We start from the raw sequence: 144,179 nt of genomic DNA, 5'->3' as shown, positions 1-144,179 counted from the left end.
GACCAATCACCTTGGAATCAATGATGAACACAATGATTTTTACCGAGGTTCACTTGCTTGCCGGCAAGCTAGTCCTCGTTGTGTTGATTCACTCACTTGGAGGTTCACGCGCTAATTGGCTTCACACGCCAAACCCTCAATAGGGTGCCACACAACCAACATAAGATGAGGATCACACAAGCTACGAGCAATCCACTAGAGTACCTTTTGGCTCTCTGCCGGGGAAAAGTCAAGAACCCCTCACAATCACCACGATCAGAGCCGGAGACAATCACCACCCTCCGCTCAATGATCCTTGCTGCACCAAGCCATCTAGGTGGTGGCAACCACCAAGAGTAACAAGTGAAATCCACAGCGAAACACGAACACCAAGTGCCTCTAGATGCAAACACTCAAGCAATGCACTTGGATTCACTCCCAATCTCACAAAGAAGATGAATCAATGATGTAGATGAGTGGGAGGGCTTTGCTAAGCTCACAAGGTTGCTATGTCAATGAAATTGGCCAAGAGAGTGAGCTTGAACTGGTCATAGGGCTTAAATAGAAGTCCCCACGAAATAGAGCCGTTGTACCCCTTCACTGGGTACAGCGCGGGGTGACCGAACGCTCTGGTCCGATCGACCAGACGCTGGCCCTCAGCGTCCGATCACGTGATTCATGCCACGTGTCCTCTGCTTCAAATACTGTTTGTCAGATTTCAACAGTCATCAGTTGACTGGACACATCAGTTAGAAAGTGACCGGACGCTGGACCTCAGCGTCCAGTCATTTCCAGTAAGGTTCCAAACGTAGATTTTCTCGACCGGACGCGTTCGGTCATGCCCGACCGGACTCACCCAGCGTCCGGTCACTCATCATCTCCTCTGTGCACCTCACGTCAGCATATGTCAGCACTGACCGGACGCACCCTGCCAGCGTCCGATCACAGAGCGACCTAGCGTCCGGTCGTTAGACCGATGCTAGCGTCTTTGCTGATACATCAGACCGGACGCGCCAGTCCAACCATGGCCAGCGTCCGGTCACTCCTAGTGACCTCCATCTTTTCTGTCTAGGGCGCCGGTGGCACCGTCGGACTGTCCGCACTCTATGAGCGGACACTCCACCGGTAGAGTTTCTTACCCTTGCTCCCAAACTTCACCACCCTTGATCAAATGTGCCAACCACCAAGTGTATCACCTTGTGCACATGTGTTAACGTATTTTCACAAACATTTTCAAGGGTGTTAGCACTCCACTAGATCCTAAATGTATATGCAATGAGTTAGAGCATCTAGTGGCACTTTGATAACCGCATTCCAATACGAGTTTCACTCCTCTTAATGGTACGGCTATCAATCCTAAATGTGATCACACTCTCTAAGTGTCTTGATCACCAAAACAAAATAGCTCCTATGGTTTATACCTTTGCCTTGAGCTTTTTGTTTTTCTCTTTCTTCTTTCCAAGTCCAAGCACTTGATCATCATCATGGTATCATCATCATCATGTTATGATCTTCATTTGCTTCATCATTTGGAGTGTGCTACCTATCTCATGATCACTTGATAAACTAGGTTAGCACTTAGGGTTTCATCAATTCACCAAAACCAAACTAGAGCTTTCAGGGAGTCGGACACACGGAAGGGTGTGGCGGCTGAGCGGCTACGTCAATAGGGAGAAGGGAAGGGTGGGGGGCATGAGGCTAGGGTTTGAGTCCAATTTATACCTGTCTTTGTTGGGCCTAGGCTGCCTGATAGTATTTGGGCCAGAAGATAGGAAGAAGTAGTATGGAGCTGGGTAAAATTAACCCATGAGTTTGTGGGTATGGGTACCTTAGGAACATACCTGTACTCACCAACCCGATGGGTATGACTTTTCCCCATTAATGTACCCATGGGTATAAAAATTGACCCATATCCATGCCCTAATAGAGTAAAAACCCATCGGGTTCCGGGTAGCGGGTACCCATTGCCATCTTTCTGCATGGAGGTATCTGGTCCTTTCCCACCAAAACAACATGATATCAAAGACCTATACCAACAAATTAACTAACAATGATAGTAGCTTAGTTTAAGAACAAATAACTTAAAAGGTACTAAATCAAATACAACCTTTACAATTGCAAGATGAACTATTAATCAACCTGATCAACTGCACAGAAACAAGGAGGGAAAGGAGAGTAATTGCTACATCTTTTCTACAGAACATAGATGGTTTTGGAGTAGGTATTGCTAGACTAAAACCTTGAGTAGTTTTAGAAACAGGTTTTGAGTTGTACATTGAGTCAAACTGTCCCACTGCCTTCTCATCGGTCTTGAACTTGCAGTAGGAAGCACCAGAGAAGGCATGCACTTGCTCTTGGCAATCTGCCCACCTAGAGTAAACTCTAGGCCGACGCCCCTTGTATACCACATACCAACCAGCCATAGTAATCTACACTTGGATAAAGATGCCTCAGTGGTCTAGTTGCACATAATGTAAACATGATCAACACATCACTGGCATCAGAGTTAGAAGAAGAGTTATTGCCTCAGTAGTTTGAATGATGGACATTTGCTCTAGATGGCTTCAACTTGTTTGCAAACAAATTTACAATTTGGTTGGAAACAAGTAGAAGACACAGAAAGCAAACCGATGATCTCCATCTTAATGCATCCAACAATAATGTAGACATCACTAGCATAAGAAAGTGGCCTCAGATTGTTTTCTAGTTGAACTAGCATAAGGACTCATTGGTGGCACTAGTATTAGCAAAGTACCTCAAACAAAAAATGAAGAACAGAACACCAAGGCTTCTAAATACATGATTGAACACCAACTTTGGCCTCAAGAACTTATAAATTTGAACATGTCAATGATTCACTGGTGGTAGCAACAAATGGACTAAGTGCCTACTCGACTTTGCTTTGCCTCAACGCAAGCTGATCAAGATACCACCACATGTCCGCTGATCTGCCACTCCCTGGTTTTAAGGCCCAAACCGATCAAACCCACCGTCGATGGTTTTGAGACCCAACCCACAAAAATGTTCATGCCTGGTTTTGAGGACCAAACCAACAAACCCTATTCCAATGGTTTTGAGGCCCAAACCACCAAACCATACATCTCTGCTTTTGAGGACCAAACTAGCAACCGCATGCATGCCTCGCCAAGTGTGACTAACCAATGTTGACGCGTGCCCAACCTCCATGTCCTCAGCCCGACAGTCCACCAAGTGCTCGTGACACCTTGTGTTGAAAGTGATTTTGTCATAGTTTTGCATTGTCAAAACTATCAACAAAGTGTCACCCTCGGAAGGAAATGAGCATAACATGATTGCATTTTATACAAATAACTTGGTTCCACATGTACATGGAGTATATTTAAATGAAGGGACAAAATAGAGCAACACAGAGACTGTGGGTCCACATAGTAGGGGGTTGGGGACCCTCTATGTGGGGCCTAGGGGTCTAATCCATGTGACAAGCCAAGAAACATAATCCTATGCATTCTCCACTATTGTATGAAAAGTGTGTTTTCTCTGGATGGCTCAAGATCAAAGCACACGGATTAGAGGGCCTACATTTCAACCATCTGATGAAAACTAGTAGCCCCACCACTTCATATACGCACTCTAGAAGACAAGGGAAAGCACCCACCAAGGGGGGAGGCCCCACCTGCCATAGGGGGTCCCTAGTAGGTCACCCGACCACCGCCCTCTCTCCACCGCCTTCCACCTACCTGCATGCAAAGAAGCACAACATTAGATCTCATATTGGATCCTTGAAGATTACTCTGGAGTTATATAAATCTAAGATCCAATCCGCCGCCCACAAATTAGCTCTGCATTTCCTAGGTCTTTATACATAGTATAGTCATGAATCTACACTGAAAGATATGAGCACCTCGATCTGAGCTGTGAAACCATGCACGATCGATTATCAGAAACTCAATCACACGATGCATCGTTCGAAAGCATGTTTGCGCGACCCACCGCGTCTTCTTCCTCCGTTCAAGACCTCTATGCCTGACGACCTTTGAAGGGAGAGATGGGACCTTAGGAGGTAGCCAGACCGGCAGTGGTGGTGGATTGACGGGCAACGAGCGAGGTGGCAAATGCACTGCCGAGCGAGCGATAGGAGATAACCGGAATTGGCGGAAGGGGCAAGATGCTCAAGATCTCCTTCAGTTAGGGTTAGGGGTAGGCGGTGGGGGCGGCCAATAGGTGGCGCAACTGGCAGCAGGGTAGCTGCTGGCTGCGGGCGGCGGTGGAGGCAGGGTGGGCAGCATGGCTGGCCAGGGTGGGTGGGAGCCACTGGCCGGGAGCGGCGACGGAGGCCAAAGGTGGGAGCACGCTGGTGCGGTTCAAGGAAGAAGAACAGCCACACTCCTCCCAAAACGCATGACCGGTCATGGCAAGGCAATACGATCATTGTTTCATGTTTTGCGTGAACAGAGGTGCCCATATAGGAAGCCTCCATGTTGTATGATGTTTGGTTTCATCGGCAAATGTTGAAAGAGACCTTCCTAAATCAGTTCAAAGTTATTGCCACTGCCAGAAAAAAACCATATCAAAGGCATGAACAACATTCACTCAGCTACTGCAGGAGTTGCTAGTGGCACATGTATTAAAGATCAGTTAAGACTTAGAAGCAATGCTGGCTCACAGTTGCATTTTCCATTCACACCATTTGAAAGGAGTAAAATGCATAAGGAGATACTTCCTCCATTATAAACATAGCATATATCTAATATCTAATTGCATAGCAAAAGTCATATTTATACCTAATAATAAAGAGGCAAAATTTTAGCCTATTTTTTTCGCCCATCCATTTTTTGGTCCGTTTCCCTAACTACCGGACAATGGAGGGTTTCTTCCATCTGAACTTATATATATAACCCGTGCTCATACAAGTTTAAATAGCTCTTGTCTAGCGCGATACGGAGTCCGATTCCAAAACATAAGAAAAAAGGGAACATTATGCGTGAACATGTTTTATATAAGGTAATAACGTGGATGAGTAGCAATCCTAATCAAATAGATCCTTTTTTTTACTAACCTAAATAGGAATCTTATCCTCTCTTACCTTTCACGATTTGGTCATGATACATAATTCTACTGTATATCTCATGTTTTTTAAGGTAACGTCGATAAGTACGAATCCTTATAAAATAGATCTCTCTTCTTGACGAACCTAAATAGGAATCATATCCTTTCCTACCTTTCACGATTTTGGCACGATATAATTTTATTGTACATTATATATTAACCTCAATCCGTTGATTTGTCATCGGCAGCCATCGCGGCGATGCTGGCGTCACAGACCGTGTATCGTGAGGTCGAGGGCGATACTGAAGAACCCCTAGATAGGTAGCATATCAGGTGCAAATCAACCCTATGCAAACTTAGAAACTGCCAATCAAAACCGCTAGATGCTGATCTAATGGATGTGATGAGGGGGCTTAAGCGTAAAAAAAGGCCGGCGAGTGGGGGGTTTAAGCGCAAAAAACCTCCACCTCTCACCTCATCCATTGGATCAGCATCTAGTGGTCTTGATTGGTAGTTTTCCAAGTTTACACAGGTTGGTTGGTTTAAACCTGATACGTTGCCCCATAGATAAGGCGACAGGTGCACCCGATGCCCAGTTTAAAAAGAGCGTGCAGGAGGTGCTGGACCAAGTCATGATCGGCCGCGCGACCATGTGAGTCGCTGAACCATGGAGATTCAATCTGGGCACAAAAAACCAAAAACCGAGAACCGAACCGAACTAACCGGAACCGAAACCGAACTAACCGAAACTGAAATATTCGGTTCCAAGTTCGGTTCCAGATTCCTAGGAACCGAAATTATTATGGTTAATTCGGTTCCAGGACTCGGTTAACCGAAATGACCTGAAATAACCGAATTGAAGCTGAGCTCTGCCTCTGCGCTCGTTGATGCCCGTGGCCCATAGAATACAGCCCAGCCTAAGGTAAACCCTAAGTCCTCAGCGGTCACTCACTCACTCTCCTCAAGTCCTCAGCGGTCACTCACTCACTCTCCTCAAGTCCTCAGTCACTCTCCAGTCCCCACTCCCAATCCCGCCGCCGCCGCTCCCCACTCCCCTCCTCGGCTCCTCGCTACCCCGCGGTGCGTGGCCCCTCCCCTCCGGTCCGCTGCTTCCTTCTCCCCCGGCGACCGGCGCATGGCCCTTGCTTCCCCACCCCGCGCCGCAGCAAGCAGGGCGAGGCGAACTGCGGGGCGGCGCTCCTGCTCCTTGGCCCGACCCGCGGCGCTCCTCCTCCTTCCCCACCCCGATAGCCAGCGCAGCGGGCCGGCCTTGCCTCCTTCCCTACCCCGGCGACCGACGCGGCGGCACATGCCCGCTGCTTCCTTCTCCCCTCGGCGATCAATGCCCACTACAAAATACTGTTCCGGCTGAATTGTTGTGAGAGAAAAATACTGTTCCGGCTGAAAAAAAGAAGCCGAACAAGCTATTTTTAAGACAAGCGAACGGGGCCCTATTATTTGAGACAAAGGGAGTACAATCTTGAATGTTAGATGTAAATTTGTTTTACTCCTAGGATGTAGGATCAATCCATATTTGTAGTGTACTTCCGTCGAGGCTCGAGCAATGTCAAGCTGTTACTTTTCACTGGACTCTATCAACGGTCAATACACACACAAAAAAAAAAAAAATCAAGGTATCAGGCCTGGATACATTTCTCTATTCACAGTACACACGATGAACGCATATACAGCAACTAACCTGTTTGGTTGAAATTACAAGGCGCATTACAATTAAGTTTGAGGACGTCAAGGTACAAAACTCCGAAGTCAATCCGAGGAATTCGTCTCATGGCTGTTTCTAACCTTATTCCATGGGCATGCTTTCAACAATTTGATGATCTGTAAACATATGTTCCAGATACTGCGCCAAGATCACCACTTCAGTCTTGCTATCCACCTAGAGAAATCCATAGATTTGGTGCATTCCTCTCGCTGCTATTTTCACATGACAATTCAAGCTAAATGACCACAGAGGTTCGTTTGGTTGCTTTCTCTAGCTTGTGCTGCATAGTCGTTGATGATAATCAACTCAACAACGGAGTGACAACAGATTGAACTGAGCCATTCTGCCTATGGCACATGCAGCACAGGAATAAAATGCTAAATTGGCCTTCATCTTTGGGCCGGAGTTTTTCGAGTTCTTCTTGAATCATTGGGCTTGTGTTCAGCATTTGACTGTCCTGATGGCACTGTTTACACTAAAATTTGGGAAGAGGATTGCGGGAACTCGAAGCTTTCAAGGTTGTGTTATGAATGAATCGATTAGATAAGAATCGGTATCAGCTGATTTAGATGTAATATCAGAATCAACCATTTTATGGATGACGTCAGCAGACGGTGTCAATGGGCTATACTTGAGTGGCGCTAGGGAAATGTGTCGAACTCTGCTAATAAGGAAAATTGGGGTCCAAGTTATTATTAAGTTTGGAAGTTTTCTTTTATTCCAAGAATTATAATGAGTCGTATTTGAGTAGGATTGATGTTTAGATTTCAGGTATAAATATTAGACCGTGGTTATTGTAAAGAGGACGAACATTCAATCAATACAATTCTTTTTGGCTTTCACTATAGCATTAGGAGTAGGAGTACTATAGATCTCGGTGAGTTCTTCAGCAAACAGGGCTGCATCGACTGATCGACCTCCAGCTTGCTTGTGAGTACCGTTACGACCTGTACTATGCTGGTAAAGCAGCATCAACTGATTGATCTTTTATGAGTTATAATATAAGTTAGTTATCGATCTGTATCGTAGTTTATAAGGCTGCATCAACTGATTGATCTCTTACAAATCATAATATAAATCAAAATTATCGATCTTGTGTTAAATAACTTGTTGTTTAATACAATATCACCAGTTATCGAATCTACTAAGATTAGTAAGATTTTTCTTGCTGTTTTTGATTGATTCACTAATTATCGATCTTGCTATAATTAATGTTTTATTAATTATAACAAAATCACCCAATTGAGATAGAGATAGATCGATATCGTATTATCTTAATTGGTCGTCCTTTGATCTGTTCATGCTTTAAATCTTATAATTGATGGCTTAATTCCGCTAGATCACTTGTTTTATCTCTATTCGAGTCAAACATAGTATGTATCCAAAGACATGTTTTAATCTTGAGTAAACTTACTAGTTAATGAGATCTAATCTAATGACACTGCCATAGCTGTATCGATCCGGTCGAACCTCACTGGTAAGATTTTAGATTAGAAATTATCGATTAGTGGTCTTGTTCATGATCCAGATATGTACTCTGTTTGTTTGCTATGACTGCATCGACTATTTTAGCCGATTTGCCTATACTCTCACGTATTTAGCATGTTTTCATGAATCTGTCAACATATAGATGATTTTATAGGTTCTTTGACTTTAGTTTATTATTATTATCATAGCTGCATCGATCCGATCGAACCTCACTGTTGATGATAATATATTAGATTCAAATTGTTTGTAGATTCATTTATATTAGACAGTCGATTTATTCGCATGTTATACTTTTTTCATCAAACTTATCGGCTTGACACTTTATATCGATCATGTTCCATTTAGCCAATGATGCTTTCTTATATCGCTTCGTATGGATGCGCCGGATATCGATTATTTAGTCGATGGCCTCATTGAATAGGCTATTTAGCCGTACATTTGGAACTGTTTGGTGCAAAACCGACATGTTCTATCTTAAATTACTGATAAGATTTTCTCTCCTTGTCAATTGCAGGTCAAATTGACTGACACGTCATTGGGTTTTCAGAATCGACTGGTTCTATGTTGAAGCCAAGCAGATCTCTAGTCTCGTTCTACTTAGATTTTCTGCTTGCTGTTTGTTGATCACATCGTCATATTTTTGTGTCAACACACTTTTTTGCACGTCCGATGAAACCACAATCGTCATGGAGGATCACAACAACAAGAACATTCTTATGGTGCCTTATGAAGACTTGCCTATCGAGGATAAATATGTCATTGGTAAAGCTATAGAGGAGTTTTAGAATAAGTGCTTGTTGTCATACACCAAAACACGTGATCATAAAGTTATTTAGAAATATCCACCATCGAGAGTTTTGATGCATGGACAGTCAGATATAGACGAAGCTGATGATAAACGTTTCTTTATAGAAGCTATCAATAAATCTGTTCATGATGCAATGCTGAATCATATTACAGCTTTCTTGAATACATTCCACAATACCATGAAGGAGGTATTTCATAGATTTTCACTTGATCAGGTTAGACCGGCTTATTACAATATTCCACATCCGTAGACTTAGGGGACTAATCAAGCCAGTACTAGCCACCAAGAAGCAGCACTAGCTAAGAGTGATGATGCCTAGGCAATTTAAAATTCATCTGAGCAAATTCAGGGTGCTACTACTAATCAAATGCAATATAATCCTGGATCATCAGTACAACATGTGCAACAACCTACAAGGCAAGTTTAGAATCAGATGGTTAATTTTGGTACATCAGGCCAAATACCACCGTCAGCTCAAAAAATAGCACCATCAGTTCAAAAGATTCGTAGAGATATAGATCCTAATGTTTTCAATCAGAAATTTCAAGCATTAAATCAGCAAAGGGCTCGACAGATAGAGATATCACAAGGATATCATTATGGTTAAGATTATAATACTCTCAATATGATTCTAAATCTAGGATATCAAGGCACTCAAAATTTTAATCTACAGATGGGTCAGCAATTGCTAAGATATTCAAACTCAAATGCTGATAAATTATTGCTTAGAGTAACCGAAATGATAAAAAATCGGTTTGGTTCAAAACCAAAAGGACGGACCTTTTTGTACAAACGTCCATATCCAGAGTGGTATGATTTAGTAGCCCTTCCTACAAATTATAGGCTTCTAGAATTTGCTAAGTTCACTGGTCAAGATAGCACAAGTACAATAGAACATGTGAGTCGATATCTTACTCAGTTGGGTGAAGTCTCTATTGAGGAAGCGCATAGAGTTCGTTTCTTCTCTTTATCCCTGTCAGGACTAGCCTTCACTTAATTTTCATCACTAGCGATTAATTCTATTGTCAATTGGAGTGATCTTAAAAAAAATTTCATATATATTTCTATACTGGGACAGGGGAAAGAAAGATCATAGATTTGACAACTATAAAGCAAAGAGCTAATGAATCGGGTGCCGAATTCCTTCAGAGGTTCCGAGAAACAAGAAACTTATGATTTTCGTTGAATTTGACTGATGATCAGCTAGCTGCGTTGGCCATTCAAGAAATATTGTCGACATGGAGAGAAAAGTTGCTTGGACAAGAATTTGACAATTTAGATCAGTTGGCTTAACGGGTGGTAGCACTTAATAGCCAATTCCAGAATATGCGTAGAAATACCCGATTCCAGAAGAATGCTGCAATCGTTGAAGCTTATAATCCATATTTAGTCGATGAGGATGAAGAAGAAAGGGAAATTGCTGCAGCTGAATGGAATTGGGGTAAAGAGATAGTAATGGTTCCAAATCCTTGGGGAAAAGAAGTTGAAGAGAGTTATAATTTTGATATTACAAAAGCAGACAAACTTTTTGATTTATTGCTTGAGATGGGACATATTAAACTGCCTGCCAATCATATTATATTACCTCTGGATCAGTTGAAGAATAAGAAGTTCTACAAGTACCATAACACTACTTCTCATACTACTAATGATTGTAGAATTTTTTGACAGGATATTCAGAGGGCTATTCAACAAGGAAAGCTTAAATTTGATACAACTCGGAAAATGAAAGTTGATGATAATCCTTTCCCAAAGGATCAGAATATGATTGATGCTAAGTTGTTCAAAGAGAAAGCTAAAGTTTTAACATCAGCCAGGGTAAGAGAAACTAGAATAGTTGATCCAAAGATGTAAATATTGGCTGATGAATATAAAGAAATCAAAAGGCGTCGTGACCAACACAAGAGCCGATATGAACAGGGAGAAACATCAAGAGATAGTGTGATGAGACCACGTGTTAGATCTCGAATTCTATTGAATAAATGGCAACGACAGAAGGAGAAATATTATCAGCGCTGGTTAGAAGAGAAGGAATATCAACATCAACAAGAAGAAGAGAGATATGATAGAGAACAAGCTGAGTCACATTGGAATTGCCCTTTCTTTAGACATTGTTGGAACGAAGGTTTGAGACTGTCTACTATAAATAATTGCCCTGAATGTAGCGAACAATATTGAGAGTTTAGGCAATCTCAAGTCAACCACCGATATATCCATGATCAAATTGAATATCAACGTAATGATGTGGATCAGCACTTAAAAAATAGAAGCATTCATAATCGGCTTGGAAAGCGAGTTGCTGATTAGAACTGGGTCGATTATGAAGAAGAAGATGATAAAGAATATGTATGGCAGGAAGGATAGTGGTGTCTAGGAGGTTTAATAAGAAGTCAGAAGAGGAGAGTACAACACCTAAGGAGCAAAGAATTAGAACAAGCTCAGAAATCTAAATCGCAAGTATGGCGAGCTAAACAAACAGCCGATAAGGGTCAACCATAAGCGAATATTCAAATGGCTTTTCTTTTACCATCTAAATTTAAAGCTCAGCAGATCAAGAAGTTTATTCGGATTTTGATGAATCAGAGTATGAAGAGATGGCAGCCCAGTTGACATTGATACAACAAGCTATATTTGATAAACTAATTAAGCATCGGTATTTGAAGGCTTTATACGTGAAAGGTTTTGTCTATGGGAAGTCGATGAGTAAAATGTTGGTTGATGGAGGTGCTTCTGTTAATCTGATGCCTTATACTACTTTTCGCAAGCTTGGTAAAGGACCAGAAGATCTAATTGAGACTGACATGATGCTTAGGGATTTTGGGGGTAATGCGTCCAAGACCAGGGGGCAATAAATGTTGAATTGACAATTGGAAGCAAGACTTTGCTCACTACATTCTTTATCATTGATGGAAAGGGTTCATATAGTTTAGTCCTTGGTCATGATTGGATTCATGCCAATTGTTGTGTACCATCAACTATGCATCAATGTTTGATTTAGTGGCATGGAGACAATGTTGAGCTAGTTCATGCTGATGATTCTATAAGTATAGCAACAGCTGATCCAATGTATTGGGAACTAGAAGATTTTGAGTGTTTTTCTAGCAAGCAATGGGAAGGAGGCTTCATTAGGATCAATAATGAAGGCCAACAGCCGATCCGAGCAGTCGGCTCTGAAAGTTTGTTTTAATGGATAATCCAATAGATGGTATAGATGGTAAACTAGGACATTTCTTTACATTGGCCGATGAGTTAGAAGAAATAGATATTGGTGGAGATAGGCCTAGGCCGACGTATGTGAGTGCTAAATTAAATCCTAAGTATAAATAAGAATTAATAGATTTGCTAAAGGAATTTAAAGATTGTTTTGCTTGAGAATATTATAAAATGTCTGGTTTAGATCGGTCAATTGTTGAGCATCGGTTGCCAATTAAACCTGGATATCAGCCATTTAAACAAGCTCTAAGGAGATTTAATCCAAATGTTCTTGATGACATTGAGAAGGAGACTAAAAGACTACTAGAAGCAAAATTTATTTGACCTTGCCGATATGCAGAGTAGATATCGAGTGTAGTTCCTGTGTATAAGAAAAATGGAAAGTTAAGAGTCTGTATTGATTTCAGAGATTTGAACAAGGCTACACCGATGGATGGTTATCCGATGCCAATAGCCGATATGTTGGTAGATGCAATGGCCGGGCACAAGGTAATTAGTTTTATGGATGGTAATGCAGGTTATAATCAAATTTTTATGGCTGAGGAAGACATAGCGAAAATAGCCTTTAGGTGCCCCGGTGCAATCAGCTTATTTGAATGGGTTGTAATGAATTTTGGATTGAAGAATGCTGGTGCAACTTATCAGAGGGCGATGAATTATATTTTCTATAAGTTGATCGGCAAGATTGTTGAAATCTATATTGATGATATGGTGGTGAAATCCAAAGGGTACAAAGAAAATCTAGCTGATCTACGGGAGACTTTGGAGTGCATAAGAAAACATGGTTTAAAGATAAATTCTAATAAGTGTGCCTTTGGAGTGTTAGCTGGATAATTTTTAGGTTTTATGGTCCATGAGAGAGGAATTGAGATCGGTCTAAAAAGTATGAAAGCAGTTGATGAGGCAGTACCTCTAACTAATAAAATAGAATTACAATCTCTGCTTGGTAAGATTAATTTCATCAGAAGATTTATTTCAAATATGTCAGAAAGGATTCTATCGTTTTCTTCTTTGTTGAAGGTGAAAAATGATCAAGAATTTAAATGGGGTGACGTGCAACAAAATAGGGTTGAAGAGATAAAAGAGTATATGAAATCTCCACTTGTGCTGGTTCCTCCTCAGCGAGGTAAGCCTTTTAAGTTGTACGTGTCGGCCGATAGCCAAACGATTGGATCGGCCTTGATGCAAGAGTTTGAAGGAAAGAAACAGATTATTTTCTTTTTAAGTAGAACACTTTTGGATCCAGAATCAAGATATTCCCCTATTGAAAAGTTATGCTTATGCTTGTAGTTCTCCTGCACTAAATTATGACATTATTTATTATGGGCTGAGTGTACAGTTGTGTCTAAAGCTGATGTGATCAAACACATGTTGTCAATGCCGATATTAAATGGGAGAATGAGAAAGTGGATTCTTGCATTATCAGAATTTGATTTGAGGCATGAATCGGCTAAAGCAGTCAATGGACAAGTGATGACTGATTTTATTACTCAACATCATAAACCAAGTATCGGCTATGTAAAACCTATGCCTAGGACATTATTCTTTGATGGATCATCGTGCAAGAAAGGGGTGGCATTGGTATTGTTACTATTTTGCCTCAGGGGTTAAGTTTTGAGTTTGCCTTTCAAACCAAACTAATGACCACCAATAATCAAACATAGTATGAAGCTATTCTTAAGGGACTTCAACTTCTTCAGAAAGTAAAGGCTGAGTCAATTGAAATATTTGGAGATTCACAGCTGGTTATTAATCAATTGATCAACCTTTATGAATGTAAAGATGATATTCTTAGGGGTTACCATGATGAATGTCGAAAGTTACTTGAGGGGTTTCCTCTTACTTGCCTTTAGCATATTCCAACAGCACAGAGCCCAGAGTGCATCAGGCTATCGGATGTTCCTAGAGATTTTAAGCAGTGAAACTTTGGCTAATGATTGGAGAGTTGAGATAGCCAATTATCTCAAGAATCCATCACAGAAGGTTACCAGAAAATCGAGATATAAATCGACTAAGTATGTTTTGTTGGATGATCAACTGTATTACAAAACAGTCGATGGAGTTTTGCTTAAGTGTTTAAGTCAAGAAGAAGAAAGAGTATTAATGGGAGAAGTGCATAAAGGAATATGCTGCGCTCATCAATCGGCTTATAAAATGAAATGGGTTATTCATAGGTCTGGATATTTTTTGCCAACAATATTAGAATATTGTTTTGAATATTACAAGAAGTGTCAGGATTGTCAGCGTTTTGGTAATGTTCAGAAATCGCCTGCATCAGCTATGAACCCAATAATTAAGCCATGGCCATTATGAGGCCGGAGAATTAATTTAATTGGTCAGATTTTTCCACCTTCAAGTAGAGGGCACAAGTTTATATTGGTAGCAATAGATTATTTTACTAAGTGGGTTGAGGCGATTCCTTTGAAAATAGTAACTTCAAAGAATATGATTGATTTTGTCAAGGAGCATATTGTTTATTGTTTTAGGATTCCTCAAACCATTACTACTAATCAAGGAACGATGTTCACATCAGAGGAATTCAGAGATTTTGCTGCCAGTATGGGAATTAAATTATTAAATTCTTCTCCTTATTATGCTCAAGCTAATGGCCAGGTAGAGGCATCCAATCAAAATTTGATGAAGTTGATTAAGAAGAAAATTGAAGAGCAACCAAGGAAGTGGTATCTAACTGTTGATGCAAAAGTGATCTGCAAACACAAAGGGCTAATACCCGAATCGATATCCAAAGCGTGCCAGTCGATTTGACCTGTTAATCGACAAGGATGAAGAAACGAACACTTTGGTCCTGACAACAGCGATACGCCCGGAAGCCACGGCCAAGAGGTGCTCACGCGGAACTCGAGAATCGCCGAAGATCGCACTGAAGCGATGCAGCTCGCCGAATCAATGAGAACTCATAAAAAGAAAAATATGCAAATTGACGAAGTCGCCGAAAAGTAGATGCAAATAGGAGTAAAAGTTGGTTTTGATATTGATTGATATTGATATCTATTACATTGCTCCTTACTCCATATTTATACCCTGATCTAAAGAGACACAACCAAACACAACTAGGACACCAATCCCATATCTAAGGAAACACGTGACTCTTACACGAATCATAACCTAACAAATACAGAAAAGGAAATTAACTCCTATCTATTTCCCTGTCCGCCTCAATTACGATGGAAATCTCACTGTCCTTTCCATCGGCATACTCCCTATTTCATCGGCAGTAGGCTTCAAGTCTTCCTTCATCGGCAGACTCCCTGCTTCATCGGCAATAGTCTTCAAGTCTTCCTTCATCGGCATACTCCCTGTTTCATCGGCAATAGTCTTCAAGTCTTCCTTCATCGGCATACTCCCTGTTTCATCGGCAGTAGTCTTTAAGTCTCCTTTCATCGGCATCGACAACAACTCCTCCAACCTCATCGGCAACGCCTGAGTCCAAATCATCCTTTCCATCGATCATCACCAGCTATCGGCAACCATTTTTACAAACTGGCTTTTATTGGCTATCAAAGTATTCAATAACTTTCCCCTTGCCGATTGGTCCACTCCGATTATTTTGACACGTGCAAAAAACGGTGTCAACACATGCCCCCCAATTTCGGAGTATAAAACCATTAATCCTCCGAAATTTACTCCAGATAACGCTTGCCTTTGCCCAATTACCGTAACTCATTCTCCAAGCCAAAACTTGATTTGTTATCAAATCCAATCAAATCTAATCCTGATCCACGCACTTCAGTAAATATCGCACAATCACCAACCACTCTTGCCTTGATTGAGATACCAAAACAACAACCCATCGGCAAGATCCTAACATGATAATGCTGCCATTTTAAGAATTAAAATATCATGTATCGATATCCCTTCCAAGTCATGATTACTTGTTATCAACTCATCTGCACAATCCCCTGATTATCGCGCGAATAGTTACCATATCCCTCTGCACCGCCTTGACCTATATGCGCGCGTCATAGAGATAAGTCCAAAATACCCTTATTCTGGGCGGCTTATAAATAGATTTCTCCGGAACCCTCATTTTCTATCTTCAGCCTCCAATCCTTGGCATTCTCTCTCTCCGGCGGCGACTCCGACGAACAACCACGCAACCTCAACCAACAAGATCCCTCCTTCGGCGCTAACTTCAAGTTCCCGGCTCATATCTCCACCTTCCTCAAGACAATGGCCATCAACTTCGACGTCCCCGCGGTTCGCTCCACTTCCATTACCTTTTACTTTGATCTTTTTGTAAATTTATTCAGTTGGTGATTTTTTTTCCTTTCTTCTGTCTTCTGGATTCCATAACCCTAGGAACTGCGCAACAAATTAATTATCCCAACCGATCAGCCACACGTCCAATGCCTTGGACCGATGGGCAACCCAGATCCAACCGATCTGATCAACGCAGAGGTTAACAGAATCCCCTTTAGAGCCCAAAATTTCTCCCTGAATTTGTGGAAAGACACATTCCGATCTTGGCCCAAAACCACCAAAGGGTGGAAAGATTGGTATTTGAGGGTTAATAGATCGATGCAAGTATACTGGGCAGAACGAAAGTTAGACCAATGTATCAGGCTCTCTATTGCCGATATGCAGAAAAATGAATCAATGATGATTGCAGCTGCTTATTTCTGGTCAGATACGACCAATACTTTTATGTTCGGACATGGCCCAGCTACCCCTACCCTTGCCGATGTCCACATGCTTACTGGCTTGGACATCTCAACTGCCGATGAAGGCTCCATCTTTGGTAGAAAGCCTGAATATAGAGTGAATACCCGTAACATCGGCGGTTGGACAGGATATATTCAAGAGTACCAGAAAACCGGGACACCTAGCCAGAGGGAACATGCCACATTCCTGAATATGTGGTTAGAAAAATTTATCTTCTGTAGTCGATCAGTAGGACCAACCAACGCCTTCCTCCCTGCAGCTGAACTTCTGGCTAATGGCGTAAGGTTTCCTCTTGGCCGATACCTTCTGAGCTCCACTTATCATCTTCTTCACCAAGTGTCTCAGAAACTTCTGCTTGGCGAACCCATCGGCAACCTGGGAGGCCCGTGGTGGTTCATCAACATGTGGCTGAATGCCCATATGCACAAACGTTTGCAATGGGACTTTTTTGCTCAACAATTCCCACGAGAAATTGCTGAAGATTATGTGCTCGGGGATGATGAATCGGCAACACGCTCACCCCTCAATTTTGGTGAAGCCATAATTGTCCTTCCTGGAACAGAAGCCAACGAAGACCAAATCGGCAGATTCTTTCAAAGCTTCTATAATGGTCTTTCTCGTGATCATAGGGCCTGGGTGCCTTATATCGACGAAGAAAATAGATTCCCCCTTCTTTTCAATTTTGCCGATGACACTCTGAATCAAGATAATGAGCTCATGATGGCTATCATCACTCCCAGGGCAATTCCAGTAAACACATTCGGCAGCGGGAAAAACACCAATATTACATATGAATTTTACAACCCATCGGCAGTATCCCGCCAATTGGCTTTTGGGCAACTGCCAATCAAACTCTGCTTTGCCGATGTGATCAAACCCAGGGAAACAATCACCTGCGCAACAGACTGGAACAAGGTAGTACAACTTTCTCCTGATGCCGATACTACAGATGTTGATATATCCACCTGGACACCAATATCTTTCATCACCGAGTCATACAAGCAATGGTGGCGAGAGTGGAAAGAGCAACTGTTCTCGACTTCTGCTCACACATATCGGCACATGATTGATTCTGAATATGCCATCCCCGACGACGCGGTAAGTTTCCTCGAACTCCCTTCTACTTTTCCTTTCATTTATCAATAACTGACTCCCTTGTAACAGGTTAACCACCCAGCACCATCGGTGAGCAAAAGTGGGAAACCCTTCAACCTCCGGCCTATTTCCCCAACATCGCCGATCGGCTACAACGCTCCCACCTTAGCCGCTTTGACCCACCAGAAGATTCGTACCAAGACCATCACTTTTAAGTCCAAATTGGCTACATCCAGGGCTACTCCATCGGCCGCTGCTACAACCTTGGTCAAAGCCTTTAAGGTAACAACCTTGTTTATTTTCACTTATGCCGATCACAAACTATATTAACCTTAATCATCAGGGGGTAAGAGCTGCTACTGGATCATCATCGGCAATTCCGCCGATATCAAGCACCACTCCTTCAGAGGTAACTTCTTGACTTTACATTTTATCTGTTAAATATCATATCTCACACTTGTTTTACAGCAACAATTGGGTACATCGGCAAACGTACCAGATGCCCAAGCTTCACAACCAACAAGTGTCGATGCCCCCCAGCCAACCATTGCCGATGTCCAAGCAAAGCGCAAAGCTTCAACAGATACTGAAGCACAGCCAAAACGACAAAGATCTATGCCGATCCCTACATCTGCCCCAATGTCATCGGTCATCATACCTCAAGAGCCCACCACCGATGAAGTCACAGAGGATATCCCATCGGCAAGCTCAGCCGATCCACACGACATACTCCAGGTTGCTTCCTCCAGTCAAGCACAGGAAATTGCCTTGAAACAGGTAAACCGATCAACCTATCTGATTTTACAATACTCATACTTACCCCTGATTGATCTCCTTGTCTTTCTTTTAGGAACAAGATTCCCCGAACAGCCTATTTTCCTTTGCCATTGACATTTCTGACGACGATGGAGAGGAAACAAGTTCTTCCCTTGCACTGGGAACAATATCGGCAGAGACTAAATCCAAGTTGGAAACCCTCCTGAACTTGCTACAGCAAAGTACCGCCCAACTGGTAGATGACTCGGACCCCGCAAAGGCAATTTTCAAAACAATTCGTGGCCAGGTCCCTGCCGATGTTGAAGAAATACTCTTCCCAGCAGCTCACTTAGAAAGCCGTCAACTGCAATATCAACGGGCTGCTCAGCGCATTGCCGATAGAGCAGCTCAAGCTCAACTTAAAGGAGAGATGCTACAACTGAAACAAATCGCTGATGAGAAGCACAAGGGCATCGTCAACTTGCAGACTTCGGGTGCTGCACTTAAGCAGAAAATCTTGGATCTATCGGCAAGGAAGGCAGCTCTATTGGCTGAATTGAAAGAAATCGATGCAGCCTTAACTCATGCTCAACAAGAAGAAAGCCAGCTACCCAATGCCGTCAAAGCCCTTCAGCAAGAAAGAGATATCCAAGCTCGCAAAGCTTTAGCCATGAAGAAGAAACTCAAATCTGTGGAGGGTGCTGCCGATGACGATATCAAAGAAATGGAAGAAGCTGACCAGATTCGCCTGCGTGCGATATTAGCTATCCAATCCTTGCTGAACGTGTAATCTTATTTATTGTATCGGCACTTTATGAGACATTGATACCCTTGCATAATTCTAGCCGATAGTATTGTTATCGGCACTTATACTTTTATGCATCTGTCCAGATACTAGGGTAATATTTCTTTAGATATTTTCCATTTAACGCTCTGGGAAACACAACCCCTTCGAGGGTTTCTAAAATATATGCATTACCAGGAATAGACTGATTTATCCGATATGGACCTTCCCAATTAGGAGACCACTTTCCAAACTTTGAACTTTTAGTCCCAATCGGTAAAATCAATTTCCAGACCAGATCTCCATCGGCAAACTCTTTTACTTTCACCTTCTTGTCATACCATCTAGCTACTCTTTTCTTATTTTCTTCAATACTAACTAAAGCCCTTAACCGATGACCTGCCACATCTTCCAACTCATCTTTCATAAGAGTATTATACTCATCGGCTGTCAGCTGATTTTGAGAACGTATTCGTCTAGAGCCAACCTTAATTTCCCAAGGCAACACTGCATCGTGTCCATATACTAACTGATAAGGCGTTACTTTGGTTGCACCATGGCATGACATCCGATATGACCACAAGGCTTCATTTAATACTGTATGCCACCTCCTAGGATTTTCTTCGATTTTGCGCTTAATAAGTTTGATGATCCCTTTGTTAGAAGCCTCAGCTTGACCATTAGCTTGAGCATAATATGGAGAAGAATTTAAAATTTTAATTCCCATACCTACAGCAAACTCATCAAATTCTCCCGATGTAAACATAGTACCCTGATCGGTAGTGATAGTCTGAGGAATACCAAATCGGTAAACAATATGCTCTTTCACAAAATCAATCATATTGACCGATGTAACCTTTTTTAGAGGAATTGCCTCAACCCACTTTGTGAAATAATCGGTAGCAACCAGAATAAATTTATGTCCTTTACTCGATGGCGGATAAATCTGACCAATGAGATCAATAGCCCATCCCCGGAACGGCCATGGTTTGATTATAGGATTCATAGCCGATGCAGGCGCTCTTTGAATATTACCAAACTTTTGACACCCCTGGCATCCCTTAAAATATTTAAAACAATCTTCAAGAATAGTCGGCCAATAGTACCCATTCCTTCTGATCATCCATTTCATCTTGAAAGCCGATTGATGTGCCCCACATACTCCTTCATGAATTTCACCCATCAAGCTTTTCGATTCATCATTGCTAACACATCTGAGTAAAACTCCATCTATAGTTCGATAATATAATTCATCATCGAGGAGCACATATTTGGTAGCTTGGAACCTTATACGTCTCTCGACCTTCCTACATGGATCCTTCAAATAATCGACAATCTCTTTCCTCCAGTCATCGGTATCAACTGCCGATATTAGCACTTCCTGAATGGTCTGATACCCTGAAGCATGCTGAGCTAGTCGATTAGCTTCCTCATTATGCAATCGAGAGATATGCTCAAGACGAAAATCTCTAAATCCTTTCAATAATTGCAAACACCTTTCATAATACGAAATCAAGGCTTCACTTCGGCATTCATAAATTCCAGCCAATTGATTTATAACTAGCATAGAATCACCAAAGATTTCAACAACATCGGCACGTATCTCCTTCAGCAATTCTAACCCCTTTATCAAGGCTTGGTATTCAGCTTGATTATTTGTCGCTGTAGCAACAATCGGCAATGAAAACTCATACTTCTTTCCTTGAGGTGAAATTAACACAATGCCGATACCTGCTCCTTCACCACATGTGGACCCATCGAAGAAAAGTGTCCAGGGAGCAATCCCCAGAGAATCCACCGTGTTACAATGCTGAGTGACAAAATCAGCCATCACTTGCCCTTTAACTGCCTTAGTTGATTTGTAGCGTAGCTCAAATTCTGATAATGCTAAAATCCACTTGCCGATTCTACCACTTAGTATCGGCATCGACAACATGTACTTGACCACATCGTCTTTGCATATGACCGTACATTCGGCAGATAACAAATAATGCCTTAATTTGATACAAGAAAAGTATAAGCACAGACACAATTTCTCGATAGCCGAATACCTCGTCTCAGCATCCACTAATCTTCTGCTCAAATAATAAATAACACGTTCTTTCCCTTCAAATTCTTGAATAAGAGCTGAACCGATAACTGCATCATCAGCTGACAAATATAACCTGAAAGGCTTCCCATGTTGAGGTGGAACTAGCACTGGAGGATTTGATAAATATTTCTTAATTTCATCAAGGGCTAATTGCTGTTCAACTCCCCATACAAATTCCTGATCAGCTTTTAATTTAAGTAGTGGGCTGAAAGCCTTGATCTTACCCGACAGATTAGATATGAATCTTCTAATGAAATTAATCTTACCGATCAAAGATTGCAATTCAGTCTTATTGGCAGGAGCAATCACCTTGTTAATTGCATCAATAGACTTCCTACTGATTTCAATGCCCCGTTGATGCACCATAAAACCCAAGAATTGCCCTGCCGATACACCAAATGCACATTTATTAGGATTCATCTTCAATCCATGCCTCCTTGTGCACTCCAGTATTTTTCGCAGATCGGCTAAATGTGCTGTGATATCTCCAGACTTAATCACTACATCATCAATATAGATCTCCACTAATGTGCCGATGTACTCATGAAAAATAAAGTTCATAGCCCTTTGATAAGTAGCACCGGCATTTTTCAAACCGAACGTCATGACTATCCACTCGAACAACCCCACATGTCCTGGACATCTGAAAGCAGTCTTGGGAATATCCTCCTCGGCCATGAATATTTGATTGTAACCTGCATTACCATCCATGAAGCTAATAATTTGATGTCCAGCCGCAGCATCAATCAACAAATCAGCAATCGGCATTGGATAGCCATCCATCGGTGTGGCTTTGTTGAGATTCCTGAAATCAATACAAACACGAAGTTTCCCATTTTTCTTATAAACAGGAACCACATTAGAGATCCACTCTGCGTATCGACATTGCCGAATAAACTTTGCTTCAATTAATTTAGTTATTTCGGCCTTAATGTCAGGAAGTACATTAGGGTTACATCGGCGCGCTGGCTGCTGATGTGGCCGAAATCCAGATTTGATAGGTAACCGATGTTCAACTATCGATCGGTCTAATCCAGGCATCTCAGTATAATCCCAAGCAAAACAATCTTTATATTCTTTTAACAAATCTGTTATTCGCTGCTTACACTTAGAATCTAACTTAGCACTAATAAAAGTAGGCCTCGACCTATCACCATCACCGATATCTACTTCTACTAAATCATCTGCCGATGTGAACCCTTGACCTAATTTTCCATCATCGGCAAACCTATCCATTAAAACTCCTCTTCAGAACCGACTGCTTGGATCGGTGGAATTTCATAATCAGCAACTCTAAGGAACTCTTTTTCCCAAGCTTCTCCTGATATGCATTTAGTTCGCTCATAAGTATCTGATTCTGCCGATGCGATGATATAAGAAGAATCACCAGGGACGACCTCAATCTTATCCCCAATCCATTGTACGAGGCATTGATGCATTGTAGAAGGAACACAACAATTAGCATGAATCCAATCCCTCCCTAGAAGCAGATTATATGCACCCTTGCTGTTAATAACAAAGAACGTCGTCGGCAAGGTTTTGCTGCCGATGGTCAATTCAACGCATACTGCCCCTTTAGCCGGTGACACATTGCCTTCAAAATCTTTCAACATCATATCGGTTTTGGTCAAGTCTTGATCCCCCTTACCAAGTTTCCGATACATCACATAAGGCATAATATTAATCGCAGCCCCTCCATCAATAAGTACCTTAGACACAGGCTGCCCATCAACTCTGCCCTTCACAAATAAAGCCTTAAGATGCTGTCTCTCGTCATCGGTAGGTTTCTCAAAAACAGCCATCATTGGATCTAGCGTCAGCTGAGCTACTTGATCAGAGAAAACAACTTCTTCCTCATTATCAGATAGTGCCAGAAACTCCATCGGCAACATGAATACCATATTAACATCTGCCGATGGACCCTTATTTTTGTGTTTTACCTGCCACTGCTGATGACCAGGCCTTTCATTGGAAGAATTTTCCTCCTGGTATAAATCCTCCTGACGCTCACGTTGCATCCTCCTTCTCTGCGTCTTTGTCAGACCCTCTGGGCACCATCGAGGAAACTTGGTTTTCCAAACCGGCTGATAACAAGTCCTAGTTAGTTCTACGTGACGTATATTAGGGTCCCTGTAGAATATCTCCTCATCGGGAACTCTTGCGTTTGCCATTTCCTCAAGCTCCTCTTGATTCCTTGGAAAATATCCAGCGCGTTTACCAAGCCTCTCATGTACACTAAGTCTGCCCCCCAGCCGATCATGCACTGATGCTCTGCCTTTGATCGGCTCGTTGATAGACAAACCCTGATTACCACGTTGAAACCTCCTTTCTGAACGATTGACTCCGTAATAACCATTACACTCAGGGCAATTTTCAACAGTTGGCAATTTAATACCTTCTTCCCAGCAATGGATGAAGAACGGACATCTCCAATGATCTTTATGTCGATTCCACTCTTCCTGACGTCTCATTTCTTGCTGTTGCCGATATCGGTCATTACGTTGACGCCAACCCTCCTGCTGCCTTCGATGAGTAATCACAATGCCAGGTCGAGGAGGTTTTTTGGAACTACTGCTTTCCCCTAGCAAACCCTTACTCTTTGCATCATCGGTAGTTATCCGATGTTGGGGGTCTACTGACGCGTTTTTCTCAGCAGCCTCTGACGTCAATACCTTGGTCTTTCCTTTGGCATCCAACATATTTGCTGGAAAAGGGTGTTGATCAATTTTCATCGGCTTCTGGGTCTTGGAAGTACCAAACTTAATTCTCCCAGATTCAATAGCCGATTGTAACTGTTGCCTGAATACCTTGCACTCATTTGTACTGTGTGAAGTTGCATTGTGCCATTTGCAGTACAAAATCTTCTTCAACTCTTCTGCCGATGGGATCACGTGATTAGGTGACAACTTAATTTGGCCCTCTTGAAGCAGAAGATCAAATATTTTATCGGCCTTGGTGATATCAAAGGTAAACTTTTCTGGCTCTTTTTGACCAAAGGGACATGATATCGGCTTTTTATTCTTAACCCACTCAGCTAAGCCGATAACTGGTTCTTCATCAGAGTCAGAATCTCCTACTTCTTCAACAAATGATACCTTTTTACTCCAGTTCTTTTTAGGTTCAAAAACCCTAGTATCTTGATCAGAGATCCTTTGCACAAGATGACTGAGGCTTTCAAACTCCTGAGAAGCATATCTGTCCTTAAGATGTGGCAATAACCCCTGGAAAGCCAAATCGGCAAGCTGCCGATCATCCAGCACCAGGCTGTAGCACTTATTTTTTACATCTCGTAGCCTTTGTACAAAGCTCTCTACCGATTCATCATTACGCTGTCTCAATTTTACTAAATCGGTAAGCTTCTTTTCATGGATTCCAGCAAAGAAATACTTGTGGAATTGTTTTTCTAGATCAACCCAAGTAACAATAGAATTTGGTGGCAATGAAATGAACCATGTAAATGCTGATCCAGACAAAGATGATGAAAATAATCGAACTCTTAATTCATCTCTGTTAGCTGCCTCTCCACATTGAATAATGAAGCGATTGACATGTTCCATTGTTGATGTATCATCTTGCCCAGAGAATTTAGTGAAATCCGGTACCTTGTACCGATTTGGGAGAGGAATTAAATCGTATGCAGGAGGGTATGGAGTCCGATAAGAATAAGTATTGACCTTGGGCTTTATCCCAAACTGATCCTTCATAATCTCTGCTATCTTATCGGCCCAAAAAGCATCAGCCTCCTGCTGACGAACTGGTTGAATTTCTACAGGAGGTGCCTGCTGACACCCTTCCACATATCTTTGTGGCCCACGATCTCCAGCAATCGGCATATTTGCCGCTACTTGTGGTCCATTAACCTGTTGGAAAGGATTCATCGGCTGGGCTGCCGATGCTTGATTCTGGAAACCAGCTTGCACATGACCTTGTTGAATCCCTGCAACCTGCTGATTTCGCTGAACTGTATGTTGAACAGGTAACTGTCCTGACCAATCATTGTTAGAACTCATCGGCACAAAACTTACCGATGGCTGGTAATTCGCTGATATTGTTGGATAATTATAACTGGTTTGAGGCATGAACTGAACCCCAGTTTGACTCATAGCAGGGGCTTTCTGCTGCATCGACAGTACACTCGCCGATGGACTTGAATTGAATGTTTGAATCATAGGCATCTAGAAACCTCCTGGAGTTGGTTGTACAGAAGTAGTTGCGGCATATTGAGGCACTTGAACCATCGGCGAAACGGCCGATGATATAGGCGCTCTTCCTGCTGCATCAAATACTTGAGGTAATCTAGGATTGAAAGCAGATGACTCTGGAGGCATGCCATATCCCCACCAATTAGTAGGAATCTGGTTATTCTGAGACACAGGGCCTGATATAGCTGATGCCGACAGATCTGTATTAAGCTGAACTCGCCCTCCTGGTAACACCTGATCTGATTGTATCGGTGTAGATTGTATATTAGGTGAGCCTGCCAATACTGGAGGGGAAGTAACTTCTGTACCCACAACGGCCGAAGGAGCCGATGGAGTTTTGACAGATGCCGGCTCTGGTTGATGATAGGCAGGCCCAACGTAATGTGGTGCCACTTGTCCTTCTTTGAGAGTTCGAACCACAGCATTATGAACAGTATTGGACAGCACATTGGAATGATTAATCAAAGCATGATTTACTACAGAATTAACCATCTCTTGAAGTTTACCAGGATTGGAGTCAAAGGTAACCTGCCGAGGCAACGGCAAATCTTGCTTCTGGATGACTTGTCCACTTTTGTTCAAGCTAAACGATCTCAGACAAAGTTGCTTGTATTCTTCTACAGCCTTTTCCATAGCCTGCCTCTGTTCTTCCTTGAGATCTTCTTCTGATACTGCGATGATGTTCCCTGGATCGATCTCGGAGTTGAACATATTGATTGATTGGTCCCACCGAGCGTGCCAAAAGATGTGTTGATGCAAAAGTGATCTGCAAACACAAAGGGCTAATACCCAAATCGATATCCAAAGCGTGCCAGTCGATTTGACCTGTTAATCGACAAGGATGAAGAAACAAACACTTTGGTCCTGACAACAGCGATACGCCCGGAAGCCACGGCCAAGAGGTGCTCACGCGGAACTCGAGAATCGCCGAAGATCGCACTGAAGCGATGCAGCTCGCCGAATCAATGAGAACTCGTAAAAAGAAAAATATGCAAATTGACGAAGTCGCCAAAAAGTAGATGCAAATAGGAGTAAAAGTTGGTTTTGATATTGATTGATATTGATATCTATTACATTGCTCCTTACTCCATATTTATACCCTGATCTAAAGAGACACAACCAAACACAACTAGGACACCAATCCCATATCTAAGGAAACACGTGACTCTTACACGAATCATAACCTAACAAATACAGAAAAGGAAATTAACTCCTATCTATTTCCCTGTCCGCCTCAATTACGATGGAAATCTCACTGTCCTTTCCATCGGCATACTCCCTATTTCATCGGCAGTAGGCTTCAAGTCTTCCTTCATCGGCAGACTCCCTGCTTCATCGGCAATAGTCTTCAAGTCTTCCTTCATCGGCATACTCCCTGTTTCATCGGCAATAGTCTTCAAGTCTTCCTTCATCGGCATACTCCCTGTTTCATCGGCAGTAGTCTTTAAGTCTCCTTTCATCGGCATCGACAACAACTCCTCCAACCTCATCGGCAACGCCTGAGTCCAAATCATCCTTTCCATCGATCATCACCAGCTATCGGCAACCATTTTTACAAACTGGCTTTTATTGGCTATCAAAGTATTCAATAACTTTCCCCTTGCCGATTGGTCCACTCCGATTATTTTGACACGTGCAAAAACGGTGTCAACACTAACACTTAATGAAGCATTATGGGCATATAGGATGGCTTGTCATGGATCGATTAAATCATCACCTTATGAGTTAGTATATGGGCATAATGCAGTTCTTCCTTGGGAGATTCAAACTAGATCAAGGCGTGTTACATTGCAAAATGATTGGATAGCCGAAGTCTATAAAAACCTTATGATGGATGATTTGGAGGACTTAAGTTGTCATCGGCTACGTGCTCTTGAAAATATTAAGGCCAATAAATTAAGGGTTGCAAGGCATTATAATAAAAAGGTTAAGAACAAACAGTTTTGCGAAGAAGAGTTAGTTTGGAAAGTAAGATTGCTGATTGGGTCTAAAGACAACAGGTTTGGCAAATGGTCGTCTAATTGGGAAGGTCCTTATCGGATTAAACGGTGTGCATCTGGTAATGCTTATATTTTGAAAATGCTAGAAGGGGAAGAGGAGTTTGATAGATCCATCAATGGAAAATTCCTAAAGAAGTATTATCCTAGTGTTTTGATTAATACTTGATAGCCGATTTGTTTAGTCGTCGGCTCTAATAATCGGTACCCGGTGGGTATCGCCTTTAGTTCAAAAATCATCCCTAAGGGGAAAAGCCGATACAATATGTATCGCCTATAGAGCAAAAACACACGCAAAGACAATCAGATTTATATTTCAGCAGATTCTGAAATGCATTCATAAAGAGAAGTAGAAATTTTATTCATTAATAGTTTGTTCCTAGTACAAACTAATCAAAAACTTTATTGATTACATCCTGGGCGGATGCAATGTCCACGATGGCCACAGCTACATCATCGAAGTCCTTGATCAAGTCCTCGTGCATGTTGGGGTCATTGGCCATCGGGAAGCTCGACTCTATGGTGCGTAGCTCATGCCTGGTTTGGACCTGCGCTATGGCCAGGGCTACTACTGCGCCGCAGCGGACACCGTGGAGGGCGATCTCCTAGACGTGCATCGAGACATTGTGCAGGTGGTTGTTGAGTAAGGGGCCACGGGTGTTGACGGCCACCGTAGCCACGTTCGCTGCCAGTTGGAGGTTCTCCAACTGCACCATCTAGGCTATCAATCATATAAATAAAGAAACTGTCAAGACAAAGGTAGAGAAACTAAGATCAGAGGTTTTCTTGGAATCCATCTTACCCGCCACCATGGCGTCGGACTCAGCCAACCATGCACAGGTGGTGTTGGTTTCTTCCTCAGCGGTGAGGAGGGCGGCTTGAGTGGCCTTGAGGCAGATCTCAAGCTGACCGTTCTCCTGAGTTGCCTCGAAGTAACGACCCTTGGCCGCCCTCCATTCTTGGAGGAAGCGCTGGGCGTCGTCGCCGGTGTAGAAGTCAGAGGAGTCCGATGATGAATCTAGCGCAGGGGCGGCAACAGACTCAGCATTGGAGGGCTTGCCGGCCTTGGGAGGAGGAGGAAGCCTATTGTTCAAGGCAAATCTGCAGACATGTCAGATGGTGATATGTTGATAGGAGCAGGGGTCGTTTGGTTCTACCTCATTCGGCGGAGTCGTTGGCTCACCGACATCTCCTCCTCTGGGAGATTTTCTACCACACGCTTACCATGGTTGTCCTCGCCTGCCATGGGTGCTATTAGATCTTGGGAGGAGAAGAGGAAACTGTTACAGGGTCTATGAAGATGGAAGGACACAAGAGAATGAGAGCAGTTGCAAACATAGATGTGTTCGAGGCTGAAGCCCTTGGTTGGTATTTATAGCCACGAAGGCAAGACAGTAGATATCTTAGGACGTGTGAAAGTAACCCCAATTGATGGAAGGGGAAGTGCCGCTTCACTAATACCGAGGGGAACGCGGTGTTGATGACTGAGAAGGAATTTGAAGGGTTTTGTGATAAAAGCCATTTTTAGATTCAGTTAAGTTAGAGTAAAGTCAGAAATTGGAAATCGGCTAATTCAAATCGGCTCTTCTAGCCAAACCAAAAAGTACAGTTATCATTAGGTTTATGTGTTATAGATACTAGAATGTAAATTATAAGTTTAGAGCATCATGAATTGCTCGTAGTGCTTTCAGTCGAATAGCATTAACTTCTATAATTTATTGTTTGTCTTCTTTGGCTGATCCGGGAATGCTCTCAAGACTACTGCAAATAGCTTTGCCCTCTTTGACCTTGGTCAGCATTTCTTGTTTCTTCTGTTTGATAGCATTAGGGATCTGAATCAAGTTGGGACTCATGATGTTCGATGGTGGCTTTCACACTTTCTATTTCTTTTTCAAGCTTAGCACACCTAACTCTCGGTTGATTTAGTTTTGGTTCAATTTTGGGAGAAGAGTTCTTTAAATTGTCGATCAGTTGTGCTAATTCTTTAGCTTCCTGTTTGTTAGAATTCTTTTTAGCCATCAAAGCTTCACGGTCGATTAGATTTCTTTGAGCCTTTTTCACCTTGGGAGTCTGGTCTTCGATATTGGATATAGGTATCAAGGCTTCAACAAGATTTGGGGTCAAATTATCCTTGATGGCTAAGAAGATTCTTTTTATTGGGTCTGCATCCTGGACCAAATCGATGATGTTTCCCTCGAGCATTGGCAACATATCTTTTAGCTGATTTTTGGTCTCATCTGATAAAGTCTCTTGGGAAGAAATGGTTGATGAGCTAATCTCACTTTTGTCTATGTATTCTTCAAAGTTGAAGGAGTAGCTCAAAGCTGGAGAATTAAGTGCCTACATGTGAACAAAAGGAATCTTATTAGAAATGGCAAATAAGTTGACAATGAGATGAATGGTGAGGACACAATACATTTTCTGGAAGAAGCTCTGGTCGAGGAGAAGGAACAACTGATGATGTACCAACATCTTTTTCAACATTTGGTTGAATCAGCTCTGGACATTCGATGCTAGTGTCTACAGGCATCAAGAAGTTTTTCGGTTTATATTTGTTATAGAAGGACAAGAATGAGCATATGAATTTCTTATCATCGACTGTTTGCTGAGTGGAAGGATCAACGGTTTGGGTATCAGCATCAACAGGATCATCTTCAACTATTAGGATGTTAGACCTTTGCTCTTGTGCAGATGTTTTCTTAGGTGGTGTCTGATAAAGGAGAATAATCAGAGAAGAGTGAGGGTTACATAAGATTAAAAGGGTTGAAGAGATACCTTGGTAGCATCAGGAGGTGAAGTAGAGAGGTTCTTATCTTCTGCTATTTTGGGTCTATCAGAAGCATCGGTTATTTCAGTTGTAATCGTCTCCTTAGGAGGATTAGCAGATGAAAGGTTGGTAGACGCCGATTCAAATGCCTGGGATAACAATTTGGCACCCAAGGTAGATTGAGATGTAATAGTCGATGGCTGCAAGAAAGGGATTGAATTAGAAGTTGGATATTATTTTAAGAGGGAAGATAAGTTAAGTTACCTGAGCAATTGATGATTTTGTTCTGCAAAGTCTCTTCCTAGTGGTGGTTTTCTGAGTTACACCTTAGGTTGCCTTGCGTTTTGAAGACTGATATGTAAGTATTGTTGGGGCAGCTGGAGTTTTCATTAACTTTTTCAGAGTGGTTGCAATTGATCCCATTCTTGAGGCTGGACATGTTGGATAATATTCTATGGGATGCCCTTTTCTGTCCATGCTTGGCAGATCAAATTCGGTATCCTACAAAAGAATTTATTAGATGAATTGATAGGAGAACTTATTAGATAATCCTTCTGAAAGAAAATTAGTAAATTACTTCACTATCAGAAGCGAATTCTTCATTCAGGGCTAGACAGTTGGGATGAATTGGACTGCTAGATGTTTCTCGAGGGGGATTTCATTGCCGGCTGCTAGATGTCCTGCCATGTATTTATGATTATAAGTTGGTCCGCAAGATGACCCACAGAAGATGAATTTTTCCAGCCACATGTTTAGGAAAGCTACATGTTCTCTTTCATCAACAATCAAACCATCTCCAATATGGTTTAGAATATAGCTTGCCCATCTTGTGCAGTCTGATATTTTGGCTAATTTCTTGGACCCCAGCACTTAAGAAATCATAGGGTTGCATTGATCCTGTTATTCTAAGGCCGGTCAACATGTAAATATCAAACAAAGTGGTGGTCATTGGACCGTGACCAAAAATAAAAGTATTCAAAGTGTTGAACCAAAAGTAAGATGCAGAAATCAGAAGTGAGTCATTCCTCTCCATTCCAGACAATGAGAGTGTCAAGCACTGATTCAAATCATAAATTTCTTAATCTCTAGCCTTTTTCTCTGATATCCTACAGAACCAATCCCTCCACCCCTTAGGCATTTTTTGCCAGTTTCTAAAGGGAGTTTTGATGTTCCAAGAAGACAAATCTACTGCAGATTGTTTAAAGGGGATTTGATTGGTTTCTTGATTGATAAAATCAGATAGATCAGGATCACCCATGGGTCCAAGATAATAGGCATTAGGAACAACAACTGATGGAATCAGAATTTTATTCCTCATTTCCTAGAAACCAATTAGGATGAATTTAAAAAAAGGAGAATACAGAGTAGCGGCTAACACTTGAAAGGCAGAAGTTTGAAGGCATACCTCGGGAACGTGATCACTTAGTTGCCATTGTAGCCAGATTGGATCTAAATCTGAGGAAGGTTACTTGAACGATAGCTTGGTAGAGCAGAGGATTTGCTAGGGTTAAGGCTTTGGCGGTGGCGGCTTTGACTGTTGAAGTTTGTTCGAGAAAGAAGGGGAAAGTAAACAGCTCGAGCGAATTAGAAATGATACTGTTGGGGTGTCATATAGAATTTGACCCGAGAAGTCAGGAGCCATGCGTTTATTTTGGAATGAGCGGTTGCAACGCGGGGAACAGATGAATAAGAATTTTAGAATAAAATCATTTTTATTTCAAAATTGGGGGGCATGTGTTTACACTAAAATTTGGGAAGAAGAACGCGGAAACTCGAAGCTTCTAGGATTGTGTCATGAAGGAATCGATTAGATGAGAATCAGTATCAGCTGATTTAGATGTAATGTTAGAATCGACTATTTTATGGATGACGTTAGCAGACGGCATCAATGGACTATACTTGAGTGGCGCCAGGGAGATGTGTCGGACTCTATTAATAAGTAAAATTGGGGTCCAAGTTATTATTAATTTAGGAAGTTTTCTTTTATTCCAAGAATTATAATGAGTTGTATTTGAGTAGGATTCATGTTTAGGTTCTGGGTAAAAATATTAGACCCTGGTTATTGTAAAGAGGACGAACATTCAATCAATACAATTCTTTTCGGCTTTCGTCATCGCATTAAAAGTAGGGGTACTGTAGATCTCGGCGAGTTCTTCAGCAAACTGGGCTGTATCGACTGATCGACCTCCAGCTTGCTTGTGAGTACCGTCACGACGTGTATTATGCTTGTAAAGCTGCATTAGCTGATTGATCTTTTATGAGTTATAATATAAGTTAGTTATCGATCTGTATCGTAGTTTATAAGGCTGCATCAGCTGATTGATCTCTTATGAATCATAATATAGATCAAAATTATCAATTTTGTGTTAATAACTTGTTGTTTAATACAATATCATCAGTTATCGAATCTTTTTAAGATTAGTAAGATTTTTCTTGCCGTTTTTGGTTGATTAATCGGTTATCGATCTTGCTATAATTAATGTTTTATTAATTATAACAAAATCACTCGATTGAGATAGAGATAGATCGGCATCATATCATCTTAATTGGTCGTCCTTTGATCTGTTCATGCTTTAAATCTTATAATTGATGGCTTAATTCTATTAGATCGACTGTTTTATCTCTATTCCAGTCAAACATAGTATGTATCTAAAGACTTGTTTTAATCTTGAGTAAACTCACTAGTTAATGAGATCTAATCTAATGATACTGCTATAGCTGTATCGATCCGGTCGAACCTCACTAGTAAGAATTTAGATTAGAAATTATCGATTAGTGGTCTTGTTTATGATTAAGATATGTACTCTGTTTGTTTGCTATGACTGCATCGGCTATTTTAGCCGATTTGCCTATACTCTCACGCATTTAGCATGTTTTCATAAATCTGTCAACATATATATAGTTTTATAGATTCTTTGGCTTTAGTTTATTATTATTATCATAGCTACATTGATCCGATCAAACCTCACTGTTGATGATAATAGATTAGATTCAAATTGTTTGTAGATTCATTTATATGAGACAATCGATTTGTTCGCATGCTATACTTTTTCATTAAAATTATCGACTTAGACACTTTATATCGATCATGTTCCATTTAGCCGATAATGCTTTCTTATATCGCTTCTTATGGATGAGCTAGATATCGATTATTTAGTCGATAGCCTCATTGAATCGGCTACCGTACATTCAAAACCGACATGTTCCACCTTATATTACTGATAAGATTTTATCTCCTTATCAATTGCAGGTCAAATTGACTGACATGTCATTGGGTGTTCAGAATCGGCTGGTTCTGTGTTTAAGCTAAACAGATCTCTAGTCTCGTTTCACTCAGATTTTCCAGCTTGCTGTGTGTTGATCACATAACTATATTTTTGTGTCAACGTAGACTTTAGAACTTCTGGTTTTGCTCCGGCTTGTTTCAGCTGTGCGAGAAGTGGACGAACGTTGGCTCGTCCTAGATCCTGTGCGCTTTGCAGTTTCCGGCTTCAGCTTAGCCCTCACTGACCGAGAAGGCACTAGCATTTTCTGCATCGAGCTTGCACCCTGTTTATCCTTTTGAACAGATCCTTGCTGGATTTGACTCTGGTCACTACTAACATAAAATTCCCCAAAAACAACTGATGCTGAGATACCCTGAACAAGGAATATTTAAATATATACAAAATCAGAAGAAAAAGAGAAAACTGAAATAAAAGAATAATGAACAGAGAAGAAATTTTCTAACAAATTAAGTATGATCAAGAAAGCAAAATCAATCATGTATGTTCATATTCCTGGCATGTTAAAGAAGAACACAACAATAACAAAAAACAGATCATCTTTTCCAATGCCATGGCATTTTTTTAAGATGATAATACAATGCCATACTTGGATCATGAACATTATAATACTAATAGGCGTATCTACAAATATCACCTTATTTTGAATTGGAGAGGCTTCTGGACCCTGAACTTGCTCCTCTTCAGAATCATTCATTTCCTCACATTCAAACTCAACATGCTGGCTATCTTCCTTGGAATCACTTAATTCTTCTTGCTCCATTACAATTCCTTGCATTGATTCTTCATTAGGTTCTTGAATGCAATGATGAAAATGGGAATTTACAACCTCGAGCTCTGGAACACTTGATTTGTCCTTCCTAGAAACTTCATCTTGAACATTTGATCTGCTAAAACTACTTCTGAAATCATTTGAATCTTTTATGGCCGTTGGAGAACATAAATGAATGTTAAGTCAATACTTGTCTCCCTCTCAGAAGGGCTTGTGGATGCTTGCCCAGCTGTTGACTGGTCATCTACTGGGACTTCGCTCATGTTATTATCAGACTTATGGTAATCAAGGTTACTATCATATTCTGCTACTTCATTATACACATCAACTTCCATTCTTTGCAAGAGAAGATGGAAGTCGATAGTGTTAGCATTTACAGTACCATTTTCGGTGGAACCTGTAGTCTGGTTGTTACTTGTCTCAATTCGAATTTTCTCCAAGGGGAAAAGATCATATTTTCTTGACTGATTAATAAGATTTTGAACCAGGTGACTATATGACGAAACCACATCTCGAGAATACTGAAACAGTAAAGGATGCATCTGCAAATCTTGCTCAGCACCATCCTCCGTAGCATTATCATTAGAGATCTCATTCTGCTGCAATCTAGAATTAGCTCTGTGATCAGGGAACAGATTTAGCTGTCTATAAGCACTTTCTGTAAAGGCCAGAGGTGGCACAGGATACATATTCTTTTCTGCATGATCCAAGGTGCCATGAAAGTGTGTTGCGTTAGGATGAAATGCCACCTGAGATAGGACACGGACAGAAGGTGGAAGGTTCACAGGAGGCAAGTCTGGAGCCAACTTGACCACACAACCACCTTTCTCTTTACTCAATTTGGAAGCCGGCAGTTGGTCCTGAGATCCACATGATACCACTGGAGCTGCAGTGGAAGGTGTTCTCACATATGATGGGCCATCAGAGGGGCAGTACATAAAAGGTATATATGAGGTGGTTACATCAAGTTTCGCGCCACTTCCTTTCTGCGGTTCAATGTAACCACATGTAGCACCACATTCTTCATCGACGCCTGTGCCTGACTGCATCATCATGCTCTTTCCAGCATGTTTTGATAAGGACAGCTGACAAGGCATCAAGTTCATGCTCCTACTATCTGTGTCTTCCAAAAATGCTTCATTGACATATGAATCATCATCATTTTCAACATCTTCAGAAGCATTGTTATCAGCCTGCGATGGAAGCATAAAAAAATTATGCTTAATGACATCACTTTAGATGGAGATTAAGATATTATTTGGATATAATAAGTTAAAGAAACATACTAACCTCTTGTCCACAGTGTGAATCGGGCATGGATGCTCTAAGCTTTCTCCTCTTTGCTTCATATGTTCGCCTTCTTTCTTTTGCAGCATCACTTTTAGTGTAAGATTTCTGGACTCCACTTGCAACTCTCCATTGACGTTGGAGCAGTGATGGATCTCTATGTGGCACTACAAACCTCCAAACTGATGTCCAGTCGTTTTTGAATACCCTCAGCCCCTGAAATCACAGTATGGAAGAAACTAAGCGACACAAATCAAGCATGGAAAATAGAAGATAGTCTGTAGTCACAAGTTATCAGCTCCTGGATACATTCTTTCTCCTCGACTGTCAATGGAGATGTCTTCATATGGAGCACATCCTGCATTAATTCAGATAAGAATATAGTTAGCTCGAAGGCTATTATGTTGGGTTTTGCTGATAGCAGTCATGAGCTCAAAATCTATCATATCCTGATGATTGACCATGATAATACACAACATGGCCAAATCAACCCAACCCAAATCAGTATCAGAACAAGGCAACACGCAGACAAACTCTTTCACAACATACATACTTACTCTTTGAAAAAATCTAGTAGCCAGAGGTTGAATAATATAGTGCCACGCACAAGCAGAGCAACATGTGCCACTAAGAGAGTGGTAAAAAACCATCTCTCCAGTTTTATACTGAGTACGTTATTAATTAAAGGTGATATTGTCCACAAATCTTGTCAAGAAATTTAAATAGCATACTACTATTTTGTTGGCACATAAGCAAAATGATAGATATCAGAATGAGATAGATAAAAATGATCAACAGTGTAAGTGCTCTGTTCGGCTGGTATTAAAGCTGGCTTGAGCTGTTTTGTTGTGAGAGAAAAATACTATAGATTCTAGCTGGTAAGCCGGCTGATAAGTTCAAGCGAACAGGCCCGAAAGAGTAAGTATTATGTTTAAAGACCAGTTCAAAACCAGAACTTGAATACTACACAATATAGAATGAGAACAAAATACTACTATTGTTAGCATGAACTGCTAATCTGTTACACTACTATGCAACTCAATGGACACCTTGACCATAATGTTGAACCATAAAAGGCACATGAAAGTGAATTCAGCATCTTATCTTCTAGTAAGTGAAGAAGGGGAAAACATTTACCTTAACTGGATTATCAGGAGCTTTGGAGGAGCTACGATTCTTTTGTCTCACAAATATCTGCACCAAAGAATTATTTCATTCAGCAAGCATAATACGCAAGTCCAGAACAAGGAATTCTCAAATATCATGAGCAACTACCAATTTATAAGACAACCAATAGGCATTATAGAAATTGAACAAACAGAAGATTAGTCGAAGGATCCACCCCCCCTTCCTCGGCTCCCTATTTTGTTGAAGAAGAGGAGATAGAGATTAGGCTAATTCATTCTTGATTGATTCTGTTCGGCCGAGTGGCTTACATAGGCCTCCGGCCAGCTCTCAAACAAACTCCTAAATTTACTCTCTTATTCCTTAAATCTCTCAAATTGCTAACCTTCCTAGCTAAGTCCTAGACCTGCCTGTTTGGTGTGATCAGCCACTGCTGTTGCCTGATGTGGTCGCTAGCCCCTTGCTGACATGTCAATCTTCACTAAATAGATGATAAAAAGAACTAATAATTTATGCCTGACAAATCATAAAAGGAAATTTAAAAACTTTTGGATCTTGAAACAAATTTTGCAATCAAAAGGAGTAACGAAAAAATACCTGATGCTTTGATTTACAAGGAAGAAAGCGCTTTTGTATTGCTGCCCAGTCATTGTTATATTCCAGAATTCCTAGAACTAATAATCTGCAAGCAGATAATATACTATAAAATTAACTGTGAAAAGAAGTGACAGGCATCATATCAACTATACACTTGAGGAGGGCATTACATGATGCCCTTTAGGCAAGTGGTAATAACAACGAAGCAGCCATGATACAATTATACAAAAGGAGGCGATCTTGAGGAAAGTTGAAAAAAGGATGAATGGAATAGCTGTGATGCAGATGAGGAAGTTAACACACAATTTGCATAAACCAACACCACTAATACAGAAACAAAAATAGTATGCAGTCCAACAAAAACTAAGTATTCAGATTTCTTGATTTTCTTTGTTTTTTAGTCAAGAAGGCAAGGAAGCATGCACAACTTATATTTCAAAAGAAATCTTGGAGAAGATGTACAACACTCCTGTCCTCTGCATCAGTGAAAAGCACTCTACTGGCCATAGCTGAAGGAGGTGACTTATGAGGAAAGAGTGCAAAATTGAAAAGTGAAAAGAATCTCTGTGCTAATCTTGCAATACCAGCAGGAACAAGAGCAACTGTATGATTTTTAATATTCTCAAGCAGGGTAGCAGCCAACGATTTCTTCTGCTTCAACTGCCTAGATGAAGGAGATGATGCTGTAGGCACACTATTTGATCTATCTTGAGAAACATTATTCACTTCTTTGCAACTGTTAATCACTGGTGAAGGAAACAGGGGCTCTTTCCTGCGGGTTTTGTCAGCAGTGCCATCCACATGACTTTTTCTATACTTCACGACAGCTGTAATCTCAATATGAAAGCTAAGTTACAAATCAAGTGGTAACAGCAAATAAGTGAAGTATAAAAAATTGCCCCATGTACCAATCTTGAACTTACCAGTTGCGACATCACTTAAGTAGTCGAGGGCCAACTCAAGCGGTGCGACATCAAGGATGGATATAATCGGACTCTTGATTAACGGAATCCATTGGCATTCCGAATTTTCAGAAGAACCAAAACTAGATGAGAGATGCTGGGATTCAAAGAAGATATGCCGTTGAAGAGCACTCCTAGCCAATGCTTGATCACGAGCGCCAACCAACTCAACTATCATCTTTTTGACATTATTAGACACATCTTGTCTAGATGAATCAAGAACACATAGGGAAAATGTTTGGATAAGAGCTGAACATGCTCATATATCAACACATGCAGTTGCCCGAGTTGCTGATTGTTAGCCATTATAAGTCAGTTGCCGGATATGTACAGTAGGCTAGCTGGTTTCAGTTTTTACATTCAGTTAGCGTTAGCGGGTCAGACTTTCAGTTAGAGTCCGCGCGGTGTCGTCCACGTCGCGCGTCCGTCACGGCACGTCCCAGCGGTTTGGGATGGCACTCCGTGATCACGAGCGTGCCGCCGTTTTTCCCGGCCACGATGGCCTTGTAATCTTCTTTTATTACCGCAATCTAAACAAGAAAACGCTGCCAGTTGACAGCACCAAAACTCCCGTGTTTTGCAGTTCACCGAGTTCACGCGAGAGAGAGGTAGAGAGCTCGCCGGCGATCCGAATTTCTGGCGGGCGAACTTCTGACACTGATCAGTAAATCCACATGATAAAGGTGCACGCATCAGTGAAATCAAGGATGAAAGGAAAATGGCATTCTGGGTAGGATATTGCCATCCAAAAGCATGTGCAGGAGTCACCAATGCAGATGGAATATATGGCACAATTGGTCTTAAATGAGTTTTATTGGATTCCTGACGATAGCTACCGGCCCCAGATAACTCGGTTAATGGCCGCCTCTGCCTAGTCTGAGGCCTACGGCCATCTTTCTCTTTTCTATGATTTGTGTCGTCATAGTTCTCAACATTTTCATCACCATCACTTTCTAGGGCCTCCTCAATCTCGAGCTCAAAGTCTGCATCATTATCATCTTCATCTTGGTTATCGTCCCCCTGGAATGCCTGTGTGTCATTGCCTACACCAGACAGGACAGCAGCAAGAAACTTGCGGTATTCCTCTTCTTCGTCAACATTTTGCAGACCACTATCGTCATCTGATTCCTGGAGAAAGGTCTCCAATTCCTCAAGTGAATAGTTTTCTAGTGAGTATCTTGCCCTCGTCTGTCTGCAAATTGCATCTTCCTCACTAATTTCGAGAGATAGGTGATGAGGGTTTTGCACTGTTGGAGAACAAGCAGCTTCGCTTGCTAAAATATCCTTTTCCAATCCATTCAAGTGGCCTTCATCATTCTCAAGATTAACCTGGGTAGACGTTTCTTCTGGAAATATTTCGCTGACAACATCTTGAGACGACAATCTATTTTGAGGAAGTGCACTGTCACTTGTATTTTCATTAACTACAGTATTCTGCAGATATGTCTGACTACTTGGTCGATTTTCAGAACTATGTTCCTCGCATTCTGCTTCTGAGGTAAGGTTTGATGAGGTCTCAGACGGAGATCCTTCCCTAAGGAAAGGGTTAAAATCTATGTCATCCTCCTCCACGTCGTCATCAACTTCCATATTAGATGATGCGATAGTGATTTAATCAAAACAGTAGGATTTCCTGCAACCTGTCATCCATAAAGTGTAAAAAGTTGTGTTAGGATCAATACAATGTGTTACACTTTGCAAGAAAAAAAACATCAGCATGCAACGGCAAGTCAGTAAAACTATTGCATAACACAAGGATATGAACAAAGACCCATGTATGATCAAAACTTGGATTACACTTAGCACCCACATAACCATGTTTTATTGGCATATAGCATTAACATAGTTGCAACATGTTTAAAGTGACTCTTTATAGCAGATGTCAGCAATAACACACTCATCTATATTTCGAAAATATGAAGTTTGCAGTAAGCCAACTTTAAGCCAAACATCTAAATCTAATCTAAAAAACAAAACGATTACATCATAGATACAATACAATATCAAATCAAACTATAAAAAAAATATCATCAATACCATTTCATTGTTAAGGATGGAGATGACCTAAAGCTTCAATATCAGGGAATGTAACGTGCAGGCCAGTGTAGCCCTAATTATCCAGATAATGCCTTTTTTGAAAATATAATAGGAAATTGTGGAGGATAAGCAGGCCAGTGTAGCCTTCTGTAGGTAACAGTTGTGTTCTGACAAGGGCGGATCTAGTAAAGGGACATGGGTGTACACACGTACACCCAATAATTTTCGCAAAAAGTTCGAAGTTAGTAGGCATCAAATAGCCAATAGCTTGAGGTTAGAGTTTGAGAACTCAATTTCAGTTTCGCACAGCAGACAGGAAAGAGAAGGCGGGTGGGAATACCCGGTGGGCGCTCTTTGCCGGCGAAGAGATAGGCGAAGGCCTTGGCACCTGGCGTAGAATGGCGACGACGGCGGTAGCCCACCTAGTCGCCGCAGGCAGGGAGGGAGGGAAGGAGGGAGCGAGAGCACGCGGTGTGGACATGACGGATGCGGTGGCGTCGGCGGCGAACGGAAGAGAGGGAGACGGAAACGAGGGAGGTGGAGGACGACGGTTGGGGTCCAGATGGATTTTTTCAATTTGGTACTCCATCTTTTCCAAATTATACATGTAATTTCTACGTATATAGTTTTTCTATAAATTTGTTAGATAAAAGCAACTCCCCCAATTCCAAATTATAAGGCATTTTTGCTTTTCTATATACAAATAGCTTTTGTTATATACTTAGATACACACTATGTCCAGATATAAATAAAAAAATGTTATTTGGATTGGTACCATTACAATTCTCAAAGTTTGGAGATCTACCATTACAATATGCCTATTCTGAAATATACTATTATAATTTCATCTTTCACTGGTTGATGCCATTATCTACGTCTTCCAGCTACTTGGACCCACTTGCAGGCGTATGCGTACTGTACGCTTTTTCGTATGGACGTATTTGCCCCTGTCCCAAATGTGATAGAGGCCTACACCCTGGCCCCAGCTCTCACTCTCCTCTCCATCTCATTCACTCTGTCTCTCACTCTGTCTTCTTCCCGATGGCTCCCATGGCGGTGGAACCCTAACCCTAGCCGCCGGCGACCTGGAACTCCCACCCGTGCTCTCCTCCCTCGGTCGCCCCCGTGCTCCCCTCCTGGACGTTGAGCGCAAAGGCTAATCCTGCGGACATGGAGCACGGTGAGGAGATGTATGGTTGTTCAAGCTTGCTCCAAACCCATCTTGAATCTCTTGCATTTGAGTACCGATGCGAGTAGGTTGTGAAATTGCGCTGACCCTAGTATTTTTCTTTGGAAAATGTTGATTGCTGCTAGGACTCAATTGTTCTCCTTAGAGATAAAAGTTGAAGGTTTGTGTACTACATACAGTAATGGTAGGAAAACTTACACTAAGGGTAGTGTGATTAAATGGGATGTGGAGATAGGCTCGTTCTCTTTTGAGTTGCTGATGCAAAGCTTGACCAATAAGTTCAAATGGTCCCCTAGTCAGATTCCATGCTTGTGGTTCTTTGACAAAAGGGTGTCTGAAGACATCAGACTAGTTAATGACTTTCAAATGCGTGATTTGTTTGAAATGTATAAGGACCAGATGCATTGCCAAGTTGTTGTAGGAGTTTATGAAAGAACAGTTGCAGATGTTGATGAGTTTGCTTCTCTAGAGCCTCTTTGTGTGATTCCTCCTGAATCCAACCAATATCCAGATCTCAATCCTATTAATCCTCCTACTACTTTGCTAGTTGTAAGCCCTGGTACCAATCCTACTATTGAGCTAGATGGAGGACCAGAGTATCCTTCAGAGCCTAAACTAGAGCCTAATAGGTAGCCAGACATGTTTGATATTGAGGAGTATGTGGGTGTTGATAATGAGGGAATATACATGCCAGTACCTCCTCATCAGCAAACTAACAATACACATGCACATGCTGCTAATAGTACTCATCTAGAACCTTTTGCTAATGCTGATGCAAATGATGGTGGTGGTGGTGCTGCTGAAGGAGGTGTTCCTCTCGAGGCAGAGGTTGATGATGCAGATCCTTAAGAGGTCTATGTGATTCATGATCTAGGAAACCCCAAGATTGTCAAGGGAGAGCTGTTTCCTAATATTGTGTCATTCAGGAAGGCAATTAGGCATTATGCAGTGAAGAAAGGCTTTGAGTTTGCTGGTCTGCAAACTGATAAGACAAGATTTATTGCCAAGTGTAAAGCAGAGAGATGTCCTTGGCGCATTCATGCTTCTAGGATTTTTTATGGCAAGACAATAAAGGTAAAATTGTCATTACTGTCATAGATATTTTTGTATTAAAATTGTGTCATGCTTCTAGGTTTTTTATGCAACTGATACCTTATTTTACTTGTGTATGTAGATCAAAAGACTTCTTGTAGAGCACAACTATCCTACCACAAAGCTCAGAGAAGGGAAAATGGCCAGTCAAGGTTAGTGTGCAGATAGGTTGACTGACTGGCTGAAGAAGAATCCAACCAAAGGTGCAACTGACTGCAAAGACAAATTGGAGGAGGACTATGGCATCAAGTTGAAGTACTCCAAGGCATGGTCAGGTATGAAGTGTGCATTAGAGCAGATTCATGGTACATATGAGGAGAGTTTTCAGCTGCTTTTTAATTGGGCGGCTAAAATTCAGAAAGTGTCCCCTGGTAGCTTAGTACAGATAGAATTAGAGAAAGTTGGTAAGAAGAACAGGTTCAAGAGAATATTTGTTGCTCTTAGACCATGTGTTGATGTATTCCTAGCTGGGTGCAAACCTTTTATTGGGGGTAGATGCTTCCTGTTTGCATGGTAAATACAAAGGTCAGTTAGCTTCAGCTACTGGTGTTGATGGTCACAACTAGCTATACCATATAGCTTATGCAATTTTCGAGTTAGAAACTGAAGATAATTGGAAATGGTTTCTGCAACAGCTGCATAAGGTTGTAGGAGATGTTCTAAATTTGGTTATATTGTACAAATGCTTGTAAAGGACTAGAGACTGCTGTGGGGGCTGTCTTCCCATAGGCTGAAAATAGGGAATGCATGAGACATTTGTACCAAAACTTTATGAAGAAATACTCTGGTGATGTGTTCACTGATCACTTGTACCTACAGCTAGAAGCTACACACAGGGGCTATTTTAGTGGCATATAAAGATTTTTTTAGTTTGCACCTGACTCCATTGAATACCTTGAGCAACACCACAATAGGATCTGGTACAGGTGTGGCTTTTTAGAGAACAACAAGTGTGACTACTTGACAAATAATATATTAGAGAGCTTCAATGCACAGATAAAGAAGTTCAAAGGATTGCTACTGCATGAATTGGTTGACAGAATCAAAGAACTCATAATGGAGAAGAGATACATAAGGAAGATGCTTGCTAGGCAATGGGCAGATGGAATACTCCCTGATGTGACTAAGGAGCTCAACTTGATCACCACTAAGATCAAAGTGGTGAAAGTATCTGTTAGTGATGTTGATATTGCAGAAGTAACCATCCTAGATGACTGAAATAATCAGAAGAGGGCAATAGTTGACCTCTAGAACCACAAATGCTTCTACAGAGAGTGGCAGGTGACAGGGAAGCCATGCAAACATGCTTTGGCATGGATTCTATCCAACAGAGGCTTAAAAATTGAAGATTTTGTCCATGACTACTACTTAGTGGCTAGGTTCAAGGCAACCTATGAGGACAAAGTTGAACCAATCCCAGATAGGTCCCAGTGGCTAGTTGTGGATCTTGGATTTAAAGTGCATCCACCCTTACTAGGTAGAGAAGCAGGAAGACCAAAGGTCCAAAGGCAGAGAGGATGCGTGGAGAAAAGATCATAAAAAAGCAGGTAAAATGTAAGAGATGTGGAGATTTTGGCCACTTTGCAAAAACTTACAAACTGGCAGAGATTGGAGAAGATGGTGAGAGAGCACCACCTAGGAACAAGGATAACAAAAGGTACCTTTCTGTCCACTACAAATGTCTCACCTATTTTCACTACACAATATGTAATGTTACCTTGCCAGTGTAGGAAAAAAGCTCCAACAGACGAAGCTAGAACCTCCCAAACCAAGAAGCAGAAAGTTCAGAAGAAGAAGAAGGGTAGCCCCAAAAAAGAAGAAGACACCTATCAAGAAAAAGCTCAAGGAGGCTAGTCTATGAAGACTAGATCTGCTTAGGATCTGCTTTTGTAATAAATTTGCAACTTGTATGTTGGTGTGGTTTGCTTTTGAGACAACCTTGTAGTTGGTATGTTGCTATCTTGGCTGTTGGTATGCTCAAACTTGTATGCTGGAACCTTTTAGTTGCTAAGCTTGTATGTTCGTGCTGGAACCTTGTAGTTGGTTTGCTGGAACCTAGAATGTTAATTTAAGAACTTATATATGTTGGTGCACAGTTCTGTTGTACATCTCTAATATTGTTTGAGTTTGCCATTCCAACATGTGATGGCCAATATGGCATTTATCTCTGTTAGCTAACCAAAGATGTGAAATGATTGGATAGAAGACAAGATGTTGATTGATTCAACATAACACAGTTCATTTCATTGGTACCATGTAACCACACAGACACACAAGAGCTAACTCACACACACATTAGCTGACTAACACATACATTAGTTGTTCACTTCCACATATAGGCAACCACAACACCAATCAGGAGACCTACAAAGCCCACAAAAACAGAATAATCGATCACAATTTGCTTCAGCTTAGGCTTTGGCTCTTGAATTGGCTTAGGAATAGGCTCTGCAGGCTTCACCTTCAGTTTCCAAAGTTCAGCTACAACATTATCAAGTGTTTGCTTCAACTCTTGTAATTCTTCTTTCAATTTAGAGCAACAGTCACCTAATGCCTCCTTCTTAGCCTTCAATCAGTGTTCCTATGCTTCCAACTTCACATACTGCACCTCAAGGCGAATGTAACCACAGGTAGTTGGATCACCCTGCACTCAAAACGCATCAATCAAAGCAGCAACAAGAGACAAAGTTGAAAGCCCTAGTTTGGTTTTGGCTAATTGATGAAACCTAAGTACTAACCTCTATCATGAGTGTCATATGAGCAAGGTTGGTACATACCAAGTGATGGAGCATGGTGATGAAGTCCATGGAGATGAAGATGGACATGTGTTGATGATGATCAAGCTCAACTTGGAAAAGAAGAAAGAGAAAAATAAAAACCAAGAAGATTAGGGCAAAGGTATAAGACATGTTTTTGTTTTACACTCAAGACACCATAGAGGGTGTGAGTGACTTAGGATTGATAGCCGTACTATAAAGAGGGGAAATCTTTGGCTAAATGGTTTATCGAGTGCCACTAGATGACATGATTTTTGCATATGCATTTAGGAACCTAGTGTGCTAACTTTGACCCTTGTAAAATGCTTTGAAAAACGCTAACACACGTGCACACAAGTTCTACACTTTGTGGTTAGCAAGTTGGAAGCAAGGGTGAAGTGGTTGAGGACTTACAAAAAGGAAAAGTGCTGAAAGTCCACGACTAAATGCTGGTCGTGGGGTGACCGGACTCACCCCGAGCGCGTTTGGTCAATTATAGCCATGCAGCGCTGAATGGCTGAGAGTGGAGAAGAATGACTAGACGCTGGCCCTGGCTCAATCGGCGTGTTCGGTCACTTGTTGGCTGGCGGCATGATGGTGCGATCGGATGCACCAGCCCTGCGTTAGGTGAGGCATGGCATACCATGACGTCAGCTTGGCTTGCGCACATTAAGGAACTATGAGAGGACCAAACGTTGTGGCTCGCTAGGTCGGCGTTGACCTTACGCGTTTGATCACGTGTCCGTCGCTCTGGATGCTCTCTATAAATGATCAGACTCCACGCGGTGGCGAGTCCAGTGACTTCCTCCATCATGTCTGATCAAACATTAACAACACGGGCTTAGGAACTTGACCATTGAGATCTAACGCGTGATGTTTGAAGCTCAGCCATGTGGCGGCCATCCGAGGACCAGACGCTAGCAACCAGACGCTAGGGTGTGTCTGATTAGCCAAGTCTAGTTAGCCCCGAGTAGAGCAATGGCTCTATTTCTTTGGGGGCTCTATAAATAGTTGGGGTCGGCTCCAAAGTATCTCTCTTGGCTCTTTGACATCTTTGACATCCTTGTGAGCTAAGCAAACTCCCTCCCACTCATCTCTCTTGCTTGATTGCTAATTCAAAGTGAGATTGAGTGATTCCAAGTGCATTTGCTTGAGTGATTGCATCTAGTGGCACTTGGGGATCGTTGTGGCTACGGATTTCTTATTACTTTTGGTGGTTGCTACCACCTAGATGGCTTGGAGCAGTGGAGGAGCTTTGGCATGAGTTGGTGATTGTTCGTGGCCGACTTTGGTGATTGTGAGGGGTCTTGCACCTTCCCTGGCGAAACACCGCAAGGCAGCTCTAGTAAATTGCTTGTGTCATTGAGTTACCTCACTTGTGGGTAGGTTCTGACGGTGTCCAATTGTGTGGATGAGGTTTGTGCAACACCTCTTAGCTGCCGAACCATCAAGTGTTGGTCGACACAACGGGGACTAGCGTGCTAGCAAGCACGTGAACCTTGGGAGAAAATTGGTTGTCTTTCGCCCTTTGATATTCTCTTGGTGATTGAATCAGTATTCATCTTGTGATTGGTTCACTCCTGTACATGGTGGTATAATCACCCTACTCACTCATTTACATTCCCACAAACTAGTTGTAGCAAGCTCTTTAGTGTAGCTAGAATTGAGATCTTGCTTTGTAGCTTAAGATCATCTAATGGAGCTCTTTAGTGTAGCAAGTGTGAGAGCTCTTAGTGGGTAGTGACTTAGCCAATTATGTGCCTAGTGATTATAGTAACTAGAATTGTTGGATAGTTGGCATGCAACCCTTATAGAGCTAGAGCAAGTTTGTGTTTTGCTAAATTGCTCTAGTGATTTTGTAGATTTTTAAATAGGCTATTCACCCCCCTCTAGCCATATTAGGACCTTTCAAGTGGTATCGGAGCCATGGTCACCGTTTCATTGAAGGCTTAAGAACCTCGGTGTCAATTTATGGCTCAAGTTGTGTTCAACCATGTGGGGGGCAAACCACCATTCTTTGATGGCACATGCTATGATTATTGGAAGAGAAAGATGAAGATGTACCACCTAGGAACAAGGCTAACAAAAGGTACCTTTCTGTCCAATACAAATGTCTCACCTATTTTCACTACACAATATGTAATGTTACCTTGCCAATGTAGGAAAAAGCTCCAATAGACGAAGCTAGACCCTCCCAAACCAAGAAGCAGAAAGTTTAGAAGAAGAAGAAGGGAAGCCCCAAAAAGAAGACACCTATCAAGAAAAAGCTCAAGAAGGCTATAGCCAACCCTCCTACTACTGTAGTTAGTAGCATCGGGAGGCTGGTCTATGAAGACTAGATTTGCTTAGGATATGCTTTTGTAATAAATTTGCAACTTGTATGCTAGTGTGGTTTTCTTTTGAGACAACCTTGTAGTTGGTATGTTGCTATCTTGGCTATTGGTATGCTTGAACTTGTATGCTAGAACCATTTAGTTGCTAAGCTTGTATGTTCATGCTAGAACCTTGTAGTTGGTATGCTGGCACACAAGAGCTAACTCACACACACATTAGCTGACTAACACAGACATTAGTTGTTCACTTCCACATACAGGCAACCACAACACCAATCAGGACACCAACAAAGCCCACAAAAATAGAATAATCGATCACAATTTGCTTCGGCTTAGGCTTTGGCTCATGAATTGGCTTAGGAATCGACTCTGTAGGCTTCACCTTCTGTTTCCAAAGTTCAGCTACAACATTATCAAGTGTTTGCTTCAACTCTTGCAATTCTTCTTTCAATTTAGAGCAACAGTCACCTGATGCCTCCTTCTTAGCCTTCAGTCGGTGTTCTTGTGCTTCCAACTTCACCTAGATGGCTTGGAGGAGCGGAGGAGCTTCAACATGAGTTGGTGATTGTTCATGGTTGGCTCTGGTGATTGTGAGGGGTCTTGCACCTTCCCTGGTGAAGCACCGCAAGGTAGCTCTAGTAAATTGCTCATGTCATTGAGTTACCTCACTTGTGGGTAGGTTCTTGTGGTGTCCAATTGTGTGGATGAGGTTTGTGCAACACCTCTTAGTCATCGAACCATCAAGTGTTGGTTAACACAACGGGGACTAGCGTGCCAGCAAGCACATGAACCTCGAGAGAAAATTGGTTGTCTTTTGCCCTTTGATATTCTCCTGGTGATTGAATTGGTATTTATCTTGTGATTGGTTCACTCCTATACACGGCGGTATAATCACCCTACTCACTCATTTATATTCCCACAAACTAGTTGTAGCAAGCTCTTTAGTGTAGCTAGAATTGAGATCTTGCTTTGTAGCTTAAGATCATCTAATGGAGCTCTTTAGTGTAGCAAGTGTGAGAGCTCTTAGTGGGTAGTGACTTAGCCAATTATGTGCCTAGTGATTATAGTAACTAGAATTGTTGGATAGGTGGTATGCAACCCTTATAGAGCTAGAGCAAGTTTGCGTTTTGCTATTTGTCATACTAATCAAATTGCTCTAGTGATCTTGTAGATTTTTAAATAGGCTATTCACCCTCCTCTAGCCATATTAGGACCTTTCAAGTGGTATCAGAGCTGTGGTCACCATTTCATTGAAGGCTTAACAACCTTGGTGTCAAATTATGGCTCAAGTTGTATTCAATCATGTGGGGGGGGGGGGAAACCACCGTTCTTTGATGGCATATGCTATGATTATTGGAAGAGAAAGATGAAGATGTATCTTGGTTCAATCAATGATCAAGTGTGGGATATGACCAAGAGTGACTATGCTATCATTGATCCCGACAATGTTACCAACTGTCACACCCAATTTTAAGGATAAAATTGAATGCACAAAACTTGTGTGTGCCCATGAATCAATCACACACACAAGCTGACAAATTACATAAAGTATCATCACAGTGTCTCATACATCAGAGTTATAATAAAACTTAGTCTTATACATCACAGCAGAATAATAAAAAGATAATAAAACTCTCGTGGGCGTCATCACGGGGAAGGTCAACTGGTTGACCACAAGCCTAATAATCCTTCGAGAAATTCTCATACCCGTTGTCATCTATTACCCATCCGGGATTTTTATCCAAGTAAAGAAAATAAACAAGTGTAAGTACATTCCGTACTTAGCAAGCTAACATGGGGTTATGAAGCTCAAAAAGGATAGACTCTGGTTTACTGCAGTTAGCATTTTTAATAGGTCAAACTTTTATTCTCAAGTATTATCAAGTTTTGCTTAAGCTCCCATTTAATTCCCATAAGAACATATATCAGAGTCATGTGTACCATATATCATCATTAAACAACTTTATAAGATCATCATCAATTATCCAGTTATTCTATGAGTTTTCTAGGCCGCTCATAACCGTGAGCACGGCTGTTATAACAGTTTGTTACCCTCTGCAGAGGTGGTGCACATTCACCGCAAGTCGTGATCCCCATATGCCCGGGTTAATTACTCCCATGTCACTACCAAGGTGAGCGGGCAGGGTACACTATGAAGCCATTTCATAGGTTTCCCTAACAAGTTAGGGCCGCTAGGTTTCCTTGGCAGGCAGATGTAGGAACCCCTCTTTCCTATGGCACATATCCATCGTGGCTATACTCATAGGAACAGAGGCAGCCCTATACCCAATGTGACAAGCCCCATTTGCGCCAAAAAGGTAACCTCTAACTAGCTAGAAAAGATCCTATTACTGAGCTAAAGTCAGAGCCATATGACTCTCCCGGTTGCACTATCAGTCCTAGCTTTTGCCGATAGATAAGTCCTTATGGAGGGCTAGGAGCAACATGAACAAAGGTCATTTGCACTTTTGCCCTATGGAACAGTTGTTATAAATCATGTTACTCACTTTGTTCCATAGAATCATTCATCATCATGTATATCAAGTTCAGTTAGAGCACTAGCAATCTACCCATATGCATTTAACCCATAGGAGACAAGGAACAGGATAAACAATCACTAGGATGTCCTTACGGGTATCAAAATTAGACACATGCAAATGAGTAGTTGATTTAAAGTGAAATAGGACATCAAGGCAGGCCCATGTTATACTTGCCTTGGTTCACAAACTCGTGCTGGTCCTACTGGTCGTCGAAGAGTTCTTGGTCTCCAACGTTTTCCTCACCGTCTGAACGCGACCAACACGGCAACATACAACATTCCAAAAGCATTCATGCAAAGCAAACATTTCTATCATTAGAACAGTACACCAACAGTATTGAAAACAAGATAAAATGTTTGTAAACATAATCTACGTCTCGCTACGATCACGTCAACGCGAAGTTCACGAAAAACGGAGCTAAAATGCGAAAGTTATGATTTAAACGGGTTTTCCTATAGCCATATATTTAATTAAATCTAATCATGAAATTAAAAAGTTCCAAACTTGACTAACAGTAGCTCCAACATGTAGCTTATGAAATTACGAAACTAACGTGATTTGAATGGATCAATTCGGAGCTAAAACGATAATTTTATAAGCAAAACAGTTCAAATGGCATTTCTGTAAATACTGAAAATGTATTTTTGACTTAAGCCGTGGAGTTTACGCTTTCCAATCGAGATTGCGCATTCAGGGAAATACGCTTTGGGCTGTGGGTTAGGACTTAGAAAAGTCCAGGGACTCTTTTGCAAAACAGCCACGCGAAGGGGTAACTTCTAATCCTGGCCGTTGATCTCGCAATGGGCGGTTAGGATCGGCCTGGGGAGGGAAGGCCGGCTGGAACAGTGTCACCGGCGACCAGGCGCCATGGCCGGCGGCGTGAAGGACTCGGTCGCGCGTGGTTAGGGGCTAGGGTTCACCAAATGGACATCCGAGGGCACCGGTGAGCGCGGGGGAAGAAGGGGGGTCGCGGCCATTCTGTTTCGGCGGCCGGGAACGATGGGTAGCATGGTGGCCACCATGGCCGGCGACCATGGCTCGCGGAGCTCGCGGCCAAGGCTCGAGAAGCCAAGAAATGAGAAAATAGAGGTACCGGGAGATAGAGGGAGGCCGGGGGGTTCTCACCGCAGGGAAGAAGGAGGACGGCGATGCACGGCGGCGACGGTCCGTGAGAGGGAGAAGACGGTGGACGGCATCGGCGAAGCTCCTCCGTGCAGCAATTACGAACTCAGAGGCGAGGGCGAAAACAGAGTGGAGAGGGGCAGCAGGGGGGCGGCTCGAGTGCGGGCTTCGATTTAAAGAGGCTAGGCGCGGGGAGGGGCACTCCCACGACGCGAGAAGGCCGGGCGTGGGCGGCGGTTGCCCAGGCGCACGCGCGGGCGGTTTCCGAGTCGCATGGAGGAAGGTGGGGGGAAGAACTGACCAGCGGGCCCGGCTGGCAGCGGCTGAGAGCGAAGGAGGCGCGTCGGTTGGGCTGGCGCGGCTCGCTGGGCCGAGCGACCGAGGCGCACGGTGGTTGCGCCAGGGAGAAGGGGAGTTGGGCCGGCGGAGCTTGCTGGGCCGACACGGCTAATGCGCGAGGCTGCTGGGCTGGGGCTGGGGCTGCGGATGCTGGGCCGAGTGGGCCGAAAACAAGGAAGGAGGGGGAGAAGAGAAAAAGAATTCTTTTTTTTTTTCCAACGATTTTCCAAATTTCATTTTCAATTAGATTTTGAATTCATTTGGAATTTGAATCAAAACCATTCATCACAAAAATAAATATGCAGCAGCATGTATGCATCACTTGTAGCTAATCTTAATCTTATATTTGATTTTAGTTTTATAAAAATTATTTGTTTCCTATATTTTAAATGCTCACATAATAACATAAATAAATCAAATTTACTATTTTAAAAGATTGCAAATTTTAGGGTGTTACAATTCTACCCCCCTTAAGATGAATCTCGTCCTCGAGATTCGGAAGACGTCGACAAAAGAGATGCAGATTCTCCGCATTTGGATTCTTCTTTACTTCATCGTGTAGTTCCATCGTCTTGATAGGGATCCCACTTTACTTTGCATACATGTTGATCTTTCTCCAAGTAACTTGCCCAATTGATTTCAAGATTCTGATAGGTACCTTGAACAACCCTTAGGTAACTCCAATCACTAAGCCACCTTTCCTATAATACCAATTCTCTTCAAAATATCCACCTTCCGATGAAGTCTTGACGAATCTCTTGGTTAGAAGGAAATTTCTTCCACCAATCTTCAAAACATGAATGATTCCGGTTAAGTTGCTCAAACTTGGAATACAATTCTTAGTCCTTGGTATTGTTCGAATTTTCTTAGCATAACTCTCTCTTGCTAAGGACATCAACAACGACTTTTGCTTCTCTAGGCGATAGCACTTTTCCAAGTCATATTCAATTTTCATTCCAACAAGGATTTCACAAGCTCAAGACCACCTTAGTGAAGATGTCCTATAGACTCTTATGATCCTCCTATATGTCACTTTTATTTCCAATAAGATATTACTTCCATGCTTCATAATGGATAACTCCAGATAATATGCTAGGTAGTTCAACTCACGCTTCCTTAGTTGACTTAATGAATAAGCCACTTCTTTGGGTACCACCACGCTTCCGCTGCGCAAACTAGAACGTACGCTACTTCATCTTACAGATTCTTCAACTTGGCTACCCCCCTTAAGAAAAGATAGACTAGGGGACACAAAAAGGATAACTTGCACCTTCTTCCAGATGATCTAACTACTATCACGATGTCCTGACATCCCAATGAGACTCTTGTGTATGGGCAAGAAACCTGAAATTCCTCGCGAGACGAAAATAGCCATACAGTATAACAGATGTAACTCCCATTCTGTTAATCTAATGAACTTGTAGCTTCTACCGTTGGAAATATTATAAAATTCTCCACAACTTCCTTATAGAACACTTTTCCAGATTCTACCGTTAACTTGGTTGAAAACAGTACACAACAGAAACTACTCTAGATTCCAATAGCACAGATGCATCGCCTTGCGATTTCCGTATCTCCATAACCAACATAGCCTTCAAGCTGATTCTTGCGCTCAGAGAAAGATATTGAAGTGTTCTAGTGTCCAGAATTTGCTCATGATTTTTGGTTGTCCATGAATAGAGATATAAATCGAAGAGTGTAGACTGCTCTGAAAAGACAAGATCAAGAGAGGAGAAGAAAACCATAACCCAACTATTTATTGCACTGATCCTTATAACTTAGGCCTATAAACTAAATGAAATTGTGGGAACACCCAACAAGATCATTGCAATCATTATAAAAATTCAAAACAATTATAAGCATAATGACAATTCGACAATCAATAAAGATGCACAATTCAATCATTGACTCAACTTGTGATACTATCGTTTTTATTGTGCTAGGGGTAATAATCTGAAGACTCATCTTAGGATTACGCAAGAAGGTGGTAAGGAGAAGTTCTAAAAGCATATCAGATCAAGGAGTGAAGATGAGAACAAAGACTTTAAAATAAGCACCAAGGTAGAGATGAATAGCAAAGGTAGAGATATAGTATAGAAGAAAATATCAAGGTTCATAGAGCAAGGGTTTTTGTAGCAACATCTAAACCTAAAAACGATAAGTTTCTACTAGGCTTGCGTCCTACAGTCAACACTGCTCTGATACCAATTTGTCACACCCAATTTTAAGGATAAAATTGAATGCACAAAACTCGTGTGCGCCTAGGAATCAATCACACACATAAGCTGACAAATTACATAAAGTATCATCATGGTGTCTCATACATCAGAGTTATAATAAAACTTAGTCTTATACATCACAGCGGAATAATAAAAAGATAATAAAACTCTCGTGGGTGTCATCACGGGGAAGGTCAACTGGTTGACCACAAGCCTAATAATCCTCCGGGAAATCCTCATAGCCGTTGTCATCTATTACCCATCCGAGATTTTTATACAAGTAAAGAAAATAAACAAGTGTAAGTACATTCCGTACTTAGCAAGCTAACATAGGGTTATGAAGCTCAAAAAGGATAGACTCTGGTTTACTGCAGTTAGCATTTTTAATAGGTCAAACTTTTATTCTCAAGTATTATCAAGTTTTGCTTAAGCTCCCATTTAATTCCCATAAGAACATATATCAGAGTCATGTGTACCATATATCATCATTAAACAACTTTATAAGATCATCATCAAGTATCCAGTTATTCTGTGAGTTTTCTGGGCCGTTTGTAACCGTGAGCACGGCTGTTATAACAGTTTGTTACCCTCTGCAGAGGTGGTGCACATTCACCGCAAGTCGTGATCCCCATATGCCTGGGTTAATTACTCCCATGTCACTACCAAGGTAAGCGGGTAGGGTACACTATGAAGCCATTTCATAGGTTTCCCTAACAAGTTAGAGCTGCTAGGTTTCCTTGGTAGGCAGATGTAGGAACCCCCCTTTCCTATGGCACATATCCATCGCGGCTATACTCATAGGAACAGAGGTAGCCCTATACCCAATGTGGCAAGCCCCATTTGCGCCAAAAAGGTAACCTCTAACTAGCTAGAAAAGATCCTATTACTGAGCTAAAGTCAGAGCCATATGACTCTCCTGGTTGCACTGTCAGTCCCAGCTTTTGCCGATAGATAAGTCCTTATGGAGGGCTAGGAGCAACATGAACAAAGGTCATTTGCACTTTCGCCGTATGGAACAGTTGTTATAAATCATGTTACTCACTTTGTTCCATAGAATCATTCATCATTGTGTATATCAAGTTTAGTTAGAGCACTAGCAATCTACCCATATGCATTTAACCCATAGGAGACAAGGAACAGGATAAACAATCACTAGGATGTCCTTACGGGTATCAAAATTAGACACATGCAAATGAGTAGTTGATTTAAAGTGAAATAGGACATCAAGGAAGGCCCATGTTATACTTGCCTTGGTTCACAAACTCGTGCTGGTCCTACTGGTCGTCGAAGAGTTCTTGGTCTCCAACGTTTTCCTCACCGTCTGAACGCGACCAACACGGCAACATACAACATTCCAAAAGTATTCATGCAAAGCAAACATTTCTATCATTAGAACAGTACACCAACAGTATTGAAAACAAGATAAAATGTTTGTAAACATAATCTACATCTCGTTACGATCACGTCAACGCGAAGTTCACGAAAAACGGAGCTAAAATGCGAAAGTTATGATTTAAACGGGTTTTCCTATAGCCATATATTTAATTAAATCTAATCATGAAATTAAAAAGTTCCAAACTTGACTAACAGTAGCTCCAACATGTAGCTTATGAAATTACGAAACTAACGCGATTTGAATGGATCAATTCGGAGCTAAAACGATAATTTTATAAGCAAAACAGTTCAAATGGCATTTCTGTAAATACTAAAAATGTATTTTTGACTTAAGCCGTGGAGTTTACGCTTTCCAATCGAGATTGCGCATTCGGGGAAATACGCTTTGGGCTGTGGGTTAGGACTTAGAAAAGTCCAGGGACTCTTTTGCAAAATAGCCACGCGAAGGGGTAACTTCTAATCCTGGCCGTTGATCTCGCAATGGGCGGTTAGGATCGGCCTAGGGAGGGAAGGCCGGCTGGAACAGTGTCACCGGCGACCAGGCGCCATGGCCGGAGGCGTGAAGGACTCGGTCGCGCGCGGTTAGGGGCTAGGGTTCACCAAATGGACATCCGAGGGCACCGGTGAGCGCGGGGGAAGAAGGGGGGTCGCGGCCATGCCATTTCGGCGGCCGGGAACGGCGGGTAGCACGGTGGCCGCCATGGCCAGTGACCATGGCTTGCGGAGCTCGCGGCCAAGGCTCGAGAAGCCAAGAAACGAGAAAATAGAGGTACTGGGAGATAGAGGGAGGACGGGGGGTTCTCACCGCGGGGAAGAAGGAGGACGGCGATGCACGGCGGTGACGGTCCGTGCGAGGGAGAAGACGGCGGACGGTGTCGGCGAAGCTCCTCCGTGCGGCAATTACGAACTCAGAGGCGAGGGCGAAAACGGAGTGGAGAGGGGCAGCAGGGGGCGGCTCGGGTGCGGGCTTTGATTTAAAGAGGCCAGGCGCGGGGAGGGGCGCTCCCACGACGCGAGAAGGTCGGGCGTGGGCGGCGGTTGCCCAGGCACACGCGCGGGCGGTTTCTGAGTCGCGCGAAGGAAGGTGGGGGGAAGAACTGACCAGCGGGCCTAGCTGGCAGTGGCTGAGAGCGAAGGAGGCACGCCGGTTGGGCTAGCACGGCTCGCTGGGCCGAGCGGCCGAGGCGCGCGGCGATTGCGCCAGGGAGAAGGGGAGCTAGGCTGACGGAGCTTGCTGGGCCGACACGGCTGACGCGCGAGGCTGCTAGGCTGGGGCTGCGGATGTTGGGCTGAGGGGCCGAAAACAAGGAAGGAGGGGGAGAAGAGAAAAAGAATTCTTTTTTTTTTCCAATGATTTTCCAAATTTCATTTTTAATTAGATTTTGAATTCATTTGGAATTTGAATCAAAACCATTCATCACAAAAATAAATATGCAACAGCATGTATGCATCACTTGTAGCTAATCTTAATCTTATATTTGATTTTAGTTTTATAAAAATTATTTGTTTCCTATATTTTAAATGCTCACATAATAACATAAATAAATCAAATTTACTATTTTAAAGATTGCAAATTCTAGGGTGTTACACCAACCAAGACAAGGCCAACAAGTAACACAATACAATGGCTCTCAACACCATATACAATGCCATTGATTCCAAGGTATTTGAGCAAATCAAGGATTGTGATAGAGCTAATGAGGTGTGGAAGAGATTGGAGGAAACATATGAGGGCACACCCACGGTAAAGAGTGCCAAGTTGTATATTCTCAAGGACAAGTTGACATGCTTCAAGATGAAGGACGATGAGAGCATTTCAGAGATGTTCCATCGATTGCAAGTGATTGTCATTGATATGAAGGCATTGGGTGAGAAGATCAATGATGATGATGTATCTCATCGGTTCTTGATGTGTCTACCTCCAAGATTTGAGATTTGAGATTGCTCATCATAAGAGGAGGATTGAAGGAGATCACCCCTAACCAAGTACTAGGTGATGCATGACTTAAGAGACATACCATGTGTAAAGGGAGAGGGTTGACAAGGATGACGAGAAGGAAGATGAAGACAAGAAGAAGAAGAGTGTAGCATTCAAGGCTAGCTCATCATCCAAGAACAAGGGCAAGTCCAAGAAAGTATTAAGTGATGATGAAGATCTTAGTGACATTGATGATGAGGCCATGTCTCTCTTTGTGCGCAAGATGGGTAAGTTCATGAAGAAGAAGGGCTATGGTGCAAGAATGAGAATAGATCACAAAAAGGAATATGTGAGGAGATGCTACAAGTGCAAGAGCCCGGATCATGTTGTAGCGAATTGTCCCTACAATAGTGACAATGATGAGGATGACAAGAAGAAGCATAAGAAGGATAAGAAGGAAAAGAAGGAGAATAAGATGATCTTCCAAAAGAAGAAGGGTGGAGGCTATGTGGTCACTTGGGATAGTGATGGCTCTTTGGATAGTGATGGCTCTAGTAATGATGACAAGATATCCATCAAGAAAGCACTAGCAAGCATCACCATCAACAACAAGCCCTCCATCTTCAACACTCCATCGACATGCCTCATGGCAAAGCCTACCAAGGTAAAATATGATGTGAGTGATGATGATGAATGTGAAAGTGATGCTTGTAGGAGTGATGATGATGACGAAGAGTACTCCAAGGAGGAGCTCATGGACATGTGTGAGCAAGTGCACACTTGCTTTGAGATAAAGAGAAAGGAGTGCAAAGAATTGCACAAGAAAGTCAAATTTCTTTAGCAATACTTTGATGAGCTCAATGCCACTCATGAGAGGCTAATGGAAGCCCATGAGAAGCTTGGCAAAGCTCACTCTAAGCCTAAAAAGGGTCACTCGTCTCTCATCGAGCAAGTCAAAGAGGAGGAAGCCAAGAAGGAGCAAGTGATTGTGTCTTGTGATGTGGGACTAACATGTGATATTATCGATGAATCTTTTTATAAGTCCATTGTTGTTGCTCTCACTAACCCTTCTTGTAGCACTTTCACTTCCACTTCACCTTTGAGTGATGGTGAAAGTGCAATCAAGCCCTAATTGTGGGTTTTGGTGATAATAACCACGTAATTAGAGGACTAATGAGATTCATCAAGATGACAAGCAGGGAATCTATAATTGAGGATGTTGTACAAAACGGAGAAGCCCCCAATTACAAATGTTGATGGCTTCAAATTCAAAGGGGGTTTCAATTCTTTTATATTTTGAATTTGAGTATAGGAAAAGCCATACTATAAAGGGGGACACAATGCTTAAGCTAACATGTGCTACCAAGTGCTCAATCCTACACATATATCCTCAGTTTCATAGCCAAGACAACCAACACTTCACTCTTACCCATGCTGTCTTGCTTGGTGCGACAGTGCCGCACCTAGAGAGAGGCACTGCCATGACTTAAGTGATCGTTAGGGGCTAGGGGGTATTTATACCTTTTCCCTTCCTCCCCAACGTCTCTCTCTTCTTCCCCAACCATTCAACTCATGTAGAAATAGAAAAGTGCTTTTCTCTCTCTCCTCCATTGGTGACCTTGAGCTCCTAAGCTTCTCCATTGATTTCCCCATCAATCCTTGAGAGACAAAGGTGCCAAATTCGATTAGAGAGTAGATCCACTAATTCCCAACCTCTAAAGAGCACTTGGTTCATGTTTTGGTCAGTGGTTGTATTTGTTACTATTAGAGCTTGGCTCCTAGCTGGCTAGAGCATCGCCCAAGGAGCTTGCCAACTTGTGTGGCTGCCCTAGGAGGTTTGTAACCAACTCTTGCAGCTAGTAAACTCACCCCTCATCTCAAGAGTTAAGTCTCTTGACTTAAGAACAAGGAAGGGTTGGAAAGCCCTAAGCCTTAGTGGCTAATGTCAACAATGTGGACTTAGGCAAGCCTTAGTGGCAAGCTGAACCACAGGATAAATCATTGGGTCACCTTGTGCTTGCTTTGCATTCTTGTGATTCATATTGTTGTTGAGGTGATTTCTAGTGTTTAAGGTTGATCTACTTATGTGTGGTGTTCCTACCACTTCTTGTTGTCAATCTATGTTCAATATATCTACTAGGACCTCAGTAACCTCTTGGATCCAAGTTTCCTTTTATAGATTTTGAATTACATCACGAAGTTGTCTGCAGGTGCGACAGTGCCGCAGTGTGGCAATACCGTGGGTTGAATTTGATAAAAGTTCAAGTTTTGTTTTAACAAGCCTATTCACCCCCTCTAGGCTAATCAGGGATCCTACTGATGGTTTCACTTGTGATGCCTCACTAATGGTAGAAAATGAGACCCTCAAGAAGGAGAAGGAAAAGAAGGAGAAAAAAGAGAAGAAGATGACCTTCCAAAAGAATAAGAAGGGTGAAGGCTATGTGGTCACTTGGGATAGTGATGGCTCTTCGAATAGTGATGACTCTAGTGATGATGGTAATAAATCTATCAAGAGAGAACTAGCAAGCATCGCCATCAAGAACAAGCCTTCCATCTTCGACACTCCATCGACATGCCTCATGGCAAAGCCTACTAAGGTAAAATATGATATGAGTGATGTTGATGAATGTGAAAGTGATGCTTGTAGGAGTGATGATGATGATGAGGAGGAGTACACCAAGAAGGAGCTCATGGACATGTGTGAGCAAGTGCACACTTGCTTTGAGATAAAGAGAAAGGAGTGCAAAGAATTGCGCAAGAAAGTCAAATTTCTTGAGCAATCCTTTGATGAGCTCAATGCCACTCATGAGAGGCTAATGGAAGCCCATGAGAAGCTTGACAAAGCTCACTCTAAGCCTAAAAAGGCTCACTCGTCTCTCATCGAGCAAGTCAAGAAGGAGGAAGCCAAGAAGGAGCAAGTGATTGTGTCTTTGTGATGTGGGACTAACATATGATATTATTGATGAATCTTTTTATAAGCCCATTGTTGTTGCTCCCACTAACCCTTCTTGTAGCACTTCCACTTCCACTTCACCTTTGAGTGATGGTGAAAGTGCAATCAAGCCCTAATTGTGGGTTTTATTGATAATGACCATGCAATTAGACGACTAATGAGATTTGTCGAGATGACAAGCAGGAATCTATAATCGAGGATGTTATACGAAATGGAGGAGCCCCAATTACAAATGTTGATGGCTTCAAATTCAAAGGAGGTTTAAATTCTTTTATATTTTGAATTTGAGTATAGAAAAAGCCATACTATAAAGGGGGACACACTGCTTAAGCTAACATGTGCTACCAAGTGCTCAATCCTACACATATATCCTCAGTTTCATAGCCAAGACATCGAACACTTCACTCTTACCCTTGCTGTCTTGTCTGGTGCTACAGTGCTGCACCTAGAGAGAGGCACTACCACACTTGAGCCATGGCACTGCCATGACTTAAGTGACTGTTGGGGGCTGGAGGGTATTTATACCTTTCCCCTTTGTCCCCAACGTCTCTTCTTCCCCAACCATTCAGCTCGTGCAGAAATAGAAAAGTAATTCTCTCTCTCTCCTCCATTGGTGACCTTAAGCTCCTAAGTTTCTCCATTGATTTCTCCATCAATCTTTGAGAGAAAAAGGTGCCAAACTTGATTAGAGAGCAGATCCACTGATTCCTAACCTCTAAAGAGCACTTGGTTCACGTTTTGGCCAGCGGTTGTGTTTGTTACTATTAGAGCTTGGCTCCTAGCTAGCTAGAGCATCACCTGTGGATCTTGCCAACTTGTGTGGCTACCCTAGGAGGTTTGTAACCAACTCTTGCAGCTAGTAAACTCACCCATCATCTCAAGAGTTAAGTCTCTTGACTTGATAATGAGGAAGGGTTGGAAAGCCCTAAGCCTTAGTGGCTAACCTCAACAATGTGGACTTGGGCAAGCCTTAGTGGTGAGCTAAACCATAGGATAAATCATTTTGTCACCTTATGCTTGCTTTGCATTCTTGTGATTTATATTGTTGTTGAGGTGATTTCTAGGGTTTAAGGTTGATCTACTTGTGTATGGTGTTTCTACCACTTCTTACTATCGATCTATGTTCAATATACCTACAGGGACCTTAGTAACCTCTTGGATCCAAGTTTCTTTTTATAGATTTTGAATTACATCATGAAGTTGTCTATAGGTGTGGCAGTGCCACTATTCTGGCTTGGCAGTGCCACGGGTTGCATTTGACAAAAGTTCAAGTTTTGTTTTAACAAGCCTATTCACCCCCTCTAGGCTAACCAGAGATCTTACAAGTGGTATCAGAGCAGGTTACCTCATGTGCACTTCACCGTGTGAGGTATGGAGCTCGGAGGAGGAACTAGTGGTGTGAAGCCGGTGGATGTCAATCTAGAGCGGGTTGATCTGCACTACACCGACAGCAGCGAGTTGATTGTGTCGACAGCAAGCAACACCACACTACCACATCTTGAGGCTACCGATGCCAAAAGAGCTCTCAATGATGACAAGAGAAGAAAAAGAAAGGAAGCAAGAAAGCTCAAAAGAGAAGCAAGAGAGAAGAAGAAGAAATAGCAGTAGTGGTTAGAAGACAAGAAGCAAAGAAAAGAAGAAAGAAAGCTCAAAAGAGAAGCAAGAAGAAAAAGGAGAGAAGCTAGGAAGAAGAAGGAAGAAGAGAAGGCAACAAATGCATCATCAAGTGACATATCAAGTAGTTCCAAAGATGGAGATGATGATGAGTCCTACCAAGTGTCAAAGGGGGGAAGAAGGAGAAGAAAGGAAAGGGCAAAGCCAGCAACAACAAATATGCCACCGTATCCTTTAACTATTCTTCTATGCCTATGACTAACCATGATTGGAGGTCTTTCATCAATGTACCCATGGGCAAGCTAGCTCATTTCTATGGGACTAACTTTGCCAAGTGGAAGCACTTGACGAGAGCCTATCTTATAGGTCTTCACCCCGACATTTGGGAGATTGTTTACAATGGATTTGAGCCACCGATTGATCCCAAAAACCCAACACTAGAAGATTTGAGAATCATTCTCCTCAATGGTCAAGCCACAAGTGTGTTGCTTAGTGCTTTGGATGGTGATCATTACAATAGAGTGATTGGGGTTGATGTTACCAAGCAAATATGGGACACTTTGCACCTAGCACATGAAGGGGTTGATAAAGTGAGAAATGCAATAATTGATTTGTTGATGTCGAAGCTAAACCGGTTTGTAATCTTAGATGGAGAGGGACCACAAGAGATGTTTGATAGGTTGATGACAATGGTGGGAAAGATTAGAGGCTACGGTTGTGATGAGCTAGATGATCACAAAGTTCTCAAGATTATGTTGGAGGCTTATTCATCTAGAAATGAGACCATAGTGACTCTAATTAGAGACAAGAAGAAGTTTGAGTACTTCACACCAAATGATGTACTTGGGAGGATCTTGACCTTTGACATGCAAAGAGAAGAAGAAAATGAGAGGAAGAAGCTTGGAGAATTGCAAGCAAAGCTAGAAGGCATCAAGATCAAGGATGTAGCTCTTATGGCCAACAAATCAAGCAAGCAAGGCTCTACAAGCAAGTCCAAGATCAACAAGCAAGCTTCAACTAGCAAGCCCAAAGAAATCAAGCAAGTCCAAGAAAGAGTAGAAACCACATCATCCTCAAGTGAAAGTGAAAATGATGATGATCAATATGAGAAGGTTGATGATGTTTCTCTCTTTATGAAGAGGTTTTGCAAGGGGCTAAAGAAGCAAGGCTACAAGGTAGTGAAGAGAAAGTTTCCAAACAAGAAAAAGAGGACATGCTACAATTGTGGTCGTACCAATCACTTCATTGCCAAGTGTCCATATGAGATCAAGGACAACAAATACAAGAAGGACAAGGCCAACCATAGAAAGAGCAAGAAGTACATGGGAGAGGCTCACATTGGGCATGAATGGGACTCAGCTAAAGAGAGAACAAGTGGAGAGGATGAGAAGGTTGCAACCATTGCTATTCACAAGTCATCCCCTACACCAAGGCTCTTCAAGAACATGTCCGATGATGACTACTCCCCTCACATTTATCTCATGGCAAAGGGTGAGAAGGTAAAATCCAAATCGATGGCCAAACCTCCTCCACCTCCTAGTGATATCTCTAGTAGTGATATTTATGATAGCTCTAGTGATGAAGAAATTGACCAAATAACTAAAAATTTGGATGGAAAGACCAAATTATTCATCACTAAGCTAATGGAGGATTTAGAGAGTGTCCAAGCCGAGCTAGAATCTAGAGAGGAGACTCTTATTCAACAAGAGGATCTCTACATTGCTAGCAAAGAAGCTCTTGTATTAGAGAGAAGTGAGGTGGAATCCTTGAACAAGGCTTTGACCAAAGAGCAAGAGGACCATGCTATTACAAAGAAATCAAATAATGTTCTCAAGAAAAAGTATTGTGACTTGGATGAAAAGCACAAAGAACTTGAGCTGCAATATGGCATTCTTTGGGATAGCAACTCAATCCCTCTAAGGCAAAGGAAACCTCTACTCCCTCTACTAGTCAAGGTTGTGGAAAATGTTATAATCTTGATTTGAATGCCTATTCCACTAACCTTGCCAATATGGATGCTATGAGAAAGGAGATTGCAAGGCTCAATGAGATCATTGGTAAAGGGTGCATGATGGACAAGGCTCAAACTAATGACAAAAAGGAGGAACAAAAGAGGCCACAATACAAGCAAGGAAGGCATCCCTCAATCAAGCATGGGCTTATACACACAAAAGGAGCCAAGACAAATGGAAGAAGGATAGTGAATGGCTATGAGTGTGTGTAGTTTGAGAGGAAGGGCAGAATTGGTACAGATCAGCCTGCACAACCCACGACAGTGTAGTGTCCCCAAGCGATAGTGCCACGCCCTGTAAAAATGGGAAGGCTACCAATTCTGTTACTGATCAAACTAAGCCCAAGAAGAAGGTGTTTTAGTAGAAACATGTTTTCTAGAAACCTAAGGAATCAATGTGGTGCACCAAGAACAAGTATGCCTATCAACCAAAGACCCATGCACCTCGACAAAGCTTGACATCATGCTTTGTTTTGAAGAACAACAGTAGTGGAAAAGTGGTTGCCAAATATGTTGGAAAGGAAACCAACATATATAAGAATACTTCTATTTGGGTTCCTAAGTTTCTTGTGGCTAACATGCAAGGCCCCAAGTCTAGCTGGGGACCTAAATCTAGCAACTAAACTTGTTTTGCAGGCATACTCCTCTGGTGGATCAAGTTGGGTGCTTGATAGCGATGTACAAATCATATGACCAGAGAAAGGAGTATGTTCTCATCATATTCCCCGATGACGCACTCAAATGAAAATATTGTTTTTGGAGAGAATTCAAAGGGGGATGTGATTGGTCTTGGTAAAGTTGCTATAACCCTTGAGCATTCAATTACAAATGTATTACATGTTGATTCATTAAGTTATAATTTGTTGTCCATTTCTCAATTGTGTGAGATGGGCTACAATTGTCTCTTTATGGATAAGGGTGTGGAAGTCTTTAGAAGGGTGGATTCCTCTATTGTCTTTGCGGGTCGATTAAAGAATATGCTTTGCTTAGTTGATTTCAACAAAAGTAAAGCTAAGCTTGAGATTTATTTAGTGGCAAAATCTAGCATGGGTTGGCTTTGGCATCGCCGACTAGCCCATGTTGGGATGAGGAACTTGGCCAAACTTCTAAAAGTTGAACACATCCTTGGACTAACAAATGTTTACTTTAAGAAAGATAGGATTTATAGCGCTTGTCAAGCCGGAAAGCAAGTTGGTGTACCTCACCTGCCAAAGAGCATCATGACCACCAAGCAACCATTGGAGCTAATACACATGTATCTCTTTGGACCGGGCGCCTACCTAAGTCTCGGGGGTAACATATATGGTTTTGTTATTGTTGATGACTATTCCTATTTCACTTGAGTATTTTTCTTGTATGACAAGACGCCGGACCTCTTTTGGTGCGACGTCGTCAACATCGCTTACCATGCCATCAACCACCTCTACCTACACAAGAAGTTGAAGAAAACTTCATATGAGCTTCTAACCGGTAACAAGCCTAAGGTGTCTTACTTTAGAGTGTTTGGGTGCAAGTGTTTCATACTTAACAAGAAACCCAAAACCTCTAAGTTTGCACCTAAAGTTGATGAAGGTTTTCTTCTTGGTTATGGATCAAATGAGCTTGCCTACCATGTCTTCAACAAAACCTCTAGGAGAGTTGAGATTCGATAGATGTGTCATTTGATGAATCTAATGGCTCTCAAGTGGAGCAAGTTGATTCAAGTGTTGTAGGAAAGGAGGATCCATCATGTGAAGTAATCAAGCAATTGGCTATTGGTGATATTAGACCACAAGAAGATGAAGTCATTGAAGTGGAGGTTCATCAAGTTACTGCTGCACCCATTTCCACTGACATACCTAATGCTAAAAAGTAGCAGACCCCTACTATAACACCTGCATGCAGCAGTGCCGCGCCTGAGAGCGGCAGTGCTGCGCCTACATAGTCAGTAGTGGCTTATTCGACTCTAGCTTGTGGACAAGACCTACAACCCATATTTGAGCAAGAAGATGATGAAGGTCCAGAAGATGAACAACATTCCATTGAGCATCCAAGGCTAAGGCAAACAATACAACAGGATCATCCCATTAACAACATCCTTGGGAGTTTTTGAAAGGGGATAACAACTCGTTCACATTTAGCAAACTTTTACCAATATTACTCATTTGTTTCCTCTTTGGAACCTCTTAAGGTAGAACAAGCACTTAGAGACCCAGATTGGGTGATGGCCATGCAAGAAGAGCTCAACAACTTCGAAAGAAATGAAGTGTGAACCTTGGTGGAATGACCCAGTACCAATGTCATTGGCATCAAGTGGGTCTTCCACAACAAGCAAGATGAGAATGGCGTGGTGACAAGGAACAAGGCAAGATTGGTTGCTGAAGGTTTCACTAAAGTAGAGGGCTTGGACTTTGAAGAAACATATGCACCTATGGCAAGGCTTGAAGCAATCCAAATGCTTCTAGCCTATGCCTCTCATCACAACTTCAAGCTATCCCAAATGGATATGAAGAGTGCATTTCTCAACGGCCGTATTCAGGAACTTATCTATGTTGAGCAACCACCGGGCTTTGAAGATCACAAGTTTCCCAACCATGTCTACAAACTCCAAAAGGCGCTCTATGGGCTTAAGCAAGCACCAAGAGCATGGTATGAATGCCTTAAGGAATTCTTGCTTAAACAAGGCTTTGAAATAGGCAAAGCTGATCCTACCCTTTTCAATTGCAAAGTTGGCAAAGATATATTTGTGTGCCAAATATATGTCGATGAGATAATATTTGGTAGTACTAATTATTCTTTCTATGAGGAATTTAGTAGGATCATGACCAAGAGATTTGAGATGTCCATGATGGGTGAATTGAAGTTCTTCCTTGGATTTCAAATCAAGCAAATGAAGGATGGAACTTTTATTAGCCAAACAAAGTACACCCATGATATGCTCAAGAAGTTTGACATGGTGAATGCCAAGCCTATCAAAACTCCCATGCCAACCAATGGACATCTAGATCTCAATGAGGAAGGGAAAGCCATGGACACCATGGTATATCGCTCCATGATCGGCTCTCTACTTTATTTATGCGCATCTAGGCCCGATATTATGCTTAGTGTGTGCATGTGTGCTAGATTTCAAGCTAACCTAAAAGAGTGTCACTTAGTGGCCATTAAGAGAATCTTGAGATATTTAGTACACACTCCTAACCTTGGCTTGTGGTATCCTAAGGGCTCTAAGTTTGATCTACTTGGGTATTCAGATTCTAATTATGACGGTTGCAAAGTAGATCAAAAAAACACTTTAGGGACATGCCAATTCCTATAAGCAAAATTGTCTTAGAGTTCTAAGAAGCAAAATTGTGTTGCCCTTTCCACCGCCAAGACCAAGTATGTTGCAGCCGGTGCATGTTGTGCTCAACTACTTTGGATGAGGCAAACCCTTCTTGATTTTTGATGTTGTTTTACCAAAATCCCATTATTGTGTGACAATGAAAGTGCCATAAAGCTTGCAAACAATCCTATAAGCCACTCAAGAACTAAGCACATAGACATCCAACATCATTTCTTGATAGACCACGAAACCAAAGGATATATCAAAATTCGCCATGTGAGCACCGAAAAGCAACTAGCCGATATCTTCACTAAGCCTCTCGATGAGTCAAGGTTTTGTGCTTTGCGTAGTGAGCTAAATATACTTGATTCTCATAATATGGTTTGAGATATAGCACACCTTTGATTGATCAACTAGCATGCCTAGGCCAAAAGAATTGCAAAAGGTTTAAATATTGTACTTCAAAATGATTTATCAAAAGGAACAAGTGCATTATGATCATTATTTGCATTTATTATCTACTGCTGATCATAGTGTGCTTTAGATATGTATCCATATCCTATATATATAGAGCTATTTAGTTAGTTGATAAATCATGTTGTTCTAGGGAGTGTGGCTGTGCAACACTTTGAATTCCAATTGGAATTCAGCCCACAACGGCCAGTTATCACGGGGCCCACTTCTTCCCTCTTATCCCTCTAGCCCTGGGTAACACACACTCTCTCTCTCTCCCTGTTTTCACCTTGATGCACTGCCTCTCTTCCTCTTAGCTAGGCGCGTCACCTGCACCATCGCTATGCCCTCTGGCCATGTCCTAGCGGTGCCACAGCTGTTGTCGGAGCTCCTCTGTTTCGCTGGCCGCTGCTGAGGCTTCTAGGTGGAGCAGTTTCTTCTCTTTCCTCCCCAATCTGCAAGAACCAAAGGTATAACCCTATTCCTTTCTAATCTATGCAATGTGTCGATTCTAGGTCTTAGATGGTTGATTGGAAGGTAGATAGTAGTTTGGATGGTGCCTTGGGGATTGATTGAGGTAGAAATCATGATTCAATCTTGGAGCCAAATTAACTACTGCAGTAGTGCCGCTCCCTTAGCATGGCAATACCGCACCTCTATGGCAAAGTTGGTAGTGCTCAACACTTGGTTCGATGGTTGACTCACTTTATCTATTTCACTCAGCTCCCTATGGCAAGATTCATGATTACTAGGCTTTCTTTCAATCATATCTAGATGAATCATTGACATGGACATGTTTATACTTGCTAAGATTATATAGTGTGCTAGGAGTTAAATTATGAAGTAAGTTCAGTAGACAAGAAGATGCAAAATGCAGTCTTGGTGAAACAGCTGGTGCGGCAGTGCCACTCCCAGGTTTGGTAGTGCCACATATCTGGGGGCAATACCACATCAGCTGCTCCCCTTGCTTGCACTTTGACTCTTTTTGAGTACTTAACTTGCTTTATAGGGTAACTTCTACTCTCCATTTGTATAGTTTCTCATTTTGGTCTATGTTTTTGCGTAGATGGCCTCCGGAGGTGAAGATGATCAGAGGGGGAAGAGGAAAATGACCGAGCCATGAGACAAGGACCCTCCTTGTCATGGTCGTGGGAGGACAACAGGTGGCAGTAGCAGTGCAGCAGCTAGAGGAGCTGCAAGAGACAGGGGGAGGAGGGATCAGATGATCCAAGAGGAGAACTTAGAGAGGGCTAGCCATACCATTCCTCCTGGTGCTTGCCCAGACACTCCTCCTCACCTTGAGGAGTTTGATAGAGGCTATATCAAAAAGTACCCTAAGGAGGTGATCATGAGGCATCTAGTTGACACCCGTGCTCATCCCGTGCTCAACTATGCAGGAAAATAGAAGATGGTGGAAGAAGCACGTGAGAACAATCCTTATGAGCAACCAAAGGATTTGGGGTGGACTGTAGATTTTGAAATGAGTTTCATTCCAAGTTTTATGCCTTAGTGATCTTCAACTCAAGGAAGTCCAAGATTGTGAAGATGCAATATATTGATTGGGAGGAGATCAAGAAGAAGGATGATCCTGAGTTCAACAAAGTGATCAAGGCTTGTGAGCTTTTTGGCCTCACTAACATCATGAGTTTCTAGTATAATTGGAATGAGGAAGTGCTAGCCTAGTTCCATGCTACCTTCTTCTATGACATCTATACTGATGAGATACACTAGATGACTAAGGGACAACACTATCAGATTGACTTTGTGACTTTTAGCCGAATCCTTAGTTTTGGTGAGGAGGAGTGGGGCTTCACTTATATCCATGATGAGGCTAGAGCTAAGATCTGTGACATTGCATACATGTGGATTTAAAGGAGAGGTGCAAATGGCAAGGTTAGTGGATTGCAAAGCTACTACTATGTCTTAAACAACCTAATCAGGCACACTATCAGTCCCAAGGATGGAGTAGCTTTAGATCTTAATGGGTATGTGAGAAATGTGCTTGCTAGGTTTGCTCCTGGAGGTGACAGGTTCAATGTCCATCGCTTCATGTGGCATGAGCTGAGAAATGCCATGGATGATGGGAGAAAGGGGCTACCCTATGCCTCCTATCTCATGTTCATGATTGAGAGGGTCACCAGTTACAAGTTTGACAAAGATGGCCTCCACACTGTCTACAAGATTGAGAAGACCCAAGCCTCAGGTGCTAGCAAGGCAGTGAGATGCTCTCCATCAGTTGAAGATGTTCCTGAGACCTCTCGCTCTAGGTCTCGCAAGGATAAGAAGATGAAGAAGTTTAAGAAATGGATCAAGGCCATTTTCACTACTTGCACCTATGTAGTGAGGACCGCATAGGAGGACCGGTTGGAGAACTATGAGGCCAACCAGGAGGTTAGAGAGCATGTAGGGCTGCCACCCCTTCCTCTAGCTCAGTCACCGCCGAGGTTTGATAACCTCCCTAGCCTCTCCGACATGGATTTAGAGGATGAGGATGAGGAGCAGCAGGAGCAGCCAGAGCTTGACCCTCACACGACATTGAGCACTACCTTACAGTCCTTGAGGAGGAGCACCAGGCGTAAGCACCACACTTCGACCACCCATCGCCAAGGGAGGGCGGTGGTGTCCTCCTCCTCCTCTGATGATGGCAGTGAGGAGGCTGCTGTAGGTTATAACACCTCTGGTGTTATGAACTTGCTTAGCATCAAGGTTAAGGCCTCTTGAAATCTAGCCAAACAAGTTTTCAAATTTTAATGAGTTAAAACACACATGAAACAAAAAACAATTTCTGTAAACAGAAACAACATATAACATGTGTATAGTGTTTATGTAAAAATGATGAGCAAATAGTATAGATAAGAGTGCAACTTTAATTTTTGGGAAGTGAATATTGTTAACTAGTGTTTTTGGGAGCTCAAACATCGAGTCTGAAATTTAAACTAGAACTTTTCATTTAATCGGCAAGAAATTGAACTTATGTTTAAAATGCCATTTTGGTGAATTATATTAAGCAAAATAGTTAAAAGGGTGCTTAAATGTTTTGCTCCTATGGGATAGTATGAAGTATGGACTATTGTGTGAAATGCTTATTGGTTGAAATTAATAAGGTTTAGACATATTAAAAATTGTGATGAAAGCACTAATGGTTGTTAGTTCTAACCAGACGTTGCCCTTTTCTAAGTCTAGAAATGATAGTAGACAATGCCATTTTGACATTCAAATTCTAACAAAATTGTTTAAACACTAACTTCATATTCTTGTACTGTTGGTTGCATTTAAGCGAGTACTTGAGCATGGCTTAGGTGGTAGTGGTGTAAGGTGTCATGTTGTCCTATTAAAAATTTCCCATACTTCGCTAAAACGTGTTGAAACTATGTGATGGTGATCCGTTCTCAAACTGGTGTTCAGAGCGATGAGCTCATATTGGCATCCATCTATTCCTTCCCTGGTTGCTCTTTGGTCATGGCGATTGCATTGCTAGGTCGTTGGCAATGTGGACTTTACGATAGGGGAGTTAGTTGAACCTCAACTGTGATCGTTAGTAACTTTACTATGCTTTAAAATGCATGCACGCCACCTAGGGCAGCTGTTTGGACTTTGTTCGTGGTCACCGCGGGCACAACGCAGTTGGCGTCGGGGTCACATCACAACCAAGCTATGACCACCAGCCCACATGTGCACTAGGCTAATGCCACACTGCGCCCAGGCCTTGCATGGCCCGACCTGGCTAGCGGTGGTCTGATCTCATTGCTGCTGTCTGTGCGTGCCAACGTCTAGCCACCGAGCTATGCATGGGGTCGTGGAGGAGCTACGCCGGTCACGCGCTTGTCGATGTGGTGCTTGCCCCATCCTTCATCCTACCTACCATGTTGAGCTTCTAGACATGTGGTGCTGCCGCCACATCTAGGTCGACGACCCCGGTCATCATGGTGATGGGACGTCTCCCTGTCCCACCTCGCTAGCCAACATCGGTGTGACCTGCTCGGGTTTGGCTGCTCTAATTCAAGCACATCATGCCAAGCCCTCCCTGGTCTCATCACCTTTGCGCACGTGCTCATACTATAGCTATCGGTCAAAGCCACCATCTTAATCCACTCAAGCTCACTCATGTGCCAGCACCACACGCTTTGCCTGTCGATTCGCTTAGCTCAGAGCTTCGCAGTTCAATTCCTTGCACCAGCAAGTGGCCTAGGGAGTCAACTAGCTAGGCGACCCCTATCAAGGCTTTGCCACACCTTGGCATGGACTTAGTGTTTCCATGGCCGCCGGTCATCTTGTCGCCGTGGATGGCACGTTTAGGGGGTAAGTCGCTACGTTTGGTTTTTGCTCAATTCAAGTCGACTGGAGACTCGTCTTGACCCCCTGGTACTGGTGTTCACCCTAGATCTGCTGGAGGTCCCACCGGAGATGAGCTGACATGACCATACCATCATAGAATGATGCCACCTCCGCCGCACGCACGTGGCCAACGTCACACAGGGCGTCCCCATCCTCACCAATGCCTCGGTGGTACTTGTGGTATGCCACTGGTGCTCACCTACCACTTCTTTCCTCTCTCCATCTCTCTCATTCATTAGAACAGTGGCGCTATCACCACAGACCACCGCCTATCATTCCAGCATAGTCCTAGGCACCTCCCAGTATCCCACCGCTACCTGTTGTCGCTGTTTGAACCGTAGGTGGTGGTCGGTCCCTTAGTTTGGTCAGAATGGGTTCCTTTTTGCTAGTGCGACCGTGGGTGGCCACTGGTCGCTGGGCCATCTTGCACAAGACCGCTAGGGACCGCCCCGTTGCAAAGATGACACGACTCAGGGTGATTTGTGCAAAGCTTGAGTCTACGGTAATAGTGCTTCACTGTTTGGCTTAAATGTCTAAAAGTGTGAGCCCTCTTTTGCAAAAGAGCCGCGCATGCGCGAGCTCCCTCGCCTTGGGCTGTTCCTAGGCCAGTTGTTGCGTGGTCCTGCTCCCCACATTGGGCCAAGCCGGGCTACTGGACCGAATGGTTGCCACCGGCCCTTTTCCTTTTCTAAGCATTTTCTAATTTAGTTTCTAAGGTAAACTTGTAAATTCAATATAAAATTGTGTAGTTAACCAAAAAATATAAAACTAATTTAGTTTAGTTCATAAAATCATGATCTATCTACTAATGTATTTTGTTCACATAGTTTCATAGAGTTTTCAAGAGTAATCTAATTAATTTGAAGTACTTAATATTATTAAAACATCAACTTGTAGGAATTATTGTGAGGAATTGGTAGTAGTGTTGGCTCTAGAATTTTTATAGTAAATTTCTAACATTATTAGGAGCCCACTGTAATTTTTGTAGCTCTATAATAATTAGTTTGCTAAGGTAGCTAAATGAGCCCTAGTTCGTATATATATATTTAGTTCGAATATATATATATATATTGCGATGCTCAGATTGCACTTGTTCTATCGGCGTCGATTGAGGACCATCCATTGCTTACCTAGACTGATTAGCTAATTAATTAAAAACAACTGCTAAAAACTTGGAACATAAGGATGCACTATTAGTAATGCTTCCTACAAGGGCAATCAACCAGCAAGCCAAATACCATGCATATCCTTGGAGTCTTTTACTGTAACACCCTGGGTGTTAGTCATGAGTTAAGCAGTGAAATTGGACTTAAGTAGGATATGTCAAGCAATGATTATGATATCTAGTTCATAATTTTGAAGTGATGATGAAGGTGTTGAGGTCCAATCTTTGAAATTGAGTCCTAACCTGAACTTGGACAACACACCTTTGCTTACATGTGGACCCTAGTTAAGGTTAGGCATGAGTAATGTTAAAATGTTTGTTTCATATACATTACATCAACATGCATCCATCTTGACCAGTGAAAAAGTTTCATGAAGTTTGGAATCAAGAAGTCACATGAAATGATAAGTTATAATCTTTCTTCAGTCGCTTCATCAGGTTAATGGGAACATGGGATGTCGACCAAACATTGCAACCTTGCTCAAATAACTCTACTTAAACTCATGAACAAAAATGATGAAGGGTTCATGTTGAGCAAATGTCTAGAAAATGCTTCTAAGTGTGGGAATAGCTAAAATTGTCTTTTTCATGATATGGTTTTGACCTATGTTGACCAACTATTTGGAATGTTTGCATGGAGTTGGACCTTAAATAAAAGTTAAAGTTTGAATGGAGTACAACAAACTTTATTTTTGGACCAAGCCCTAATTCAACTCCTAAGTAGCTCAAACAGTGGTCTTAATTTTGAATGCAATGCTGTTTTGGCCCCTCTGAAATATTTCTATCCCTGATTGACAATAGAGAGTTGACATGTTTATGAGTTTTTATCTTCTAAATTTGTGTGACAGCTCGATTGGATTCCTTACTATGAGTTCGAGTACACTGTGTGGAGGAAACAACTAAAAAATTCTCATCACTTTTGGAGCTAGTTTGGATGTTCAAATTGAATTTCAAAAATAGAACCTCGCACTGTTCGGTCCCTGTTTGGACTGAATGTCTGAACCCTGAATTTCAGTTTCGGGTACTCATCTTTGGAGCTTTGTATCTTGCAAACCAAGCTGAACCAATCCATGATCCTTTAACCAAAGTTGCAGAGCAAGCTGTGTACAACAAACTTTGTTTAAGAGTCAAGAGCTAGTTGGGTCCCTAACTTAGTCAAACTGAGGCCTCAAAACAGAGCCTAGTGCTATTTTGGATCTCAAAAAATTGGCTAAGTCTGAGATTACAATGTTGATGATGATTGACATCTCACGTTCTGGTGTTTTTGTTAAGCAACTTGAGTTGACCCAAAAATAAAAGTTGGAGTTTTTACTATGGAAAAGAGCTTGGAAAAGTTTGGAGCAAGTTTGAATCAGGTTGGACTGAGTTTTGATCTTTGCCTTTAATCCATGTCAAGTCACTAACACTACCTCATTGGAGCCGCATTATCCATTAATCTGAAGCTCTAATGTCTCTGCACTCTTAATAGAAGTGGGAGAGTGGTCTGAGGTCAACAACTTCTATAATTGCTCCCAGGACCGAATATGCTTCAAAGGTGTTAAAAAAGGGGATCCAAAGCGCATACTCCAGTGCCCGCCACCTGTTTGGCGTAATGTCCACTCGCCCTCCATGCACCGACCGCGCCCCCACCATTGCCGAGCGCTGCTGCCACGTGCACCTGCCTCCCTGCTGTGCCTCTACGCCCTCAAAAAATGGACACCCGAGCTCCCCTACTCCCTCACTCGCTCACCCTCGCCTCTGCTCGCTCCCTTCCTCGCTCCACACCAAAGCGTAGATGCGCCCGCCATTGTCGGCAAGCTAAGCTCTGTGGCCACCCCTCGTTAAGCCTCCCCATCCATAGCCGAGTGCGGCTCTAGCCCCCTTACACCCCACCTTGCCATCCTCCATCCACGCTGCCCCTCCTCCTTCGTCCATCGCCGAGCAGCCACCGTCGTCGAAGCTGTGCTGCTGGTGCTGCACGGCCGGGCCATCCTAGCCCACCTCAGGCCAAGCTAGGCAACACCGCGGGTGCGCTCAGGGCCCTAAGTGCTCCCCACCACTGCTGGCCCTTGCTGGCCAAGGCCGGCCAACCCCGAGCCGTCCTCGCTGCCATCCCCTCTGCTCTACTCATGAAGAGGAAGACGAGGGGCCTCGCACTCAAATAGGAAGAAAGGGAAGGGCCTAACTATGAACCCTAGACTCAGTTGAATAGTACCTATAAGGACCTTTTTGCTAGAATTTATTTTCGTGGAAGTTCAAGGGCCTCGGTGCAAATGTGTTTTTCCTTTATTGCATTTATTTGGCTAAAACTTTGAAAAATCATAATAAATCATAGAAAAATAGTAAAATAGCAAATGGATACTTTTTGGAATCCTTGAGAGTAGATATATGCAGTGGAGTCATAATATGACTTGTGTTAGTTGAAGGTTTTTACTTTTCTTATTTATCTATCTTAACTAGGGTTTTCTAGAGATAAATTCATATCTAAAGTTATAGGTAACTTACTAAGTTTTCCATAAATTTAATAATAATGTTTGTTGGATGATTAGAATTCTAGTTATGCATTTCTAAAATTCATGAGAGTTTTCTGTCCTAGTTGGTGCAGATCTGCTTGTAGTGTTTTCAACATTGTTAACCTTTCAATCAGCTCTAGATATAAATAACAATGTTGTAGGCAATTTCCTAAGATTTCTAGAAAGTCTAAGATCATCTTCGTTTGATGCTTATAGGTCTAGTTATGGTTAAATTGATTGGCTGCTATCTTGTTGTCCAATTTTTGTGCATATACTTGAAGTTGATTGCTTATGCTTGATCTTGATTTTGTGATTGCTAGGAGTAGCTAGTGCTAGATGGTTGCTTAAAGTAGCTTAACTTGAGTGCCTTATTGGTGAAAGCTTGATGTTATTTTCTTCTAACTTACCATGATAAGTTTGTGCAATAATTAGTTAAATGACTTGCTCTCTAAGTGCTTATGTCTTGAGGTGTAACCTGATGCTGGTCTTGAATGCTTTTATATGATGCATCTCATGTTACCATTCTTTGCATTCATGCACTTGCATTGTTGCATCTCATCTAGGTACGCTAGATGCACAATGCGTGGACGTGAAGCACATGATGATGGAGTCAAACTAGAAGACGGTGTTGGTGGACCTATCCCGAAGATGGAAGGACCCCTGAGTACATGCCTGAATAGAAGATGCTCACCAAGCGAGTGTCATCTAATAAACACTGACCTAGTGTTGGATCCCAAGCAAGCCCCGGAGCATTCTAATTCTCCTATGTTTTCTAAATATCAACTTGAGTCCTTTTATATTGATGCATTAAGTACTAAGGGTTGATTGGAACCACTTGCTGCATATGCTTTTCTTGTCCAGACAAATATATCTTGAATCCTATATAGGTCCATGATCGAATATATGCTTAGCCATACTTAGCCCGGTAGAAGTTGGGTGATTTCCTATCACCTGCAAGATATAGGTAGATATCTAGTCACGGTTGGCTATAATTGCTATCATAGAAATAACCATGTGTTGATGAATAAAAAGGAGACCGGGCGGGATTGTGATAGAGAAGCAACAAGGCATGGAGGTTGTATGGGGCATGACCCCGGATACCCATGGCAGACCACATGGGTTGCGCCCCTAGGGGCGGCCCAGCCCACAAGACGAAGCCTTGCTGGGCACGACTCTGCTCGGTGCCTCCCACAAGACATCTAGAAGATATCCTAAAGATACTACGAGATCTATTAGGATATGTATGATTTCAAGATTCTTGTAATCAGTTATTAATTTCTAGTTATCTCTCAGATCTAACCGACTTGTAACCCTACTCCCCGGACTATATAAGGTGGGCAGGGACCCCCTCCAAACTCACGCAATATCATACGATAGCTAATACAAACTAATAGACCACATGAGTAGGGTATTACATCATACTAACAGCCTGAACCTGTCTAACTCGTGTGTCTCTGTTGCCTTCTTATTCTTGATCTCACGCTCCTCTGCCGATCAATCTACCTTCATGGGATAACCCTCGGAAGACTGTCGACAATATTCTATCGATAGTTGGCGCGCCAGATAGGGGCTTGCATGTTGTTTCCCTATTGAACAAGATGGCTTTTTCTACAGGCTCTTTGTCCCTCCCGCAGCCCGGCCAGATCTTCATGGTCGAATCGATCTCCTAGATCATCAACACTAATAGAGTCAGAGAGCTCCTTGAGCCGACGTAGATCAATTCTGTGCCAATCATCCCCGCACCTGTGACTGCAGATCCGATCTGAGAACCACCTCCGAGGTTGCCTTCATCAGCAACTCACCGCCTGCTTCCTCGCTACCAGATGAGATAGATCAACAATGATGATCTGATCGAATCCATCGATCGGGTCAGTCTATAGCTCGCTGATTGCCTCTTCATCGCTGAATTGGCTCTAGACACTTTTGTTCAACGCCGTCCACCCTCTAATCCAAATCTATCGGAGGCTGCTCAGAAAACTCTAGGAGTTGCGGCTCTGCCCTTCGGGCTCACCAACATCGCCACCACATTCCAAGATGCCCTAAGGGGCAAATTCATCGACTAGGTGGGAGACATCCATCCTCTCACCAACCAGATCGCCGACTAGCCTTCGCCGGCCATCAACAAGCTCCATGTTAGCCAATGCTCTAGAGTGTCCCTCTAGACCATCCTAGAGGAGAATCTATACTCTGAGTCCCAAGGCTCTACAAAGACCCTCACCGAAACCTTCACCGAGCAACTTCCTCTCCCTCCTTTCGGGGGTGGTGCGATCTTCAATGTCAGCATCGACAGCCCCCTCAGAACGATGAGACCAAGGAGGAACGCGCCGCTCATGAGAACCAGAATGTCAACCACGCATAATGCTGAGCAAATGAAAATGCCCTTGCGATGGCTGAGCAGCAGCTCGACTCACAAGGAAGGCCACTCTAGCACAACCTCAACGAAGAGTTTCTTTGTGTTGATGGCCATGACATCTTCAAGACTCCAAGTGCCAATCTAGCAGTGGCCGTCAATGAGCTTGCCCGCCTCCTGCAGACACCCAAGCTCACCAAGGTCGCCACCATGCTTAAAGCGGCGCACTGTCAGGTCAATGAGATTCACCAAAATCAGAGACCTTCATACTCCACCACTTCGATTCGCCGATCGGTCACCACAAGAACCGATCGCCACCAAAGTTGCTTCACTGACCAGCACCATGACAATAGGCAACCCCTCCTGAGCGGAGCTAGGGGCAACCGCGCCGAACATCACCACCAACACGACCAGGAGGTCGACTAGGACGTCCAGGTGCACCTCAACAATCTCTAAGATGCACAACGACGTATCAACGAACGCCGCTTCGGTCACCATGAAGATGAAGTACGCCGCCGCTAGGAGTACGAGCAAGAGTATGGCAACCTGGACTTAGCCCTTGAGCCAATCGTCGGCAGCAACACTGTAGATGATGGCGCCGACAACCCCGAGGGGCCCTCGGCATTCACAAGGGTGCTTCGAACACTTCAGTGGCCCCATGGTTTCAAAATCACTGGGGTCAGGCCCTACGAGGGGAGGATGAATCCAACACAGTGGTTATAGGCTTACGCCACTGCTGTTCACACCGCCGGAGGAGACACCAGTGTCATGGTTAACTATCTTCCTGTTATCACGGAACCGACCAATTTATAAGAGCACAAGTACAAAAACAATCACCGGAACGATCAAATTCTCACACTTGAGCCCATATAAACCCGGTAGTCAACTGAAACCTTGAAGGATTTCAAACCAACTTGCATACAACCAAGATCATAGTAATTCAACATAACATATCATACGTTACAACATTTCATAGATGGTTTGCAAATAGATTACATCACCTCAGAGTCATCGTTATTACAAAACAAGTGTTGTAAAGTACGCGGAAGCAAATAGTTTAACTTACACACCCGAGTTCAAATACAAATACTGGTTTGCTGATCACAACCCGCAAAAGCATTTGGATAAGAGAAACAAAGACCATGCCCATGATCTAGTCTTCGTCACCCGCCGGGTGGAGACAATACTTATAGAAGCCCTGATATAGAAGGTCATCTGCAACAAGAGGGAATAAACCCTGAGTACGAGAATGTACTTAGCAAGACTTACCCATCGGAAACCAAAACAAATGACACCAAGGATCATGCATAGCTTAATTTAGTGGATCTGGCTAACACTTTTCTTTTTGCGGAAAAGCATAAGTAATAATGATCAACTCTTAACCTAAACTAGCAGTGACTGTTAGCCATTAACCTATCATCTATATTAGCACATGTACTAAGCAATCATTTGATTAAGATGCAAACATTAATAACCATAGCAGGTATAAATCATGGCAACATTATCATCAACATCTATTTAACCATATCGTTAAATTAATTAAATCTACGTTGCCGCTGCTCAGTCAAGTTCTCACTATCCGGGAGAGACGGCGATTCGAATCGATTCCTATCCAGTTGGAGGGGTATTCCTAACACAAACCTTGCTTCCCCTGTCAGGGTTGCAAACAAGTCACCTTTGGTACATTTTAGGAGTCGCGAGTCCGATCAGTGCCGCAAAATCAGAGAACCACTCTGCCATGAGTGCTCGATGACTTAACCCGCCCTTGGGCTTACGCCAATGGCTCTCTGCACATCCTTACTTCCATCTAGATTGCGACCCCTCCTCGCGTCCCCAGCCTGAATCGAGCTACTAGGCTTTGCGGTCGAAACGAGTTATCCGGCCAGCTAAATGTTAGGCTGTGTTCAACATGACATAAGGACGTACAATGTATCGGTCCTTAAATAACACAGACGGAGTCACTATGTCCAAACCTACACAAGACTCCGCCCGATCTTAATTCATTATTAACATGGTTCTTTTCCACGATAGCAAATATAGCTAACCGTGATCCACCTCATCCTAAAGCTCGTAGGTGACAGGAAATCACCTGCCTTCTACCGCACTAAGCATGGCTAAGCATTTAACCCATTCCTGAACTTAAATAGGATTCAAGTACAATATCTGGACAAGGATGAATATATAATGCAATAATTGGTTCCAACCAATTCCTATACTTAATGCATCATCAACAATAAGAGCTACTCAATATGTTTGTAAAAACATGGGAGCCTTAATATGCTCCGGGGCTTGCCTTTTAGGAAAGAGGATGGTTGGTGGTCAGGGCACTCGGGCAACTCCTCCTCGGCGGCTGCTTCATCGATTTCCTGCACCTCGGGCTCCTCCTCCTGGCTCGCTCCCTCGAATTCCAGCAGCGTCACTCCCTCTGGCACACCTATTGCATGTATACGCACGATAAATATCATGGATGCACATGAACGAAGTTAGAAATGCTCGGGGAATGCACATGCTTACTGCAGTCCGCATTTTCCGACTTAAGCTCTATTCAAGTCACTTTAACTTACCAAGTTTATACAATCTAATGTACAATTGCTCATCTTCAGTTAAGGACCTAGCACCTGCACCTAAGCAAGTTCTCAAGTTAGGCTAGCACCTAAACAATCAACAAGAACATCGCAACTGAGCACACACACAATCATTCGTATTTCAGCAAAATAGGAACTTATTTAGCGGTATAGTAAGCTGACCAAAACTGGAGATCTACAAATCGAAATGATAGGCAACAAGACAATTTGGAAAGCTTATGAAATTTCCTACAATTCATTTTCAGACCTCAAGGCATGATTCCAAATTTTACCAGGTTGAATGTACAGAACCACATACTCAGGTCCAACAAGACAGAGAGCAAGCAAAACTGTGATCTAACTTTGAACAGCTATAGCTCCTAAACTACTAGGCCAAATGCCACTAAATTTTGATAGGAGCTAGATACATAAGGTATCTACAACTTTTGTATTCACCAGATTCCCAGCAAACCAAAAGATCATGGGGAACTTTGTAAAGTCCCAAGAACTGTCTAGAAAGACATAATGCCAAGAAATATTTATTAACTTATATTGCAAACAAATAATTGGACAAAACCAACTCTACTCACTTATTACACATGTCACAAGAACACCAGAAAGTAAAGTGCTCACCACCAATTCATTTCTTTTAATGCCTTTCTTAATTAATTAAGAGAAATGATAAACATATATGAGAACTACACCATTTAATCTACAAAAATTACAGTAGCTACTACATGCTCCAATTAGACCACTATAAAAATTTCACATCATTTGAGCAAGTATAACATCCTACACAAAAATGACAAGACATAATGGCTTAAAATGACATAATTAGGAAACCCTAGTGAAAAGTGTCAAGCAATAGATTCTATATTTTTTCTAGCATCCTTAATGAACTAGGACATTCCCCACAAAATTTCATGGTCATAGGATTCATAGATAAATTACAAAAATTCACACAAGGATCATTGAATGATAAAAAGAAAATCTATAACTCAACAAACCATACATGCAATGACTCTCACATTTTTACCAAAGCTTCTACTAGGCAAGAATAGCTCACCAACAAAATTTCATAATTTTTGGAATACAGGAACTCAAGATATAATTTAAACAAGTTTGCATGCATTTAAAAACACATTTCAAGTTCCTATTTAATTCATCCAAAAATTCCACTACAAGTGTTCATGTTATATTTTTCCTAAATACTACACTTTACTATGATCCTAACAAAATTGGAACCACCCAATTTGGAGCTACCAAACTCTAGATATAGATTTTACAAAATAGCATCAAATCTGCATTTAAATCAATAAAACCTAAACATGGTTCACTGACGCGCAGGACCCGCGGGGTCAACGGTCCCACCAGTCAGAGACCGCAGAATAGGGGAGCGGCGGTTGACCCACGCTTGCTCACCGGTGGTGAGGACTCAGGCGAGGCCGAGGGCACTGGCATGCTCACCACGATGAGCCGCACCTAACCATGCTCTTCCCGCAACCTCTACCGAACTCTAGCAAGGACGGCGGCGTGCATGGCGGACGGCGGCGGGATCCGACGGTGCTCCAGCGAGGTTCGGCCATGTAGGGCACAACTAAGCTCGGTATGAGCTTCTAGGGCTCATGAGGAAGCTAAGGGAAGGAAGAAAGGGACATGAGAAGGCTCTAGTGGTGGTCGGCCACGGTGAGCGCCACTCCGATGAGGTCCGGTCATGGCGGATGGCGGCAGAAATGGCCAAAGGCCCTCACCTAAGGTCAATTGACGCTGCAAGTTGGCGAAGATGGTGGAGCTAAGCAAGGCAGAGCTTCTGGGTGTGCTAGAGCAAGGCAAGACGTGGCGGCGAGCGCGTGTGAGCTCGGCGGGGCAATGGCAACGGCGGCGGCTTTGTTTTTCTCCATGCTTTGGACGTGCGCGAGAGGGAGGAAGCGACTGAGAGCGAGCGAGAGGGCAGACGGATGTGGCCTCCTTGCTGTCAACCATGGCCAGTGATGCCAGGCCAATCACGGTGTGTGACGGCCACACGACGGCAACGGCCTGCGGCCGGTCGGCCACTATGCCGGTCTGAAAATCCTGATTCAGTGTTCCTCGGTGCCGACTAACAAAGCAAGTTCATCGCTCCATATCTCCTAAACTGTGATGATCCAGCTCATGGCATAGTTGAAAAAGTTGGAGATCTAAGTGAGGGCTACAACTTTGCCAATTGGAGCTTGAGCTGATTCGGCTTGGTTAGGGAGCTACAAGGCTAACAAGTTGGGTACATGAAACTGAAATATGAATTGTGACTTAGAAATTTTTCTGAGTTTCCAAATAGACCTCAAAACTGATTTGTGGGTCCCTTTAGAGCATCTTCTGCACATTTTCATGACTTGGATCCTAAACAAAGTTTGTTCCTTATAAAATTTGCTACAACTTTACTTTAGGTTGCTCAGACATGCAAACACTCTAAGCTACACTTTTTAAATAGTCAAACTTAGGAGCTCTAGGGGTCCATAATAGTCAAACCATGACTTGGAAACCTAATTAGGCAAAATGATCAACATGAACATTGTTCCTAATGACATTCTAAGTATAACTAAGGTTCTTAGGAGAATAATTAGCCACACCACACATTGGTCACACCAAAATCAAGCATCACATGTACTGAAACAAGGACAAACAAGTGACTTTGTGACTTCTATTTCAAAACCATGTTTCATGAGTTTGTGGCATTGTACTAGCTAACCATGTTTCACTAAAGTGTGTTGCACATGTTGCCCTTGAGTGTAGGGTTACACACTATTCATTTCCTAAAACAATCACACATAGAATGTAACAATATGTTGCAATGTTTCAAAAGCATGTTTCATAAAATTCTTACTCATGAATGGTTGAATGATGCTCATGTTTATGAAATGCAAGTGCAAATGTGGAAGCCAAACACCTGGAGTGTTACACCCATCATGCTCGCACCAACTGTCATGAATTGGTTTACTAGCCTCGCCCCGAACTCCATTGGATCCTAGGAAGAGCTGAAAAAGTCTTCACCGACAATTATATGGCTACGTGTACACGACCGGGAACCAAGCATGATCTCAACCGCATCAACCAGAAGCCATCCGAGCTCCTCCGCAGCTACATCTGACATTTTTTTGAGATGAGGAATTCTATTCAAACATCACGGATGCTGAGGTCATCACTGCCTTCATCTGAGGAATCCATCACCGCGAGCTTCGCTCCAAGTTCAACCACTAGCCACCCACAGGGATTAGTGAGATGATCACAACTACCAACCAGTACACCAACACCGAGGAAGCCGATATGCGCTTCAATGAGGATGCGAGCACTCATCGCCCAACATGCCACTACGACGACCGCCCCAACGACCACCGCCACAATGACCACCACCATGACGACTGTAGTTACCATCATGACAGCGGTCGTGAACGGCCAGAAGGACCCAAGACTGGTCAAAATCACCGCCACCGGCTAGACCACATCATCGCTGCCATCAATGAACCTCACGCCAAGCGCAACTATGATGAGCAGTACAAGAAGATCCTCAACGGCCTATGTCCTCTCCATAAGAATGCCAAGCATAAGATGAAGAACTGCCTCGGTTTGGCTAAGGAGTTCTAGGACAAAAAGCTAGACGACGATGCCAACGGAGGAGCCGAAGGTCGCTGACCACCTGGGGGCATTAACAATGCCTTCTAGGACCATGACAAGGTGGTTGCCACCATCTTTAGGGGCCTTGCCTCCACCAAGAGCAGAAAAGAACGAAAGCTTGCCACACGGCAAGTGCTCACCATCACCATGGAGGACACCGTTGCCAACCCCAGCTATCACCCATGGTCCGAGGTCCCAATCACCTTCAGCAGGGCTGACCAGTGGGTGAACATTCCCAACATAGGGCATTTCTCCCTCGTCCTTGATGCAATCGTCCAGAAGGTGCTCTTTAGAAAAGTGCTCATCGACGGTGGGAGCGCTCTGAATCTCCTCTTTGCCAGAGCCCTAAAGGAGCTAGGCCTCAGATTAGCAGATCTCTCACCCTCCGACTCCTTTTGGGGTGTGGTACCTGGCAGGGCCTCCAAACTGCTTGGAGAGATCACCCTACTAGTACAGTTTGACATGGCAAGCAACTACCGTGTCGAGCACATTAACGTCTACATCGTCGATTTCAACACCGCCTACCACGCCATACTTGGTCGGCCAGCTCTGGCCAAGTTCATGGCTATACCACACTATGTGTATCTGGTTCTGATGATGCCTTTGCCTGTAGGAGTTCTAGCCCTATGGGCCAACCTCTCCATCGCTTATGCCTATGAGACAGAGAGTCTTGCCCTCATCGAAGCCACCGACCTCTCCTCTAGATGGCCAGCGTGGTCACCAAAGCCAGGATGTTGCCCACTGATGACATGGAGATCCTAGAGCTGGAGCCTTCTCGTGCCTCCACCAAGTCCATGGAAGTAATGGAGGTCAGCCTTGGCCTCAACGACCCCTCCAAGACCATGAAGATTGGGGCTCACCTTGACCCCAAATAGGAAAGTGCACTCATCTCCTTCCTACATGCCAACACCGACATGCTTGCTTGGAAACCTGTAGACATGCCAGGGGTACCACAGGAGAAGATCAAGCACTCCTTGAATGTCTCGCCGACCACCAAACCGATCAAGCAGAAACTCTACCGATTCACGCCAAACAAGAAGGAGGCTATTAGGGTAGTGATAAAACAACTCTTAGCTGCTAGATTTATAAAAGAAGTGTATCATCCTGAGTGGTTAGCGAACCCTATTCTCATTCGAAAAAAGAATAAAGAATGGAGAATGTGCGTTGATTACACTGATCTTAACAAACACTGCCCTAAAGACCCCTTTGGTTTGCCTTGGATAGACGAGGTTGTAGACTCCACCACCGGCTACGAACTACTCTCCTTCCTTGACTATTATTCTGGCTATCACTAGATGTCCCTCAAGGAAGAAGACCAGATCAAGACGTCGTTCATCACGCCCTTCGGTGCGTATTGCTACACCACCATGTCCTTCGGACTCAAGAACACTAGGGTGACTTATCAAAGGGCTATCCAGATGTGCCTTGATCAATAGATTGGTCGCAACATCGAAGCATACATCAATGATGTGGTTGTCAAGTCTAAGACCACCGATGATCTTATCGCTGACCTCAAAGAAATGTTCGCCAACCTAAAAAGGTACCGATGGAAGCTATACCCTTCAAAGTGCATCTTTGGAGTTCCATCCGATATACTCCTGGGCTATATTGTCAGCGCACGAGGCATCGAGCTCAATCTTGACAAGGTCTCCACCATCACCAACATGAAATGACCAACATGCATCAAGGATATATAGAAGCTTATAGGCTGCATGGCTTCCTTAAGCCACTTCATATCGTGGCTCAGCGAAAAAGGGCTACCTTTCTTCAAACTCCTCAAGGCCTCCAAGTGCTTTTCCTTGTCAGAAGAGGCAGACACAGCTTTTGAGCAGCTTAAGTTGTTCCTAACAAAGCCTCCGATCATGAAGGTGCCATGGCCAGATGAAACTCTCCTGATCTATATTGCCACTACTTCTCGTGTCGTTAGCACAACAATTGTGGTCGAATGTGAGGAGGCTGGCACACCTATAAGGTGTAACGTCCGGTATATTTCATCAGTAAGGTTCTTAATGAGCCCAAGACTCGTTATCCTTAGGTCTAGAAGTTGCTATACGTCGTTCTGATTACGTCATGCAAGCTCCGCCACTACTTCAAGTATTACAAGATTGCCGTGGTCACCGAGTTCCCACTAGGGGACATTCTCTGCAACAAAGAGGCCAATGGCTGCATCATCAAGTGGGCTATCGAGCTCGACACTTACTGCATTGAATTCAGAAGCAGGCCTATGATCAAGTCTTAGGCGCTTGCTAATTTTGTCACTGAGTGGACTGAGATCCAAGAGCCCATTGCCACCACCTACCTCAAGCACTGGGTGATGTACTTTGACGGTGCCCTTAACATCAACGGTGCTAGTGTGGGGATTCTGTTCATTACAATGACCAAGGATAAGCTCCGACACGTTCTCTAAATACACTTTTCGGCCTCCAACAACGCCGACGAATATGAAGCATGTCTCCATGGACTCCGTATAGCCATTGAGCTCGGCGTCAAACACCTCATGGTATATGGGGACTCTGCACTGGTCATAAACTAGCTTAACAAAGATTGGTCTTGCTCCAGCAAGAAGATGGATGCATATTGCGCCAAAATTAGGAAGCTTGAAGGGAAGTTCTATGGTATTGAGTACCACCACATGGTACACAATCAAAATTAGCTCGCCGATCACTTGTCCAAGTTAGGCTCCTCTCACGCCATGATTCTGCCAGGGGTATTTGTTCAAGATCTTCTGATGCCATCCATTAAGGAAGAAAAGGAAATTCTAGAAGTTCCCCCACCGAGCAGCTGGTACTTATGGTGCCTTTGCCAGCCATCGATTAGAGGGAACAGTTCATCAAGTACCTCTCCAGCGCTGAAGTACTCGCCGATAAGACTGAAACTGAACGCCTAATTCATCGAAGCAAGCATTACGTGCTAGTGGATGGCAACTTGATGAGGAATAGTGCCAAGGAAGGGATACTGCAAAAATGCATCACCCAAGAAGATGGAGGGAAGTTACTTCTCAAAATTCATTTTGGTTCCTGCGGCAATCACGCGGCCTTGAGAACACTAGTCGGCAAAGCTTTTTGAGCTAGTTTTTATTGGCCCACGGCCATCTTCGATGCAGAAGACCTCGTTCGACATTGTGAAGGATGCTAATTTTTCACCAAACAAATACATGTGCCAGCACAAGAGTTGCTGACCATTCTAGCTTCCTAGCACTTTGCATGCTGGGGACTAGACATGATTGGCCCTTTTAAGCCAGCGCCAGGTGGCTTCCAGTACGTATACATCGCCATTGATAAGTTCTCCAAGTGTATCAAGTATAAACTACTCGTCTTGGCTACTGCAAAGAAAATAGTTGAGCTCTTCAAAGACATCATCCATAGATTTGGTCTCCCGAACAGCATCATCACCGACCTCAGAACTACATTTACTGGCCATCACTTTTGGGACTTCTACAAAGACCGATGCATCTCCATCCTAGAGCCAACGGCTAGGTCGAATGGGCGAACAACATGATTCTTGATGCTCTCAAAAAGACGCTATATCAGAAAGAATAAAAGCATCCGGGCAGATGGCTCAAGGAGCTACCAGCTATAGTCTGCCGATTGCACACTCAAGCTAGTCGTAGCACCGGTGTGTCTCCATATTTCTAGGTCTATGGCTCAGAAGCCATACTACCAGTGGATATTGCCTTCTGAGCACATAGGGTGGAAAATTATGATGAAGAGCAAGCCACAACGGTTCAGACAGAGAACATTAACAGGGCTGAGGAAGAACGCCTAATCACTTGTGTCCGCATAGCCAAATATCTAGAAGGCTTGCGAAGGTACTACAACCGCAACATCAAAGGTTGTTCATTTGCTATCGGCGACCTCGTTCTCCGCAGAAAACAAAAAACTGAAGGGATGCACAAGCTCTACTCCCCCTGGGAAGGGCCTTATGTTGTCAAAGAGGTTACCGGACCAGGGTCTTATCGCTTATGTGACTTAGACATAATCGATGTCCCCAACTCATGGCACATCGAGCACCTCATACGTTTCTATCCTTGAAACGCCCCAGATATGTACTCTCCGCTTTACGATGAATAAAGTTTTGGTCTCTATAACTTGTCTCACTTTTTCTCCATTGTGGTTTAATCTCCGCTTACGGTCGCTGAGCTCTATGCTACTCCATAATGAACTCCAATACAAAACCGCCATAAAATCGCCGAACACGTTTTCTCCAAATCGCTGAACATGTTTTCTCGAAATCGCCAACGTATTTCGCCAAACATGTTTCTCCAAATCACCGAACAATTTGCTCTAAATCTCCAAGATATTTCGCCGATCAGCGAGCAGCATATGTTCTTTTCTGTTCTCTTTGGAGAAGACCCAGTCCCTGATCCCTCCCATCATGTGCCACAGGCTCCGTGCTCTACGTTATGGGTGGTCGGCTGCGGTTCCTTGGTCACGCCTATTCTTCCTACACATCCACGGGCTCCGCGCTTGATGTTATGGACTATGGGCTAGCCAAGGCTGAGAGCTCACCACAGAACTAATTGCTTGGATGCCACTTATATTACGTATATCTACAAGTTATTTTGACAAACGCCAAGCAGCACACATTCCGCTCTATTCTCTCTAGAGAAGACCTAGTCTCTGATCTCTCCCTACATGCGCCACGGGCTCCATGCTTTGTGTTATGGGTGGTTGGCTATGGTTCCTTGGTCATGCCTGTTCCTCCTACACGTGCACGGGCTCCGCGCTCGATGTTATGGACTATGGGCTAGCCGAGGCCATGGGGGTCAATAGCAAACCACCTGCTTGGATGCTACTTATACTATGCATAATTGCGTTATGGTTAAAACTACGAAGATTTTTCGCCAAAATACAAGCAAACTGCATACACATGCCCCTTATAACATTTATCACATACATAAGTGTTTTTTTGCACTTTCACGCGTTCTAACTACACTGTCCAGATATTTCAGATGATAATCTTTGAGCAGATCACCGAGCTTCACCATTGCCGCTTGTTTCACCAAATAGGTCGATGTAGCTGGCTAGCTTTTTCATCGGATCCTCCACCTCATCCTCCTGCTGCTGGGTCTCCGCCTCGCTCAGCCCCTCGATGAATCCAGCCCCTATCGACTGAAGGTCAATGGATTGATAGTGGGACCAAACCACTGCAAGGGCATGAGTAATGCTGGTAACAACGGCGTCATGGTTGAAGCTCTCCCATGCCGTCTTGCACCTTTTGATGATGATGTCTAGGCGTGGCGGCCTACCATCAAGCTGAAGAGCCGCCTCTAGGTCGATGCAGTCGAGCATTGGTTTGACTCTGGCAACTACGGCGTCAAACTTGTCCCTCTAGGTTTGGGCATCCTGCTCCAGCACATCGAATTGTGCCTTGACCCTCCGATGGTAGTCTACAAGCATTACAAAGTTCCATCAAGCAAGGAAACTACTTCAGCATTAACTCCGACCAGTGAGTACTCATTGTTCAACTCCTCGGCTAGTTTGTTTGCTCGCCCTATCTCCATCGCCTTCTCCTCTTGGAGTTGTTCGAGGGCCTGGCGTAGCTGGCCAAGCTCTGTGTTTTGCTCTATAAGCACAACAGTCATTGCTAAAAATATGGCTATTCAACAATACAAAGCACATTTACCAATATACCATACCTGCTTTATGCTCGGATACACTTCGGAGCTGCTCAGATTTCTATTCTAGTTGCGTGGAGGTACTCGCCAGCTCTTTGGTCTTGCACTGAAGTTGCTCGGATGCAGCCGCCAACTGCTCAGATAGGACCCCCTTCTAGTGTTCTTGGTCCCGCGCATTGGACTCAGCAAGGTCTCGCTCGCGCCAGGCCCTCTAGATGTTTCTCTCCATCAGGTTCATCGCCTCTCTGAGTTTTTTGTTCTCTTCAGTGAGGGGTTCCATCCTCTTTATTAGCTGGTGCCATTGCTCGGTAGTCCGAGTTATCCCCTTCAAATGCACAATTATAATGATGAACTTTGATCTCCAACATCAAAGATGAGCACTCCAGATGCAGTACTGACCTCGATTTGTTTCATCACTCTGGCAAGGGCGGTCTTTAATCTCCTCATCTCCCTGGTGGTGTCTTCCTCCTTGATAATCACCACCTTGTCGCCATGCTTGCGGAGGATTTGGATAGATTGGGGTTGAGGTTCAGCACGCTCAATCTCTTCCATCATAGCTCGATGCACCACCGGGGGGCTCCATGGCCGAACAGCGGGGCCGACCATCCCTTGTGATGCCTCAGGTAGCGTTGTCTGCCCTTTGGGCGCCACCTGCTTCACCACCCTAGACTTCGGCGCATCGCCGGCAACTCTAGCCTCTATTCCTGAAGACCCGATGGTTCCCACCATTGCCTTGGGCACTACCACTGATCCGTCCATTGTCAACGCCACTCGTTCATCGTCGCCAAGTTCGCCAGCAGCGGCAGTTGACTCCTCCTCTGGCTGCCGAGCTCTCAGGGACTCTAGGATAGGAGCTACCGGCATTGCCTCCACCATGGGATCAGCCCTTGGTGGTTCGGTAGTCTAGACTATTGGGGTCAGACCCTCCGCACGCTTCGCACTACATCAGATTAGTTCGTCAAGCACCAAAAAGCTAAGAAATAACAACAAAATAACTCCAAGGCAAGGATACTTATGGTTTGGTCTATCGGTACAATTTCTTGAACTAGTGACGCCTACCCAAGCACCTAGGCGTGGCCATGGGGTTGACTTCTATGCTCTGGGGTGGAGGTCCCGTCTCCTCCACTGTTGGCCTCTGCTCCGCCTGTTGCTCTAGGACTTCCTCCGCCTACTGATCGGGGACTCCCATCGCCTACTGCTCGGGGACTTTTTCGCCTTTCTTCACTTGTTCCTCCATGCACGTACTGCATGGAAGCGATTCAGTGTTCGGTGGAGGAGCCACCGAAGTTTCATCGTCATCTAACCACTCGAGCACCGTGGTCCTTTGCGTTCGAGTGGTCTGGTCACCACCAAGCGAGATGCCACCTGGTTTGAGGGGGACCAACGACTGCCATCTTCCTTTTCTTCTAGGCCGGCTCATCTGTCGCTGCCCTCTCCGTTCGACCAGCGTCGGTGCCTCTGAACTCTAACGAAGTGCTGGGTGCATCTTCCTTAGGCTGAGCCAGTGGCCGAGCGTCTACACCCCTCAGCCAATCACCCCCTCAGCATGCTGGAGAAGTACACCACTCTTTCCTGCAAATGGATCTTTGCATAAGTGAATCAGTTCACTGCTCGGCAATGCTTCAGGATTAAGAGTATCGAGAAAAAATAATCAAGATGGTTACCTGAGGAGGCGGATTTGTACAATTGAAGGCCCTTGTTTGCCTTGGCCAGCTGAATGAGGCATTGGGAGCAAATAGCTCTGCGGCCTGCTCTAGGACATTTTTTTTGTCAGCCGCTCCATCCTCTCCTAGGTCCCATCGTCATCACCTCTGTAGTCAAAGCCCGGGTGGGCCCTCTCCTTGCAGGGCTGGACATAGCGCACTATGAAGCTCACCACCACTAGTTCGCCACTAAGTTCCATGCCTTTAATCAGGTCGAGGAGCTCCCTTACTTGTTCTATGTCAGCAATATTTGGTTTCTCCAACCAGCTTTTCTGGTTCTCTGGGATATGGTGGATGTCGCAGCGGATTGCAGTGTGACTCTATTTCATGTAGAACCACTTGGAGTTCCACCCTTTCAGAGAAGTGTTCAGTGGTACATTAATGTACTCACTAGCCATCCCATCCTAGAGCTACAGATATACGCCGCCGACCACCTTGGAATCACCGCTGCCCTTCTTCTTCAACCAGAACAGGTGTCTAAAGAGGTTGAAGTGCGGCAGAACCCCTAGAAACGTCTCATAGAAATGAATAGAGATCGAGATGTGTAATATGGTGTTGGGGTGGAGATTGCACAGACTAATCGTCTAGAACTCTAGCAGATCCCATAGGAAAGGATGAACAGGGAACCCCAACTCACGCTAGAAATAATCCTCAAAGACTACAGCTTCATCAGTGTTAGGCATCGAGAAGGGCTGACCACTGGTTGGCCACCATCCGGCGGTGACGCGGTCAGGAAGCACACCCGCCTCCACCAATCTCTGGAGCTCTGCTTCCCCCACGCGCGATGGCATGCACTCTTCATCATGACTGGCTCTGGCACTTGCCTTCTTTAGGCTCGCCTTCTTTAGGTTCACAGCTCTCCGCTTCGATGCCATCTCTCAGATATGGATGGGGATTGGCGTCGGGAGCGTGCGTGAATGTGAATCTAGAAATGTGAGGGCTGAGAATGAAGACGAAATGGTAAAGTGGCAAAGGTATGAGCACGGGATGTGGTAGCGTAGTTATAAAGCACTTTCCCCACCCTTTCGCATTCGAGGGTTTTTGGGAAACCATTCCCACAATTTGCGCACATCCGAATTCTCTAACGCGGCTTAATGGGCCGTAACCTAGGTTTTCACGCAACCATAGCCCATGTCGCTCATTTATCGCCGCCATTGGTTATCACTCGCTGAATAATTGCCGAATTCTCCACCATTTATTGAGGCTTAGTAACAGTTACTGTACAACCATTACTCCAGTTTTTTCTCCACAGTTGGGTTTTTTAGATGTCTCCATAAATGGCATGGGGACTGGCTGCCTGCTTGGCTGGTCTTTTTACTATTTTTCTATCTTTGACCCTTCTACAAGATTCATTCTTCATCTTCCAGTAGGCTCGGGGACTAAGTGGGCACACTTCACCTTGAGGTGAATGTGCTCTTTCTCATTTAGGGGCTACGTCCGAGGACTGGCTGCCTGCTTGGCTGGTCTTTCACTGTTCTTCTACTTTGGACCCTAGCACCACATGACTGCGTCATCTAGTGTCAGGCTCGGGGACTAAGTGGGCACACTTCACCTTATGGTGAATGTGCTTGATTTATTCTAGAAGACTCCATGCCTCTTGAAGCTGAAGAAGACTATCTCCTTTTCTCATGGTTGGACTCTAAGTGGGCACACTTGGTCTACTGCGAAGAAATTTTTGATTCTGAACTTGAGCTCCTTACACCCTTATGGCAAGCCATGCTTGGGTTATGTTGCTCAGCTATGTTTCACACTGCTCGATGATAGTACATGCTGCTCGGCAACTGCTCACAACTGATCGGCAACTCATCATGTTGTTTGGACCATGAGTTTGACTGCTCGGCTTCATTTGCACCTACTCGGACAAGCTCAAGACAGTGTTGCACAACGGGTACAAGGCACTTGGGGACTAGCTATGGGGGGCATGACCCTGGATACCCATGATAGACCACATGGGCTACACCCCCAGGGGCGGGCCAGCCCACAAGACGAAGCCTTGCGGGGCACAACTCTGCTCGGCGCCTCTCGCAAGACATCTAGAAGATATCCTGAAGATACTACTAGTTCTGTTAGGATATATATGATTCCAAGATTCCTGTAATCAGTTATTACTTTCCGGTTATCTCTCAGATCTAACCGACTTGTAACCCTGCTCCTCGGACTATATAAGGTAGGCAAGGACCCCCTCCAAACTCATGCAATATCATATGATAGCTAATACAAACCAACAAACCATAGGAGTAGGGGTATTACATCATATTGACGGCCTGAACCTATCTAACTCGTGTGTCTCTATTGCCTTCTTGTTCTTGATCTCATGCTCCTCTGCCGATCAATCTACCTTCGTGGGATACCCCTTGGAGGACTATCGATGATATTCTATCGACAGAGGTCTTGGTGCCTATTTATCCCCATCTATGTCAGTTAAGGACTGATTCGCTGCATGTCCTCATGTCAAGTTGAACGCATGCCTAGCACTTAGTTGGCTAGATAAGTCATTCCAACCACGAAGCTGAGTAGCTCAACTTAGGTCAGGACCCGGTAAGTGAAAGTGTGCACACTGGAGGAAGTAAGGATGTGCGGGGAGCTAGTGGCGTGAGTCCAAGGGTAGGCTAAGCTTGAACTTCCTGGTAGACTGGTAGTATCCCTAAGGGTACGGCACTGATTGAACCCATGACTATACCTGAATTGTACCAAAGGTGACCTGACATGACCCTAATGGGGAAGTATGGGTTTGTGTTAGGAATAACTCCCTAGCTGGTTGGAATCGATTTGAGTCGCCGTCTCTCCTGGATAGTGAGAACTTGACAGAGCAGCGGCAACGTAGCATTAATTGATGGAACTTGATGGTTATGATGATGCTCAAATTAATACACTGGATATGGTTACTAATGCTTGTTAGCTTAATCACATGATTTCTCTAGTACAAGTGCTAATCTAGAGATGCTTAATTGAATAGGTATTCAATTTGATGCTAAAGATATTAAATCTCCAAGTTATGTTACTTAAGCTTTTATGCAAAATGTTGTCAAGCTAACTCCACTGATAAAGCCTTGCATACTCCTTGGTGTCACTTTATTTTTGGTTTATGATAGGTAAGTCTAGTTGAGTACACTCGAGTACTCAGGGTTTATCCCACCATGTTGCAGGTGAAGTTCTCGGCCTGCTGAAGATGGTGGCTAATCGTCGTTGGGCTCGGCGACTTTATATAGTGTTCTTATCTATATGCTTTTGTTTGAGGATGTCACGTATGCTAGCAATGTATTTGGAACTTATATTATTGTAATCCGTTGAAAGCTTTGTTGTTTTCACTAATCGGTTTTGAAACCCAAACTTGTATTATTATTTGTTGTGAACTCATTATAAACATTATTTCCACTACAACTCTATGTATATGATGTGTATTTGCTTAATCGTGCGATCTTGGTTGTGATGTTGATTTATCGAGGTCCTTCGTGACACTCGGCGGACTAACGGGTTTATATAAGTGAAAGTATGTGCGCATCAACGTGTTAAACAGGGACAACCATATCTTGATCTTATATAAATTGGACAGTTCTGTCACAGCTGGCATCAGAGCAAGATTAAGCATAATACTGTCATGTACGTAATTTTAAAAAGAAAGTTTTGATTTTAAAAGCCTATTTGTACTAAAACCTTAGCTATAGGCAAATTTATCAAAACTAATTTACAAAACTATGCTAGCGACAACCACTAGTTAAGCCCAATTAAGGACTACTAGGTGGCTAAGTAAACTGATACTAACTATGGGGGATTTACTTAATTGCAATTTTTATTTTGTCCATATGGCGTTCTATTGTATGAATGCCATTCACTTGAGTGGTAATGTATGGATCAATATACCTCTACGCCCAAGGTAAGATGTTGAGTGGCATGACTGCAAGATGTGAGCATGCAGTCTAAGGGGAGAGGTAGCTTTGATACTAAAGTATATATATCCTATATATACGGAGGTATTTAATTGTGGGATAGTTTTGATATGACTGTATATGCATATTTATATGTATGTATGGACGTATGTACATATGGGTAGCTTTAGTACAGAAGTATATATATGTTGGGTATATATATATATATATATGGAAGTATTTAGCTTGCAACTTAGAGACTAGATTTTCATTTCTGTATATATATAATTATGGGGTTGGGCTGAAATGAAATCCTTCTGCAGATATGCTAACCATGAATACATAGATTGAATGTAGCTGATGACTAGCTATATATCGAGAGAGTACGTGTTATGCCACCGACATAGAACATGATTGCCACCTTAGGCTGGCAATTTCGTGAGGATGAATAGGCGAGCATACATCATGATTGTTGCTTGTGCATAAACATGCTCCTCTCACCCTTGTTATATTAATGGATAACTTGTTGTAACCATATGGTCATGTTGTGCATGACCGAAAACTAATTTGCTAAATGTACGTAAAACTTGTTTTAAAGAGGTATCCACCTACTTAGTAAAAATGAAATAAAAGATAATAGTACCTTACCACCATATTTCACATGTTTATGTGTAGTGGTGTTGTTGTAGGTGACTGCTTGTTATGTGTGAGCTTTGTGCTTGGTATTAGTTGCTTAAGCTAATTTGACTGAGTTTCTCAAATGCTTGCTTAAAACCATGATGTATGTGTGGATGCTTTGTTACCTAGGTAGTATCATAGCGTTACCTCTTTTGTCCATGGTGAGCATATGAGTGTTGAAGAGCCTTAACCAGGAACAACACTCAAGTAATGTTAATCTCATGGTTGTCTCCAAGTAGATTCTCCTTGCTTAGGAGTTTGAGCCTGTGTGTGTGATTGTTAGCCCTTGAATGTTTGTGTATCCATGCCTTGCTTGACTCGTGAGCCCAAGCTTAGTACCCTTGAATGCTTGCATGTGTCGTAGATGTCTCACTCCTATGTGGGAGGACCCTGCCAAAAAATCCTTATCGAGCCTCTCTGCTTCTTATCCTAAAGATGGTCTGGTGCAATGCAAATCTCTATCTACCCTGGCTTTGGAACCTTTACCTCACAAATCAAGTCATTGCTTTATCAACTCAATCCCTAGTTAGTGTATCAGCTCTGTCCCTCGAATCTCATTTGTTTTATCTCCAACCCTTTCAAGTCTCTAGATGTTTATCAGTCTTGATCTCATGTTGCTGCTCGGCAAGACCAAATCTCATGTTAATCTTTATCTGGTAATCACCTTGGTGGACACAAGGCATATATGGAAATAAAGCAAGAGTCCCCTACTCAGTTGTCTTTGGCAATTAAGCTATGTTCTCTTGCGCTGTCTTTTGATCTTTGGATCACCTCCTTGTTGACTCCTAACCTTATGCTACCTTTGCTTGCTATCCCTCCTTCGCATGGTGCTTGCTATTATGCAACCATATTTGTGCCACGTGAGAATTCCTATGGGTTGTATGTTCAGTAATGGTGCCACGATTAGCGATCTACGATCCTGCGATGAAACTAAGAGCCCCTGTGGGTGCACACACAAGGCTGTGTTGCTCGGCACACGCTGGTATCTAGGTTTCTAGTCATGATCCATTGTAGAACTGCACCGATGTGTTATTTTCACATGAGCTCTTCCTTGGTTATCTCTCCTTATCTTGTTAGAAGATCAGTATGTCAGACCAGATGCAATTGGACTTCCTTCTGAAGTCGTCTAGAGGATAACCTTTGAAGAACAGGTTACTGACATAAACATTAACAGACTACAAGAGGTGGTAGATAAATGACTCTACTTGACTGTCCCTATAATGACATCGGTCATCTTGTGAGCAACTTATGTCATCCCCGTTGGATCAGGTAGGTACACAACAATTAAAGTTGGACAAGTTATCAGTCGGATGATATATGGACTAGGACATTATGTCCTGTAATAGGTCACCTACTGCTCATGAGCTTTCTATCCAATTTTTTATCTTTATGTGCAAGGTGATCCTACATCAAAAACCAACTTTCTTCAGTGACCCCTTTTCTGCTGACTTCCATGGTGACTGTTTGTTTCACATCAAATACAATTGTTGCCATCAAAAAGAGAGTTTTGGAGCTTTTAAATGTTGAGAGACAACTAATTAGTTATCAATAGGAAAGTTAAGTTATAGCTAGGTAATAACTCTTTGGTAACTACAAAGGCTATGTCTCACAGAACAATGATAAGAGAAGAAACAACAAAGCCGGTCAGCAACGCAAGTGCTGCTCTCTTCTTCAAACCCTATGCTATCAAGTCAATTCCATCTTGGACAATCACATAGATAGTACAATATGTTGTATCAGCTAGGTAAAGAGCTAGAGAGAGCACGTCCTTAGTTGAGGACATCATCACTATGCATCTAGGTGCTGCAAAAGGATTTGTCAAGACTCTATTGGATGAAGCACAAAAGGATAATTAGAAACGGTCCCTTATCTTGTAGGACTGCCCCTCCACATGAAGTATTCATTGTGCCCTACAAAAATAGCCCACCAGTCCAATGCTTGTGCATTGTTGAGCTGGTGCCTAAATCAATAGTTGGAGTTGTACCCTGAGAAGCATGTGAGGAAAACCCTAGCCCCCATCCTGATGTAGACTAGGCCCGATCTTCTGAAAGGTATGATAGCGTCAATTGGTGGAGACTTGACATTCACGATCTAGGCTTCGAACAAAGATTGATTCGGACCCCCGCAACTGCTACACCACTGCTCCGTTGGTTATCAACCACGCGAATGCGATTGACCTCGCCAAGAAGTCTTTCCTACAAGCGAATCAAGAACACAAGCAAGAACGGGATGAACGCAATCTGAAATTGCAAATAAATATGAGGCTTATGAAATCAAGAAGGAGTTCAAGTCTTTATTCGAAAGGACTAATCGCCACAGGCGAACAAGATCAAGAACTGGTGCCCTAGTTCATAGCAAGCGGCCTTGGCGGTGACAGTTGCAGCAAAACGATGTCTGTTTCACGAGGAAATCAAGAACTAAACAAAACCCAAACCCTAAGGAGAGCAATGGCTACTATTTATAGAGTCTTGGGCATCACCCCCTGGACGCGCCCCCTAATGGGCCCAAACACGATACACGGTCCAATGGACCAAAAGACGGTGTCGCAGCACCCTGGTAGATTCTGAATGCTGACTTGTTTCGATGATTCCTGTTGATTCTGAAGGTCTTTTAATGTGAAACCACTTGGATTGGCTTCCTTATCAAATTAGCTTTCCAACCATATATGGATTGTTGAAAATGGAGTCTGGATGCATCTTGGGTGACCAGTTTAAGGCAGACTGGTCTTGGAGCCCAAATCGGACTCGAACTTGAGTTGGACTAGGCTTCCACCATGAAAAAGATGAATTGGACGCCCATGCTGGACCTCCTCCTCTACTTGGCTTGTATGCAATGAAGTAGTGATGTCCTCATCATCCTCCCTTTCTTGAATTGAAGTCATCCTCGACTGAAGTAGATCGTCTCCTCCATTAGATGACAGCAACGATGGTTCCGGAAGAAGACGTTCATCTTGGCGCCCCATCCTTTGCAAAGGCGGCTGCCATGGTGGCTTCCCTATTAGAAATTCATCCTCCTTCTCCTGTAAAAGGTTAGTACCAACAAGAGGCATAGCACTAGGAGTAGGACCAAGCGGACATATAGGCGATGTACAAGTTAGAGCATAACATGGTTCATCATGATCAACAAGAACAGATTTAAGAGCAAATAAAACTTCTTTCATGTTACTTGATGGTTCATTTGTTGGTTTGCTAAAGTCTTTATCATGGCCTTTCTTTTTCTTTTCAGCAAGTTCCTTTTCATATTGCATAATTTCAGCAGGTGATAAAGGAAGTAAAGCAATGGTCTTTCCTTTAAACATAAAAGTATATCCATTTTGCCAACCATGATGTACAACATTATTATCATATTGTCATGGGCAGCCTAACAAAAGTGAACAAGCATGCATAGGCACGACATCAAAATCAGCATAATCATGGTATGACCCGATAGAAAATTGCACACGAGCAAATTGTGTTACCTTTGCCTTACCACTATTGTTGAACCACTGAATATGGTATGAATGTGGAAGAGCACGTGTAGATAAACCAAGAGTCTTGACAAGCTCAGAACTTACCAAGTTATTGCTGCTTCCTCCATCAATTATAGCACGAACACAGAAATTATTGACAATAAAGAACATTTAAAACAAATTATGGCGTTGTAGCTTGTCTACTGGCTCAACTTGTGTACTCAAAACACGCTGAACAAGGATTGATTTATAGTCTACAGTACATGCCACACTATCAATTACCTCATCAGGATCTTCAGCATAATTCGCAAATTTATCTGCATAAAGATCAGTTACAAGTGCAAATTCATTCTCTTCATCACTAGCACTAGCATACCCACCATCATCAGTAGCAATATATGCGCGTTTGCTGGGGCATTCTTTAGCAATATGTCCCATGCCCTTGCAGCAGTGGCACGCAACTTTAGAAGAGCTGCTAGAGGAAGGTGTAGCAGATCCACTAGAAGAAGGTATGATAGGAGAATTCTTCTTTACAGGCGCTGGTGGTGTCTGCACATTAGAAAATTTACTCACCTCGGTTGGACGTGAAGGAATGGATGGAGTCGTAGATGGAGTCATGGATCGCTTAGGTTGTCGTCCTTGTACTTCCCTTTCAGCTTTAATAGCATAATGATATAATTGGGAAAATCTAGTCCATTCTTTATAGTCAAGAACATCCTGTATTTCATGACGTAAACCTCCAAAAAAACTAGAACACTTATCCATGTCATCCTCTTGTATGTTACTATGTGCTAGACCAATTAAAAGCTCCTGATAATATTCCTTAACAGTTTTACTACCTTGATTTAAACATTGTAGTTTTAATCGCAGATCATGCTGATAGTATGGAGGAACAAATCTCGATTTCATTCATCGTTTAAGTACAGTCTAGGTTTGAGGTATTTGAGCATTAGCATTAGCATTATTGCAAATATCATTCCACCAGAAAAGAGCAAAACTAGTAAACTCACTAGTAGCAAGTCTAACTCTATATTCTTTAGGTACTTGATGGGAGCTAAATTTTTTATCTACAACCATCTCCTAATCTAAACATACTTTAGGATCAGCAGAACCAGAAAAAGGAGGTATCTTAAACTTGGTTTTAGAGAAAGGATCATTATTACCTTGGTTGTTACCTCCCATACCGCGTCGGTTAAAGTTCAACCGATTACGGTTACGTGCATCCTCAGCACGTCGTTGAGCTTCAGCTTCAGCCTTCGTGTCACCATCGTCCTCCTCAGAGAGATCATCATCATCATCTTCAGGACGTGGTTTAGGATGTCGTTGTTCAATATCTTCAATCCTCTTGGCCGAATTGGTGATTTGTTGAAGGATCTCATTGAACTTGTCATCAAGAATGACATGAAGCTCATTTTTAGAAACACAATCATTGAAATCTATGGGTGCGTCATTGTTTCCTTTACCACTGCCTCTGGCTTTTCTTGACATGGTTAGTAGAAAGAAAAAGACAACACAAATAGTATTATCCCTACCAACTACTTAGGTTGTGGACAAGGAAAAATAAGGCACTCAACTCTCAAGCGTCTTACCATGGTCTTACAAGTGTTCTAACCAAAGCAACAAGCGGTGCAATCGGTCGGTGACTGTGATACCATTGTAGCTTGAGTGTAACAGTTGCAAGGTGAACCTGTACTTGGTTAGAAGAAAGTGGAGTTTGGATAGGCACAATATAGTAGCAAGGAATAGCAAAAATTCGCAATTGAATAGCAAAGCTGAATAAGTATCCCAAGTACTTGTCTTAGTTGCTGGCCTACTCACGTTACAAGTACTAGATGTATCAAGTGATGTGAACAACAAGAATATGATTAGGAACAAGGTAGAAATTAGCACACGCAAACACAGCTCAAATGGCGCTCTCTATGTGCTCCTCTAGATATTGTTCCACTTTTGCCCCTCTCTTTTTTCTCTATTTTTGGGCTGTTGTTGTTTTTTTGGGATTCTTTGACTTTTTCTTTTTATTTTTTTGATATTTTTTTCTTCACTTAGGAGCATAAAAGAAGTAACCACAGAAAATATGAGCTTAAACAAGTGAAATACGTGGCCTGTGGAATTTCCAGAAGACGTGCTCGAAATCGACAAAGACCTTATGACCACGAAAAGAGAATCTTGTGACCACTTTTTGACCAAAATAAAAATCTCCGACCCCGACAAGGCGAGGGATGGACGGATCCAAAAAAAATTTCTGATCGATTTTGATATATGGAACGTCAAAATCCGAGTTCGTATGCGAAAACTAGACCAGTTTTAAAAACGGACTCCGAATTAGAGGACAAAACGGGAACAATGTGCGCAAAATTGGTCACGATAGCAAGGATTTGATGAAAACAGTGAAGACAAGTGTAACAAATAAGATGGTGTGAACTAGGGTTTGATGAATATAAAGGAATCACAGCAATAATTGAAGGTGTTCACGGATTATGATGAAAAACAAAGGGGAAAACACAAACCGGACTTAAAAACGATCTAAAACCAGCAACAAGAACTTGACCTAGGGCACAAACTCAACAACGCAAATTAGAGACGTACTTGCACGGCACAATGAGGCTATAGGACAGGGAATATGTGACGATGTATATTTTTTTGGCTTTTGGTGGACTGTAGGTAATGCAAAAACAGTAATAATCTAAAGGGGGAAACAAAGTTATACCTAACGGGCAACAAGGGCTCTGATACCACTTGATGTAGACTAGGCCCGATCTTCTGAAAGGTATGATAGCGTCGAGAACTAAATCAAGAACGGCTGCTAAGGAGAGCGAGAACTAAACAAAACCCAAACCCTAAGGAGAGCGACGGCTGCTATTTATAGAGTCTTGGGCGTCACCCCCTGGACGTGCCCCCTAATGGGCCCAAACACGATACACGGTCCAATGGACCAAAAGACGATGTCACAGCACCCTGGCAGATTCTAGACGCTGACTTGTTTCGATGATTCCCGTTGATTCCAAAGGTCTTTTGACATGAAACCACTTGGATTGGCTTCCTTAGGCCCAATCTTCCAAAAGGTATGATAGCGTCGATTGGTGGAGACTTGACATTCATGATCTAGGCTTCAAACCAAGATTGACCGGACCCCCACAACCGTTACACCACTGCTCCATTGGTTATCAACCACGCGAACACGATTGACCTCGCTGAGAAGGCTTTCCTGCAAGCAAATTGAGAACACAAGCAAGAACGGGATGAACATAATCTGAAATTGCAAATAAATATGAGGCTTATGAAATTAAGAAGGAGTTCAAGTCTTTATTCGAAAGGACTAATTGCCACAGGCGAACAAGATCAAGAACTAGGGCCAGGTTCACAGCAAGTGGCCTTGGCGGCGACAGTTGCAGCAAAATGATGTCTGTTTCATGAGGAAATAAAAAAACTAAACAAAACCCAAACCCTAAGGAGAGCGACGGCTGCTATTTATAGAGTCTTGGGTGTCACCCCCCTGGACGCGTCCTCTAATGGGCCCAAACACGATACACGGTCCAATGGATCAAAAGACAGTGTCGCAGCACCCTGGCAGATTATGGACGCTAAATTGTTTCGATGATTCCCATTGAATCCGAATGTCTTTTGACGTGAAACTACTTGAATTGGCTTCCTTATCAAATTAACTTTCAACCATATATGGATCGTCGAAAATGGAGTCCGGATGCATCCTAGGTGACCAGTTTAAGGCAGACTGGTCCTGGAGCCCGAACCGGACTCGAACTTGAGTTGGACTGGGCTTCCACCATGAAAAAGATGAATTGGACGCCCATGCTGGACCTCCTCCTCTACTTGGCTTGCATGCGATGAAGTAGTGATGTCCTCATCACATCCTCAGTGAGAAAGCTACCGCTGTCATAAAAAAGAGTTAGAGAGTGCAGAACACACTCCACAATGTCCAGATTTCATGGCACTAAACCGGTTATCCTTAAGCCGGTGATTAGAGGATCAAACATGGTTGGATTATCATAAAACTTGGCAAGCTCATTCCTTGCTTAGGGTACTACAATGTCTTAAGTTGGTTTAAGGATTGGTTGAGTAAAACATCGGATTTGTGAGATGTTTTGTCAGTTCGGATCACTAAAAATTTAGAACAAAGCAATTTTGGTAGATGATTTGTTTGGTGTCCGTTTGAGCTAAATTTTGGTCAGTAATTAGAGGACTCATTGTGGGGGTATTAACCCCTATACCCTTATGGCTAGGCTTGGGCTAGCCCAGATTAGAGGGTCCGGTCCACCAAAAGACGACGCGTGGCCCGACCAACCTGTTTGGAGTCCCACGCAAGGAGTCAAGACAGATTTGGAGATCAAGCAAGATCCTGGTCGGTTAGAATAGGAATCCTTATCCAGCCACCTATGGCAATTGTAACTGGCTAGGATTAGTTTCCAGATCTGTAACCCTTCCCCCTGGACTATATAAGGTGGGTAGGGGACTCCTCTAAAAAACATCTCTCATTAACATACAACAATACAATCAGACACAGGACGTAGGTATTATGCCTTCTTAGCGGCCGAACCTAGATAAAAACCTCGTGTCTGTCTTGTGTCACCGTCTTGTTTGTGGCTTGCACATCTGTCTGCCAACAATCTACTACCTTGGGCATACCCCTAGGTAGACTGCCGACCATATTTCATCGACAGTGGCGCGCCAGGTAGGGGGTGTGCATACTGCTCTCCAAGTGAACAAGATGGTCATCATCCCCGGCTCCATCGCTACACTGAATGGCCTCACATTCACCGTCGGTCAGATCACCTAGACCATCGGCTCCAACGACTTCATCGCCATGACCACGGAGGAGGCGTGGATTCAATCTATGTTGACCACTGCTTCACCTGCATCGGCTATGTCTCCGACCATGGTGGATACGGCTCTGACCACGGTGGATACGGCTCCGACCATGGTGGATATAGCTCCAACCACGGTGGATACGGCTCTGACCACGATACATCTAGCTCCAACCACGTCCGTGTCATCTTCAGCCATGCCGACCACCCGTCGTCTGCTTCCCCACTACAAAGGGAAGCAGATCGACAACACCGACCTGCTCAACTCCATTGATCGGGTTGGCACCAAACTCGCTGAAACCCTAGCTCTAGTAAGTTCAATTCAAAGTCAAACTAATGAGTAGGTAACTGCTCCCCACAACAGATCTACCCGACCAACTTGGGCCAGTTGTCCTGCACAACTTGGTACAGATCTCGTGGTCATATCTACACCTAAAGGGCGCTCCGCTCGTTGCCAGCCAGCCTCCGCGATGGGTCTCCGGCTCTCCGAGTACGAAGCCTCAATGGAGAACTACTAGGCCCAGCCCTATGGCCTGCGAAATGCTACCTCCAACTACACGTATAATATACAACGCCGCTTGGATCTGTGTTTTATACATCGACCTCGGCAGAAGCCACGCAACTTCATCAACATGATCCGGATTGAGGACTATCAAGAAGGATCTATCCACACAGTCCAAGAGGGTGACTCTAGCTCCTCGTCTGGCATCGCATCTAATGCCTCCGTCCACACTAAGCTCTAGCATGACAACGATGAAGGTGTCGAATACAATCTGGATATCCTAGACCATGCCCCGGGGTTCCCACAATTCCCGTCTTTTCCACCAAGGCGAGGGGATTTGATCAATGTTGTCAGTAATGATGAACCACCAGTAGTCGGCGAAATAGAACAAGAAAGGATTGCACGTGAAGCACGCAATATTGATCGGTTTAATCGCCGACAAATCAAAGCCGAAGCAGAAGAGGAGGCACGACGCATAAGGGTCCAGCCATGCGACCTCAACAATGCCTTCGACAGGGTGGGGGACAAATAGGTCTTCAGGACTCCAAGCGCCAACATAGCTGTGCTATGGCGATAATGCAACGGCTACCCAATACCCTGGAAACTCAGGCAGTTCGCAATGAAATACAAGCCTATCTGACGGCTGCTATGGCCAGACCGCAGAGATTGTAAATCAAGCCTGGGCTCCATCCGTCTCAGTCAAGTCAAGCCACAGCCGCTAGTACTCTAGTCGCTCACAGCCACCCAACCAATGTGGCTAGCGCAACAATGACCCATTAGACAACTGTCAAGGTAGAAATGGTGGCCATGATGGTGGTCAAGATGACAACTGTTGTTGGGAGGACAACTGCCGCAATGTCCGAGACGACAACCACGATAATCACCGCGATAACCACAATCGCAGGGCTAATCTAGATGGCAACCGAGATTGCCATGATGGCAATAACGATCTCCGCCATTACCTCGGAGGACGTGATCTGCGCGATCGCATCAACCAGAGAGCCAATGATCGTGCATCCCACGAAAGCTATCATCGTATGGAATATGATACTACCCACGGCCCACTGGGTTTGAAGCAGTTTACTCCGCACCTTCGCCAAGTCATATGGCCCAAGAACTTCAAGCTCAAAAAACTTCAGAAGTACGACGGTAAGGAGAACCCCGAATTATGGGTCATGCTCTATGAAACTACGTGCAGATCACCCATGGCTGACGAGCACATCATGTCTAACTACTTTCCAGTCGCTGTTGGCCATGTAGGTCACCAATGGCTGGTCAACTTGCTGGCAAACTATTTTGATTCTTGGCAAGAGCTCAAGCAAGCCTTCATCAACAACTTCATTGCTACTTGCGAGCAACCCGGCAACAAATATGATCTGCAGCGGATCCGAGATTGGAAGGATGAGACACTGTGAGAGTACGTCTGACGTTTCTCAGAGATGCGCATCAAGGTCCCGTCAATCTTCGACAATGAGGCAATTGAGGCTTTCTTCACTGGCCTACGCTTCCATGATGCCCTAAGGGATAAGCTCCTCTACAAGAGACCCGAATCAGTTATAGTGCTCCTGGCCACTGCTAAGAAATATGCGGACACTGATGATGCTAAAAACATAATTGTCGAAGAAGTAGCAAGGGTTCTGTGCTCTGACCACCCCCCACACCACGACTACTACCGTGGCAACCGTGGTCGGAGCGACAATTTTGACCGATGCAACCAGCGCAATGACTCCCACGACCACCGCGACCAACGTAATTAGCGGTGTAACTGCCGTGATGATTATAGGGGCAAGCGTGCTCGAGAAGACAACAGTGAGGTCAACATCGTAAAAAAAGGTGGCGGACGTCATAACTATGAAGAAGACTACGCCAAAGCATTGAAAGGGCCCTGCCAGCTCCATCCCAAGTCAAACCACACCATGGAGAATTGCCGCGTTCTCAAGTCTATCTACACACATCAATAGGCTCCGGATACGTCCGACAAGCCTAACGACGTAGGGGAACAGCGCAACGAGGACAACAACGATGAAGACGTAGATCCCCGTCACAAGTATGTCAAGCCAACCGATCGCGTGCACACCATCATTGGAGGCAAAGTGTCCATCGAGACCAAACGGGAACACAAGCTACTCGCCCGCGCTTGCTTGAATGTGGCCAACACCGATAACCTCATCGCTGATCCATGGCTCCCTCCTTGGTCTCACAGCGAGATCTCCTTCAGCAGAAAAGACCAATGGGTCGCAATACCTGAACTAGGATGTTTTCCCCTAGTCCTCAATCCTTGTATCAACAAAGTTCAATTCGACAGAGTATTGATTGATGGTGGCAGCTCCATCGATATACTTTTCAAGAATAGTCTGCCGGCCCTGAAGATAACCTAGGCGAATCTCAAGCCATATGAGGCACAATTCTAGGGTGTTCTCCCCGGACAGAGCTCTACACCTCTTAGGCAAATCACGTTACATGTGCAGTTTGGGACCCCAAACCACTTCCGCACTGACTACGTCAACTTCATGGTCGCTGACTTCAACGGCACCTACCATGCTATCCTTGGTCGACCATCGCTCACCAAGTTCATGGCCATACCTCATTATAGGTATCTAGTGCTCAAGATGCCTACTGAGAAAGGAGTTCTAACCCTCAGGGGTAATGTGTACGCAGCTTATACTTGTGAAGACGATAGCTTTAAAATAGCAGAGGCTCACGACCTCTCTATTCGCATGGCTGAGACCATCCTCGACGCCAAGAAGACCTTGGTCGACCACCTAGAGATCCCAGAGCTTGAGGCTCTACGCAAGAACATCAAGTCCAAGGAGCACAAGGTGATCCAGCTAGTCGAAGGTGATCCCAGCAAAACGGCCCTTATCAAGGCTAACCTGGATCCCAAATAGGAAGACGCGCTCGTCAGGTTCTTAAGGAGCAATGTGGATGTGTTTGCATGGAAACCTGATGACATGCCTGGTGTACCTTGAAACTTGATTGAGCACTCCTTGAATGTCAATAGCAAGGCCAAACCTATCAAGCAGAAGCTATGATGGTTCGCTCGCGATAAAAAGGAGGCAATTAGGATAGAAGTTACACGGCTTTTGGCAGTCAGATTTATCAAAGAAGTGTATCATCCGGAGTGGTTAGCTAACCTGGTTCTTGTAAGCAAAAAGAATAATGAATGGAGAATGTGCGTTGATTATACTGATCTCAACAAACACTGCCCTAAGGACCCCTTTGGCTTACCTCGCATAGACGAGGTCGTAGATTCAACCGCCGGTTGTGAGCTGCTTTCCTTTCTTGATTGCTACTCTGGTTATCACCAGATCGCTCTCAAAAAGGTCGACCAGATCAGGACATCTTTTATCACACCTTTTGGTGCCTACTGCTACACGACCAAGTCGTTCGGGCTCAAGAATGCCAGGGCTACCTACCAACACGCTATACAGGCCTACCTCAAAGACGAGATAAAAGACGACCTCATTGAGGCTTATGTTGATGATGTAGTTGTCAAAACCAAGGAAGCACATACCCTTGTTGACAACCTGGAACGCACCTTTGCAGCCCTTAACACATTCCAATGGAAATTAAACCCAAAGAAGTGTATCTTTGGTGTTCCTTCTGGCATACTACTTGGCAACGTTGTCAGTCATGACGGCATATGCCCTAACCTGGAGAAAGTCAAAGCTGTCTTGGACATGAAGCCACCCAAAAAGGTGAAGGATGTTTAGAAGCTTACCGGATGCATGGCCGCTCTCAGCCGTTTCATATCAAGATTAGGTGAAAAGGGATTACCGTTCTTTAAACTGCTCAAAGCATCTGAGAAGTTTAAGTGGTCGGTGGAAGCAGACGCTGCCTTCACATAGCTGAAACAATACCTTATGTCACCTTTGGTCCTCACTGCTCCTAGAGAAGACGAAACACTCCTGCTTTACATTGCGGCGACTAATCAAGTGGTCTCCACTGCCATGGTGGTCGAGCACGACGAGCCCGGCCATGTCTATAAGGTACAACGACCAATCTATTTCATTAGTGAGGTGCTCAATGAATCCAAGACCAGGTACCCATAGATCCAAAAATTGATCTACACCATACTGATAACATCCCAAAAGTTGAAACATTACTTTGACAGATATCGCATGGTGGTCATGACTGAGTACCCTCTGTGAGGCATCATTAGCAACAAGGATGCGAATGGGCACATCGTCAAGTGGGCAATGGAGCTATGCCCCTTCTACTTGGAATTCATAAGCCGTACTACAATCAAGTCTCAGGCACTCGTCGATTTCATCGTCAAGTGGACAGACTTAAGTACGCCTACCTCTTAGGGGCTCGACGAGTATTGGAAGATGTACTTCGACAATTCTCTCAACATCGATGGCATAGGAGCAGGATTCCTTTTTGTGTCACCATCCAAGGAGCAGCTCTGGTATGTCCTTAGGATTTATTTCCCAGCATCTAATAATGCCACCAAATACGAAGCATGCCTACATGGTTTGTGCATTGCAGTCGAGCTCGGTGTTAAACGTCTCTATGTCTATGGAGACTCAGCTCTGGTCATCAACCAACTCAACAAGGACTAGGACATGACCAGTGAAAGGATGGATGCATACTGCAAATCGATCAGAAAGCTGAAAGGTAGGTTTTATGGCATCGAGTACACACATGTGGTCCGGGACAAAAATCAAGCAGCAGATGCGCTGTCAAAGTTATGATCATCCCGAGCCAAAGTCCCACATGGCATATTCGTCCAAGACCTGCTCACGCCTTTCATCGAGGAGGAAGATCCCACGGTCGACAAGCCTCTAGACAAGCAATTGGTGGCTATGGTTCCAGCGTCGAGCACCACTGAGCCACCTTCGACCATGCATGAGCCCAACTGGAGAGAACCTTTCATCAAGTACCTAACAGATGGCAGTGGTTACACTGATTGGACAGAAAACGAGTGCCTGATGCGTCGTAGTAAGCATTATCTGCTCGTCGATGGCAAGTTATGGCGCAAGAACGCAAAGGAGGAAATCTTGATGAAGTGTATAACCCGAGGGGATGGCGAACATCCCCTAGACCAAATCCACTCCGGCTCCTGTGGCAACCACGCGGCCTCGAGAACGCTGGTCGGCAAGGCTTTCCGAGCAGGGTTCTATTGGTCGTCAGCGGTAGCTGATGCAGAGAAGCTAGTCTAGCACTGTGAGGGTTGTCAGTTCTTCGCCAAGAGAATCCACGTACCAGCACATGAGATCCAGACAATACCAGCCTCTTGGCCCTTCGCATGCTAGGGACTAGATATGATCGGGCCCTTCAAACCGGCTCCTAGGAAATTTACATGTGTCTTTGTGCTGATCGACAAATTTTCTAAGTGGGTAGAGTACATGCCTCTGGTACATGCATCCTTAGAAAAGGCTGTTACGTTCCTCGACCAGGTCATCCACTGCTTCGGCATACCCAACAGCATCATCACTGATCTGGGTACTCAGTTCACTGGGAACACTTTTTGGGACTTCTACGATGAAAGGAGCATAGTAGTAAAATACGTCTTGGTGGCACACCCTAGAGCTAATGGACAAGTTGAGTGGGCAAACGGTATGATTTTGGGTGCATTGAAGAAGAGGATGTACAGAAAAAATGACAAAGCTCCCAAAAGATGGCTCTAAGAGTTACCAGCCGTGGTCTGGGGCCTCAGAACTCAGCCCAGTCGTAACACCGGTGTCTCACCATACTTTATGGTTTACAGCGCTAAGGTAGTCCTCCCAGCAGATATAGCTTTCAGATCAGCACGGGTAGAGAACTTTGATGAAGGCAAGGTCAATGAAGTATGGGAGCTAAAAGTGAATAGTGCAGAAGAGAAGCGGCTCGATTCTTACGTACATACAACCAAATACCTTGTTGTTTTGCGCAGGTACTACAACAAGAATGTTAAAGAGCGGTTCTTTGTGGTCGGGGACCTGGTCCTAAAGTGGAAGACAAATCAGGCTGGTGTCCATAAACTCGTAACTCCATGGGAGGGGCCCTTCATGATCAAGGAAGTCACACGACCAACGTCTTACAGGTTAGCTCACCTAGATGGTACGGACGTACCAAATTCATGGCACATCGACAAGCTTAGGCGTTTCTATGCTTAACTACTGAGATATGTACTCTTCTTGTACTTTCGATTTAATTCAATAAAGCTATTATGATTTCTCTGACCACTATGATTGTGTCACTTTGAATTTTATGGTTATTCTAACTTAGCCAGTCAAAGCCGACCACCATTCCTTCATGGGTTTTCGGAGCAGGCCCTATCTCCGGTTCCTCTCAACACGTGCATGGGATCCGCTCTCTACGCTATGGGTGATCGGCAGGTCCCCCTTGGTTTGACTTGTTTGCATCTATGTGTGCACAGGTCACGCACCTCACACTGCGACCACATGCCAAATCAGGGCCATACAAACTTTTCAGGATGACGTGTCGAGTAAACTGGTACAACTAAACAGAACGCTAACATGTTCTCACTTAGTTACGCCAACACGAGTTTCAAGCTTAAATACATTTTATACAAAACAAATAAGCTTATAATGATATATAGTTACGTTATTACAAGCTTGCCTGAAGAGGTACAAGTTTACAATAACACAACTACATCCTTCTTCTACAGCTCTAGCCTATCCTGTTGGCTGGTCGGGGCATGTGGCACCTGCTACTCGCTACTTCTGACATCCTGCTCGAGTCTCGAGGACTCTTGTACTGGTCGAGCTGAAGAGGATGGCCCCACCGATGCCTGGCTGGTCGAGATCGCAGGCTTCACCGGTTGGCTCACAACTGATGGCATTTCTAGCTAGCTTGTTGATGGCATACCCTGTACAGGTGCTGTCCCACCTCCACACAGGTTAATGTCGCCAATTATCTTTGAAGACAGGTCCAGCTGGGTCATTCGAAGCTCCTTAGCCTTGTCTGGATTTACCTCCTTCGGGTACCCAGCCTCCAGGCGCTTGAGATTGATCAGGGGGTAGTGGGCATGCACCATGCTTAGCACATGTGCACCTGTGTACTCACCCACCTCCTTCACGAACTCTTGGAACCATTCACATGCCTTTCGGCATCACTCGACCAGTCAGAGCTGCAGCGTCCTTGGCGCTTCCTCTGTAAGTGCTGGGTCGATAAGGTTGAGGATGGGCAAAATGCCAGTTGCCACTTCCTAGCACCGGTTCTTCCATGTGTCTCGATCCTCGGTGATCTCTAGGCATCATGCCTTCCAGCCATCACGATCTTTCATCACGGTTTCTAGATGCTTCTTGGCATTAACTTTCAAAACTGCAAACCGCACAAGATATTAAAATGTCACGCCACGACAAGATAACGCGGGCAATAGAATGAGCAAGGTGGTCTAGAACACTTACTTCTTAGTTCCTCCTTCATCTTGGTTGTGCGGTCCTGGAGTTTGCAACTGGTCGTGCGCCAGTTTCTTGTTGTCCTCCTTCAGGCGACCACACTCTACGGCCACACGACTATTCTCCTCTTGGAGACGGACTACTTCGGCTTCTAAGCCTGCACTACAGCTATTACTACCAACAATGCAACAACACGTGTCATGCACTTGCTGTGATAAAGTGACAACTTACTTGTTTTTTCTTGCTCTTTGTTACTGAGCTGGACAACCAGGTTCTGGTTCTATGCCTCTTGCTCTGTCCTCTCTAGGTCAGTGGCTTCAAGTTGGTGGCGCAAGCGTTCCACCTTGGCCGCTAGTTCTTTATTGCTTGCTGTGATCCCCTCAATCTAGTCGAAGCACTTCTTTCGGTACCTTGCGGTCTTCATCAAGTCCTGCATGTAAAAAAGCTAAGTCAGATAGTTTGACTGGATAGCAGGATCAAGTGGTCAAGCCAAACATACCTAGACTTCCGTCACTAGACATTTTGCCGCTCGTTCAACTTTCATGGTCTCTTCGACCTCTGGGATTTCTTCATGCATAACCCATTGGTTGTTCCACCAGTGTGACACATATACATGTTGTCACTTGTCTTAGGGATGGCCCAAGACCTCTTCTACTTCGTCCTCTTCGGCCTCTTGTTCGGGTAGCGGCGCTGGTCTGGAGTTTGAAGTCTCTGCGATCACTATGGCTTTCCCATAGGCCATAGCATCGACAAACATGCTATGTACCACCTCCGGCTACTGCTCCTCGATTTGGTCTGATACCCTTGGGGCCAAAGTATCCCCCTCAGTAGGGTAAGTGCTCGGAGCACTTGTACTTGGCTTGGCTCTCCCCTCGACCAACTGCTCGGGGACTGTCGTCTAGCCGCTCATCTGCTGAGGCTCCAGTAGACTTTTTGCTATAGGTTCCTCCATAGCCGGCTACTGGGCAGTTTTCTCTACCATTGCTGGTGGAGCCATGCTGCACCCGGCTAGTTGGTCGGGATTTTTGGTGGATGCTGACCTAATATATCAGAGATAAGGTCAGAAGACAACAGTATTCAATATAAATTGTAAGCTCACATCAAGGTTACAAATACTTACAGCTTGGAAGCACGGAATGATGTAGCAAAGGCATGTCTCTTTGTCTGTGCTTGCTCCATGTGCTCTATGGGTGCCACCGGGTCTCTTTCCATGACCAGTACCGGCGCCGGGGCTTGATGCTCGACCCCTTTGCCGCTTGTCCTCTATATTGCAGTGGTCGATGATGCGAGTCCCACTGGCATGGAGGAGCCACCCTGCTTCGTCGACTCTAGTTGTCTCCTCCTCTTTCGAGAGACGAGTCAGAAGATGTTTGCATCCTCTATTTCATCATCTGACAGTGTAAAGATGGCCTAACGACGCTTGCTGGCCACTGGCCGCTTGCCAGCAGCCTTGGCCGTTGCCTCCTCCCCAACCCCAAGTATGGCCTAGTCGACGTCTTTGATCCTGGCGCTGGTCTGGGCGGTTGGGCCGGCAACTTGTGGCTAATCCACACTAGGGGGTGGAGACACGAACAATGCTGCTCTGTCATGACCATTACTCTAGGAAACATAAAGGCGACAACACAGTAAGTTTCTGTTACAACATAACTCTACGGGTACAAGGCAGCATAATTTACCTTTGGGGGAGGTTGGGCCAGCTTGAAAGCATGCTCAATGTCGCTCAACCTGACATAATTTGGATTAGCTAAGTTGAATAGCTCTCCAATCCTAGCTTTGACTTCTATCTTGTCAAGCGCCTCTCACCTGGTCCTAGTTGGGTCTGCGCTACCTTGGTAATCGTAGCCAGGATGTACCCTCCTCTGGCAAGGCTACATCCTTTGGCTGATGAAGTTCCCGACCATGCTCGAACCATCCAGTTTCTTACATGGGATCATCTCAAGAAGTTCTGAGATCTATTCCAAGTGCTCGGGCTTCTATAACCAGCTGTTCTTCTTCTCTAGAATGAACCCCATGTCGCACAATGTGATCATGTTCGGCTCTTCGCGGATGTAGAACCACTTCTTGTACCAGTCGTCCAATGATGTGTTCCAAGGGCAGTGCAAGTATTGGGCCTTCATCCCATCACACAGATTGAGGTACACACCTCTGGCTATCTTCGAGCTGCCGCTTCCTTTCTTCCGCAGACAGAAAAGATGGCAAAAGAAGTCAAAATGGGGCTGGAAGCCACCATATGCTTCGCAAAGATGAATGAAGGTGGAGACAAGAAGATTCGAGTTGGGATGCAGATTGCAAATCCCAATCTTGTAATACAAATAGAGCCCCTGAAGGAAAGGGTGCACTAGAACCCCAAAACCCCGCTTGAAGAAATCTTCGAAAACCACAATCTCACCTGGTTGTGGATCGGGGTACCCTTCTCCTTCCGGCGTGCACCATCCTACGAGTGCCTTGTTGTGGAGTACTCCCATGATGACGAGGTCTTCGATGGTCTGCTCGTTGCTTCTTGACTTCCACCACTCCTTCGCCATAACTCTGGCTTTCTTCTGGGCGTCACTCTTCGCCATGAATCCACCCTTGCTGATGGAGGTGGATATGGTGGAGGTGTGATTGGTGATGATTTCGGAGGTATTAGGGTTGGCAAGAGGAAGAAGGCTATGGCGGCGAATGGTAATGGGGATCGATAAAAAGTAACTTACCAGTTCTATATTATAAATAACCAAGAGTTCCGCTATTTTGTCCACCCAAGATTTTTGGGAGACATGTGCACACGCCGCAGATGGTTGTTTTCACAACCTCGAGATCTATGCCAATATACGTGCCCTTTCGTTACTAGTGTATGCACCTCTTCGTTGCTAGTGTGAGAGGGCCCACACTGACGCACCTCCTTACAGGTGCCAAGCGACTGTTTGCTTGAAAGGACAAGAAGGCAGTATGATGTGCTATACCCGTCTGCTTTTTTTACCAGACGTGTTAGATTGGACTTGACAGAGTAAGAAGATAAATAAATACACCAAATAATAGTACAAGCGGCATTCGTTTCTTCGCTTCATGTCTCATGCTTAGGGATGGTCCAGACTACTACTGTGCTCGGGGACTGCTCTGACCACTATCGTGCTCGGGGACTGCTCCAACCACTACCATGCTCGGGGACTGCCCAGACCACTACTATGCTCGGGGACTGCTCCGACCACTACCGTGCTCGGGGACTGCTCCGACCACTACCGTGCTCGGGGATTGCCCCGACCGCTACCGTGCTCGAGGACTGTTCCGAAGAATGCTCGACGATTGCTCTCCTCGGCTACATGTGATTTGTCCTCACATACAGTTGAGAGACATTTATTTAGACCTTGCTACAAGACTTATATTTCATCTTCCAGCAAGCTCGGGGACTACATCGGTATGATGCACCTGCCGGTGCATCTCGTATTGATTGTACAACGATTGGATTCTTAACTCTAGTATAAATTCTTTTTAGACCCTGGCACCACGTGCCTGCGTCACCTACTACTAGGCTTAGGGACTAAGTGGGCACACTTCACCTTGTGGTGAATGTGTTTATTTAATCGACCCCTATGCTTTGACTGATTGTCAGGAATACTATCGTGCTCGGGACGTGTCCCGACCACTGCTCAGAGACCGCTCTCCTTGGCTACATGTGATTTGTACTCACATACTGTTGAGAGACATTTATTTAGACCTTGCTACAAGGCTTATACTTTGCCTTCCAGCAAGCTCAGGGACTACATCGGTACGATGCACCTACCGGTGCATCTCGTATGGCTTATATTATGATTGGATTTTTGACTTGACTGGGAATTCTTTTTAGACCCTAGCACCACGTGCCTGCGTCACCTACTACCAGGCTTAGGGACTAAGTGGGCACACTTCACCTTGCGGTGAATGTGTTTGTTTTTCGACCCCTATGCCTCTAGTGATCAAGGACGCTACGCTTCAAGACGCACTTATATTTCTTTTTAGAAGTACAAGTGGGCACACTTCCCAGGATGGAAATCTTTTTCTTTTTTCTTAAGAGCACCATACATTCTTCGGACAACCTACTTCTCTGGTGACAACGGTGGTCAGAGATGTCAAGAACTCAAGCCTCACTATTTGGAGAAGGTTAAAATGGTGTGTCGTAGCATAATACATGGTGCTCTGGGACTAGCTATGGGGGTATTAACCCCTATACCCTTATGGCTAGGCTTGGGCTGGCCCAGATCAGAGAGTCCGGTCCACCAAAAGACGACACATGGCCCGGCCAACCTATTCGGAGTCCCACACAAGGAGTCAAGATAGATTTGGTGATCAAGTAAGATCCTAGTCGGTTAGAATAGGAATCCTTATCCGGCCACCTATGGCAATTGTAACTGGCTAGGATTAGTTTCCAGATCTGTAACACTGCCCCTCAGACTATATAAGGCAGGCAGGGGACCCCTCTAAAAAACATCTCTCATTGACATACAGCAATACAATTAGACACAGGACGTAGGTATTACGCCTTCTTGGCGGCCAAACCTGGATAAAAACCTCATGTCTGTCTTGCGTCACCGTCTTGTTTGTGGCTTGCGCATCTGTCTGCCGACAATCTACTACCTTGGGCATACCCCTAGGTAGACTGCCGACCATATTTCGTTGACACTCATGGATCTATATGAATACTAAAATTTGTGTACAATGTACAAGTAGTTTGTGAGATATGAACTAAAAACCAAAGTGTATAGAATCTACGATTTCTCTGTGGACTGCTATCACCCCTCAAAATAGAAGGTGGTGTTTGTAATTGATGCCAAGATTAGCAACATGGTCAATGTTTTGTCATTAGATAATCCTTTAGGTTCCCTAGAGAAGACTCCTTGCACCCCTTTGTGCCTTGCTTTTGCCCTCTTATATCAACAATGTTTGAGCAGTCAAGGTGTTCTATAAGTTAATTTGTGGCATTGCGAGTCAAAAACAAGTTGAAAAGTGTCAAACAACAGATTTCAGATTTTAATTTTGAGTTGTTGATTGACATTAGAAAAGAAGCCTCAATGTCCAAAGTAGTCCAACATGGCTAGTTTTGGTACAGTGCAAGTCAACCCAACTCACTGTGCAATAGCACCATGAAGGAAAATTGTACTCAATCTAGGTAGTGTACTGTTTCTCTAGTTGGTGAATACTTGCAACTTTTGTTGTCCTTCAGGCCTCGCTATCATCCTTCTTTAGCAAGGATTTCTAAGGCGGACTTGTCCTTGGGTACCTTCCATGTATTTTTACTCAAGAGGTTGCATCAAGTTTCAACCTAGATAACTGTTGCCACTTGGATACGAGGATTCCCTCAAATAATGATCGTCGAAGACACTGTGTCGGGTTCATAAACCCAGGGTCCCTCGAAGATCGGCTTCTACGCCAAGGCTTGGTCCAAGAGTCTAAAAACAATAGGGCAAAGGAATGGTCCAGCAATCGACTAGAAGGCTAGGCCCAGGAAGAGCAACGCCCACTCATCGGCTACTTCGGCCCAACTCTCCGACCGGAGCGCTCAATTCGGGCTTCAGTCGCCTCTAGATGGCCTCTCTGATCAGAAGGCCTGCCCCAAGCCCTACTTCTGACTCCGACCCCATGTCCCTCTGACCGAGGCTTGTAAGAACCCTGCTCACCGCTCTTCTCCGACCAGTGCACTCAGTGTCGACTAGAGCCATCCGACTGGGGATGCCCGTTCGGTAGGAACTAGAAGGCGTGCGGAGAAAGGCAAGGCAAGGCTCACAAGTCAAAACCATTATACCAGGGACCATACCCTACACAGAATAGTACACTGTAGCCACCTAACACAAATAGTATTGTAGGCACTAACATCTCCCTCTACAGCATTGTAGGGGCCGCTAAAACTCCCATATAGTAAGAACCCCCCCCCCCCCCCCCCGCGTGTCTCTAGACATCGATAGCGGTATGGCACTAGGATTTACCATACCAGATGAACATAGCATGACTCCTCACATGCCTCTAGGTATCAAATAGTTTTTGTAGGTACCAACATCATCCCTTGCTGAAGAAGATAGCACAACCTCCCACGTGCACCAGACATTCTATAGGGACATCAACAGTGTTATGGGTGCCTACCATTATCTAATCCTCATCAGCGTGGGCAACAAGGCTTAAAAACATCCATACCCTCTCCCTCTCACCTATAAAGCCATCCCCTTCATCTATAAAAGGAGATGCGCTCCCTCCAACAAGGAGGACGGACAGACCAATTCTAGTAGGCTAGAGTTCCTTAGATCGATAGCTCACAACCACAGAACCACTAGGTTCGGACCTCAAGCACCCACTTGAACACTTAGCTCATAGCGAAGTTCCTGTCACTCTCGACCCTTCCGGTCGAAGCCAACCGGACCTGAAACGACCCCAATTTCCGCGAAGGGAAATCCACAGCGTCGAAGTGTAATAAGATCATTGTAGATCACATTACCCAAATTCTAGTCGAATATCACATCCATACAACGATAATATCAGAGTACAAATAGTGCGGAATTACATAATTTATTACATCGCCGCATTGGCGGAATCAAAAGTAGCATTCATTAAGAATAGCTTGAAGATAAGATCGCCAAACTCGAGCGTAGGCATGAACCCCTCATCCATCAAACTCCTCGGAGCTATACTCCTCAGCAGAACCTGTGTGCCAAAATTTATCAGTACAATTTGTACTGGCCACTCCCATCCCTATGAGCATTGCTTTGTGGAAATTGGATGCAAGTGGGACATAGTCAAAGGAACCTAAAAAGCTGGGGTTTCCTATGTAATAGCATATCAAGTAAATAGTAATAGTTTGTCAGGTTTTAACACCATTCCCACACACATTCCACTCCATCCCCTTTTTTGAGCCAGGTTTCGATCCTGGGATCGACATACCACCATCTCCATACCATACCATCGCTCAGTCGACAGGCCAACTCCCTCTCAACACTGTCTCAAGGCCCGTAGCCCCTGGCTATGACCGACACTCTCTCACGGGGGAAGAAGAGAAGGACTCATCTCACTATCTAGTTTAAGCGAAACCCAGGAAAGGTCCATAGCCGACAAGTCGGCACATGTATCGATCGATCAACCATACACTCTACAGAGGTTTTACATAACCACAAGATCCGCCTTCCTCGCTGACCATCGTCAACTAGGCTGATTCTGGCCGCTTGCTAGCCTAGGATAATGCCACTCTACCATTCAGCCCTGGTTCACCCCAAGTCAAATCTAGGGTGGCTGAAACTGTGAGTCATGAGCCGAGTCCATAAGGTCTCCATGAAGTCTCGGAAGGGTGTGGGGGAAATCCTCCATGCCCTGTACCTCCTTACACTGTCCGCTATCAACCTGACAACCTAGCAGTAGTGGTAATATCCTACCAAGTAGTCCAGCCGTCCCGCACCATATAGGGCGAGTGGTACGTAAGGCTTCCCGGTGAATCTGAGTACTAGTAAGTCCTTAGGGATGACCAAGCTAGAATGTCTCCATTAGGGTTTCCATTCATCATGCCACCATAGCACCTCCATCCCGGGCTCCACCCGTCACAGGTTCACACCCAGGTCCACCTCATATACCATTTACCCACCATAGGTATCCATTTCCAAGGGTGCCCAAGTAGCATCCCATAGCAAGACTTGCCCCAGGCTCATTGTGTACTCCAACTTAGTTGACACAACCCTCACCCTCCACACACCCAAGTCACACACGTAGCACTCTCCCCATAGTCTAGGTAACACCAGTTTCCACCACGCACGTAGTAGAAGCGTAGTAGAAGTATAAGTAATGAAATATATAGTAGTAAGCATGTGTCTAGCCTAATAGTAGGGTATGCAGGGGTAAGGTTGCGTCAAGGTAAAGGCTTTCAAGCAAGCATACTACCATGCAAGTCCTAGCATAATATAATTGTAGCAGTAAAGTAAAGCGATAGCAGTTCTATATTAGCCATGCGTAATAGGTACTACGAGATTGGGTGGGATGTGACACCTTCAGTGTAGTCGTCTCCGTTCTTCTCATGGTACTCACGGTCCTCGTCCGTTAGGTTCTCCTCTGAGTCTGCATCGTTCGCATTATAGTCGCGTTAGCGACGTCTATAGAATAGCACAAAGAAGCAAGGGAAATTAAAAAGAGCCAAATGCACTCAAACATGGGTTCATTGCATAGAGCTTGATTTTAGATGAATTTTGGTCCTAGTTTGATATTTTTCTGAGGTCGTATGAATTAGTTATGAATTTCCGAAGTTTAAATCATTTCTGAAATTGGATAAAGGCTGAATTAATCCTGGGCTAACACGTGTCATGCTGTGGTTGGTCCACGTGGCTTGCTAACGTCAGCATCACAGTTCTGAGCTGACGGGTGGGTCCCAGCTGACGTCAGCATGACGTCATCAACGTCATCCACACTGACAGGTGGGGCCAAAAGCTTTTGGGTCACTGACAGGTGGGTCCGGTCAAGGTCAACGTCAGTCAACGATGAGTCAATGGTCAATGGTCAATGGTCAACCATCACGGTCACTGGCATGCGAGGCTATGCAGCTCTAGTGTGGCCGTGCAGTGCCGTGCCGAGCCGCGTCAGTGACGAAGTGCCGATGCTGTCTTTAGCTCCGACGACCTCCTCCTCCGTGGCGGCTTCGGTGCTTTCTTCCTCTCCTTTCTTCCCCTTCTCCCTCCTCTCTCTTGGTTCCGGTAACTTGTTCATTGGAGTTTAGGGAATTTTTGTTTAGTAATAAACTTTATAGAATTTTTAGTCATAACATAAAGCAATGAGAATCCAAATCACAATTTAAGTTAATCATGTATGCAACATCTATTTAATAGAAATTAATAATCATAATCAACATATGACATGCTATGCTTATGTATTGACTTAGGTTGGGTTACTTCTAATGCAACTCCTAGTTGGGTTACTTTACATGACACTCATCATCACATGGAGGTTTTGAGAAAAATTTTGTAGTTGGTATTTTTGGTGTGTGGATTTTTGGGTTGTTACAGGACCTCTTGTACACCCCATCTTTCTCCCTCTCGTTTGTAACCCCACTGCAAACTTCGAGCACCTAGGCTCAGGAATAAAGTCACCGACCGACCCTGACTAGATGTAGGGCACATTGCCTAAACCAATATAAATCTTGTGTCATTGAGTGCTAGGCCACCTCCAATCACAATGTACAGCAAAACTACAAATATTCACTAGTTGGTCACTTTCTGCACCAATAGTTGGCGCCATCTGTGGGGAGGATGCTGTACGTTCAACACTTTTTTGGTCATCGGATGGCCCATACTTCTGGCACCCCCACCGTGGTGGGCTCGGGTGATATGATTTGCTTTGGCTCGTTGGAGTTTCCCGGACTCTCGCCCACCGGGACATGGGTTCCACCCATCTTCGAGCCATCCTAGGCCTTCCTCTTTGGAAGCCTGGACTTCATCGCCGACCAACTCGGCATACTCCACCTCTGCGAGGAGACTCACAACCCGGCACCCATCGGGGAGACATCCTCCATCGACTCCAGGATGCGCGACTTCGATGACGCGGCATCTGCGCTTCATTCTGAGCAAACTCTCTGCTCAAACCTCACTGTAAGTAATATGCATACTACTATTTGCTCTTTATTTACTATCTCCCACCAATCACCCGGAGGGAATGTACAGCCCATGCCACAAACACCGTATGATTGGTTCCCCTATGGCCTCGCATCCTTCATGGACGGATACGCTCGGGGGCTCTAAAGGATGCTGGCACCATCCCCCCTCATGTCCGAGTTTGTGGGAATGGCAGGCTGCGTTCCTACCATTTCCATGAACTCCTGGATGGTGAGGGCGAGAGCGACGGTTCTAGCACTGGTGACGTGGCACCTAGCCACCGTCCATCCTAGGAGTGCGCTATGGCGGATGCTCTGGGACAGCCACCGGTGGTTGCGAAGTCTACGCAAACTCACACCCCTCCGGACCCACGTGCGGGGGCCCTCGTGTCTGTGCAAGCACACACCAAGGAATTACAACAACGATGGTAGAACCAACCGCTGCCTACACCGGCACCGTCAGTACGGCCCGTTGCGCCCCATGCACATGGCCCGACAGGTGGCCCTCAGGGTCGCGCCCGTCAGGTCCAACACGACATCATGAATGAGGGGAACGATCTCCCTCAATTCACCCGGGCTGGCCAGAACATCGCCGCTGCGGCAATGCTTCTGCGCGGCGTTCCCGAGCCCATCGACCCCCAGGAGCGGGTAGTCTACTGGAACCTCTAAGTTCTAGTAGAAGCCACCGTCGTCCAATAGGCGGAAAGCTCCACGTTGCAACTCTGACCCGCACCCTCTCTCCCCACCGAGGGGACGAGGACACACCAAATAGAGCGCTCCATTCACTCGCTGCCACAGCCATCAGGCCTGGCTCAGGGTGCGATAGTCGTGCCATGGTCCAACGTGGCGCCTACCCCATGCCAACCACCAGTACACGAGTGGCTCTCTCTACACTAGGATGCCCACAGCATCATCGACAATCGGCGTCAGGCTCAACACGATAACGACGTCCACCATATAGTATCAGGCGACATAGACCCTAGCCAAACCATCAAGGGAAGTGGTGAAACATGCCCCAGGAGCAGCCGCCAGCCAAATGACCAAAGCCCTAGCCCTGAGGGCCTAGGGCCATGGGCCTTCAGCCGGCGTATCCGGATAGCACCGTTCCCGCAGCATTTTTGGCCGCCCACCAACATCACCAAATACACTGGGGAGACCAACCCAGGCATTTGGCTCAAAGACTTCTGGCTCACCTATCGAGCCAGAGGTGTGGATGATGACTATTTCATCATCTAATACCTTCCCATTTGCGTGGGGGAACATGTTCGGGCATGGCTCAAATTCCTTCCGCACGACAGCATCCGTGACTGGACGGACCTCAAGAGGGTCTTTGTTGGGAATTTCTAGGGGACGTACATCCACCCAAGAAACTCCTAGGACCTCAAGAGCTATCACCAGGAGCCCAATGAGTCCCTGTGGGATTACATCCATAGGTTCTCCTAGCGATGCAACTCCCTCCCCGATATTATCGAAGCAAACGTCATCAGCGCGTTCCTCTCTAGGACAAACTGTGAGTCCTTGATCCACAAGCTTGACTGCTTCAAACCCCATACCACCCGTGACATGCTTGACATCACCACCAACCATGCCTCTAGTGAGGAGGCGATCAGAGCGGTCTTCAGCGGAGGCTGGGACAAGCTCAAAATCAAGCGCATGGACCCAAACGAAGGCCCGTCCACGTAGAGGGGCAAGAAAAACAAAAAAAGATCAACGCCAATTGGATAGCCCCATGTTGGTTGCCACGGCCAATCGCGTGGCCAAGCAGCCCCAATAGGGACTGCCTGACCACTTTAACAAACTCATGGATGGTCTGTGCCCCAACCATGCCTACCCCATCAAACACCTCTACAAGGAGTGCGAGCTCCTCAAACGCTTCCTCCAATAGGTCGACGGGCCAAAGGAGGGAGACAGCAAGGAGCCAGCAGCCAAGAAGGGAGGTGTGGTAGGCAAGGATGGAGATGGCTTCCCTAAACCTAAAGATTGCATCATGATCTTCGGTGGGTCCAACGCCATCTGGACTAAACACCAGCATAAGGTATGCTACAGGGAGGCATGCACCGCTGAGATGGCCGTCCCCTCCTTCCTCAGCTAGTTAGAATCCCCGATCACCTTTAATCAGAGGGACCATCCCTCCTAAGTTGCAAGACCAGGACGCTACCCGCTCATTGTCGACCCTATCGTCCGCAAGAAGCGTCTCACCAAGGTGCTGATGGAGGGGGGTAGCGGCCTCAACATCCTATACATCGACACCCTCGATGCCATGTGCATCCCCCAAACAGAGCCCCGCCTAGCGGGCTCCCCCTTCCATGGAGTAATCCTAGGAGCACAGGCATACCCACTCGGACAGATTGATCTACCTGTCATGTTCGGCAGCCGGGCCAACTTCCACTTGGAGGTCCTCACCTTCGAAGTGTTAGACTTTCTAGGGTCCTACCATGCCATCTTGGGGCGGCCATGCTATGCAAGATTCATGGCGATCCCCAACTACACCTACCTAAGCTGAAGATGCCAAGACCAAATGGCATCATCACCATGAGTAGCGCCTTCTCGCACGCCTTTGAGTGCGACCGCGAGCACTATGAGCTCGCCACCATGGTCATCAACTCATCCGAGTTCCTGTAGCTCGGGGAGTCATCAACCCCAGCAGTCCCAGACTGCAACAAATTGACCTCCTCGATGGCCTTCTGCCTGCTCGAGGAATCCAAGGCAGTGGGTGTCGACCCCACCAACCTAGCCAAGATAGTGCAAATTAGGACCCAACTCCCGACCCAATAGGAATGCGAGCTCGTTGACTTCCTACGCGACAATCACGATGTCTTTGCATGGTAGCCTTCTGACATGCCGGGGATACCACGGGAGGTCACCGAGCATGCACTATGCCTTATCTTAGGCTCAAAGCCCACCAAGCAACGCCTGCATCATTTCGACAATGAGAGGCATAGGGCCATAGGCGAAGAGATCGCCAAGCTCCTGGCAGCCGGGTTCATTAGGGAGGTTTTTCACTCCGACTGGCTCACCAATCCTGTCCTTGTCAGAAAAAAGATCGGGAAATAGAGAATGTGTGTTGATTATACTGGACTCAACAAGGTGTGTCCAAAGGATCACTTTCCCTTGCCACGCATAGACCAGATAATCGACTCCACTTCGGGTTGTGAGATCCTCTCCTTTCTGGACGCCTACTCAGGCTATCACCAGATCGCGATGAAAGAATCTGATCAACTCGCAACCTCATTCATCACCCTATATGGTTCGTACTACTACATAACCATTCCTTTTGGCTTGAAGAACACTGGTGCCACCTACCAAAGGTGCATGCAGCAATGCTTTGCTGACCAAATCGACCCGCCCGATCAGCCTGATCAGGCCGAGTGGCCAAAATCAACAATCGTCGTCTATGTTGATGATATAGTGGTCAAAATGGCTCGAGCGTGCGATCTGATCGCAAACTTAGCCGTGACATTCGTGAACCTCCGAAGGTTCAACATCAAGCTAAATCCTGAAAAATATGTTTTCGGGGTTCCAAAGGGGAAGTTGCTCGGATACATCATATCCGAGCGTGGCATCGAGGCCAACCCCAAAAAGATTGCAGCCATCTCCAACATGGGTCGCATACGCAATGTCAAGGGCATGTAGAGGCTCACTGGCTACTTGGCTACTCTAAGTCACTTCATCTCCCGGCTCGGTGAACGGGGGATGCCATTCTACAAGCTCCTCAAAAAGATGGATGCCTTTGTCTAGACTAAGGAAGCCCAACAGGCTCTCGAGAGCCTCAAAACATCCCTGACGTCTACCCCAATCCTCATCGCTCTTGAACGGGGAGAACCCCTCCTCATTTATGTTGCGACAAGTAACCATGTGGTGAGCGCCGCCCTAGTCGTTGGGAGGGAGGAACCGGGACATCAGCTCGAGGTACAATGACCCATATACTTCATCGGAGAAGTACTTACCGACCCCAAGGTCCGGTACCCTCAGGTGTAGAAACTCCTATATGCCGTACTAATTGCGACCAAGAAGCTCCTACACTACTTCACCAACCATGAAGTCACAGTCGTCACTTCATACCCGCTCGGAGACATCATTCGCAGCTACGATGCCGCGAGAAGAATCTCCAAGTGGGCACTTGAACTCATGGGCCATGACATCAGATATAGCCCCCGCACTGCTATTAAGTCTCAGGCTCTCGTAGATTTTGTCGCCAAATGGATAGAGGCCCAGCTGCCGACCCCAGACATCACCCACGAGTACTGGACAATGTACTTCGACGGGTCCGTAATGGTGCCCGACTCGGGGGCCGGAGTGGTTCTAATCTCCCCAGATGGGAGTAGGCTCCGCTACGCCATCCGCCTACACTTCTCAGCTTCAAACAATGCCGTGGAATACAAGGCCCTTATCAATGGGCTCCACATCGCCGTCGAGCTCGGTGCTACGTGACTCTACGTCCATGGTGACTTGGAACTAGTTGTTGATTAGGTCATGAAGGAGTCCTCCTACAAAAGCCCCTCATGACAGCATACTGCTAAGAGGTACGCAAGCTTGAGGACAAATTCCAAGGGATCGAACTGCATCATGTCCCTCGAAGGGACAATGATGCCGCTGATTTCCTCATGAAACTGGCCGCCAGGCGGGATCCATCCCCAAGCGGGGTCTTCATCAATGACATCCATGAGCCATTCATCTGCATCCAGGAAGGTCTGACCTAGACACACCCTGATGCCCAGCCGGTGCTCGGGGGCTCCGACCCTAATGCCCAACCAGCGCCCAGGGACTCCGACCCCAGTACCTCTATGTCACCCACAAACGTCGCCGTACTGGCACTCGGTCAAACTAACTGGCGAGTACCGCTACTCGCCTACCTCCTCGAGGAGGTTCTCCCACCTGAAAGGACTGAAGCCTGATGGATCGCTCGACATGCAAAGACCTTTGTCATGCTCGGTGATGAGCTCTACAAATGGAGTCCATCAGGAGTACTCATGAAGTGTATCCCCACTGACCAAGGGAGGCAGCTCCTCCTTGAGGTCCATGCCGGCATTTGCGGGCATCACATGGCCACAAGGTCGCTAGTCAGAAAAGCCTTTCACCAAGGTTTTTACTGGCCCACCACGCTACGAGATGCAGAGGAGGTCATCCACAGGTGTGAAGGATGTCAGTTCTACACTTGGCAAACCCATTTGCTGGCACAAGAGCTCCAAACCATCCCCATCACCTGGCCATTCACAGTCTGGGGCCTCGACATGGTAGGACCCCTCAAAAAGGCCCTAGGCAGTTTCACTCACCTGCTTGTAGCGGTCGACAAATTCACCAAGTGGATAGAGGCACATTCCATGTCCTTGATTACCCTATGTAACTCTGTTCTTACTCTCAACCGAACGCACCCCACCTTTCCCTATGGACGCGAGTAGTCGAGCCCAGCGGGCCACGCCCCGGACTCCCAAGGTCACACCCTATGGGACAAACAAGTAGGTACGAGAGGGAGAGGATAAGAACGAAGCTTATGCTAGGGTATAAATGGGGAAAGGATATTCTGGTTCTGTCACAAGGACAATACTGATGTATTCATTAAATACAAAAAAAGTATTCACATAGGGACTCACCCACGATTGACAAGCATAGGTCCTGGTCAGACTTTTCTAACTGAAACTCTCCAAAACCCTATCACTCAGGCCATCAAGGTGAGCATGTGTTCATTAATACAAAAACTATTCACACAAGGACTCACCCATGATTGACAAGCGCAGGTCCTGATTGGACTTTTCCGACTAAGGCTCTGCGAGCCCCGTCACTCCAATCGCCAAGGTAAACACTATCAAACCCCCTCTATTTCATTAAAATCATTTCATACATCCATACGCACATCTCATTCCATATGCCCGCACCTCTCGGATGATTCAGGCCCTAAATCACCTAGGGGCTCAGGAACTAAGCATCGCACGTGCAGCGAAATGCACCAGAACGCTCCGTGTTGCATCACGAAGCGGCGGTTGCCTCATTCGACATGAGCAAACAATAGAGCTAGGGGAGAAAACCATAGATGAGCACTATGTGGCCTTTGCTCGGTCTGGCAAACTGGGTCATCTCAACCTTCTTGTTTGATCCAGAACCTCTCGCCAAGCCCACAAAATCTCCATCGAGGGGAGGCCGTTAGGCCACTCGGGTCGCTCTCCGAAACAACCTAGGCATCTATCGGGTTGCAGGTAAAGGAGTAGTGGAATGTCACAAGAGGGCTATGTCGACCCCGTCATGAACGACGGACCCAGATTTCGCTCGATCACACCCGTTAGCGAACTCATTGAGCTAGTCTTTGAGCCCAAGCGATCGGGACAAGCAACAAAACTTAGCCCCTCTGGTTGTGAAGAACTAGATGGGATAACGCAAAACAACACACATCGACCCCCACGAAGGCCCGACAAGGCTCGGGGGCTCAAACGCCAAAAACCTTGGGACCATGACTCTGAACTCACATCGATAGGATCTATGATATCTGGCTAAGGCTTGGGACCGTGACTCTAAACTCGCATCAATAGGATCTACGATATCTGGCTATGGCTTGGGACCACGACTCTGAACTCGCATCGACAGGATCTACGATATCTGGCTACGGCTTGGGACTGTGACTCCGAACTCGCGTAACGGCTTCACTTCCGACTGCACTCCAAAAATCTAGGGACCACGACTTCAAACTCGCATAATGGCTTCGCTTCCGACTGCGCTCCAAAAATCTAAGGACCGTGACTCCAAACTCATGTGAAAACTAACTAAACTAACTACCTCGGCTGCCCAGGCTATGCCAAGGCCAAAGGATCCATGACACCAGGACCCACGGGCTCGGTCTCATCCGTCCCCTGAACTAACCATTTCAAAACCACAGCACACACCGATGCCAGGATTAGTGAGCTCTTTGACTACTGAACTAACTCCCTCACCCGATCCACGGTGCACATCAACACCAAGATTAGTGAGCTCTCTCACGCTTGGACTAACTTCCTTGCCCGATCCACGTCGCGCATCAACACCAAGATCACTAAGTTGAAAAATGCCTCGGCTGCACAATGATGCCTTGGTTAACAAAATTCTGTCTCAGACAAAAAAAACACACACACGCATGCTAAAACAACACCCCCCAGACGGTTCTGCCTGAACCGCCCGGGGGCTACACCTACGGGTGCGCTCGTGCGCACCCGTCGACAAAACAAAAATCCCCCAGATGATTCTACCCGAATCACCTAGGGGCTCAGGGGCTCCTATCGGGTTCATAAACCCGGAGTCCCTCAGAGACTAGCTTCTGCGCCAAGGCTCAGCCCAAGAGTCTAAAAACAATATGGCAAAGGAACGGTCCAGCAACTGACCGAAAGGCCAGGCCTAGGAAGATCAACGCCTACTCATCGGCTACTTCAGCCCAACTCTCCAATCAGAGCGTTCAATTCAGGCTTCAGCCGCCTCCGTACGGCCTCTCTGATCGGAAGGCCTGCCCCAAGCCCTACTTTCGACTTCGACCCCGTGTCCTTCTGACCGGGGCTCGTAAGAACCCTACTCACCACTCTTCTCCGACCAGCGCACTTAGTGCCGACCAGAGCCATCCGACCAGGGATGCCTGTTTGGTAGGAACCAGAAGGCATGAGAAGAAAGGCAAGGCAAGGCTTACAAGTCAAACCCACTATACCAGGGACCATACCCTGCACAGAATAGTACTCTGCAGCCACCTGACACAAACAGTATTTTAGGCGTCGACATCTCCCTCTACAGCATTGTAGGGGCCGCTAAAACTCCCATATGGTAAGACCCCCTGCATGTCTCTGGACATCGATAGTGGTATGGGCACCAAGATTTACCGTACCGGATGAACATAGCGTGACTCCTCACATGCCTCTAGGCATCAAATAGTTTTTGCAGGTACCGACATCAACCCTTGCTAAACAAGATAGCGCAACCTCCCACGTGCACCAGACATTCTACAGGGACATCAACAGTGTTATGGGCGCCTATCGTTATCCAATCCTCATCAACGTGGGCAACAAGGCTTAAAAACATCGGTATCACCTGTAAAGTCATCCCCTTCATCTATAAAAGGGGATACGCTCCCTCCAACAAGGAGAATGGATAGACCGATTCTAGTAGGCTAGAGTTCCTTAGATCAATAGCTCACAACCATAGAACCATCAAGTTCAGACCTCAAGCACCCACTTGAACACTTAGCTCATAGCGAAGTTCCTGTCACTCTCGGCCCTTTCGGTCGGAGCCGACCGGACCTCTTGTACACCCCATCTTTCTCCCTCTCGTTTGTAACCCCATTGCAAACTTTGAGCACCTGGGCTCAGGAATAAAGTCACCAACTGACCCTGACTAGATGTAGGGCATGTTGCCCGAACCAGTATAAATCCTGTGTCATTGAGTGCTAGGCCACCTCCGATCACAACATAAAACAAAACTATAAATATTCACTAGTTGGTCACTTTCTGCACCGACACACTAAGTCAATAGAGTCAGCTATCACATTCACTGCACATAAGGAACATTATGTAGTTTTCCATCGGTTGGCATCTGAGTGATTGAACAGTTACAACCGGCATAGACATTGTATGTTGGTTACTTGGTTTCTCATAGCCACAAAGGATGTTTACCCCATCTATGATATCATCCCTTATGAAAGGTTGTACTCAAGCTATTTTGGTAGAGGACTGCTTTTTGAACTTTGTGAACAAACATGGAGCCATTGTAATGAGTAGCTTTTAGAAGCTTGTGGTCTAGTGCAAAGTTCACATGGTCCATGTTATATTCACTAGGGAAATAGAGATTGTGGGTAGTTAGTTTATGCTCCATAGTACTCTCCGTATCCTAAGAACGAATTGTTGTGCTATCTTGGATTCCTCCCAAAGTAATAATGCTTCATGGAAGTCAATGAAAAAATTATTTAGACAAAATTTACTACGAAGAGCAAATATCAAAAAGTTGTCTTGACCAAATTAGCATCTCTGATACTCTGAAGTTAAGTAGCCTAATACTATCGCTGATGTTGGAAAATGGATAACATGCTTCTCTTCCCTTAAAAGTCTTTCACACCGAATCTCAGGGCGAGATTCCCATAAGGGGGAGGGTTGTAACACCTCAGGTGTTAGTCATGAGTTAAGCAGCAAAATTGGACTTAAGTAGGATATGTCAAGCAATGATTATGATCTCTAGTTCTTAATTTTGAAGTGATGATGAAGGTTTTTAGGTCCAATCTATGAAATTGAGTCCCAACCTGAACTTGGACAACACACCTTTGCTTACATGTGGACCTTGGCTAAGGTTAGGCATGAGTAATGTTAAACATGCTTGTTTCATGTACATTACATCAACATGCATCCATCTTGATCAGTGGAAAAGTTTCATGAAGTTTGGAATCAAGAAGTCACATGAAATGATAAGTTATAATCTTTCTTGAATTGCTTCATGAAGTGAATGGGAACATGGGATGTCTACCAAACCTTGCAACCTTGCTCAAACAACTCTACTTAAACTCATGAACAAAAATCATCAAGGGTTCATGTTGAGCAAATGTCAAGAAAATGCTTCTAAGTGTGAGAATAGCTAAAATTGTCTTTTTCATGATATGGTTTTGACCTATGTGGACCAACTGTTTGGAGTGCTTGCATGGAGTTAGACCTTAAATAAAAGTTGAAGTTTGAATGGAGTACAACAAACTTTATTTTTGGACTAAGCCCTGATTCAACTCCTAACTAGCTCAAACAGTGGTCTCAAGTTTGAATGCAGTGTTGTTTTGGCCCCTCTGAAACATTTCCACATGTTTGTGAATTTTTATCTTCTAAATTTGTGTGACAGCTCGATTGGATTCCTTACTATGAGTTGGAGTACACTATGTGGAGGAAACAACTAAGCAAGTCTCTTCACTTTTGGAGCTCATTTGGATGTTCAAATTGAATTTCAAAAACAAAACCTCGCATTGTTCAGTCCCCGTTTGGACTGAATGTCTGAACCCTGAATTTTAGTTTTAGGTACTCATCTTTGGAGCTTTGTATCTTGCAAACCAAGCTAAACCAGTCCATGATCCTTTAACCAAAGTTATAGAGCAAGATGTGTACAACAAACTTTGTTTAAGAGTCAAGAGCTAGTTGGGTCCCTAACTTAGTCAAACTAAGGCCTCAAAACTGAACCCAGTGCTGTTTTGGATCTCGAAAATTTGGCTAAGTCTAATATTACAATGTTGATGATGATTGGCATCTCACGTTCTCCTGTTTTCATTAAGCAACTTGAGTTGACCCAAAAATAAAAGCTAGAGTTTTTACTATGGAGAAGAGCTTGGAAAAGTTTGGAGCAAGTTTGACTTAGGTTGGACCGAGTTTTGATCTTTGCCTTTAATCCCTGTCAAGTCACTAACACTTCCTCATTGGAGCCGCATTATCCATTAATCCAAAACTCTAATGTCTGTGCACTCTTATTAGAAACCTGTTATAGCAGTCATGCTCACGGATATGAGCGGTCTAGATCCTTCATGATTAGTGGTTACTATAGATGGTTGGGAATTGACATAATCTTGATTATTCATTATTACCACTTGGGTTGGGTTTATTCACTAAAGTAGTGATTCAGGATGCTAAAACTTGACCAACTAAAATTGCTAACCGCAGTCAAACTATGTCTAGCCTTTGAGCCTCATAGATCCCTTTGTTATACTTGCTAAGCATGGTGCGCTTACACTTGTTTTACATTCAATGAAATCCCAGATGGATAACAGACAATGTATATGAAAAGTTTCTAGAAGATGTCTAGGATTACTAGGGTGATGTCCCCTAGTTGGAGTCCCTGTGGCATTTTGGGCATAGTTGTCTACTCTATGTAATAATGTTACCGATGAGCAAGACTTGTGATAACAATGTGATGAGATATGCGATGTAATAAAGTACTTTACTTTGATATTATTGTAATTTAAGATTATATGTGTGTTTAGACATCCTGGGCGCACATATATGAGCACTTGGTTTTGTTATGCAAAATTGGGTGCGACAGCCGCTCTACGGTAGTGCTGCGGCTAACGTGAGGCAGTGTCGCACCTAGCTATCATAGCTATCTTGTTGTGCATGAACAGTCATTTGCATCACAGTTATATATTTGACACAAGTGTGCTGCACCTCACAGGAGCATGGGTGTAGGGGGAGCCCCATCACTTTCACTAAAAATGTGAATCTTGGCCTCTTATGCCAATTTGAGAATTCAAATTCTCCATCACATATTTAGGGGGAGGCTCTACACCCATGGCTCGAAAATCTCAGTATTTATTTCTTATATTTTGTAAGTTCTAATTGGGTTGTCATCAATCACCAAAAAGGGGGAGATTGAAAGTGCAATCAAGCCCTAATTGTGGGTTTTGGTGATAATGACCACGCAATTAGAGGGCTAATGAGATTTATCGAGATGACAAGCAGGGAATCTATAATCAAGGATGTTATACGAAATAGAGGAGCCCCCAATTACAAATGTTGATGGCTTTAAATTCAAAGGAGGTTTAAATTCTTTTATATTTTAAATTTGAGTATAGGAAAAGCCATACTATAAAGGGGGACACAATACTTAAGCTAACATGTGCTACCAAGTGCTCAATCCTACACATATATCCTCAATTTCATAGCCAAGACAGTCAGCACTTCACTCTTACCCTTGTTGTCTTGCATGGTGCGGTAGTGGCACACCTGGAGAGAGGCACTACCGTAGAGTGACACTGTCGCACTTGAGCCACGGCACTATCGTGACTTAAGTGATCGTTGGGGGCTGGGGGGTATTTATACCTTTTCCCTTCCTCCCCAATGTCTCTCTCTCTTCTTCCCCAACCATTCAGCTCGTGTAGAAATAGAAAAGTGCTTCTCTCTCTCTCCTCCATTGGTGAACTTGAGCTCCCAAGCTTCTCCATTAATTTCCCCATCAATCCTTGAGAGAAAAAGGTGTCAAACTTGATTAGAGAGCAGATCTACTGATTCCCAACCTCTAAAGCGCACTTGAATCATGTTTTGGCCAGTAGTTGTGTTTGTTACTCTTGGAGCTTGGCTCCTAGCTGGCTAGAGCGTCGCTCATGGAGCTTGCCAACTTGTGTGGCTGCCCTAGGAGGTTTGTAACCAACTCTGGTAGCTAGTAAACTCACCCCTCATCTCAAGAGTTAAGTCTCTTAACTTGAGAACGAGGAAGGGTTGGAAAGCCCTAAGCCTTAGTGGCATACCTCAACAATGTGGACTTAGGCAAGCCTTAGTGGCAAGCTGAACCACGGGATAAATCATTGTGTCACCTTGTGCTTGCTTTGCATTCTTGTGATTCATATTGTTGTTGAGGTGATTTCTAGGGTTTGAGGTTGATCTACTTGTGTGTGGTGTTCCTACCACTTCTTGTTGTCGATCTATGTTCAATATATCTACAGGGACCTCAGTAACCTCTTAGATCCAAATTTCCTTTTATAGATTTTGAATTACATCATGAAGTTGTCTACAGGTGCGGTAGTACCACTGTTCTAGCTTGGCAGAGCCACAGCGTGGCAGTGCCACAGGTTGAATTTGATAAAAGTTCAAGTTTTGTTTTAACAATCCTATTCACCCCTCTCTAGGATAACCAGGTATCCTACATATGGTTTCACTTGCGATGCCTCACTAATGGTGGAAAATGAGACCCTAGAGAAGGAGGTGAATGAGCTCACTCATGCCTTAGGCAATGCATATGGTGGAGATGCCCGCTTACTAAAGTGCTTGGGTAGCCAAAGGTTTTCTCTCAACAAAGAGGGACTAGGCTATACCCCCAAGAAAGGCAAGGCAACCTTTGTCACTCCCAAAACTAGCTTTATGAAGGGCAATGGTCGGTTTTGCAATAGATACAAGCAAGTTGGGCATATAGATCAATATTACAAGACTAACAAGAACAAGCAACCTAATGTATCCTCAATTAGATTTGATTCTTGTTATATGCTTGTTAAGGGTGCCAATGGTGTGAAGGCTAAGTTCATTGGTACACCAATTATGGGCTCAAAGAAGAAAGCTATTTGGGTACCAAAGACCTTAGTAACTAACCTTTAACGACCCAAGCAAGTTTTGGTACCTAAAAAAATTTATCTTCTTTTGTAGGTTAATTATAAAACCGAAGGGAGGCATTGGGTGCTTGATAGTGGGTGCACACAACACATGACCAGTGATTCAAGAATGTTCAATTCAATCAATGAGAATGAGAGCAATGGGATTGATAGTATCATATTTGGTGACAATGGCAAAGGCAAGGTCAAAGGTCTTGGTAAGATTGCAATATCAAATGACTTGAGCATTTCCAATGTGCTACTAGTAGAGAGCTTGAACTTCAACTTATGGTCGGTAGCTCCATTGTGAGATCTTGGTTTCAAGTGCATATTTGGTGTGGATGATGTAGAGATCATAAGTGTAGATGGCTCTAACTTGATATTCAAAGGATTTAGATATGAGAAACTATACTTGGTTGATTTCAATGCTAGAGAAACTCAATTGTCAACATGTTTGCTCACTAAGTCTAGCATGGGTTGGTTATGACATAGAAGGCTTGGTCATGTTGGAATGAAATAATTAAACAAGTTGATCAAGTATGACTTAGAGGCTTGAAGGATGTCACATTTGAGAAGGATAAGCTTTGTAGTGCATGTCAAGCTGGAAAGCAAGTTGGTAACACACATCCTAAGAATAGCATGATGAGCACATCTAAGGCATTTGAGTTGTTGCATATGGACTTATTTGGACCAACCACATACACTAGCATTGGTAGAAATAAATATGGATTTGTTATTGTGGATGATTTTACTAGATACACTTGGGTGTTCTTTCTTATTGACAAGAGTGATGTGTTTTCAACCTTCAAAACATTCATCAAGAGAATTCACAATGAGTTTGAAATAACCATCAAGAAAGTGAGAAGTGACAATGGAAGTGAATTCAAGAATACAAGTGTTGATGATTTGTGTGATGAGTTTGGGATTAGGCATCAATTTTTGGCCAAATACACTCTTTAATCAAATGGCCTAGTTGAGAGGAAGAATAGAACTTTCATTGATATGGCAAGATCAATGTTGAGTGAGTACAATGTGAGTCATTCATTTTGGGCTGAAGCAATCAATATGGCTTGCTACTATAGCAACTGACTCTATTGTCACCCATTGAACGAGAAGACACCTTATGAGCTCTTGAATGATAGAAAGCCCAACATTGCATATTTTTGGGTTTTTGGTTGCAAATGCTACATATTGAAGAAAGGCATAAGATTGATCAAGTTTGAGAAGAAATGTGATGAAGGTTTCTTGCTTGGTTACTCCACTACTAGCAAGGCTTATAGAGTTTAGAATTTGGCTAGTGGTACTCTTGAGGAGGTTCATGATGCGGAATTTGATAAAACCAATGGTTTCCAAGAGGAAGATAAGAATCTAGATGATGTGAGAGGCACTCAATTGGTTAATGCAATGAAGATTATAGACATTGGTGACATAAGGCCTAGAGAGGTAATTGATGTTGAAGATGACAAGAATCAAGTGCTCTCTAACTCAAATGTGCAAGCTAGTGGTTCTCATGATCAAGTTCAAACAAGTACTAGTGATGACAAAGTGCAAGATCAACAACAAGTGGCTAGTTCATCATCTCAATCAAATGAGCAACCAAGTACAAGCAATCAAGTTCAAGTGCTCCAACCAACCAATGTTGCAAGAGATCATCCATTGTACTCTATCATTGGTGATATCTCAAGAGGTGTGAAAACAAGATCAAGATTGGCATCATTTTGTGAACACTTCTCATTTATGTCATCCATTGAACCTAAGAAGATAGATGAAGCTTTGTCAGATGTTGATTGGGTAAATGCTATGCATGAAGAGCTAAACAATTTCACAAGAAATCAAGTATGGGAGTTAGTTGAGAGGCCTAAGGATCATAATGTGATTGAAACCAAATGGGTCTTTTGAAACAAGCAAGATCAAGATGGGATAGTTGTAAGGAACAAAGCAAGATTAGTGGCTCAAGGTTACACTCAAGTTAAAGGTCTTGACTTTGGAGAAACATATGCCCCGGTTGCAAGATTGGAAGCAATTAGGATCTTGTTAGCCTATGCTTATGTCCATAACATCAAGTCATACCAAATGGATGTGAAGAGTGCATTTCTCAATGGGTACATCAATGAACTTGTGTATGTTGAGCAACCTCTCGGTTTTGAAGATGAAAAGAAGCCCAACCATGTCTACAAGTTGAGAAAGGCTTTGTATGGCTTGAAGCAAGCACCAAGAGCATGGTGTGAGAGGTTGAGGAATTTCCTACTCTCTAAGGGATTCAAGATGGGCAAGGTTAACACCACTCTCTTCACCAAGAAGCTTGGCAATGACTTGTTTGTGTTGCAAATCTATGTTGATGATATCATATTTAGATCAACCAATTAAGATTTTTGTGAGGAGTTTGGAAAGATGATGACAAGTGAGTTTGAGATGTCCATGATTGGAGAGCTTAGTTACTTCCTTGGTCTTCAAATTAAGTAAATGAAGAATGGCACATTTGTGAGTCAATACAAGTATATCAAAGACATGCTCAAGAAGTTTGGCATGGATGAGAGCAAAGCTATTAGTACACCAATGGGGACAAATAGAAACTTGGATAATAATGCTAGTGGCAACATGGTGGATCAAAAGATGTATCGGTCTATGATTGGAAGCCTACTCTATGTGACCGCATCAAGGCCAGATCTGATATTTAGTGTATGCATGTGTGCTAGATTTCAAGCCTCACCAAGAGAGAGTTATTTAAAGGCAACCAAGAGAATATTGAAGTACTTAAAGCATACACAAAATATTGGATTGTGGTATCCCAAAGGAGCAAGATTTGAGTTGATTGGATATTCGGATTCCAATTATGCGGGATGCAAAGTTGAGAGGAAGAGCACATCGGGCACATGTCAACTATTGGGAAGATCACTTGTGTCTTGGTCATCAAAGAAGAAAAATAGTGTAGCACTTTCAACCGCCAAAGCGGAGTATATTCGGCTGGTAGTTGTTGTGCTCAATTACTTTGAATGAAGGCTACTTTGAGTGATTTTGGAATCAAGTTCAAATAAGTGTCACTGCTATATGACAATGAGAGTGCCGTGAAGCTCACCAACAATCTGGTTCAACATTCAAGAATGAAGCACATAGATATCGTCCATCATTTCATAAGAGATCACCAATAAAAAGGGGACATTTGCATTGAGAGTTTGAGCACCGATGATCAACTTGCCGATATCTTCACCAAGCCACTTGATGAGAAGAGGTTTTACAAGCTAAGAAATGATTTGAACATACTTGACTTCTCAAATATGTGTTGATGCACCCCCATATATGACATGCCTCTCCTTCGAGCAAAGCAAGGTAAAGTTGATTGACATGTCATTCATCCATTGCTAAGGACTTGTTTAGTGCATCTAGTCATTCCACATGTTAAATAGGCTCATTGATGAAAATCAAATGAATTTGATGATTGTATGGTACCACTATTGCTTCTATGGTTGATATGATCTAGTGGTAGCATATGACATGTTTGTGGACATGTGAACCTAGTGTTTGATCTAGAAAATAAGCTATAAGTGTTTAACTCAACATGGTTCATGATAACCATTATTTGGAGGTGTGAAGAAGCTTGCCCTTGGATCAAACCGAGTAAAATATCTTTTGCAAGTGATCTATATTGAACCAAATTGAAAAATGATCCTGACTTATCATGGTTTCACACAACCTATCTAAAATTTTGAGCTCACTTTTTGTAGTCATTGATGACAAAGGGGGAGAAGTAATTCACAAACATAGGCGGCGAGAAGTAAGTTTGAGTAAGGGGATCAATTAAAATTTTGAATCACACAAGTAGGGGGAGCAAGCTCATAAACTTGTATGTGCATTACATATGTTTGCTTGCATGGCACAAGTTCTAAATTCCCTATCCATGCTTATGTGGTGTATGCTAGCTCATAGAAAATGTTTGATGAAATGAAAAACTAGCATGCATAGGATAGCTAGACACTTGAATTGTTCTTAAAAGTAGTACTAGAACCTTGCTTATAATTTTGATCTCATGAGGTATCTAGTTCTTTGTTGTTTTTCAAGTGGTATCTAGCAAATCATGGAGCTAAGGATGGTGTTCAAATGGAAACTTCGATTGGTATCATGCTTCAAAGGTCCATTCTTTACACCTTAGCATCATTTGGTAGCTATTACTCTCCCAAACTTCTAATCCATGCATATGTGCAATCTTTCAAATCCAAACTCTTAGCACATATGTAGGAGGAGCTAATACTACCAAATTGGGTTGATGAAACTTGTCCATAATATTTACACAAGGTAATATGCTTGGGCAAGCAACTTGAATCCAAAAAGATTTTATTGAATATCTTTGTAAATAGGTTGTCATCAATTACCAAAAAGGGGGAGATTGAAAGCCCTAGTTTAGTTTTGGCTAATTGATGAAACCTAAGTACTAACCTTTGTCATGAGTGTCATATGAGCAAGGTTGGTACATACCAAGTGATGGAGCATGGTGATGAAGTCCATGGACATGAAGATGGACATGCGTTGATGATGATCAAGCTCAACTTGGAAAAGAATAAAGAGAAAAACAAAAACCAAGAAGATCAAGGTAAAGGTATAAGATAGGTTTTTGTTTTGCACTCAAGACACCATAGAGGGTGTGAGTGATTTAGGATCGATAGCCAGACTATAAAGAGGGGAAATCTTTGGCTAAACGGTTTATCGAGTGCCACTAGGTGACATGATTTTTGCATATGCATTTAGGAACATGGTGTGCTAACTTTGACCCTTGTAAAATACTTTAAAAAATGCTAACACACATGCACACAAGTTCTACACTTTGTGGTTAGCAAGTTGGAAGCAAGGGTGAAGTGGTTGAGGACTTAGAAAAAGGAAAAGTGCTAAAAGTCCACGACCGGATGCTGGCCGAGGGGTGACCGGACTCACCCTGGGCGTGTCCGGTCAATTATAGTCATGTAGCGCTAACTGGCCGAGAGTGGAGAAGAACGACCGAACGGTGGCCCTGGCCTGATCGGCATGTCCGGTCACTTGTTGGCTAGCGGCATGATGGCATGATCAGACGCACTAGCCCTGCATCAGGTGGGGCATGACATATGGTGATGTCAGCTTGGCTTGCACACACGAAGGAACAGTGAGAGGACCAGATGTTGTGGCGCGTTAGGTCAGCGTTGACCTGACATGTCCGGTCGTGTGTTCATCACTTTGGATGCTCTCTATAAATGATTGGACTCCACGTGGTGGTGAGTCCGGTCACTTCCTCCAGCGCTGGCCCAATAACTTGATCGTTGAGATCTAACATGCGAGGTTTGAAGCTTGGCCACATGGTGACCATCCGAGGACCAGACGCTGGCGATAGGATGCTGGTGTGCGTCTGGTCAGCCGAGTCTGGTCAGCCCCAAGTAGAGCAACGGCTCTATTTCTTTAGGGCTCTATAAATAGTTGGGGGTTGGCTCCAAGGTATCTCTCTTGGCTCTTTGACATCTTTGACATCCTTGTGAGCTGAGCAAACTCCCTCCTACTCATCTCTCTTGCTTGATTGCTAATTCAAAGTGAGATTGAGTGATTCCAAGTGTATTTGCTTGAGTGATTGCATCTAGTGGCACTTGGGGATCATTGTGGCTATGGATTTCTTATTACTCTTAGTGGTTGCCACCACCTAGACGGTTTGGAGCAGCAGAGGAGCTTTGGCACGAGTTGGTGAATGTTCGTGGCCGGCTCTAGTGATTGTGAGGGGTCTTGCACCTTTCCTGGCGAAGCGCCACAAGGTAGCTCTAGTAAATTGCTCATGTCATTGAGTTACCTCACTTGTGCATAGGTTCTTGTGGTGTCCAGTTGTGTGGAGGAGGTTTGTACAACACCTCTTAGCCGCCGAACCACCAAGTGTTGGTCAACACAACGGGGACTAGCGTGTCGGCAAGCATGTGAACCTCGGGAGAAAAATTGGTTGTCTCTTGCCCTTTGGTATTCTCCCAGTGATTGAATCGGTATTCATCTTGTGATTGGTTCACTCCTCTATGCGGCGGTATAATCACCCTACCCACTCATTTACATTCCCTCAAACTAGTTGTAGCAAGCTCTTTAGTGTAGCTAGAATTGAGAGCTTGCTTTGTAGCTTAAGATCATCTAGTGGAGCTCTTTAGTGTAGCAAGTGTGAGTGCTCTTAGTGAGTAGTGACTTAGCCAATTGTGTGCCTAGTGATTATAGTAACTAGAATTGTTGGATAGGTAGCTTCCAACCCTTGTAGAGCTAGAGCAAGTTTGCATTTCGCTATTTGTCAAACTAATCAATTGCTCTAGTGATCTTATAGATTTTTAAATAGGCTATTCATCCCCCTCTAGCCATATTATGACCTTTCAACAATGAGGTCACCAATGTCAAGAATCCTTACCTTGATGTTGTATGGGCACTTGAGAAACCACTCGCCCAAAGTCATCAGCTGCTTGCTCTGGATCCGGACCAATGAAACATGGCAAAAAGGGGCACTCACTACTGCCGCTACTCATTGCGCTCAAGCCCACTGAGGTTAGCTTCATCGGTCTTCTAGTTCGGTTCCTGGCCATGGCTACACAAGCTTGGTGGCAGCATCCCAGAGGAGAGCGCGGACATGGGTAGCTGTGGACTTAGGTGTGGGCATGGGCTCTTGGACGTCGGCGACTAGGATTATGGTTCCACCACTGTTGCCACATCAAGATGAGGAGAATGTGAGAGATAGAGCGAGAGGAAGGAGATGGAGAGAATGAGCTCAGGACAAGGCACAGGGCTCTTCATGTTTGGGACGAGGGTAAAGAGGTCCATATGGAAAAGCGTACAGTACGCGTACACCTAACAATGGGACCAAACTACTTGAAGACATAGATAATGTCATGATTCATTGAGACATTGAATTATAATGGTATATTTCAGAATAGGTGAATTATAATGGTAGATCTCCAAACTCTGAGAATTGTAATGGTACCGATCCAAATAACCCTCTTCTTTTTGGGGCTGCCATTCTTCTTCTTCTAAACTTTTTGCTTCTTGGTTTGGGAGGGTCCAGCTTCGTTTGTTGGAGCTTTTTTCCTACATTGGCAAGGTAATATTACATATTGTGTAGTGAAAATAGGTGAGACATTCATAGTGGATAGAAAGGTACCTTTTGTTAGCCTTGTTCCTAGGTGGAGCTCTCTCACCATCTTCTCTAATCTCTGCCAGTTTGCAAGTTTTTGCAAAGTGGCCAAAATCTCCACATCTCTTACATTTTACCTTCTTTTTTATCCTCTTTTCTCCAAGCATCATCTCTACATTTGGACCTTTGGTCTTCCTGCTTCTCAGCCTAGCAAGGGTGGATGCACTTTAAATCCAAGATCCACAACTAGCCACTGGGACCTATCTGGGATTGGTTCAACTCTGTCCTCATGGGTTGCCTTGAACCTAGCCACTAAGTAGTAGTCATGGACAAAATCATCAATTTTTAACCCTCTATTGGATAGAATCCATGCCAAAGCATGTTTGCATGGCTTCCCTATCACCTGCCACTCTCTGTAGGAGCATTTGTGGTCCTAGAGGTCAACTGTTGCCCTCTTCTGATTATTTTAGTCATCTAAGATGGTTACTTCTACATTATCAACATCACTAACAGATACTTTCACCACTTTGATCTTAGTGCTGATCAAGTTGAGCTCCATAGTCACATCAGGGAGTATTCCATCTACCCATTTCCTAGCAAGCATCTTCCTTATGTATCTCTTCTCCATTATGAGTTCTCTGATTCTGTCAAGCAATTCATGCAATAGCAATCCTTTGAACTTCTTTATATGTGCATTGAAGCTCTCTAATACATTATTTGTCAAGTAATCACACTTGTTGTTCTCTGAAAAGCCACACCTATACCAGATCCTATTGTGGTGCTGCTCAAGGTAATCAATGGAGTCAGGTGCAAACTAAAAAAAATTCTTTATATGCCACTGAAATAGCCCCTGTGTGTAGATTCTAGCTGCAGGGTATAAGTGATTAGTGAACACATCACCAGAGTATTTCTTCATAAAGTTTTGGAACAAATGCCTCATGCATTCCCTATTTTCAACATGTGGGAAGATAGCCCCCACTGCAGTCTCTAGTCCTTTACAAGCATCGGATTTGAGAGATGTTTTGACAGTGCAGGTCACGGCAATTTTAGAACAGAGTAGTTTTGGTAGATGATTTATTGGATAGTCAAACGATGTCTGTTTGAGCTAAATTTTGGTCAGTAATTAAAAGACTCTTGGATCTATATGCCTACAAAAATTCATGCACAGTGGAGCAATAGTTTGCAGAATATGAACTAACTACCGAGAGGTACAAAATCTATGATTTCTCTGTGCACTACTATCACCCCTCAAAATTTGAAGTGGTGTTTGTAATTGATGCCAAGATTAGCAACATGGTAAATGTTTTGCCGTTAGATAATCCTTTAGGTGCCCTAGAGGAGACTCCTTGTACCCCTTTGTGCCCTGATTTTGCCCTTTCATATCAACAACATTGAGCAGTTAAGGTGTTCTACAAGTCAAAATTGTGCCATTGTGAGTCGAAAACAAACAACAGCTTTGAGATTATGATTTTGAGTTGTTGATTGACATTATAAAGGAAGCTTCAATCTTAAATGTAGTCCAACAAAGCTAGTTTTGCTACAGTGCAAGTCAACCCAACTTACTGTGCAACTACACCATGAAGGCAAATTGTGCTCAACCTACTTGGTGGTGTACTATTTCTCTAGTTAATGAATACTTGCAACCTTTATTGTCCTCCAGATCTCGCTATCATCCTTCTTTAGCGAGGACTTCTAATGTGGACTTGTCCTTTGGTACCTTCCATGTGTTTTTACCCAAGAGGTTACATCAGATTCAACCTAGATAACTATTGCCACTTGGATACGAGGATTCCCTCAAATAATAATTGTCGCAAACACTGAGTCAACAGAGTCAGCTATCACATTCACCGCTCACTCAACAGACTCAGATACTTCCATGTTAGCATTAGAGAAAGAGAATTGCACACATGGAACACTTGTAGTTTTCCATCGGTTGGCATGTAAGTGATTGAACAGTTAGTACCAGCACTAACATTGTCTGTTAGTTACTCAGTTTCTCACAGCCTTAGAGGATGTTTACCCCATCTATGA

The 144,179-nt window shown here is 43.9% G+C and overlaps 2 pseudogenes; both read right to left on the bottom strand.

The window, feature by feature from the left end:
• Positions 1-29,669: 29,669 nt before the first annotated feature.
• LOC136544021 (uncharacterized) lies at positions 29,670-40,240 on the bottom strand (annotated as a pseudogene).
• Positions 40,241-48,290: 8,050 nt separating this feature from the next.
• Positions 48,291-141,576, bottom strand: LOC136546083 (uncharacterized; annotated as a pseudogene).
• Positions 141,577-144,179: the final 2,603 nt, after the last annotated feature.

The sequence above is a fragment of the Miscanthus floridulus genome, chromosome 3, assembly GCF_019320115.1.
Source record: "Miscanthus floridulus cultivar M001 chromosome 3, ASM1932011v1, whole genome shotgun sequence".
Lineage (NCBI taxonomy): Eukaryota > Viridiplantae > Streptophyta > Magnoliopsida > Poales > Poaceae > Miscanthus > Miscanthus floridulus.
Note: the sequence above shows the minus strand (reverse complement) of the source record. Positions and strands in the feature narration are given on the sequence as shown.